This window comes from Hylaeus anthracinus, unplaced genomic scaffold (assembly GCF_026225885.1).
Source record: "Hylaeus anthracinus isolate JK02 unplaced genomic scaffold, UHH_iyHylAnth1.0_haploid 0, whole genome shotgun sequence".
Lineage (NCBI taxonomy): Eukaryota > Metazoa > Arthropoda > Insecta > Hymenoptera > Colletidae > Hylaeus > Hylaeus anthracinus.
This window is the reverse complement of record NW_026533254.1, coordinates 17,699,103-17,825,439: the sequence shown is the minus strand read 5'-3', so window position 1 is coordinate 17,825,439 and position 126,337 is coordinate 17,699,103. Positions and strand designations below refer to the sequence as shown.

Sequence of the window (126,337 nt, the reverse complement as noted above, 5' to 3'; positions counted from 1 at the left end):
CGGGTGTACCGACACCGTGTACAGTGCTTCCCGCCGCACCCGTGTCGCCCTATCTCTGTAGAAAGCGTCTGTGCGATCGTTTACGCCCGTCTCGTGTTTTACGAAAAACGACGTCGCTACGACTCGTGCCCCCCTGTGACGTGCGGTGTAGACCGTGTGTCGCTCTGTCGGTAACGGCGTCTCTTTCTTCCTCCCGTCTTTTCGTTTTGCTTTCATCGCGTTCCTTTTTTTTTTCCCCACTATCTTCGCGAAACTCGTGCGCGTCTAGCCGCGCTCGCCCGCCGTATGATCGGGCACGGTACCCTACGACGTGGGCAGCAACGGATTAAGATTGTGTGGGCCCTTGTATCACAGGTACTCGTGGTATGCATAGGGTGTCACGGTAAAAGGTTGATTCTTTGTGCGAGAATGGAAAGCGTGGAATCAAATTCGTTTTGTAGTATCTTAGAGAGAAAAGTTACTCGAAGAATCCGTCAGGTACATATGCGCTTTATTTTCCCATTTTTTTTGCCATAAAGGCATCCTAACCTCTTCGAAGATAGTGGCACGAACGTGTGCGTAATTTCAAATATCGTAACTCGATGCTTGGTCAACGCAGTTGCGAATAAGTATTCGTAATTAATGTTTCGATTGGTAGTAGGTCTATACTCGTTTGGATTTTAATGTACTCGATACAACTTGTTTCGTTGACAAAGTGGCTAAACGCAATCTATACCGAAAACCGTTAGGTGCGTTTTAGCATTAGTCATATGCGCCCATACCTGACACGTTTCCGGAAGTGGGTTTCAATTTTTCTTTTTACGAAGAATCCCCTTCTGGAAATAAAAGAATCAAACTCGATTTCTTTAATATCGTTTAACGCTAATATTACCATAATAAGAAATATCGTTGAACTTTGTCACATTCCCGATCGGTAAACTGTTAATACATAATTATACCACTTTCAAGTACATAATTCAAGTGGCCGTACTTTGGTTCAACGCTCGATAATGAAATAACTTTGTACCCAATCTCTGGGGGCCCCTGGGGCTGTAGTTCCTAAAGGTCCATTTCCACGTGACACGAAGTCACGACATTCGTCAACGTAAAGCTTTCGTGTCACGTTCTCGTCGTAACGCACAGTAATCACGGGAAAACAAAGTCGTAACTTGGCGACATCAGAAGTCGTGATATTCAGTTGGCGTGAAATCGAAGCTTGCGGCGCATGCCTTAAGCCGGCACTGGCCGGGGGATGCATCCGTCGGAAGCTACTCGCTCGCGTGCTGTCTCTCGTGACAGTTTTCAAGCGGTGCGTCTCGTGGCACCAGTCACGTTTTCATTAGAGATCTAACGAGAGTCGCGAAATTACGTTGCTCCATTCTGGTGCTGGTTCTTTTCAAGAATTACACGAATTGTTTATTTGTCGCAAACTTTTAAAAAATTTCAAATACAGACGGACGCAGTGAAAAATATTTCGAAAGCGAAAACGGACGATATTCATTCGCTAGAAAAATGACGTAGGTTTCAAGAAACAAACATTGCAACCTGTGCTTTTCGAATTGAGTTTCGCGGAGTTAGTTGAAAAATGGCGTACCCTTAACCTTGACGTTATTTCGCAACTCTCGCTAAAGAGTCTCTAGTTTTCATCGTAGAGGAGATATTTCGGCGGGCTTCCGCGTCTACGCGTTTCCAAGTTCATGGTCGAGCAGGTGTTACGACCTCGTCGTTGCGCTTTCAGTCTCCCGTGTATTTACATTGTCGGTGTCGCCGCGTTAGCGCTCGTTTGCCTTCGCGATTGGCTCGCGACCGTTGCAGGAGAAACAGAAACGCGTGGGTGACCGGTATCGAAGTTGTCGGGACGAAAATTCAGAGACGTAAGTGTTACCAGTCTGCGACGGACAATGGGGACGCCCCCTCTCGTCTCGCGTTTGATTTTTCAGTTTGATGCACACGCACAAGAGACGGTTTGTGCGCGAGACACGCACCATCCTCGATGGCAGCCGCAGTGTCTCCCGATACGCGGGCGAAACTTGGCTCGTTTGCTTCGTACCCTTTCAATGAACTCGCCCGTACTACCCATCGGCGTTCATTGTCTCTCATTCAATCGCCCCTTTCGTTCGCGAGCTTTCCGCATCCTCTTTACATTTCAGGCTGGGACGGAGATGGGCAAAATTCTCATTTACATACAAGTAACGAGTCAAATATTATCTTTATTTCAAACGAAAAAGTAGTTTAAAATTCGATTAACATATCTTTTCTTAGCTACCTTTCCTCGAATACGGTTAACTAAAGAAATTCGTGTTTGTTCCGAAAGAAAAAGGGCCCGACAAGATTCCACGATAGTCAGGTAATAAATACCACAACCGTTTCGACCATTTATGATCGATTTCAGCTGCGATAGAATTTGAATAAAACCAATATAGGATATCGTGCATTAATTAAATTTAATTGCAGTAAATAAAGGTTCCCGTAAGTTTATAATAAATAACGCTTCCCGTCGCGACCGATAACGGCCGCTCTCTATCGATATTAATATTCACAATGTTTTGAAAGCGGTGAATATAAAGAAAAACATCGTTTACGAGCTGACAACTCTGTAATCGACGTGTTCGTTGACTCTAAGCTACCAATTTGCTTATCTCGGTTTGTGTACACTTGTAAGCAGCGTGTTAGTTCCATATTCAACGTAACATAAATTTCCCTATCGATGTAAAGTAGAGTAGAGAATTGTTTCTCGACGGGTAACCGTGCGATCGATCGATCGTTTTCGATGTTCAGCTATCGAACGTATAACGTTGCTCGATCGAGGATGCATCCGATTCACGATTGAAATAATTTACGTTTCCGTGTCGCTGGAAACCATGCGACGTATTGTAATTGCGCGTGTGGCGTCGAAACTATTCTATTATCATTGCGTCGATCGTTTCTTCCTGTCTGACCGACGACTAAACACGCTGATACGGAACAATTACTTTTTCTGCGATGTTGGTTACCGCCTGCGTTAGACAGAATTGTAGATACTTCGGTCGATTTAAACATTTCATTTTGTCCCTAGTCGATCAACAAAATTACATACAGGGTGTCTCTTCGTTATCGTCGACGACACGAAGAAAAGTCAAGGGACAAAAATGTTTTACATCGATGTATCATCTATTTTCTAATATTATTACCGACCTCTATTTTCTTTCTTCACGTTTGTTTCCATTTTTCTGATTTTCATCATACTTTTCGATTTATCTGTAGTTCTATCTGCTTCATTTTTCTGTCTCGCTTCGCCTAATGTTGGCATTACCAATCGTTACGTACAAAACGCATTACCAACTGACACGTCGCGGATGCTTTTAACGGATATCAATGTTCGTGCATACGAGCAACGGGACACCGCGATTGATCGATTATTGGCAGGTTCTATTTCCGCGCATAATCTGCCCGCGAGCCAGCCGACGGAAAACAAATATCCCATGACTATCCGTTCCATGCATATCTAACCATTTCGTACCGTGAACATTTTTTTTTTTTTTTTTTAAATTAGTTTTTTGCCTGTACGGTTAAAGTTACGATAGCTATCAGTTTGTTGGAGTTCTTTTTCATACGCTTGTGGTTTTGGGGAGTGTTTTATTTGTAATTATTATTTTCTATATTTATAAATATTAATCGAAAAGCGATTCTAATGAATACAATACAGATTGAATTATGTCAATATTGGCAAGATATAAAATTTCATTGAATTTACTTATACGTTTCTTCGCTACATTTTTTACCTCCGTCTATTATAAAGTTATTTTGTATGCAAATATGGAAATTATCTATGATTTTTCCGTGGAATTGGTAGTGATTTTCTGTTTCGTGGGTGTGACCATTTTCATTTTCCTCGACTCGACGATCGTTTCAACCGTTGTGCCAAGGCGAAAGGAGGGGGCAGGAGGGGGTGTTGTTAAACGTGACGTTGCGTAAAAGCGTCGTTCCAAGAGGACGCGAAGTTTAAGATCGGGCTTATTATTTATATAACGTGCAACTCGTTCCTCGCGGAAATACCAGCAATTTATTCATCCACGTTCAAACAAACAAGCAAGCCGGCATCTAGTTTGTCCAGGTGATTGATGCGACCGAGGCGTCTTTTTTTCTTTTGTAAATTTTCTATTTTTTCCTTTTTGAAAATCCAATCTCGTCGCGTCGTTTACGCGGAAAACTAGCATTACTTTGCACCGAATCCATTTTTCTTGGTAGGTCGGGAAAAATCGTACAAAACTAAGAAAACTTTCTTGTCAGACCCCTAAAAGTTTCATGTTTTATAAAAGATAAACGAAATTGATTTCACTCTTAATTAGTCTTATTTAATTAGTATTAAATTATAACAATTGTTACATTGCGTTTATAGACGCGTACGGAACTTATGGAACCTAGGCAAGCCGAAGGCACATGTGTCCGAACGTGCACCATGGTCGAGCACATGTGCCTTGGCACGGCTCGAAGCAATGGCTGCCGATTTAGTCTTCCTATCGAGTCCGCCAATTTCCTTAGGACAAATCATTGATTTGTTTTTATCATCTCATTCTCTTCCTCGTAGCGTATAAAAATAATATTTCCGCTTTATCTCTAGATACCGCCTGACAGATTCATTTCATTGTATTATTGCAATCAATGGTTCGTTCGTGTTTGTTCGAATAGATAAACACCAGTGCCCTCGAAGATTGCCCACCTCCGTTCTAGCCATCGAAAGCTGCAACGATTTTTATCGGTAGAAAGATAGGCAAACAGGAAACAGCGACCATCGTTATTTCCTTCGCGGTGGCGATCTTTTTTTCCCACTGTTATCGCTTCCTAATCCGGTTTCGCAAAACAGGAATCGCGTCATTGAGAGAAAAAAAAAAAAAGCCTTTAACGATCCTCGTTCTCTACTCGACACCCCGCGCTTCCTCTAACATCCCCCTCCTCTTTTTTCCATCCATTACTTAATTCAGAGCTCGTATCGAGTTACCTATTCGATAGCCGTCGCAGTTTAATAGGATTTGCCGACGTCATGCAGCAACCCGTAAGATCCACTTTGATGAGGATCCATCTGCTTTGCCATGGGAGTTCGTTTCGAGGCTTAAGTTTAGTGAGTGGCACGGATTGGAAGATCGGGGTAGGATGTACAGGGTGTGGAGAAGAATTGTTGAGGTGGGAAGAGATTAGTTGGTTTATTTATTTGGGTGCGACGTTATTTCATTGGTAAGCTGTTATAACTACGTTGCAAAATAAAATAGAGACGTATTTTTCTCTACAAATATTATAATACTGTATGTATTTCGAACATTTCCACAGTTTCAATTTCCTATAAATTACTCATAAAAATCCGCAGTGTGATTATAATGTTTTAGTAGGAGGAGGCCAGAATGCCCCTCCCCCCCCAATACTAGAGTTTCTTAACACTTTATCTACCGGGCTATTTAGAAGCAGTCTTTAATTGAAAAAAGAATTTTCTACAGTAGCGTATGCCAATCTAGACTGACTGAATAATTCCTTCATACTATTACTAGGTACATTGAGAGCCAAGTCTGTTCCCAAAAACTGAACATTGTAATTAGACAACCATCAACACAGTAAATAAATTCGAAAAGTTAAATACTAGAATTAGAATTAGAAAATCCTGAAAATAAGCTCCCGGTACATAAAGTGTTAAGCTTCGGCCCACTGACCAAATCGTATCTCGTACGTGATCGCGATGTTTCCAGCACACCTTGTATAAAGAATAGAGAACGCAGAGAATAGAGGGAAACGGTTGAACGATGGGAACGGAACCCTGGAAAAAGTTATTAGATTACCGTCGCCGAGTATTACGCCGACGGTGCGGTTAGTCGCGTCGTTATCTTTATCCTCGTGGTGCACCTGCTGCGAGGATTGTTCACGCACATGTGCATCTGCAATTTCGCGTGCAGAATACGCGACGATAAGTGCGTGTCCCTCGCGCGACAGATAAGCAGGAAAGGCGCGAGAAGCATAGTGATTTTTTAACTACGCTCGCGCAACGATAGAGAAACGAAACGACGAGACTGGCTTAAAACGATCGCGATATCCTCATCCCTGTCCCCTGAGAACAGTGGCGTACCGCGGCGGTTATTATCGCAACTATTGTTACGCGCGGAGACCGACAATATTCTCGTACGATTTTGCAAATTACGAATTAAAATTTGATTAAAATCATTTTCAGATTAACATTTACGCGATGTTTCATAATTCATACAACGATGGGAGCGTATAATCTCAATAACAGAGTATTAATTGCCATGGAATGAAAGCCGATTATGAAATTATTGGTCGGTAAAGTGTTAATAAACGTCGGTAAACGTCAATCGCAACAAACGTTTTTTTCATTCGAGCATCGACACCGAGAATAAATTGCCTCGCGTTGATTTATCGGCCATTCGCTGTTCCGGTAAAATTTCGTCCATGTCTGACGTCATCAACGTAATCGTCGACCGCGGTACTGCCGTTCTTTCCACGTTAATAACACGACTACTCTGAAATCTCGTTCCAGAACGCACGTCTCAGGAATCGGTGCAAAGAGGAACGCGTTAAACGTCTGGGAAACTTGCAACCGGTGTTCCACGTTCCACCGAGACCATCGATACACGGAAAGCTCAAAAATCCTCGAACCGTCGTTCCGTAAACCGTACTCAACTTGGATCGAGGCCTAATACACGCGCGTCGAGACGAAACGGTGGATTTCGTAAAGTCGATCGTATTTCCATAGGCGAGTGACATTCAGCGAAGAAAAAAGGCGAAAGAAAACGAGCGTGTTCGGTCTCACGAATCGTGACGATCCGAGACACAATCCACGAAGAAGGATCTACCGGATGCGCAGGCATCTCTCGCGTCGTTGCGAAGTGTCGAGAAGTGAAAGGCGCACGTGCAAGTGTGTCGTCGAGTCTCTTCTGTACGCGAATCCGCGGCTCACGCGTGACATTTTTACGATGCCGTATCTGGGGATCAGCCTTAACGATTGTTAGCCTTCGTGCACGATTCCCGCTTGGCATTTAAGGGCTCAGCTACGAAGCTGGCATCGTGGTAAAAAACGAAATATTCCAAACGACCGTTACGAAGCGGTAATTGCTCGATGTGAAACGGCGTCGAGCTGTGATTGACCGTAGCCCAATCAGAGAATCAGAAGAAGGGCACATCGTGGAAGAAAACACGAGTCGTTCGTTCCGAATGCCTGGTACCGTGCGACTTACCGACTGCCGCACCCCCGTGAAGCCACGTTCGCGCTGCTCTTTCTTCGCGGGATAAACACGCCACGATACACAGAACCAGAGGTTGAACGGAAGTCTCGTCCAGACGAAAGGTGGAAAGTAACGTATACGAGATAGTTGCGTTATACATTTCACTCAAATTACAATCGAACGATGTGTCGCATCGAACGAAGTTAGTAAGCTTTTTCTATCCAAAATTTCGGTCGTCCATAAGTGCGAGGATCGACGATCGATACAGAAGACTAATTCCAAAGGAAGAGTTCCTCGAGAAAGCGTCGTTGTAAAGCGAAACTCCCCCGCAACGGTTCCGTGTAAACGTTTAACGTAAACGAGTGCACGCCGCGGGGAAGCGTCGAGTTTTAACCGACAGAGGGGGCCAACGAACTCGAGACGACTCGATAGGTGATTCCCGCGGTCCTCGAGGCGAAACACGTTGGGATCCACGAGCTGGACGTCCTTCGAAACGCGAACGCGAGTGGACACGAGCTAACCGTCCTGTTGACGTCCTTCCTGTTGTCCTTGGTCCTCGGTGAAGGGGGACTGATCGGTCCTCGTGGTGGTGTCCTGGGGCCGCAGATGGGAGCTGGTCTGCCGGAGCCCGACAGGGTGCTCAACCCCGGAAAACGACATCAGACGTACGGACTTCCGTTCCAGACGCTCCCTGCTCCTCCCCATCCCGACCGTCGGCCGGCCAGTTTCTCCCTCCCGATTCGGCCGCGTAAACCCGATCAAGCTGGAATTGATGGAGTTGGAGAATATCGTGGCGAACACTGTGTACCTGAAAGCGAGAGAAGGTGAGTGAATCCTTTTTTTCAAACGCTTTGAAACCGCTGGAGAGGCTCAAGTAAATTGGAACGTTTCCGATACAACGCTCTGACTTCATTTTGGTCCTATGTATGTTTGGGTAATGGACTTCGATTCTAGCCGGATTATCTGCTTCTAAGAGACCATTTATCGATTTCACTTCGTGAATACTGTTAAAATAGTTTCAAGTTTTTTAAAAGAATCTCGACTCTAGTCTCCTCTACTGTTGAAATGATAATAATTCGAACTAGAGAAAATAAAAGCTAAATCCGATACTGACCGTGGGCGTTACGTTTGAAAAGTGGACAGACCAGGCACGTCCTCGTTGTAAACACGATCCTATTCGAGAAGGGTCTATCCAACATCCATCGACTGACTGGTTCTTTGAATATAAATAGTACAATATTCTCGTTTCCTTTCTTCTCTGTTTCCTTTCTATCGGGCACTAACCTACCTTCACCACGAGTGGATGGCACCTGCGTCGTTCGTTCGTTCGTTCTGTCGCTACCGGAACTGTTTGCTCTCTGTGCCCCTTCGTTTCCTGCGCGATAAGGAACTTTTGCAACGATAGGCATACGAATCAGTATGTAGATACGTTTTATGTCACCTGGAAATCAATCCTGGTCGCGTACGTCTTTTTATCGTCGGGACAGTGGTTCTCGAGTAATTATTTCTCCAAGTCTCAACGAAAAATATGACGCGGAGATAGAGGATGTATTACATCTTCTTATATCCACCTTTTTATAAATTCAATTTTTTATATATATATATATATATATATTTTTAATAGAAATTCCGCATTTAAACGCGAACGAATGTATCGTTAATAGAATACCGAAACGATTTCATTAAAGTGGCGAAGATTGCGAGGCTTCTTTTGTTCAACAAGTTCTCCGACGTGATACAGAATTACGCTCGCGCGTAAATTGCAGAAATTTCGTGGAGATTGTACGCAGTAATTACGTAAATGATATTTCATTCCGGGGGCGCGCATTCGGTCGAAGTAAACTCCATGAAACGTTTCCTATTTCCAGATCCGAAACACCGTGTCCCGTTCGTCTCTGAATTTCACGCGCAGGCGGCTCATAATTTACCCATTAAGCTTGCTCCGAATTGTCTTCGTAAAAGAAGCAATTCTCGAATAATTTCATACTCGGTCGAACTCGCTACGGTCTTATAAATCGCTCTCAGTCGAAGCTCCACTTTTCGATTCGCGAATCAAATGGAGTACCTTCGGTAAATCCTCCGACTCGGAAGGACGACTCAGCGTTTCTCAAACTTCGTTTTCCCCCAGACTCTTTCGATAGAAAATTAATAACATTTTTATATCAAAATGAAACGAGCTCGAACACGAGCATTTTCATTTCCATCGTTGAACAATATAATAAATAGAATCGTACTCCGACTAATGTCGTATTATCGAGGGATTATTACATCGTTATCCTCGATAATTGGAATCCCATTCGGCGCGCGAAAGCTCGTTAAAAAGCCAGTGTAACCTCGCCAAGACTTTCCTATAATCCTAACGCCTTGGCGATAAGCCGAGCAAGCCAGTATTTTCACGAATTTACCCGCTACACTCGAAATTACGTTGCCATTAGAGACGGTCCCGGCTCGAACCGGGCTCCATCGGTTTATATGCAAATGGCTTAATGAGAACGCGTACCAGCACAAAACCCTAATGAAACTGCATACTTTACGTTATTACGTTCTTGGTCTTTGTGTCGCGCGCCATAAAGTGCACCGAGCGTAGGATTGACGCGCGCGCCAACTGGTAATTGCGGACTGGACGCGTGGCCTGAGGCGATGTCGTTAAGGTAGCTAAACTTTCCTTTACCCTAAAGCGTCCCTCAGCCGTGATATATCCTCATCCAGAATACTAATTAACTTAACTTCTAACGACAATCCGATCAGGGAAGTTGCACACGCTTCTGTCCACGGGAGTTGTGTCGCGCGAAAGGGCCAACCCTAAGCTCTTCAAGCCCTGCTGCATCTCCAAGTGTACTTCAGAATTTTCTCTCGAAAATAATGAATTTCTTGAAATAATATTCGGTTTTGAAGACCGTTACAAACAGTTCGATGCGTAGTATCGCGCCCTTCGTATCTAGCATAATAAGTAGTCAAATATGAGCACGGATTGATATAAGTACGGCGATGGTTTAGCGGGAAAGCGTTCGGCTGTCGGTCCAGAGGTCCCGAATGCAACAGTTTTCGGCATATACATATTCGGCGTGTGCAGCAGCGTGAAAATACATCGCGTCTACTGTTTGTTTACATCCTAGGCGTTGAGGCGTCGGGACGCACACGCGGCATGGCGATGCGAACATTACGGTTCCAATACTTTGCTGGCCGCCATGGAGGGGAGCGTCGATGTGCCCGTAGACCTAAGTTTATCGCCAAATTAGCTGAGGCGATAATACCATTACGAAAGTAACTAGATTTATCAGCAAGCGCGTGAAATGTCTCCTGATATTGGGTGGGCGAAAAGAGTTCGATAACTCGTTACGATAACTCGCGAATTCATAAAGCGACGACGAACACGATCGGGTCACCCGAAGGCAGCCGTTAGGACGTTGTACGTTCGGAACAGTCCTCTTTCCACGAACGGGTGCGGTTCGTTTCAGAAACGTAATAAAATCGGACTCGTTCAGACCAAGGACACGTGTTCCCAGCGGTGCTCGTAAAACCTGGTCCATATATTCGCAATACGAGCGGGAGCTAATTGCGAAGAAACGGTCGAGCGATAAATGTCAGAGGGAGGAAAAGCGAGCGTGTCCCAGGGACGATTGCACGGTGGAGCTTTGAGGCGCCGCTAAGAATGATGGCATTTCAATCTGGTCGTCCAATATATCAATTAGGCCGCGGGGAAAAGGGCTAGAGGAGTCTTTTATACACAGGGATTCTCAATGTATAGAGACGTTAGAGTTAAAGAACAAAGTTAACGTTGACAAGGAGATATTCAGAAGGCGTGTGTTTAGCTATCGTACGAAACGTCTAGCTCTCCTATTCGATCTACGATATCTCTATGGATAGAATTCGACGCGAAAACGGTTGGGAATCGCGTGGATCCATCGATATCGTTCCGGAACATGGGCGTGTTGGGACCATTAGCGAATCGACAGGGGCTGAGGCGAGAAAAGAAACAGCGAATTTTAATTAGCATAGTGCCGCCAGCAGGCGTTCCGTGCCGTTCGACGAACAGCTGCAAGCGATGCCTGTTGCGTGGTGGCACGACTGAAAAGTAGGTAAATGGGTGTTCGCGTGATGCGCCGACGACGTCAATGGGCTTGTAATCGCATCGCCTCGGTGAACTTTAATAAACGTGTATACGTATGGGAGAGGGACGAGCGTTAACGCGACCGGCTGCGAATTACGTAAGAAACCGCGAACCCGTGCCGGGTTAATTGCGAGGGCGTCGTTTCCATCGTAATCGTAAACACGCCGGTCATAAATTGCCGTCAGAAGAAACGAAAGACTCGACGATAAAGAACGCGGGAAAGAAAAATTAAGCTGCAGGTTGTAGCGCTTATAGCATTCAAAAAATAGACTTAGTATATTCGCGGGGATCGTTCAATTTATTTATTTGTATCAACGCATGCTATACGAAGCCACGAGAATCTGTATAAAATATCTATATTATATTTATAGTTATGTTGTTATATAATAAAAATTACATTCGTTTCGGAAGCGATCTCCAGTTTAAATTCAAATAGCTCGCACCAGGGAAACCGTCCAGTGGTAGTTCGTCGGATAGCCAGTCGTGCTAAAAATTTCATTCCACGTCTTCGACTTATTTTGTCGCAATCACCCTCTTTTCCGCGCTACGAGTCACGCGTCGCACCCTTTGGAAGACGCGAGGTGCAAGTGGGTTAACGTTGCCTTTACCTTACGGTCGGTATCTCGACCGAATAATACAAATATTTTTTACTAGCTTCGTCCTTTCTCCTCTCCACCCTCCGCGCGCGCGCGCGAGATATTTGACGAAACAGTCCGTGTATTCAGATGTTGAACATTTGCCGAAAAATTTGCCGATCCTTACGTAAACAGTAGAATCGTACCGCACAGCTCGTGACGTAGACGCGACGGTGATTGGTGGGACGACCACGCGACTTTCAGCTTTCTCGATGACAAACGTCGCGGCGATAAAGATCGCGCGATGCTGCCTCGCGTGAAAACGACTCTCACGCGTCGGTGAATTCCTCCGTCGCCGTTTGCCGACATCTGACCCTCCTTTTCTAGCCTCTCGATAGAATCGGAGTCGATATACCGGGGGAATCGACCCCTCGGATGCTTCGGGATCGCGAACGAACGACTGCACACGTCGCGGAAATGTAATCAGTTGCTCACGGAACCGCGAAAACCGTGGCGACACCCTATTCGCTCCGTCGACTTTTTCTGGGCCGAGGGGGAGGGATGGCCGTCGGTGACGATCGATGACGAGACGCTTTTCAAGGAAATTTCCCGCCAGCCTTGGCGCTTTTCCGCAGGGAATACCGTAGCTCGCTGGGAGACGAAAGGGAAGGGGGCTCGGTTACGTTACTTGAAACCGGGATAACAGTCGTAACCGCCGCTACGTAAACCCCTCTGCGCGATGCATCGGATACCAAGGAAATCGTACCTGTGGATAGATACGACGAAAAGAACAGTTTTAATTTACTTGAGAATTCTTTTTGGACAAACTGAAAATTTGTTGGTAATATGTTTAATGTCATTCGAAAGACCATTTCTTAACGCGCGTGTCGCAATTTTTGTATTAAAAAATGTCTCGAATTAACAAAGGTGTTTCGAACGAGGGTCCTCGTAATAATAAACATAACGACGCTTGAATAATGCAAGGTATACATATATCTTTTTCAATTTAATATTTCTTGTACAGCGCGGCGTGCGTCAAGAGAAACGTGACCCTTTCGAACGATTGTCGCTCCTTTTTAACCGTGTAAATGCAACCAGGTCACGTTTACACCTAACGGTACGATAAAGTATATCATTGATCTCTTCGTATTTATCACGCGAACCTTGCTTTTTAACAAAATTGCACGATGATTGGATCGTTGCGCTGGAAATGTCATTCGATCGTTCGTAGAGCCTAGAAAACGAAAACTCTTTAAACATCTTCTATAAACGTACGTATTAATAAATAATATGAATTTAACGTACCGTTTACCAAATAGTAAATTTCTATTATTTATTAATGCACATATCTATATTATATAATATTTTCTTATTATATACTACAAGACCGTACATGAATAAACAATATAAATTTACATCGAACGCAATAATATTTGTTTTAGCCAACTAGGATAGGAAAGTTGCGCAGAATAAAAGGGTTAACGAAGCTTTTAACCGACAAATGGTCTCGAGGTCATTATCTTTGACGCTCCACCCTTGTATCTCGAAGACTGGCGTCGTTTCGTTTTAGAGCTTTTCAAATTCAATTGTTCCCCAGCAATCTTAGCGTCTTCAACCCTGTGAGAGCTGCGTAATTTACGGTCTTTAAGCCTCGACCTCGTCGAAACTCCGGAAACTGATAATTACGGCCTCGGAAAACGGAACCGTGCCACTTCACCTGTGGTTAGTCCAACTCGGAAACTATTTTAAACTACCCTCCCTACCACAGTCGCGTATCGATTATCCACCCGAATCCATTTTCCTTTCGTTTCCATTCGCATCAAAAATTGTTTTGTTTCGCGTACATTCGATCAGACCGAAAAGAATCAACGCTAAACAAAATCAATAGGTAAATAGTTGTACAAAGATTACGAACATTAATTTCCTGATATCTTTTATTCCGAACGGTTTCGCTCCAACGAATTTATTTACTACAGATCGCACTGTTTGTTAACGATTTTTAATTTTGCTTTCAGGCGGTGGTGACAGCAACAAGGGTAAAAGCAAGAAATGGCGGAAGATACTTCAGTTCCCACACATCTCCCAGTGCATCGGCCTAAAAGATAAACTTGGTAAGCTTATAGCCTCCTCCTCCTCCTCCTCCTCCTCCTCCTCCTCCTCCCCCCCCCCCCCCCGCCGCTGAATGTTGGCTTTATCCACAGAAAACAGAAAAATTGTAAACCACCGAAAAAGACGTCTATTCTGAATGCGTGTAACGATTTTTCCGCTATGGCTCGTTTTTCAAACTTGGACACGATATCTCCCTCGTCGGATAAAACTCCTAGCCGACGGTTCTCCAGTGGATCTCGCGGCTAATCGACGCACGACCCCTCCGTTGACCTCGCTTTGGATTATTGAATCAAATTGAACGAATCTCGCCTGCTCCGCAGACGCGAGAAAAAAAAGGAAGGAAAGAAAAAAAAAAGAGGAGAAGGAGATAACGAAACGTCTGTCCTGGTCACCCACTCGGATAAGCGGGGTCATTGGGCTCTGTGGACTCGATTGATTAAACTGTGATCCATTGCAGTATCGACAGGTAACGGAACCAATTGAAACCATCGGGAAGAAAACAGGACGCATGATCGAGGGAAACCTCAACAGTTGCGAATCAAGTTTCGAACGCTCCTTTCATTCGTCGAGGTCCACTGGATACATGGTGGTGTACCATTTAGCAGCTGAAGACCGTGTCTAAATATTTAGTAGTATATTCTTTAGTAGCCAAGTGTTCCGGAATAAGGATTAGGTTTGAATTACTTAATAGTAGCCTAGAAAGGGTTAGTTACCCCGTCAGATTCATTTCATCCTCGAGGGGACAATCGAAGAAACCTCAGCGTTGAAGATTGAAAACGATAAAAAACGAAGGGAAGAAAATAGAAGAGAAGACGGGCGAAACGGTCGGAGGACACCATCTTTCTTGCTCGCCCACTCGGATAAGAAACCGTTGGGCTTTGTTGTCTCAGTTAATTAAACCGTAATGCTCGATCGTTGTTTCGTCGCCGAGGGCGACAAGAGTATCTCCTCTCGAGTGGCTCCTCGAATCGAATTCGCTTCGTGGCGCTATACGTTGCGGTCGATGAGCGAACGAGAATCGATTAAATCCTGAGGGCGGTGGGAGAGAACCGATGATGCGAGTTTTAGTAGATTTTCTAGCCTGTTGTGTTAGCCCTATTGTCGCCGATCAACCGCGACGTTATACATGCCTGGCAATTCAGTTCTGATGGGACCTTGATAGTTATAGGAACATGACGTGCTGGAATTCATACATATAAATACTCGAACATTCGAATACCATTTCGTAGACTCGAGTACTCAAACATTGGACTACCACGGCAGCCTAATACTCAAGAATCACATTCCGCGTTCGTGTTACCGGCGAGTTTCCTTCATTGAAACTTCATTCGCATAATTACGCGTCGCGTTGTCGTGACCGCGAGCGAAACTCCCATAGCTTCTCAATTACGAAACATTATGTCGAGAACCGTGGGATTCGTAGATGGAGGATTAATTGAACCGCGAGGGAATTATTCTCGTCAAGCTCGCGTGCCTCCGCCACCGTCTAATGGAAGCCAAAGGGACTTTGATATGATTTCCCGATTATCGGGTTTCCCCGTCTGCTTTGAAGTCTCGTTGCTCGCGTCGTTTACTCGAATTCGCGCGGGGAATTAATTTCCGGAATGCCTGCGAAACGAATTTCGCTGCGTTGCTGCGATTCTTTCCTCTTTTCTGGCACGAGCGATTGAAATAAAATTAATTGCCCGAGCGATACAAATGTTCGCATTGCTAAATTGGTTTAAAATGAATTTATACTTAAAAATTACTCATCGAAGTCGTCCATTTTAATCTCGTTAATCCATTTGCATTATTAATGCGCATATGCGTTGGCGGTAGTTTACGCTGTGTAGTTTGCTTATCGAAAGAAGAGAGGAGATGCATTTTATCAGTACCATAATTGCCATGTAGCTTCATTCATTGCTCCTTTCAAGTCTTATCATACGCAAAATAATTGAATCGTTATCATCGTCTCTGTACATGGAATTAAATTCTTCGCGTATGCCATATTGTTTTCATCTGAACGCAATCAAGACAAATTTAGACGATAACCTAAACGAAATAGGATTCTTCAATTTTCCATATGACGCACAAATGGGTTAAAAGAGCTTTCGTTGTCGATGTTACGCTATTTTTAAACGAATCCAACGATCTCTAACGTTTGGCGATGTTTGTTTTTGTTTAGACATCAGGTACGGGTATGTGGTGGACCAGCAGCCGATCGGGCGACTGTTGTTCAGGCAGTACTGCCAGGACAAGAAGCCATCCTACCATCGGTACAACCTCTTTCTGGACTCGATCGAGAAGTACGAGATCGAGATGGACGAGAATCGCACCGAGCTGGCCAAGGACCTGTTCGAGCAGTACCTGAAGAGAGAGGGCTCGGAGGTCGTCGACATCTTGAACGACTCCTTGATAGCTCAGTGCGAGGAACGACTCGGTACCGGTGGGAAGGAGCTCTTTGTCGAGATCGCGCAGACCGTGAAGAACTTCCTGGCGGGAGAGCCTTTTTCAGCTTTCCAAACTAGCTTCTATTTCTATAGGTATAACTCCTGAACCCCGTGCAGCCTTTCCTCTTACTCGTCGGGTTACCACGGCTCCCATATCCGCGATTGTAAACCCTCTTCGATTCTGTAAATTCCCCTGCCCTTAGAGACACTTCATTTTATAAATGCATAAAATAAGCAGGCTAGTTAATAATCGCTTCGTCTACTCGACATGTTTATAGTTTTGCATTTACAACCGGTCGATCGCTCTAACCTTATCTTTACGACCAAAAAATCATGCTCAATGACTTTCCCGGTATCTCTAACAATAACAAAGCCTTGTCGCGGACGTTTCTTCAGGTGAACGACTTCTCTGTCGCAGGTACCTTCAGTGGAAGTGGCTAGAGGCGCAGCCTGTGACGTGCAAGACTTTTCGCATGTACAGGGTGCTCGGGAAGGGCGGTTTCGGCGAGGTCTGCGCTTGTCAAGTGCGCGCAACGGGGAAGATGTACGCGTGCAAGAAGCTGGAAAAGAAACGTATCAAGAAACGTAAAGGAGAGATGATGGTTCTGATCGAGAAGAACATACTGCAGAAGATCAACTCCAAGTTCGTGGTGTCGCTGGCATACGCCTACGAAACCAAGGACGCTCTGTGCCTGGTGCTGACGATCATGAACGGTGGCGACCTCAAGTTCCATATCTACAATATGGGCGGCGAACCAGGCTTCGATATAAACAGGGCGAGGTTTTACGCAGCGGAAGTTGTCTGCGGTTTGGAGCACCTGCATCTGCAAGGGATCGTCTACAGAGACTGCAAGCCGGAGAATATACTGCTGGACGATCACGGACACGTGAGGATATCGGACCTCGGGTTGGCCGTTGAAATTACTGAGGGAGACATGGTGAGGGGAAGAGTGGGCACGGTAGGCTACATGGCTCCAGAGGTGATCGACAATGAGAAGTACACATTTTCGCCAGATTGGTTCAGCTTCGGTTGTCTTTTGTACGAGATGATAGAAGGCCAGTCGCCGTTTCGCGCCAGGAAGGAGAAAGTGAAACGAGAAGAGGTGGATAGGAGAGTGAAGGAGGATATGGAGAGGTATTCGACCAAGTTCACCGAGGAAGCGAAGAGCCTCTGCCAACAGTTGTTGAAGAAGAGCCCGAAGAACAGGCTGGGATGCAAGTGCGGCAGACACGGCGCGAAGGAAGTGAAACTGCACGGCTTTTTTCAGTGCTTGAACTGGAAGAGGGTCGAGGCCGGTATGTGGGAACCGCCGTTTGTGCCGGATGTGAGTAGGTGTCGCTCGAATCGATTCTCTTGTACAAAATAGTATCTCGAGCACTTCTTCTCTTGTTCTCATATAGTATACATAATGTTAACACTCGACTGATACACGATCCTTTGACCTAGTCGCTAAAAGAGTAGAGTCTTACGTTTATTTTATAGACGCTTCCTACCGAGTTCCTTATCGTAGATCAATTTTGCTTCCAGCCACACGCCGTTTACGCTAAAGATGTATTGGACATTGAGCAGTTCTCGACGGTGAAAGGGGTCAATTTGGACGCCACGGACGACACCTTCTACAGTAAATTCAATACCGGCAGCGTGTCCATTCCTTGGCAGTACGAGGTGAGAAAAGACTCGCCTTTAATCTATCAAGATAAACCAAAAGTTTTGTCTTATTTCAATGTTACGTACACCATTTTGTTACTCTTGAATTGCTCTGCCATATTGAACGTCAAGTAGCATCGTACAATTGCGTATTTCTGACCCGATCAACTTTTGGTTCACCCTAACATTTCCGTCTATATCGGGCTACAGATGGAGCGCGTCATTCGTTGGCATCATCGTGCACCGAAACGGCCGCGCGTCGGCCCCGTCCACTTACATTGAAAAATATGACTCGCCTAAAGTGTTCTCGTACGTCATAGAGACCGAGTGGTTCGCTATCGTTGCTTTCGTTTAAACGAACCCATTTTAGCTTTCAAAGCGAACCATCGAATCGGTGGCAGTTCCCGTTTATCGCGAAAAGATGTAACGTCTCCGATCAAAGAGCTGCTATTTTCCTTACCACCGAATATATCGCTTGTTCCAGATGATAGAGACTGAGTGTTTTAAGGAACTGAACGTACTAGGTCCTAACAACACACCGACGCCTGATTTACTGGTAAATCATCCTCCGCCTAACAATGAGAACAGAGGCTGTTTCCCGTTTCGAAGACAGGTGAATCCCCCTTCTTTTTTAATCGAACTTTTCTTTCGACCTTTTGTGTATTACCGCCCAATAACGTTTGTTTTAGAAGAAGCAAAGCGCCCGGACAAGACAGATACCGTTATCAGAGTGCCATCTGCTGGAACTGTCCCAGAGTCAGAATTCAGAGATGCCAGCCAGCTGATCCAAAATGAACGCGAGCAGTCTGAATCAATCGACGTCGTCGTCCATACGACGTCGACGCTGCGGGCGACGCCGACGAGCATTAAGATGCTGCCCAAAGCTGTTATAAACAGAACGAGAAATCGGCCCCGCGACATTGGTGGCGATCCCCGACGCAATCGATGCGCGTGTCACGCGTTCATCGGTGCAAGCATGGTGGCTCGACGCCAGGGGGCGGTGCGAACAGACCGCCATCCGTCGACAAGTACGTAAAACACGTTCTTCTCAGGTTTCCCGAAGCAGAGAGCAATTTGTGGTTTCACGAGGGATGCACGCCTAAACGCGTTTGTCGGTCACGCATATCGTTCGCCGTCGGCAAGGACGATACGATCGAACAATTTCAAATGTTTTGGTTTTTTACATTTTGTAAGAATTTGTGTACGATGCTTTCTCGCGAGCTTGTCTAACAGACTTACAGGTTCGGCCGGTATTCAATTTAATTATCGATGTATGTATTAATAATCGAGGAGCAATTTTGTAACGGCGAGGTAAAATTCATGCAACGAAGGGTTGATGAAACATTAAAGATTTTTCAGTCATATCGTTCTTGTTGCGACCGAGCAATTAAATGCAATCACATATATAGCGACACATCGAAGTATAGTTCGCGTACGAAGCTCGGTACTCTGGTGTAGAGTAGTTGTTGTACGTATGGTCTCTTTCGTCACTTTCGAACGGTGTGTCTCGTTTCTATACGCTTAAAGCCACGCCTCTAAATAGTCTTGCCATCGGTACACGCGGACAACGAGAGAATCGCTAAACTCCACATGTTGCTGTACCAGGTCCAATTGATCGCAACACCTCCACGAATTAGCGAGTAAATCTATTGAAAACGAAAAAGTTGACCTCCGTGTATCTTTTACACACCTACCTACGAAAAAAACTACCTTCAACAGATCGTGTCCTCGAAAGCAAGCTTATTCGTTCGAAGCATTTTCGTCTATCACCAAAAGCAAATGAGTTATTCAGGTGGCCTGTCATAAGTGCCTCAGCCTGTACAGAAGACAGGACCCTAACAAAGTTCCTAGCTAAGTCATAAGTAGTTTGGTCACGTGAGATTTTGTTAACGGACCTGCAAGTACGAGGTTTTTTTGTTTCTCGAGTACAGCGATTGACTCTCGTTACCAGGAGTGTATCAGGCATGCGTACTTAGAGCAATCGGTGCACACGACAAGAACGTACACATGCATGACGATAAAGGTAGCGAAATATAATATTATAGAAGTCGCAATATCATAAAAAAAAAAATTGCATTTAAGAAAAGGGACGCTCCGTTGGAACCGAACGCTTCTTTGTTTCTTCTTCAATTCGGAAGATTAATCAAAGAGTCTCTCGCTGAACGTATATTCTGGCTCAAACTAATCGAGGAGACGCCTATTCCAACGGAATTAATTCCAAGAGTCCTGAGCAACGTAAACACGGTCTAAGATTGATTCATAGTTCTTTTTTGCGAAACCCCGATCGATGCTTCAAGTTGATCTAAAGAAAATTGATACAGCTGAAAATAATTAGAGGATCGCATACTTGAGCGACATTACCGGCCTAGAAGGTGTTCAATACTATTAGCCGCGAAAAAATCATGGTATTCCATTTCATTCCTAATATTTCATTTATTTAAAAATTGCGATCCCCTAATCGTTTCGAGGTGTACGCAATAACCGGTTGGTTGACATTTCTTTTGGATGCCAATAACACGGGACTAGCGAAATAGATACAATTAGCTTAGGAGGTCTGCGTTTTGACAACGCTTCCGCTTTTCGACGATTATTTGCTGTCTGCTCGGCAGACGCTCGTGTACATAATTCTTCCTATTTAGTACGGATTAATTTTAAACGACGAGAAACCCGTCCTGAGATACGCACAAAACGAGTAACGATTCTTTGTTCTCTCTCTACCTGTTCCCAAAGTGATTCAGTTCAATTCTTCTCTAGAATCGGCGAATCGCACAGATAACGGAGCGTACACGAATAGACGCGCACACGAAATCATATATTTATACAGAGTCGAGAGTCCTTATAGACGCGCGATGGGAATTCGTTTCTTTTTTATATATGTGAAGAATCGATAAAGGAAAACGAGAAGTAGCAGTCTTCTTTAACCTTTTCAGTGGTATGGTTGGTACGCACGGACCGCGTATCAATCGAACGCCATACCACCGAAATGGTTTTATACAAACGTATCAGAATTCTAATTAACGAGGCTCGTACTATTAGCCTTTGATTATCGCACTTTTTTGTACGTTTCTTTCTTTTTTTTTTTGAAGAAAAGAAAAATTGTATTATAGGTCATTGCAAATTTGATCGTGCATTACCAATGGACTGTCAAGCGAAACAACGATTAGAACGAACGAAATGTGAGTTTAATCATTTCTGAATAACCGTTGACTGATGTTTAAAGAATCTCGATTCGAATTTAAGGCGACGATTTTAACCGATGACATGTTCTTTTTTATTATCCCTGGAAAGATCGCTTGGCAGTCTGTTTGTTAGGAATATTTATGCACTATTGCGTATTTAAAGTGAAACGGCGTATATGGCTGAGTAAGCGGTAACGATCTAGTAATTTAAACGTATTATTAATTAATCCATGAATAACGGTGCGACCTCCTTATCGATAGAACGCGATGTCATATCTGTCATTCGTCACGATTCGATCGGTAAACGTTTCTCGATCGAGTCGCGAATTGTTCAATCGCTCACGATACACCGTGTCACTCGTACAAATTGCGGTAGAATTCTCGTTATTCAGTCACCGAAACGATTTCGAGAACGGCTGAAGTTCCAAAGTTTCCAAGGTATCTACTTACCTTGCGTCGGTTCTCGAGTCGTCGAGGTGGTGTCGAACTTAGAAACGTAATTTTGCATTACTCCGTACACCGTAAGCTAGCGTAAACGACTAATTATTAACGGGGGGGGGGGGGGGGGAAGAATATCGTATAACGGAGGCTACGATCATCTTTCTTCGTGTCACACCGTCGAAAACGTGGGTCTAAACACTTCCGATTTTTATAAAGAATCTCTCTCGAAGAAACCTCGACGACATCTTATCCACCGAGTATGGTGTTTGATATGTCTCGACGGTCTCCTTGTCAGTGCTTTCGACTGTGATTTTTGTTTTCCGACGTTCTGCAAACCGTTTATTAATTTATTAACCTTTCCGCGAGCTACCGGGTTGTGATCGTATTCGACGAAGAAAGACAACGATACTCGCGCGTATCGTTTGCTCAAAAGAAACAAAGAAACTCTTTCGTACAAATTTCTTGTATGGAACAGGGCTGAGACTACTTGTCTGATTTCTCTTAATCGCATTTACGGTATTGACGACGTTTTATGCGACGTTTGTACTGTCACGAAAATTGACGGATTTACATATTTTTACTACAAGCACGATCATTCTTGGCGCCACTTATAGAAAAGACTCTGCTAAAGTGGCGAGAACATTTGAAAAGCATTTAGCTAACGTAGTCGCGAGGTGTATCGACATTTAACTCGAGTATCTACGAAATATTCGAATAGTCTCAGCCCTGATATTTAAGTACATTAAATTCTGGCGGACAGATGTCCATGGAATTTCGTTTAGCTCGATTGTCGGTTAGTTTCGTAGCATTCGTTTCTTCGTTTCTCGGGATAAGAAATTTGTTTTTGTCGTAAAGATTACATGGATAGGGAAGGGAAGCCTCGGTACTCTATCTCTGTCTACTAAAGCATCAAGTCAGACTCGTTGAGTTAGCTTTGTATATTACGAATTTCTAAAACGTTTACAGCTGTTGTATCACGTATTTATACAATTTACATATTATATAACGCTAGTATAACGATAAAATATTACAAGAAAATAATTGAAAGCTAAGTGACTTGAACCGAATAATGTTGGCAATCCATGCAACTCGTGCGCTGATAGACAAAGACGAATAGAGTACAGTTGGAGCCATCCCTGGGTCTGGTTTCCCTTTCTCTATTTACAATATTTCTATGGTCTTCATCCATTCGCCAGTCTCCTTTCTGTCTACATTGTAAATTACATACTCACAGATCTAATGTTCTTTCTTCACTTTTTTTTTTTTTTTTTTTTTTTTAATCGATTCGCGTGTTTTGTACATTACGTCGTGTCGCATGATGTGGGAAACGAATGTTTTTTATCGGTGAATCAGAGAGGCAGAGGTGAAGCGACAACGCGAGTAACAGTAAATGAAATCATTCCAGTTTTTTCGTGCAAGTGTCCGTGTGTAAGTAACTGTTTTTTACCTTTTCTCAACGACTTTTAAGTGCAATGTCGAAAGCTTACACAGACACACCTTACGAGGCATTTCTTGGCAAAGAAATTGCACCGGAATAACCAATGAATTGTTATTTGCGAACTTTTCGAATTTCTCAGATACGATCCACGATGAGTTCACCATTAAATCGCACATGATGAACGTAAAGGCAAACTTATTATCGAAGAAAATACACTGAAACGTTATTCCTGCGAGAATGTTCAGAAATGCCTCGATGGTTGAAGCCTGTGCGAGAATGTTCTGCGAGCACGTTTGGAGGTTCTCCTTTGTACATACATACGTACGTTAGTAACGATGTTAACGGTAACTAGTAATGCGAACAGGAAAAGTTAGTTGTAGTTGCGTGTTTGTATAGGTGCAAAAGAAGGAAAAACAGTGGTAGGAAGCCCTCGTCATTCATAATAATTAATCGCGAAGACGACGGGGAATACCAGCGTGAGATTATCAATGTATTTATATCGTATATCTTCCACGTCCCTTTTTAACCCGCTGCCAACGCGCTACTTCATGTGAAAGACTATCGTAAAAGTCATGTTAATGTATAGATACATTTCACATAGGGATGGGCAGAATTTTATTCGGGTAACAAGTTTCACAAATCAAATCAAATCGTCGGATAGAACAAATATGCTTATACGAATAATCTATGATCAATCGAACAAACGTTGCAAGTAAATCGCTGTATTATTTTTTTTTTTATTCGAATAATATTTTGTCCATCTCTGTTGTCAACGAAGTGCAACGCTCAAGATGTATTTTTTTTTTTCCATCTTCGTTGTATCGAGTCGAACGAGCGTGAAAGAGAGATGATTTTATTTTATTAAATATGGCGAACATTGAGTTACATGAAGTTTGAACAAACAACAATATCAAACTTTACGATTACTTCCTTTTCGTCGGAATTTTGTATCGAGTTTACAAAAACCTCTCCAATCGGATGTTTGCGTGCAATTTAGCGGGTAAAGTGGAATGGCGCACAAAATAACTTCAAAATTAAATAGTAAAAACATTACTATCTTTTTTGTAAGACCTTTATGTACATGTATTGCGTTTCTCCTCGTTTCGACTCGAACGACAAAGAGTATGCAGATATTTTTGTTCCTGATGCGCCGACGAAACCAAATGAAACTTCTTTTCTTTTGTAATCTCTGTATGTTGTACAACTGCTGTGGACAAAGTTATAAATATTATAAATATATTATATATATTGTGTATAAGTTATAAATATATGAATGTTATATATTTATAACTTATATATTTATACATACCAATATAGACACGTATATAATCAAGTGTTTATCATTTATTGCTCCTTCCCATGGTTCTACTTTGGAACATTTTCAGTAATTCTTCATACTGAATTGATACTGAGGAAAGGTTAGGATGTGTCAGGAGTTGTTGGAAGATGTTAGGTCGCGTCGGGTGGTGCCAGGAATTGTTAGTTAGTATTAGGAGATGTTAGAAAGTGTTAGGAAATATCAGGAGGTGTCGAAGAGTGAACGAAAAATGAACGTAAAAGGTGTCACCAAGTAGGCGCGGAGTATGCCCCTGTAGAATGCAGCCTACGCGGTAGCCAGCTTGTCGGTTTGGTTGCCACCATCCTCTAGGCGCAGAGTGTGCCCCTGTTAGAATGCAGCCTACGGTAGCCTGTTTGTCGGGTGGTTGCTATCCCTTAGGCGCAAGGATGACCCCTGTATACGGCAACCAGTACAACTATGATGAATAAAATAATACTTAACAAATTAATTGCAACTGTAATTGTATCAATTACTTACCTTCTGCATTCGAGTTTTGTTTGGACTAGTTCATTTGGGAAAGAACCACCTGGAACCACCTTAAAACAATGAATACAATAAGCTGATTCACTTGACAAACGTATCTTACAAAATGAAAAGGGATTCCCGAAAATAACACACAATATTTATGCAATATAATATATTGTCACAGATCGCTTGTTCCTTAGACCTCCAGTTTACGTTCTTTTGCTTTATTTAGATCCTAAGCTACTGCTGTGTTCGTGTCGTGCCATCTTTTCATAGACACGCGTGTATAGTGACTACACTATACTCGCAATCGTTCGATGGTTATCTTTCACAAGGAATTTCAAGTACAAACTGGTATTTCGTAGTTCCATAAACATAAAAAAAAAAATAACGATACAAAAACATCGTCGAATTCTAGTAACATTTTCTCTCGGTCTTTTTCTCAACTATCCACCTTACTTACTTTTGATTAATTAATTAATTAGTAGATACTTATTGTCACACGTGCCAGAGTATCTATCGAAGCCATTCGTTTTATAGTAATGCAAAAATATACGACCTTCTACCTCGTGCGCTTTACAACTACGTTTTCGCTTTGTTCTAAACTGTAATCTAGACAAAATACTACAGCTACCAAGGATCGACCAGTCCATACCTCGATAGACACCCTGGTGAATGTTCCACGGGAGTTTTTTCATCGTCGAAATGTATCCCTTAAAAATGATAACGAACAACAGAAACTACGTGGACGATTAGCATCGGGGATACATCCTTCCACTGGTACGATTGTGCAAAAATGAAAAGAAAATATTAGACGATCGCTGATTGTAAAGCAATTTTGAGGAGTCAGCGATCCATCGTGATCTGACAGACTTTAGACTTTCAATTCCATTTTGATATTCGATAGCGATTGATACATTCGGAGTGCTTTAGCTCGGACGAATCACCGAGGCTAATTTTCAGAATAAGGAGAATAACAAAGTATTTAGGATCCTATGCGGAGGCGCAACAGGACGTTTCTTAAGCTATAGCCAAGGCAGAAGGAGGTGGAGTGTTAAAGTCACTCTCCCAATCACGATTACAACTTTTATATTAAGTAGATTCACAACTTCTAAAGTGTCTCTCGGAAAAATTTGTCTATATTTAACGATAACTTTGACACGCCAATCGATTCTGCTCCGACTACAGGCGAGATCTGTTTTCAAGAACACCCTGTACAAAATACTTGGTCCTAGAACAGTTCATCTACCGATATGCTGCAATTTTGTCTCTCTTTAGTCTTAGTGTTCCATTGTCATTTAAATAGAAAGTTTACATTCAATTGCAACTTTTTTTTTTACACAGAAGAACACACGGATAAAGTTTGGATATAGACAAGAAACCAGGGTTTCCTGAATTCGACGATTCGCGAAAATCAACGTGCGCTTATGAGTAAATAAAAATCACAGTGCGTACAAGCATGAAGGTGTCGACAATGGGGCGAGATAAACACATTAAGTCTTAATTCGTACAGGACACAGTACTTACTGCCACGGTGTCAGACGGTTAAGTGATTCGACTAATAAACGACTCGTATAAATTGAACAGGACAAACTTACGAGCTGTGTCGAATGTATCGCCTAAGGATTATTCCTCTTTTAATAGCGCAATCAAAGTATTGTACGTAAAACATGGATTCCGGTGGTGTCGTTGCTGCTACACAATTCTTAAACATAGTCACCTTCGTGGAGATTAAAACGCTACTACCTTTTCATAGGGTCTGTGCAGCTTTTTTGAAGAATTTACTTCAAATTCTGTTTTCAATTTTAATTAAAACGATAGAACGTTATATTTGTAAGAAACATAGTTTTAAGTTTACAAGTTCGAATTAGTAAATTAAATCACTTAAGTCGTACATTTATAATACATATAAATCTATTCTTTTCATAAGAATTATTCCCATAAAAAATATTGTATAACTTCATAAACTATTCGAGTACTTCGGTTGCCTATACAGGTGGCCGGCGCGATTCATTCTCAAAGATGGCGGCCTCGGCATCGTTACGGAGGCTTTCTATGGTTGTTGCAAACCTCCGTAACAAATTCATTAAATAGAGATCAGTGTACACCATGCATACACGTTTTGTACAGTAAACGGAATGATAAATAAGGAACAAACTAGAATGAAGATTTAGAATCGACTAAAATTGTCCTATAGATTTACGATTAGAAAAGTATAAAAAATCTAAAACTCGAACGATTCACGCTCATAAGCTTGCCTGCAATCGTCAATTTACCGAAAATTCTCGCGATCGCAATTAACACACACGTTAAACCTAAACGTTTGAATAGCCAGAGTCATTCGAGTGGTTGCGCCTTCGGACTATCTTTTTCTCTAATAGACAAAAAAGATCTAGCCAGTGGTTTAGCAATGAACAGTCCCCGTTAAAAGTTGCTCATAGAGCGCAGTCCAATGAACCCATGGAAGCACGAGACACACGCGGTGTGTACAGACTATGGGATTGTAGTACAAGTTTCAAAAATATTAATTATTGCAATTGAGCGAATTGATCTGTTTCATTTGTAAGTTTTTCTTTTCGAGAAATTCCAGATGTCGATGGACACCCTATAGACATGTACGTATGCGTGCCTCTTAAGGCTGGTACTACTTTTCGAATACTTAAATACTATTAAATACAAGTCTAATTCAACTGTTCAACCAAACATTATTAAAATAATAGGTTAGGTTCAAAATGTTGTGTGTTTAGGTTAGGTTTTAAATCATGTACGCGGTGTTTGAAGTTTCCATCAAATATCCGAACAGTTCCAGTCCCCGTGCCAATACCAGTGGCAGTAAAATGCGAATACAATATTATTATCGGTATTATTATTATTATTATTATTATTAGTATTATTATTATTATTACTATTATTATGCGATGTTGACAATCGAATGCCATCGCGTAACAATTGTTACGAACCTTCGTTTCTCGATCCCTGTGTGAACGAAAATGTTTTGAACCGTAATCGGGACCTGTGCTCGATGTTGTTCAATCATCGCGAAATGAAGAGGAATTAAATAAACATAGATAATAAATTATCGACGATATCCTGGGCTAACGAAATCTACTCGAAGATGAATAAGGCTCGAAACGAAGGATCGCATCGCGAAACATGGAAATGGTACAGCATGGAATGAAACGAAGCAATAACATCGGAAACGCGCGTCCAGCGGAGGAGAATACTGTGTGTCTTCTCGTTGAACATTCAGTGATGCCTCTTTAATTTTTTTATTTGCGTCTTTCGTGTTAGTACCTTCGTAGTCACTGCGTATCGCCGTTATCATTATTATTATACCTCCGCTGGAATCGTTTTGGTAATACATCACCGCCATGTCTTGGTGCCAGTGTAACGAGGTTGACATCCAGACGAGAAAAGCAGACGTGGATTTGTTGAGCAACTTTCAAGGTTTTGTTGCTGAGCATTCTGATTAAATATGGCTGTCTCTGGCCAGAACGCTCCTCCCTCACTCGGAGAACGATTAAACGAGTAGCTCGAATATTGAAATAATCTTTGGAATAAAGTCTTATCGTTGAACTGAAAATTACAAATCGTTCTAACGTGTGTATGTATAAAAGGAGTTTGATTTAAATTTTATAGTGCAATGCAGGTCCAACCTAGAATCGAATTTGAGTTAGGAATATCTTTCGTATGAAATAAATATTTTACATGAATCTAGGCGGATAAACGTTCTCCGAGTGTCCTGGAAAGCCTGTCCCATTTCTCGTTGTCTGCAAGCTGGAAGTCACCTCTATGAAGGCTGACGACGCATTCTGTCTGCGGTTAAACCTGAGCGGCTTTCGGCTTGCCGACCACCAGCATTATCTTCTGCAGAAACTTCGTCACGCTTACTGCAAACGAACAACATCAGAAGTTCAATATCTTGTCTTAAAGAAACAGATGGTTAGTAGATTTTTATATTCGAATAGTTCAACACAATAAAAGTAACAATAGAAATTTTATTTCGCGATTAGTTCCACAGTCATCCATAGTACATTAGTAACAATTTTTTACTGGTGCACCGTGTGAGAGAATTGTGTAAGTTGGTGTGCGTGGTGCTTGTTCTGTGAGTGCAGCGTGCAAAAATAAACGTTAACGATGTTTCAGTAAACTCAAATTAAACGCGATCGTTAAGGGACGTTTGAGACAAAAATAATTGAATGGCTGCTTCAGAGATACGCGAAAGTAAAAAATTGATTTAAAGACAGCGTCACGAAACTAAATTAAAGACAGATTAACAGAGTGTTGTTACGTGTATCTTTCTTGAAAATATAATAAGACTCACGAATACTCACAATGATTATGTATCGTGCAGATCGATTGAAATTTGAAGTGATCCCCTTAATAATAAAATAATTTGACGAATGCATGCAAGGTGATCGAGAAGCGACAAGCTGTTTAATGACGATTTTTTTTTTTTTTATAGAAATTAACGAATGTTAAAAGCATGCACGACATGACAAGAGTAAAATTATGTTAGAGTGTATTCTGAACCTTATTCTTTGGTCCGACGACTACCATCAGCTTCTGCAATGTTTTGGTAACGGCGCCTGCAGGAACACAACGGTTAAACAGAAACAAAACAAAATGGTCCATGTTTCAATTTTCGTTCGCGTAAAAAATTGAACTAATTCTTTAAACGAGATAAGAAAATCGTGTCCAATGTATAACTTATTAAAGCAAATAGCTAGAATGACATAAAAACTCAATGTCGATATCCTGATAAGCTAACAATGGAAACATCAATTGTTTTACAGAAATTTTATTTTATGTTAGAAAAAACTTTAACTTACAGACTCCTTTCTGGAAGAACTTTGGCTTATTTTTCCACGCGATAAAGATAAAGTACACGGGCACGGACGACAAGATCATTAGGCAGCCGTATCCTGAAAACAAAAATATTAATAGATTTGAAATTAGAATAAAATAATAACGGTTAATTTCAAGTTAATTCAAGTGTAATTAATTACCTGTCTCCACTGGGCTAGCGTACATAGGCACAACAGTCACGAAAATGGTAGCAATAATGTATATTACTGGGAAGAAGAGGTTCACTTTGATTGGCCTAGGCAGATTCGGTTGAGCCCATCTGAGCCAGGGTAGACAGAGCACAGAGACGCCTATGCTCAACTGTAAACAAACATGAAACATCGTAGATGTGAATAAGATCTCATTACCATTGGAACGTATAGACAACTGGATGACGGCTAGTGAATTTTACAAAACCCTTTGCAGTCCAGATTTTCTGATTTCAGTACAGTTTTGTCGAGTCTCACTCGACATAGAACAGCAAAGGGTTAAGATATAATTAAAAAAAAAGCTGTACAACTCGAAATGTCTATCGGAGTCTATGCGTCAAAGTTGGCCGCGTTTCTGCTCGTATTTGAACTGGGACAATACTGTCAATTACACCAAGCAGCATGAACTAATTAGAAAATTATCACTCGTTCGGTCTGGGTTAACAATTCGTGATGGACAGATACTCGTGCTACTCGACGTGGCATGCGTACACCAATGCTCGGTAGATTTCTTAGAACGTAACGAGGGGCAATCATGCTAACTTTGTTTTGGTTCAATTGGACCATGCAAACGAGTCTGCATAGTTGCTCTGATGCGAGATACGAGATACCGTGTTCACGAATTACATTATATCAAAAGTAACTCGGTAAATTGTATTACGTTTTGCACGAATTAAAAGTGAGATACCTTCAGCTCTACACCATTATTTTACAATTCTGACAATTTCTGATACATAACTGTATCGAGAAGCGATTATAAGTCACGTGTTGGGAATGTCATAAAAACGTGGTGGAAAGGAAGAGTAATTACATTTATTGTATAACACAACGTGTCCTTGCGGTAACTCAGGGACACTATTTGTGGCGTTAATGGAAAAACGATCTCCAGGGTGATTGGAGATTGTGTACTTACCCAAGCAGCAAAGCCGACATAATTGATCAGAGCATAGATGTCGGAAGAACAGAGGTACACCATGGACAAGAGGGCCTGAAACAAACCAACGAACCAGATTTCAATTACCGTACGCCATTGTTCCTTCCCTCGAGAAAATCCTCGACGGTTCTGAATAGTTGGACGCAATCGAAGCGGAAAATTGCGCGAATAGTCACAATAGATTGCAAGTGTCAATCTTTAGGTGGCGATTTCCAATGGAAGTGACCATAAGTACGCGTTTCTTTCAACGCTAGGTTTACGAAGCACGGTTCTTGTGCTGAATTTTTATCCACATACATACAGAGTATGTATGCCGCTTAAAAAATCTACATGTCAGAACTGTTAGTGCACGTCCGTGATTTATTATCAGTATATTTTCACTAAAATTGTCCGTGTAACGCAAATACCAACACACCATGCAGATAACGGCCGGCGTTGGGGTAACCCTCGAGGTTTGAATCATGGTCAATATTTCAGGCATCTGACCCTCGCAGGCGCCGGCGTAGAAGAGTCGCGAGGACGTCAGAAGAATTCCATTTACCGCTCCGAACGTCGACAGTGCCACAAACACAGGTATCGTCCAGGCGAACATGCCGAACAGACGATTGGCGAAGGTCTGCAAAGTAAAGAAAAATAATTTTTGAAATCTAATTGCGGTAATAGCGTTTCGTTACTGAAAACGATTGCGGATATTAGTTTCTTCGTCGGTGACGTTAGTGGCAATCAAAATAATTCTCTTTTCATTGTATCGTCTAATAAATTCGAATACCGTAACAAGTACAAATATTTAGTTTTATATGAATTACCACTGCCACTGCCTCGCTTCCCAGAACCTCCACGGGGCTCAAGGTCGTGTAGAAGGCTACGTTTGCGCAAACGTAAACAAGCGTGACGAGCACGCACGAAATTGCGATAGCTCTTGGTAAGTTTCTGAAAAAATAAAGACAAGAATTATTAAAGGTACTCGATTTCATTTAAATAAAAGAAAAATACTAATTTAATCAAGTATTTCAGTATCGTTTAGCGGTGCGATTCTCTTTTGTATTTCTGTGCTACCCCGTGGATAGTTGCATCGATCCGGCTATATCTCGTTAAGTTGAAGAGCAGGTTCGATGATCGTTAAATCGATTTCAATGGATTTCAACCGAGTGGCGTTTTGTGACGAAAACGTTTGACCTTGAAAAGCATAGGACGCCGTAGCACGGGCCCTTTCATTTGACCTCGTGTTAAAGTCAATAGAACTGGGCTTTGCGACCCCTCTTTTAATTAATAGATACACAAGACCGGCTGTTGCAATCGCTGTTAATGGTTGCGCGAGATTTCAGCGGAGATCGGGTTTAATTGTTTCGATTTGTCTGAGATGATCATATTTTTTAAATGGAGAAACGCAAGTAAACCAACGTCAATGCGCATAAACGAATGTTGCGTAAACTGCATTTTTCAGACAAGCAATACACACGAAACCGAAAGTGGACTACAAAGCTTCCATGTGGCGCAATATTTATTATCGAGGTTATATCACGTGACGGCACGTAGTCGTTCTTCCAGAATTGTTAGCATTTTATTTAACATGTTTATCTTTTATTCTTCTTTGCATATCTGTGCTGAAAAAATGTTGGCTTAAAAATAAAATACGTATCGCGTCACGTTACATGTGAAGCTGTGAAAGTGGAAGTGAACTAGCTAATGTATTCTTCCGGGTAATTAACAGTATTTAAATTGAACCTTATCTGCTTTGCACGGTGGTTGACGTAGTGTTCTGTATATTTAATAAAATTGCTAAGCGCAAGATAGAATAAATAAAATGATAAAACGTAAAGGAAAAGTAAGTATCAACGAACTGTAACCATTGTTTCGAATCACGTTAAAATTCATTCCGTAGTTTCAAAACAAAACGTGATACCGTGAAGAATCGTTGAACGCTTATAAGTACTTAGCAAAGTGAACGATAGGTTGCATACTTGACGGGGTCCTTCAGCTCTTCGATGATGAAATTCAAGTAATTCCAACCATTGTAAGCGAACAGACCCGAATAAAAGCTCAGCGCTATCGACGTCACTTCCGTGTTGGTGTTCTCGAACGTGAAATATTGCGTGTGCCCTGCAAGCACACGAAAGAAATCGATCAAACACAACAAATTCCATAGTACACACGGCTTATCGTTTTCTATTCGCACGACGCTTCTAGCAAGTAACAGAAGATCATTCTAGATCAATTTTTATTAATGAAAATAAACAACATTTTTTTTTTTTTTTTTTTTACTTTACATTTTAAAATTAAACTATTCGTGAAAATCATCTGTGAAAATTATCCCAATGATTATCGTTAGCACAAGGTACCCTAAGCATCGACTGAACGTTTACCTATTTCTATTTTCTTCTACTTAAATCCAGGGTAAATGTGTTTCTGATATAAATTTTGATTTCCATGTACGACTCGTTCGGGTGAGAAGCGATGATGACGCTTACTACAGAAGCGAGACAACATCGGGAGACGCAATTTATCGTAATCAAAGGAGTTCTTAGGAAGACGTTCGCTGAAAAGGGACCCATTTGGAGGACTGAATAGCTCAATTTAAAGCGATTCCTCGGGACGCAACACCGTGCGCCTCGAATCGTCCGCGTGTTTAATCCACCTTTTTGATTGGGCAATTTGTCTCGTCCGGCAAGCGTGGAGACGCCTAACTGTCTTATGTTACCTCGAAGAGTAACGTGGGTGGTGAAACATTAACGCGAGGCTTCCTCGTTCCGTGACTAAAAATCATCCATAGAAGAGTTTCCTTATCTCGTCTATTTAAATTGATAAAGTGAAATCATATCGTACGGAACAATCGTCCGTTTACACACGCGAGGGAAAGTCGATCTGTCGTAAGATCGGTTCAGTCTTTGTCGCGTGTATCGGAGCACAAGAAAAGGATCGAGCAACGCCGCAAGAAACGAACGGTTACGTGGAACACGAAACGCACGGTAGTCTCCATCCCCTTTTTCGCGTGGATAGCGATCTATATCTAAATCGAGAGTGTCGATGTCGTTGAACTCACCGGTGAACAGCTGACAACCTCCGGCGAAGATTATGACGAACAACGCCAGGAGCTTGGCGTACGTGAAAATGTCCTGCACCCTTGTCGCCCATTTCACGTCCCAGCAGTTGATGAACGCGAGGATACCTGAAATAAACGAGGAAACGTTACGGGACTCCAAATGTGTCGTTCTACGTAAAACAATTTACGTACTCGAATAAAATAAAAAAAAAAACATTGAAACAATATTTGGAACGAATGATACGAAACCTGTTCGTAGCATTAGAATACCTATAAAACGTTCCAATATTGAATTATTGGAACATATGTCTGGCCTAGTTGAGAGATCCACGGTCTCACGTGGAAACGAACCTCCTAATCGGTCCGTGCACTCGTTAATCGGATTCATTAGCCGTCGAAATTAACCGAGGAAACCTATCAACGTGATTGCGTTCGATGTTCGCCGGCGGTCGCGATACTGGATGACGTATCACCGCTGTCTCGATGACACGCATCACTCGGAACGCTGCCACGCGACTATCAAACTATAAACAAAACTGTTCGATCGCGCTCGTGCCGATAGGAGAGGGTGACTGGTCGATAACGAGAAAGGTACGATAATTCGATGAAATCGGGAAACGTTACACGCAGCTTTTTTCGGAACTAGTTGACTCGATTACACGGGTGAATAACCGCAAGTTACACCTGAGGTAGTTTACATTTTCTTGATCATTTGCATCTCGCTATTTTTATTGATTAATTTTTACGATTAATTTTTACGATTAATTTTAGTAAAACGATGGAGTTTTCTTGATAATTCTCCCAATTGATTTCCAGTGATGGATTATACGAACAGTGGAAGTTATTACCTCTAGATCGCTATTCAGGTGCAACAATGGTGTCGCCGTAGCATTGTCTGGTTGTAAGTATAAGGACGAAGGAAGAGATAACGAATAAGTCGGAAGGTGGTGAACGGTGTCGAGTTGGTTGGGACTGTTTGAAATATAAATATGTTTATAAAAGATGAAGCACGGAAACTCCGACAACGAGCAAACCTCCACTCCTCTGCTTTCAACCGGGCAACGGATGGATGAATGACATTAGCGTAAACATTTTATTCTGCAAAACCGGTTGCATGAGCTGGCCTGGCGTTTCAGACTGACTGGCACCAGTCCAGTCGAGCATGACGTCGGTAGGGGTAGAAACGAGCGTGGATGGTTATCGACCTGTTCGACAACGACCGAGGCAAAGGCAACGGGTGGTTTGGACGATCCAGGTCACAATGTTCGTAAATGTATCGCCGAAGATCCCACGGACTCGATACGGTTACGATCATCCCGTAGAATACGCGTTATGATTTCTTCTACGACGGATGAAGATGTACGACAGGGTACCGGCCATCGTTGCGTAACAGTGTTACGTATTTACTCGCGTGTCGAAATTTCTGATGCAATCGGTAGCGAGTTTTACATTTTTCGTGCTACACGTTGCATCGAGGTACTTGGAGCAATTGCTTCCTGGTATACGTACACGACTTCAATTACATGCAATGCGTTCGAGTGTTGTAGTTTGTGTTGCATGACTGACCAATGCGATACAGGACGGAGAGATTATCGAAGATATTTAATTTTCACGTATGAGAAAGGTTGCATCGTACTACAACTACGCTTCCTACTTCTGCATTTTCATTAAAAATGAAAAGAGTCTCACGGACTCTAAATCAAATTCTCGTTACTGTACACCTGCCAGCGATGGGTTAACGAACTATAGACTGACAGAGGAGCCTCTGGCCGAGGAGTTTGAATCACTCGGAAGTTAACAGCAACGACGGTGGTGGCCCGGTGTCAGAAACGCCTCAAGTTTATTGGCCGGCGACGAAGCACGTGCAAGATTCCACCTTACGAATGCGTATCGCGGTGATCGGGACCAGACACGTCCTTGGTTGTATTCGTTGGCAACGTCAAATAAAAGTAAGAAATGTCGACTGACGCAACATCTCGAGGAATATCGCGAGACTCTTTCCGCCCTTCCCCTCCGCGTCCCTTCTTTCTGTTACCCTCCGTTCCTCCTACGCCTTGGAACGTCTTGCATCGTCTGCACGTCTGCCGTCTGGCCTTGTCCTCCTCCTTCGTCCGCGTCATGTTCTTTTCGCCTCGTCTTTCATGTCCTCCTCGGCGAATTATACTGTTGTGCCCGCCAGTTGACACGTTATTAGAAAATTACATTTAATCGTAATTGGACGTGATTGGTACCGCGAGTCTTTTCACACGAGCACTGCCGGATTCTCGAGACGCCAGGACAATAGCCCTTATCGGGGTTTGGTATCCACCATCTTGATCCTGTGCGGTGGTAGCCGTCCTAAATACCTGCCTATGCACTGCCACAGGTGCTACAGTCGATTTTCTAATACTTGTTCACCTCCAATTCGAAACCAACAATCCCAAAAAACCCCTAGGTACCGATCTGTTAATTTTCAATCGGCCACTTTGAATTTCAGAACCATATGTCTCGTTAATAACTCGTTCGATTTACCGTAGAGACTCGCAATTCCGCGAACGATTGATTTCCCCTTAGATTTAATCATTGATCCTCGCCACTAGAAACTTGTTCTATTCGAGAAACTTAATTACCTTCTCAAGAATTCACGGAACCAATTCGCGTCAGCAATCGAAAGATCGGAGACTATGGACTTCCATTTCGTTTTCTTTCGCGGGAAACCATCGTCCACTGTTCGTCGAACGATTTCATCGGAAATTAAACGGAACCCTCGATCTTCGCGAAGAGTCTCGTTTCCGTCTTCCTCTCCGAGTGTTCTGTCCGCAGCTTTCGACATCTCGTTACGTCGACGGACGTGATTCTCCGCGAAAGTCACTTCCTGCCACGGAGAGAAGTTTACGGTCTGCTTCTGCGGCTCTAATTAACATCTGCGTGTTCGACGATTGGTTCCGCGAGAAAAAATGTAAGAAGATAATGTGCAATTTTGCATAATCGCCGCTGGTGATCGATGGAGTCATTTGGACGAGAACGAAACCACTTCGAACGAAATATCCTCGTGTATACTGCAACTATACCGTCGTTAAATTTTCCATTTCAACTGTCCAGTCACTCGAACCCGTTATCTAGGAAATATGCACCAACTATGTTGCAACTGAACTATGAAAATAAATTAAAAAATCCTCCATAAAATCAGCACGCATGCTAATGGCATTTACGCGCGCGATACTACTAATAGTTTCGCTAAAAGATGTTGCAAACATCATGAAAAACGACCTCGTCGTAAACGCGTAACAACTATTTTCTCTCGCCGTAACAAAATGTACGTATCGCGAGTAAAAAGTACTCGCTTTCAACTACAGCGCAGATAATTGTCCCGTAAAGATAATTAGTCGCATGGTTAACGATTAACTTGTGACGCGGTTGCGTTATTCGCCGACGACAAGAAAAAGAACTATACGAGCTGCGAGATACCAAAAGACATTTCTGCGGGCACGTGTCGGATGGCGTTCGCAATTCTGTAAAACGATACGCGCAACGTGGTCTCGATATCGAGGCGGAAGACAGCGCCAACCGCAAGGGGAATGTACGTGATATCTCCTTCCCTCGTCAGCGTCAGATTCTCTAAAAAAAAAATACGCGTCTTCTGCACGATTCGAGATGACCTTTACGTCTGTGGATCAATTAGCGCTGCGTACATTTTGTTTACACGTTTATTGGCAGAATGATGGAACTCGGCAGCTTTGATTCCATTCGGCCATTTTCATTTGTCTCGATGGTTAGATCGCGATTATTAACCAGCGCAAAAAAAAAATTGTTAATTGGAGCTCTGAAAGGAAACAAGCGATTCCCTCGAGAAATCGTCGGAAACTAAGACAAGCTGGAACGTCGCAATTGCCAAGAGCACGGGAAAAACAAAGGATACAAGACCAGGATTACTATTGAGGGAATTATAAATTGTTCTCGTAACGTGAGCCGTGGTATTAAGTCTGGAAGCTCCCAGAAGGACGCTGAAGAAGAGGCTTTTGTTTAGGAAGGATTGGAGACAAACAGGCTAGGACGAATTGCGGCCACGACTGCGTGGACTCGTTACAAATATTGTCCGCGTTCTATTTTTTTTTTTTTTTTGTTCTAACAGAAATAATACTCTTCAGCTACAGAAATACTCGACAGCGAAATTTAACTTATTTTCACTCATGGTGGAAAAAAATCTTGGAGCGCAGAGGGTTGACAGAAACAGTTGACGATATCGTGTGATCAGCACTAATATCTCAAGAGTTCTCAAACCCGTGACGTATGAAGTATAGTAAAATTGCATTATATCTGAATGAATTTAATAATTTTACTATTCTACTATACTATATTGGATAATGAAATCGTACTAAATTTAAACAAACTGTAAAATTCTCGGACGGCGATTAGAAAGAAGTTTGTACGATACGTTGCCTAAATCTGAGTCTTCCAATAAATTAGGGAGCAAGAATGCGTTGAATAAACTTGAAGGAAGCGATCAAAGGGGGCTCGAGGTCTGAATGAACCCGGGCCAAGATAATAGGAGAAGCTGAATAACGTTAAAGCAGAGAGAAAGTGATTCGATTAGCTGACAATCCGACCATGAATTATTCCGGAACGACCTTTCAATCATAAAGGACGCGACGCCGGAGTTCTCGGAAGAGAATGAAAATCCAAGGGTGCCAATCGGAACAATACGAGGAGGTTCGACTTGATGAAACGACACAGGCATTGATTAAAGCCTCGAAATAACGTATTTATCTAGCCACGAGCTTGATTTCCGTGAGAATGAACAAACTAAGGACACGAATGACCCAATGAAGTCAGTATTACTGTTTACTTTCGAAGATAGAGAGGTATGTTTAAGGCAGAAGTTGTTTGATTTCGTTGGGGGAGCCTAGAGATATTTTTAAAAAAATGATAACGAGAAATCTGGGCACTTTTGGAACTGTACTATTTAAAGTAACTGTTTAAAGTTAGGATATTCTATGATTCGTTGGAAAATGATGAAAGTAATTTCTGTTATTTTCGAATAGAAGACCAAAATGTTACTCTGAGTAGCTTGTTAAATTTTCGTTTAATATTAAGTTTGCTCGGGCAAGTAGTAAGATAGTGTTTCACTTACATATGCAGCAAGCAGCGAGTATCCTCGTCGCCTCGTCCGGTGGCGAGCAGTCTGGAAACACTGGTTTCAGTACATAAATGCTGAAGGTCAAGGCCACGATAGCTTGACTGCAAGGCCGCACTATCATACACTCGACCCAGAGTCTGATGAATGCCATGAAAGGTCCGAAGGTCTCCATGATATACGCGTAATCGGCGCCCGACTTTCTGATCATGCATCCCAACTCCGCGTAACAGTATGCGCCCACCTGTTGTGCGATCAGAAACCAGTATACGTTTTATGGCTGTTCCGTGGTCTATTCCGCCGCTTAACCATATCGAGACCCAAGTACGAATAAATAAACGCAATAGAAACGATAGTAAAATTGCATTACATTTGAATGAATCTTAAAATTCCTTGCATTTTATATTATTATATAAATACACTCTGTGTTTCTTGGCTGAGAACGTCTTGGCCACGAAACAACCGAATGAAATTTCTTATTTCCTCGGCCAACGAACTCTCGAGAACGTGGAAGCCATCGATTGTATAATACGAGAGGATTGGCGTGTACTTACCGTGGAGAAGATGCCGGAAGCTATCCACACCAGGAGGCTCGCGTTCACGCTACCCGTGTAGGTGAGGACACCAGTGGGACTAACGAATATCCCAGAACCGATAATGGAACCGACGATCACGGTCACGCCGTTCATCAGGGACATCTTCGCTTCGAGTTTGATCTCATCGCTGGGTTTCTCGGCGATCGGGACCGCGTCGTACGGACCCTTCTCGCCATCCTTGATGCTGCCCGACTTCGACATCCTCCCTGAAACAGATCAAACGCGCAATCCTGTCAATTCATCGTTTGTAAATCGCCTCCATTTTCGCTCAATTTTCTATGCAATGAATTGCTACCGCATTACGAGAAACGTGTCGAACGATTTGTCGCCGCCTCTCTACTACTACTTCATCGGGAAAAGGTAACCGATTCAGTGGAAATACTTTCGTGAAAATATAATGAAGAACATATAGCCACTGTATCTTTTTAAAATTATGTACGATCCCACAGAACCTTTTACAATTATCCTATTCTCCACGAATTCGAATTATTCATTTCAACGAAAGCTACTATTCTTTCGTCGCCTAACAGAACCCAGTTCATTCGGACACACCACCTGTTGATCAACCCCGAACAGCATAAGAAAACCATCCTAAGAAGATAGTAAATTCGAAACTTCGCGAGCCCTGTAGCCCTTTTACTCTGCGCTCTTCCGATTCATTAGATGAAAGCATCGTCCAATCTGCAACCGGGAAATGTGTTCTCTTATCGATGTCCCAGTTCTGGGCGATCCGAGAAATTCCCTTCCCAGGAATTTCCCTCGTTTCTCTGAATAATGCATCCTGCCGTCCTCGTCCCGACCTGCAGTAGTTCTTGCTTTCGATAGCCAATTTTTACACCGCATTCAAGCTACGCAATCGTTGCTCCAGATGAGAATAAAATACGCAGACAATCCTAAAAGTGGTCCGAATGGGGTCGTGTTCGGACTTATTTTCACCGGAAGTACAATATAACGAACTTCACAATTTATCTTTTAATAGACACACTATTTTATTAAAACAGCAAAATCTTTCTCTCCAAAAAGCGGAAGAAACGTAAACACGCTAAATTCGCGCCAAGCAATTTCACCGTGGGACGATATCGAACCTACGCTAATCTAACTTAATTTTCTCGAAATACCTCTATATCGACGATCCACTTTCCACCACCACAGTTTCTTTGCTGTCACTCGCTTTCTCTGATGTATAAACGTAACCGTTTTGACAAACAAAGATTACAAACGTTACAATCGTTAATTGAACAGTTTAACACGTTTATCGACTTCGAAATAATTCTATAAAGATCGAACGTTGAGTTACTTGTACGTTTGCAAACTGCTGTCCATCCCATCGAAACATTGTGCAATAAAGATACGTATACCAAGTTGTTTGTCGCTTACTCGAACTTTATCTATCTTTCTTATTTCTTTTCTTCTTTATTTTCATTTTCTGCAACCTAGCATCTTTTACTTAGTCGGACTTTATCCATCTTCCGTAATTATCTATCTTTTCTTCTTTATTTATTCGTTCCGAGTACGTTAACTCGAATCAAATGTGACTTTCGCGGACAGCTCGCATTTATCACGCCACTCGACGGGCCCCCCGTTCTTCGCGATCGTCCAGACCGACCAATAACGTTCGCGAACGTCGAAACACACCTTTCTATCGCCTGAGCGAACTTTGCGCGCAGGTGCAAACCAGTTTCTTAATCCCGTAATCGCCTCTATGATCGTTTCAACCGGCATTTAATCGATGGATTCCGTAAATTCCCTAATTGCTTGGTAGCACCGTTGACACGTCGAACAGTTGTTGCTGGTGAGAAAGGCGAGTCACGGTCACGCGCGGAACGAGCGCAACACGTTGTCGATTCGATTATCGAATCTTTCCTTTCCTTTATAAGTTCCGTGACCGCGGCCAACGAACACAAACGAAAGTGGATGGACCAACCCATGACAAATCGAATACTTTTTATAAATAGGACAGTCTTTCTGATATTCAAACGTACCATAAACTTTAGCGAATGTATCTCCTAAATGTATCTCGAAGAATTTTCAACATTTCCGACGTGCTTTATTCTATACACGTTTAAAAAGAAGAGTTGCACTTTATGGAATAAATTGTAATAAATTTTAATTTTACTTTTTACGTAACCTTTTGTTCTTAATTCTTTTTTTTTTTTTTTTTGATCGATCCTCAAGACGCCGAATTATCGCAAAATTCTACGATTCGCGGCAGATACTTTTAGAACAGACAATGTTTCATGGTATAAACTATTCTTGGATGGCACGGAAGCTTTACTGGGCTATGGTCGTAAACGTGAAAATTAAGTGTCTCGCGAAGAAATTTTATTGCATACTTTCGACGGTTTATCCGTTCACCTAAGAATTACGAAATGCTTCGTGTATGCCAATGTCGAATAAAGGTATCAATAAAGGAATTAACGACAAATTTTGATTCGTCTGAATTTGCACCAGCTCCGTGCGGCTTGTTCCAATCTAATATGTTGAGTACGAATTAGCGCGATTCTATGCGATCACTCGAGTGGAACAATGTATAATTTAACTATCAATGTATCCTATGATTTTTTGAGCTAACGTGGTATTTAGTATAACTTTCCGCGATCTCTCATTTCTTTCTTTTTCTTTTTTTTTTAAATAAAAAACTAAAAGCTACTTCGTACGAGATAAAAGCATAGGAAGCCAGTCGAACTTTTTCCCACGTGAATAAGTAATCGCGTTATTCGCGCACGTTGTAACGCCATTTCCATCCGTGCGCCGTAAATATTTCACTTTAATTCCCTGGCTGACAGCGCACTATTGACCCGTAATTTAGTGGTAGCTAGTTCAAACAAAACAATTTAATTCTCCTCTGCTCGAGATCGCTAAAAGTATTTCAGGCTCTGTTTGAAAACCACTGCTGTACACATACTGAAAGTTCCATACGTGTGCAGCATTCTCCTGGATCTACGACGGAAATCCCTGTTTATTGGATACGCGGAAGCAACGAGACCGTTCCACGCCGATATTCAAACGCGCAAATTACGTTTCGACTTTGCACGCCCAACCGAACGAAACGACGAGCAGTAAAATCGTCACCGAGAAACACATGGGAAATAAAAGCCGGCGAAAGATTGAGTTTTACGCGGGACAGATCGAGTTAAACGTAATACGACGACCGAACGAACGCCAGTTGTTCTTTTACTGAGCGATTTGTGCGAAAGATTGCGCGAAAAAGAGTCTACGGATCGAAGTACATAATAACTGCATCCACGTGACCGCAGAGGTGGTCGTAATCCGAGAATAGGAAACAAGAGGCTTGGAAGAGGAACAGGCACTATCGAATTTTCTGATTAATCTCGGTTCATCGATGAGCAATTTTTTTAGATTATGTGTCGACGTTGGCGTTTTTGCTATCGTTCAAATAAGATGCAGTTAATGTTCCGAGATCCATAATCGATCATCCGGTTTCAAAAGGTAAATCGCGTAAAACGTGAGTTTAAAGTGTTGACGATCACACGGTACCGTATATTTTGTCCATGTCGCGTTCGCGATACGATATCAAATTTCCTCGTGTCTCGTATTCACTGATAACTAGGTCCGTCTTTACAATCAAATAATTACCCATCCACGGTCTTCCTTGGTGAGTAATAATACGCGACACAATAATCAGGAAACGTTTAAATTCAAATACCTAAAATATCTCAAACGAAATAGAGGAACTAAACATTATGTCTGATAAATATTGAAGAGGGAATATTCTTCATGCTTGGATTTCAATGAACAGATTTAACGCCTGAACGCCGCCATTACTTTTGCGAGAGAGTAATTTGCAAAATATATGATACAAGCGAGGTCTCGACGTGGCGACACGTACGCACAACCCTCTTTAATTCGAACTCCTAATGCGACAGTCCGGCAGGCATTCGTACAGCTTCAAGTCTGTTCTCCGAACGCTGCATGCATACTCTTAAGAGGGTCACTCGCGTGAATATCAACTATCAGTAATTTTCTAGATTAAATTTCGAACATTCCTATTTGTATGTATCGGAATTGTCCGGAAAGTTCGTGCCATTTTTTGGTAGGTGACGTTAAGACAGGTCTGAATATATCAGAACGATATCGGAACGGACGGAATATTCAAATTGCCTGAAAGATGGAAAAGGGTTGTAGATCAAAATGGCACCTGTATAACTTGATAAATTTATACTAAAATTTAAATATTCTGCGTTCCAATTTTCCTTCGAAAACGGCACGAACTTTCCGGACAATCCAATAGTTTTCGACGGCGAATTAAATGGCGTAAAATTGAATGCGCAACTCCTTAAATCGTTTAGACGTTAGAAAAGACTCCCATTTCTTTCATCGTTCTGTATAGGTAAAAAGTACTTTCGGTACTGTGCCGGCCTCCAGTGAAACTGCGAACCCCTTTTCAAATACCAGTTCACTCCCCACCGTTCCCCGAACAACCTTCCACGGATTTTTTACGAAACCCTTCGTTGTCACACAATGGCCGCTCGTACCTTCGTTTCTAATAAGCGTTCAAGTTCTCATCTCGCCTCGTTCAATACCTCGAGAGACTCTCGATAAAATTTAGCGCACGGCCTCAGAATTTCCAGTTACGACACTGTAAGATATACTTGTTTTCGAGTCGTAATCATCCTTGGACCGAGTATGAAACGCGCAAAAATCGAACAGCTGTTGGAGGAAAAAGCTTGGCTGTAAGCTGGCGATTGGTAGACGAAAATTCGATAAAAATAGATCTTTCTCGATTCTGTGACAGGCTCGTTTTACGCACGTGCACAGAAAAGGACTCCCTAAATCGAGCACGGGGGCTCGCGAAACTTTCGCGAGGATTGCGTCAGTTTCTATTGATCTTTCACCGACCACGGCAGTCACCTTTCGACGGTAACGCGACCTGTACTTAAACATAAGATAAACATAAGGTAGCGGCCTCTTGGTGGAGCGACGTAGACAGAAGTTATCGCAAAAATTCTGTCGCTGTCCCTCACCTTTATTTCAGCGGTGTCCGCCATCGCTCACCCTCTGAACGCGCGACGCGACTTTCGATCGTGTGCTTTCAATAATAATTGATTACTCGAACAAGTTATGTCACGCGAGAAGATGTTGAAAACGATACGTTTGTATACTATAGCGTCCTCGGACGATCAAGTTTTAATCCTAAACACTACCGTTACGAAGCTTATACCGTAGGAGTGTCGTACTAGAAAAGTCAACTCGGAACTTGTAAATATTCCGTTATTTACGCGTTAATCCTGTCCTCGGAAAACCGAAATATAATTCTTCTACCAATATCTACGAGTTTATTTACAAATCCAGAATTAACGTATGGTCATAGATCGTTTACTACGTAAACGATACCAGTGACCCTACCTAGCTGTCAGAAATTGTAACTAAAGCGAATCGTGATGGGGAACACAGCATCGATCAGTTTGCGTGTAAACGACCATTGTTGTGCTAAGAGACGCGATATGCTTTGTAACGCTAGAAAGACGAATCGTTCATCCAAACGGTACTTCGTTAAAAAAAATATATATATATACATCTTCGTAAAGAATCCGATTCGCGATATTCCTACGGTGCGTTTAACCGATGGAAAAAAGGTTAGTTTTCACCTCCGACAGGATAGCGTTATGGCGGACAAGAAAATCAATAGGCCACGTGGGTCGCCGACCGGGTTTTCCAATCCCAATTCTCTCATTCTACGTTCAAGAAACCAGCGACATCTCAAGGGGTGGTTTCCACTCGACCCGGGAACGCGAAATCTAATCATCGTTTCTCGTTGTATCCAATAACCAAGCGTTGTCTAAATATCTGACAAACAGATCGAAGAATCGTCTCACTTCTCGCTGTTGTTTGCATCACCCTCGACTTTCGATGTTAATCATATTTGCACTACCCGTCAACACACGTCCTAATGCAATTTGCAATAATTTCGACTCGATCCTCGATAATCTCAACCGTATCGGCTTGCAACTTTCAACATTTACCGTGAAATTATATTTGAATTTAAAAGTGTCTAGATACTACAGTGGAAATAACCAAAGGGTACGATGCAACCCCTGTGCAGTTGTTTTTAAACTAGAAAGCTCTCCCCTTGCAACGCGTCTCAAAACCTGATGATACTTGTTAAAATAAATCAACAACTTGAACAACCCTTAATTCGAAACGATCGATCACCGATTCCCCTGTAGCGGATGTAAACGAAAAATTGAATGGCACCGCTCACCTAAGCTTGACGTATTTTGCGGTAGTGGTGATTTGCTCGCAAAGTCCGTAAGTGTCACTGGTCACCTACACGTGGTCGATCACAGAGGAGAGCAGTCCGGCATTGACACGGAGGGCCACCCTCAGAGCATCGTTCCGCGTTGTCTCGTGGTCGATCTGGTCTTCACCAGGGGTCAGGTGAACGTGGACACCACGCACAGGGGCTGATGTAATCAAACACTGAGACACGAGGACGCGAAGTCACGAAACGTACCACGCGCGCACTCGCCGAGCTCTGAATGACCGTCCGACGCTCGTTCCGTTTGAGGGCTTTGCGCATTATAACGTGCGGTCAACGAGGGCCGGCGCATGTCGTCTGCTCTTTCTTACTCCCCTCCACTCCCTACTCCCTTATGGGTGTACATGGCGTGGAATCGTCGCGTTTATGTAGACACCATACTGCATAAACCATGGTAGGCCACCCTAAGCTCTATCGACCGGTCTATCGGTTGCTCCCATAGATATCTATGCTATACCTACATTGTTAATGAAACTTCGATACATCGGGCCTACAAAATTATTTCGTTAACGTACCAATTACCTACAGTATGGAATTCCTAAATATTAGGTGTAGTAAATATTAAATATGTAGATTGAAACATACTTATGCTGTTGTGCATAAAACATTTCTCCCGCATCGTTATAGCGTGGAAAACAGACAAGACGTAATCTAAATTTGTACATTCTTGAAAGCATTAACGAACAATTAAAAATCACTTGGATATAGTTACGGGCACCTGTGCTTATCGACGTCGCCAGACTAACATATGTATGTATATCGATTAAGTTTATCGATTGTCTACCGCAGTTATGTGTGGTTACGTACGGATCTCCCGTAATAGCAATAAACTATCATCTAACCGATTTTAGCTAATAATTAACGGTTACCACTGATGTACTCGATGCTAAAACGACTAAAATTACCGATTTGATGATTATTTCGATTCGAGGAAAACTGCGCAGTTTACTACCATTTGTTTACAACTTCGACAAAAGTTCCAATTGGTGGACAGCTGAATATTGTAGTTTTTGTATTCAATCGAGTTTAATAAACCTCAAATAAAACGATGCACGCGCATATTTTTCGCTCTCGACGAAAAATTTCAGGATCGAAGAGGTTAAATCGTTGCAGCAGCATATAATCGAACGCAGAGTGATCATATTACGCTTATGTCGTATAACTTTGTGCTGTCCAGCCTTGTTTTCACTTGTTGTGCTATCGAATGATGTTACCAGACACGCGAACAGTCTTCGCAATCGTAAAAATTTGATTATTTCAACTCCAGAGTTTGTTAACCTATTTCTACTGTTTTCGCTGTCTCATTTTTATCGTCTAGGGATGTGCATTTCGACACGTTGCTGATTCTGAAGATTCGATGAACTACCCATCAAACCTAAAGTTCTAGTTTCAAGATTTTCACGAATCATATCGCGACTATCACAAAGTAAATGCTACGATTTTTGAATGGAGAAATTCGCAAACGAACTTGGCATGTCAGTAGAAACGGTATCTACGATAACAACGTCGTGTGCACTTCCTCGAAGCAACGCTCAACGTCGTTAACGATCAGTACGTGCTTTTCCATGATTTTTCTACTGAATTACAATCTTCCCACTTCACACTTTTCTTCGATGGTTGAATTTTTCGAAACATTTGACCAAAGATATCACCCGAGTCCGATTCCAATTTTTTCGATCGATGAAAGAGTTCACTTATTAAACGAGCAAGTGAGATCCGTACATAACCTCTTCAAGGATACGTATACAAATTGTTTAGTTAGTTTCGAAATTTCAAAAATGCCTCGACTGTTAGGACAACACAAATTACAATCTAATTTACAGTCGAAGAATTAAGATTTTAGCTTATTTCTTGTCTTATACATATATTACATATTCGCGACATGCGGATTGCATAATCTTGTCCTTCCAATTACTCTCAGCAACCCTGTTGCTCTTGTAGTCAATGAAATCGCGTGTTTACTAAACGAACGATTGTTCTGTCACGAAAAGCGTATCTAACCTTTATAATAATTGTATTACTATAATTTTGCTCCTATATAAACACCTCGCGCAGACCCGTACCACTGAATTTTTTATTAAAAATTGTTGATAAAAGATCGTCGATTTTGTCGATTTAAAGTAATTATCGATTTATCCACTGGAAAATATGTGATGCGACAGAAGGAAGTCTGTACAATTCTCTAAAAAATAAACAGAAATCCAAGGTCACACACGCGGCGTATGGGGACGACAGAGGTTGTCTATGGTTGGCCAAGCACAAAGGAACCCGCAGCTGAACCTGGTTTAAGGACTTTGCCAAAGTAGACAAAAGAGAGGAGCGTAGCATAAAGGGGTGCAAGATTGCGCGACAAAAAGAAACCGTCGAATTGGTTTTCATCCCTCGAAAGTCCCTATCGAGTCCCTTGGTCCAGGTGTACAAGCCCTTTGTGCTCGTGCCATGGTGTCCCATAGGCGAAAGAGAACTAACTGCGTCGCACGATGCAACGTCGGTTATGAAAACCTAAAATAATTAGTAATTTTATCGAGATTTTATGGAGTAATATTTGGCAGTTCCGAAACAACTACCATTGTGGTAGTGACTTTTCATTTACGTAGACACCGTTACATAAAAAATAAATTGCGTAATGACACTGTACAGGACCTACTTTCAAACCTAACCTCAAACTCGTTACGCAAGCACAAACAATTAAAAAGATAGCATTAAGGAATAAATCAAAGATAAAAATCGAAGAAGAAAGATGAATGAACTATTGTCGAGTAAAAGATTCGAAATGAGTTTACGGTTGATTGATCAAAACCTGCAACAATCGTAGAACCGTGAAATAATCGTTCTTTGTAGTTGCACGTAAAACTAAAAGGGGCCAAAAGGAGGGAATTATGATAACGGTTAAGTTCACTCTTGCGTTACACAGTTTGTTTCTTTTTTTTTTCTTTTCGCGATCGTGGAGCGAACTGACTGTATTTTCACGACATTTCTGCTCAACAATAAATGGTTCATTAAACATGTAAATTTGTCGCTGAACCGAGCGATACGAGAAATCACTGGTTTTTTTCTTTTTTATGGTAGGCATTAGTACCGCGAATTTACACGTTTATGTGTGTTAAATTACAGTGTGCGACTATGAATGAACATAGATAAGAAATATTTGATAAAAAAAAGCATTTACGAAGAATGTATATCAGACCTAGACACAAGGTCTGATATACATTTTTTTGAGCGTACAGCGAGTAAGCGAACTAGTAGCGCCACTGATCAACTACTAAGTCTTCTAGTCTTCTGGAGTAACTTCTTCGTGTCGTCTGAAAGTAATAACATTGGTAGAAAAAATTGTAAACTTTTGCCAGAACAGTATATCTCGAAGGCTTGGAGAAATCTGGCAAGTGAAAAAGAATTTCGTCATTTCGGTGTTATGCTTGTTGCGTGGGACGTCTCTCAATGACGTCACGGAATCAATACTAAAGTCTACGCCGATCTACGTCATCAATGACGCATTCGTTACTGGTTGATCCAAAGTGCGGGAAATCAGGGTACCGTGTCATTGTACACCACTCAGGGATTGACTAAACGTTTCGCTAATGCAATTTACCAATTTCGCCAAGTCGAGAGTCAGTTTGGAATGAGAAGAAGGTGTCGAATTCTTAGGAAAACGTAATTGCTCTCTTCTCTCGCCAGAGAAAAATTCTTATCCCTTGTTATTTTTGACTATTTATACTCGTGTGTGTTTTACAATTGTGAATTTTTGTTTTGGATAATTAAGTTTCATGAGTTTATCGATTATGAACAGAAAACATTATACTCAACGTGTTGTTGTAAGAGGGAAAAACGTTCAAGTAAAGGAATGGGTTATGAAAAGATATAAAAATATATTAAAACGACGTAAAACTGAATGGAATTGCCATCTAGCGACCATCTAGTAAAACTAAAATTTTGACTTACGATCATAGCGCCTCAACGGCAAAACGCGCAAGTATTTAGTGAAATCGTTCGTATTTTCCACGCTAAATGACACCATTTGCTCTTTTACCGACTGAAGTTACTAATTTGAAAAAAGAACGGGAGGAAGAATCCTGAAGAAATGGGGTTTCTATAGGTGACTCATTCCTTATAATCGTTTATTTTAATTCTTGTTCGAAAATATTCCGAAATATATATCTCCTCTGTCTTTTTTAAATAAAAATACTAATTAACCTAATCTCGAGTCGTCCTTTAACCCTCTATCGCATAATACGTTGTCACACCAATGATATTCCAATGAAAGCAATTTCTGTGAATTCCCCTAAGGAAATTAGTAGCCCTGCAAGCCCTCTTAATTAACTCATAGACGTATAAATATCCAAAAAATAATTCCTCTCCGAAGAATTCGGTAAAACTCATGCGATAGAAGATTAAAACCCTCGGCTGAGTCGCTGTTACGACAGCATCTTCAACAACCGTTCGTTCTTACCGATTCTGCTGATACTAAAGCATACTTAATATCGCAGAAGCGTATTATAATGTAACCATATTCGCGTACAAACATTATCAATAATAACTTAACAGATATTCGCGTGACGCTATTCCGTTTGTCCAACGACCAACGCGTGAACGTGGAATTTAAAAATCAGACTAAGCGTAACGCGAATGGAAACAACGACAAAAATACTCATCGATTCGATTGTACGCGAATAAGATGTGAAATTAAATAGACCAAAATGAGACGAATGATTCTGCGTGATGAATTTACAGCAGTCTAGGATTGAAACGGCCCGTATGAAGGATGAGACCCGTTGGATTGTGCCGCACGAAATAAAGGAACGGTTGATCCAGTTTCAATCTGGGTTTGTTTTCCGATCTTTCGGTGTTTCTTATCGACCCCCTGGTCGAAATACTGCGGTAGTTCTTTGACAAAACATCGATCACCGAATCGCTATCTAGTTTCTTCTCAGCGTCTAGCGTATGATGCTCTTCGTATTGAGAATTTCGCAGGGAGGGACTGGCTGGGTAAATTTCCACGTGGTGACGTCCGTTGCCGATATTTTCGTCGCCGCACGTACTGAACAGATTCATCTAAAAGGAAAATTATAATCCTAGATGTTGTAAGAAAGATGTTAGGTGAAAATTGAAAGAAAGCTAAGTTATCCTTACCTGTAAAACATCAGACAAAAACAGACGATTCCCTATTCCACCATTGATGCCCTTAAAGTCAGCGTCGTTGGTAAATAACCGATCGAGACCCATCCTCTTCAAGGCGGCGGTGGCGTTGACCACCGATCGGTGACTAAACTTAGGTATCTGCAATTCGAGACCTGGCCTTGGTATAAGAACCTTGAGGAGTTTGTTCCAGGTTCCGTCTTGGAATGCACCTTTAAGAAGCCGTTGCTCGAGACGATCCAACGTGTCCCCAGGCGCTGCGTGACCTTGTTGACCGGGCAGGAGGAATATCGTCGAGACGAGTTTATCGACACCACCGAGGGCAACAGCGGTAGCGTCCAAACTCGGTTCGTAACCTACAACAGAGTCGAATAATAAACATTGTTTATCATTTATTCCTAACAAAATTATATTGATCTAATTTTGCCCATTTCTGACCTGCAAGTACGTTCGACCGCCAGACAGTAGCTGGAACTGGGATCAGCTTCCTCAATCTGGATGCTGAGGACACTGCAAAGTACAATTCCCCGTCCCGACCTGTAGTGCTGACAAAACTGGTGTTGCAATCCGTTTGGAACACGTTCGCTGAGATTGCAGCAAGCGGCGACCTTAAAGGAACAGCGTTACTCTTCACGAAATCCTTTATCCTGCCTCCAGTTTGCTTCCTGATGAGGAGATTGGTCCGACGACGCGCCAGGTCGCTGATGGTAGCGAAATTTACCTCGGCTACCAATCCTTCGTAGAACTGTTGGGCCTGTTCCTTATAGAATGGCAACAACTTCCTGACCTTGATCTTGTCTGCGAACAGCTCGCGAACGAAGGCAGCGTTGGCAATGCCCTGGTGTCTGGCCAAGCTCACAGTGTCCGTCACGTTTTGAAAGATTAAATGAGGATTGAAGGTGGCCACGTTGTCCAGTCCTAGGACTTCGTTCATCTGTTCAGACGTTGATCCCCGTGCGCCGAGGAAGATCATGGCTAACATGCTGATCATCCCGAACGGTGAGAGAGCCAGGGACCTCCCAGTGCTTAATCCCTTGTTCGCTGATATCCAAAATTTGAATGCTAATTCGTTGCAAAGCCTGGAGAAATTGATGATATCGATGCTAGCGTTTCTGGTGCTGGTGTCCAGGCCGTTCATACTCTTCGAGGCGTTTAAGGACACTATCGTGTCGGCCTCGCTCAATGGGGCGGACGTCGTTGTTTGGAAACGCGTTCCTGCTTCCGTAGATGTCGTCTCTATTATAGTTGGTACTCCTGGTGGCTTCTTGGTCGCAGCAAATTTCGTCGACGACGGGGAAGTTGTCTGATGCAAAGATATCCGCTGCCATTTGTGCTCCCCATCGACGTCTGTACCGTTTACCTTGCTCGAGGTGGAATCGCCTACGTTTCCCAACATCTGATTAGCTTGGGGACTCTGAGGAGCTTGGATTCCAGGTCTCATAGACGCATCGCTTATGTTTGTGATACTTTCGTAAGACTCGTTGGATATATCTGAGGTTGAAGCGTTTATGGGCGCTTTTGTGCCGATAGATGGCAAGTTGGTTGTCGTCGAGGTTGACTCCTCTTCACTGGTGATAGGTTTCTTGCTCGAGCTTGAATCTCCAAAGTTTTCAAGTGTCTGATTTGCCTGAGTTGTATGAGGGTTTGAGAGTCCCAATTCCGTGGTTGAATTACTGGGTTTTATAGTGTTTTCCTGAGATTCTTCTGATTTGTTCAAGTTTAAAGTTCCGTTGGATACTGTTGTATCGACGATTGATAGGTCTGTCGATTCTGTTTTAAACGTTTGATTCGCTTGTAAGCTATCAAGAATCGAAAGTCCTGGTTCCAGAGTTGAATTTGTTTTTATGGTGCTCGCGTCAGTTTCATTTGCCTCGCTAAAATTGGAATTTTGGTACGACTCTTCTGCGCTAATAGTCGGTAAGCTAGTAGTGGAGGACCATTCCTTCGCGCTGGTGACGGGTACTTTGTCAATGGATGCAAAGGTTGTTGTATCAATCTTGCTTTCATTACTTTGAAGTTCCACTTTTTCTTTTAAAGAAGCTTCTGTTGTACTGGCGTCCATTGAGGACGTCATTGATGTTCCAACCGATTGCTTCTCAGTGTCCAACAAATTTGTAATGACAGTCGATTCGTTCCCTTTCGTTGACAATTTATCCTGAGCTGTAATCGTGTCGTTCACAGTTTCGTCCACGGGTTCTGACAATGGTTTCCCCAGGACATCTTCCTCAGAGTGGGTCATCAAGGTGGCATCGTCTTTTTTCAGCGCTTCTGGTGGGATTCTTTCTGGCCGTGGTGCCACCTCCACGAACTCTGTGCTGGAAACATTTTCTTGTCCCTGGTTTTGAGAGTCAGGTCTGATACTGGACACTTCAGTGTTCGCGAAGCTTTCGTTGCTAGCCATCGTCGTGGATTCGGCATCTGACTGCACGATATCTGTCGAAGAGGAGTTGATTCGATCGGTAACGACCTTCGAGGTGACATCAACAGGAGAAGACTCGGTCGTAGACATCGAGTATGTGGTTTTAGACACGGTCGATGGCTCGTCGTTCTCCATTTGAGAATATTCCACGCTGGCAGGCGTAACGGACACTGTTCGTACCGTTGTTTCCAGTATTACTGGTTCCTTCTGTAGATTTGGTGATTGTGACACTTTCAACACGTCCTCGTTCGCCTCTTGAGTTTGATTCTCGCTCGAACTCTTCTCTTCCGTTTCGACAGTCGGTAAAATAGACGTCGAGGTTTGCGTCTCCAGTTTCAGAGATGTGGTCGACTTCGAGCACGGCGTCACGTCTATGGATCCAAGTTTATCTGGCAAGGAAGTTGTTGCATCTTGCGATGCATTCGACTCGGTTGTTCCGAAGCCAGCCACGAGCCCACTCGCCAACGTTTTGGTGGGAAGATTCTCTGGCAAAATGTTGGGCATCGTGACTGCCTCCGTAACAGGGCTGTTCGTTTCGGCTGAAATAGTTTTAAGTATACCTTCGATGATCGCCATCGACTCGCTGTTCAATGTCTGAGTGGCATTTGTCTGTGGAGAATCAAAGGGACTGAAAGTCGTTATTTTACTCATAGTTTCCGAGGAAGAGGTCGAGGGAATCAAATTGGTCGTTTCCGTCGCGTTGCGAGTGTCGTCGGACTTTGTCAATGCATCAGAGTAGCTCATCGTTTCTTCTACAGGTGTTGTACTCGTCGAAACTTTATCCTTTTCAACTTTGAGATTCATAGTTGTCTTGGTGATTGATTCTTGAATGGGCTCTTTGAATATCGTACTTTCCACGTTGGGTGGTTCTTCCTCTTGCATCGTTGACTTCGTTGTGTCAATCATCGATACTGTAGTGCTCGTTTGGGTCTCAGAACTGTTCCTGTGTTTATCCACGATTCCCTCCTGGGGCAATTCCAGTTCCGAAGACATAGGCAACACGGAAGAGCCAAGCCCTTCGGAGATCTGATTGATCATACTGGATAGGGAATTTTCTAACTCTGCGGATAGCGGTTTTATGGGTTGTGTTTCCTCCATCTCAGTTGTGTTCAGTTTTGTTATCGTGTCATGTGTCATCGTCGATGATTCCATAGCTGATTTATCTGTGCTTGGAGCAAAGGTTGAAGAAAACTGCGAAGGGGTTGTGAACGATTCGTTAGCCACGGCTTCTGCTTTGTCAGATTCCGTTACAGACTTGGTCGTTGAATCACTGTCTAAGCTCTCGTTTACCAAAGTGTCTACAGGTTTAGTTTTCGTTTCCGTCGTGGGTAAACGCATGGTTTCCTCTGTGACAGAGGATTCTGAAGTTACCATTGTACTTGCCAGCAGAGTGCTATCATCCTCATCTTTCGTGGGCACAGAAGAGGATAGAAGAGGACTCTTATCGTGGTCAGGACTTTCTCCAAACCCAGTTTCCAGAGGCACCATCTCGGTTATCTTCTGGAACAACGCGCTACTCTGAGTAGTGTGGTACATGGTTGGAGGCTTGTGCTCTGCCGTGATGACTGGTACAGGAATCATTAACTTCTCTGTGTACGTAATCGTTGATTCTGTGACGGTTGAAGACGGTTTTTGCGTTTTGTTCTGGTGCCTAATGGGTTCTTCCTTTTGCTCTACGGACTCCGTAGCCTCGCCAGGCTCCGACAAAACCGTCCCGGTGACGTTGAGTTTCATCGAATCGGAGAACGGATCTTTCCAGGCCGTTGAGGAGGAGGTGGCTTCTTCGACGGGTCGAGGTTCGTCGATTTTCTCAGGGTACTTTTCGCCAGCCAGAATAGCGGGCAATATGTTGCTCCACTCGACGTTCACCTTCTCTGGGACAGAATTGGGAATCGCGCCTGTTAACGTCGATGGTTTGTCCATGGCGCTCTTCAAAACGCTCTGCACCTTTTCAACGACGTCCATTACCTGGAAATGTCCCAGAAGAATATTAGAAACGAATAGGTATGTTCTGAAAACAGATGGAAAATCGTTTACCAACCTTCTTCCCTCCGGTAAGGATATCTTCCGCTTTCTGGGGCTCCTGGATTCCCATGTTGGAATGATCCGGTCCCCCCGCTGCGATTAGAGATTGAATCTCCTGCATGGTCATCTGTTTCGTGATCATGTCGCCTTTCTCGTTGTACGTGTAGAATTGAAAGCCATCAGGTTTCAACAAGTTGGCTGGCGAAGGAGGCAATCTGTAGAAGTTGACGCCGATCGAGGGCGGCAAATTGTCGACCTCCGACGCGCGTACTCCATTCTTAGCATCGTGCTGCTTGGGGACAATCGACACCGCCTGGACAACGCTGGAAATCGTACGATACGGATAACTGAACGTGAATAATTAAAAGTGTAGTACAGAGTAGGTACAAAACTCGTGGATTCATGGAGAAGTAGTAATAATACACTTTACATATTAAACAAAATTAAGATTGGAAGCACGCAATGAACTATATAAATAACACCCCCGTAAAAGATACCAGATAGGATAAGGAAATAGTGTCGGCAAGCAAGTCAGGCTCGACAGCGGTGCGACTTTTTGATAACCGGAGAAGCGGTATATCTTTCCATCAATCTGGTTCCTGGTCTTTAACAGAGGCGAACGGACTATGTGCGTTCGGCGCAGGTAACGAAATACTGACCTAGATTTGAAAAATTTCCTAGGCGATGAAACGGTAGTGTGCTCCAGAAACGGCCAACCCACGCTGGTGCCTAAACACGTCAACAGCACGAGTGTCGTCGCCGTAACGTAAAACCGTTCCAAGGACATGGCTTCTGGAATTCCGTCCGCGAGGTGAACTGGAAAACAACAGTTACAAACTTTTCAGCGTTTCCTAAAGAAGGAAACGAGACGTAAGATACCGAGAAGGTAATAAACGTAATCGTGAAACTTGAGATTCGTTCGATGCCTAGGGTTTTGCCTATCGCTGATCGAAAGCGACGACGAGCATCGAAGCAGGGACAACGCAAAAAAAGGGCCACCACGAGGCCCGATGGCCATGTAAGCGCGCGGGAAAATAGATCGAAAGAAAAGACAGAAGCGACGGAAGACGAGTTCGTCTTCTTTTTCGGTTAACGACCCTTCGATTCCATGCTACCCCCTTACGGGCCATCGCCTTAACGTGACGACCGGTTTTCCGTCGCGTGGTAAATCGCTTAGTAAACGCGATACGCGCGTTCCAACTGCAAATTGTGAACAAACACTGGAATTAAAAAGCTGATAAATAGGCTACCCGTAGATAAAGTGTTAACATTGCCATTCACCTCTCGGGGGACATGATACAACGTCATCGTCACATTTATATCTATTGGTATGATTAGACAAGTGGCTAGTCTCGAAGACACTTTTTCGAATTGAATTGTTATATCGTTTATTCGTAACGAAGTAACTCGTCCCTCGAGAGGTTTAATCTGGGAAAGGGAATTTCCCTTTTTTTATACACAAGAAGTGTTTTTATCGCGAGATGTTTAAAGCTTCATATTCGTTGCGCGGTATAATTAGGGTTCATTCTCGGGAGTCCAGCTTGGACTCTTCGTGCACATCGAGTTAACACTTCACGTGTCGGGAGCCCATTCACATGGGCTTATTAATTCCAGCGCCTACCTTCCGGGAGTCCATTAAGGGGGGTATTCTCATTCGTAGGCAGTAAAAGAAGACGTTCATCGTGAAATTGTTTGCGAGGAAGCTATAAACGCGATTAATTTGAAATTTTAATGGAAAATCGTAGAGTATATATCCTATGCTTTAGCATTTTTTTTTTTTTTTTATGTTCGAATGGAATCTGCTTGTAAAACGCATGATGTATACTATTAGGGGGAAAACTTGGTTCAGAAAATGGGGCATTTCTTTACGAATTTTTTAAAAATAATGTACTCAGCGGATCTTTATGAATCTATATATGAATCTTTAGGTATATCTTTATACATATACATGAATTTTTAGAATCCAAGTTTCATAAACATCCGTTTAATACATTATTCGTAAATAAATGCTTGATCTTCAACATCCTGGAACGAGCTGCCCCTTTCCAATAAAGATACCCGGGGTCAGGCTGGTATTAAGTTCCATTAAAAAGTATAAACTACTACGTAAAAAAGCAATTTACAATCCTTTCCTCAAAATTCCTCTAAATATCAATCATCGAAAAGGTTGCAAGAAGACTGCGGATATTTATAACAAATGTAAACGTACAACAATATATAAGGATGTTTACAGATGCATAAATAAGTTAAATATAAAAAAGTACAATACACATTACAACATTTAAAAGACAAGACATACTCCAATTTACAATATCTGTTCTTCATCTATGTATATAAAAACATGAATTCGCATAAACATCCGCAGTTACGAGTTTCTATACATCATAAGAAAGAATCCTCCGAGTCTCTATACGGAGCAGTCTTATTCTACGGTACCCAGATAGTCTTAGCCGTCTCGAAAGGGGGGGCACACGTCCCCTGGTAGCCCGTGGCGAGAATAATCAAAGGGGATTCCCAAGTTCAACAAAAATCCCCGTCCTCGAAACTGGCCTGCGGCCTGTAGGGCGCGCGATGGACTGGGTGCTCTACTCCGATGATAGAAAATACCTCAATGATCTCTGACGCGGGGCATGTGCTCCTCGAGGAAACCGCGTCCGCGTTGCCAATTTTTTCTTCCGGTCCCTTTTGTCACTTTTATTTACCAGGCTTCCGTGAACCTGCACTATCTGGTCTGGCGTGGCCGGAGAGATAATCCAATCTTTCGATGGCTACACCGAGAATCGACCCGGCTACCCCGCCGCGCGATATCCACAGGATATTCTTCCGTGTGCGTCTTTCGTTGGTTTCCTTCTTCTTTTCTTTTTCTTTCTCCCTCGTTTATCGGTGCACTTGGCGGCCTTTGATTTCCCGTTTTCTCTTCTTATCCTTTGGGTGTCCTGCGAGAGCGTGCGCCGCCCTTCTTCCCGTACCACCTGTCGTCGTTTCCACTGTCTCCTACCTTGGATGAGCGCGTACTGCGTGGCGCTCGGATCCTTCGTTGAGACGAGTGCATCGGACTGAGAAAGAGAAGCGATCGCGAGGGGAGGGGGCAACCACCGTCTTCGTTCTTTTCCAACGAAAAGATGGGGAAAGGGTGAACCTGGAGAAGCCGAGAGATGTTGGCCGGAACGGTTCACGCAGAGGGGGCAGACGTACGCCGGAGTAAGTACACGGGAACGTATACAGGGTGATTCGAAAAACTGGGACGAGGTTGACCATCGACGATAAGGAATTCAGTGTCGTGGTAGAAATAAGGCCTCGCGCTATATTAAACTACACGAAGTTAAAGATAAAGAATCCAGGAACTATCCGACCAGGTGCTATGTAAATTGATATCGTGTAAGGATGGTTGGAGTGTGCAAAAGTTTCAATGCTTTGGCAGATACCTCATTTTTTGTATAGTATTAGAATTGATACAGCGAATCCTGTTTAAGAGACGCGTGGCTATCCCCAACATTTCTTAGAGCTCCTTGCTCCGTACTAGATAAGAGGATAATCGAACTTTGATTTTAAGTTATATCTATCGGTTGCGCCTCTTAGACAGGATTCGCCGTATCTCCTAAAGTATTTATTTTTCGACCTAATTCAGACCTTGACTTCATTTTTTGTTTTTACGCAAAATGTCTCACGAAATCAATACATCTAAACGAAATCAGTCATTTTCACTATATGCACTTAACATATAAAACAATCGGACCAAACGATAGTCCTTCAATTTTCCTGTATTAATTGTATGCTCAAATTGAGTCTGTCCCAGTTTCTAGGATCACCCTGTATACGGTGGCGGACATACAATGCGGGACAAAATGATACGTCACTTTATGCATCTAATTATTCGACAAAAAAGACATTCCAGGCATTTCGCGGAAGAAGCGACAGGAAATCTATATGGTAATTACCAGAAACGGGCACAAGTTCATTTGAGTAATAGTCGAACGAGTAATAGTTGAGTAGAATGATATGTAACGATGCTGCTGCATAATTCACGTTGTTGTCCAACACGAAACGAATTTTTTTCATTTTTCATTCGTCATTCCAAATTTCAAGGGTTGCTCACGACTGGCGAAATAATATGCAGCTTATAATTATTATAATTTAGTATACTTGATTATGCTAAATTCTTCGATATAATCATCTTACATATTTAAGGGAACGTAGACAATTTTGTGACCGTTGCCCTGAAGTAAACAAGATATCATTCGGAGGGTCTTGGGCTGGAAGTACCTTTTCGGGGTTCCCCCTACTTCCTGTTCGAACGTTACCGATCATTCCCCGTTCCCCGATTCCAATAGACTCGCATACAAATACCTTTTCATTTTTCAAGAAATGATAACATAATCTCTAAGAAACTAATTATCGAATAAAAAACTTTCAGTAACGTGGATTAATATCAAAAAACTTAGCACTGTCACGCATACTAATAATTGTAACACAGAAACTACAGATTGAAAATTAACAGTGAAAACTATTTTACTTTCGGTCAAAGTAGACTATCTACCGTTTCATTCGTCGTCCATTATTCGAATAAAAGTTAGTCCATCGCCGCTCGACGTATCGATGTGTATAAAGTGTGTATACATCCGCCACTGTGTATCGGGAGCTCGGGGGAGGGGGGAAGGGAGGAGAGAAGAAAGAAGGGATAGTATGAGGTCGAAGGACCAGCGTGGAACCGAGTTGAACGAATAAAAGGAGATGAAAACAGAACGGAAGGAGGGATTACTCGGTCGGTGTAATAATATTTCGGAACCGCGGAATGCAACGGTGAGAGAGTTTCTATCGAGCGTGCGCTAAAGTCGCTACTCTTCGACAAAGTGATTAACCGGTCTCGATCGATTTTTACTTGTTCGATCGTCGACGTTGAGTACTGCCTTAGATTAATACGTGGTAATTATTACCCTCGATGAAATGAAATTGAAAACCAACGTCTTCTCGTGGTTGCGATTGCGACGAAAAAAGAACAGCAGACTTTCGAGAAAGAATGATCATTAACGCTAAACTCACCGAGGTTGGCCAAATGACCGTTTCAAATCTTTACAGTTTTTATGTAAAATACATAAATTGAATATAACTGTTTTATGAATTATGCAATGTAGCGAAGTATGATTATTTCGAGAAAATGTTGATCCTTATTGTTAGAAATGTAATGGACCCCGTTTCAATGTGTTTGATTCTCGGGTCTCCTCGGCATTATAGCTTCGGAGCTCGACCAAGCAGCACCGAGAAAAATGTCAAACGGTACGATTAGTACTTGTGTCGCGACGAACTAGCAACTTTCGAAGCGAAACACGGTCGCAAGCGATGCCGAACTTTTTGGAGTACGATTTTACTTGGTCAACAGACACACGACGATTAACGGTACATCGACCGAATAAATTGCTTTCTTGATGGTATATTCGTAACGTTGCCATGGAATTTCGGGTGGAACGTTGCCTCCGAGAACGTATGCGGTTTTCGTGCGCGAACCCTGAAATAAATTGATACCTAAGTACACTCGAATACAATAGCAATCGGTTCGAATTCGTAACGAAACAAAAATACGAACAAAATTAACATTAAAAAAAAAAAAAACTGACTTTTATTTCAACGAATAAAATGCACGCTTACTTCCCGCAGGGGCACGGATTAGTTTCCTCGAATGGACTCGCGTTTGGTGATATTGGTCGAGCGAGTACCTGTCTTAGGATCGATAGACGATCGAGACGTCGACGGATAACGTTACTTAGAACGACTTCGCCTAAGCGATTGGTCTCGTGGAACATCCTAACGGAGCCTCTGTGTGTTTTCCTCCCGTGATGGTTCCGCGATCCTTGAACGGGGTCCGCCGGCCGGGCCGAATATTTCTTAAAACAGACGAAAGATGGGAGTGGAAAGGGAAAGAGAATAAACGAATACCGTTAATCGTTCGCAGACGTTCCCATAGGATAGATAATATATACGCGCGCAGGTGAATCGTGTCATCTTTTCATTTTTTCTTTTTTTCCATTGACCATATGTTTCGAACGTGAATGAGCATTTGACCGTGTCGAATAGGTGTGTGTCCGCGACGGAACTGGGTCAACGCGAATCATTTGGTATTCGAGTATTTCATAGGTATTCGAATACCGGTGAATTACTATCAGAGAGATTATAATAATAATTATAGGAGATCGTATTATAATCTCTTTGATTACTATTCCGGTATTCGAATATCACAGAATGTCACCATTCAAAAAAATTGAATACTAAATACCTGTACTCAAGGAATTGGAACACAAAACAAATTCGATTGCGACTATCAGATTGCTATCGTCAGCGGCGTTCAGTGAGTAGCGATTCAGCGTTGTTCCGAACAATTAAGGTCAACGAGGCGTGACACTTTTTCTCAGGATATTTCGCCTTTGAATCAAGGCGCTGATATATATATATATATTATTAGAAAAAATTAGAAGTAATTAGACGAAGATGATCTCGCAACTGATAGATCTCGAAGAGGAGACACGGTTCATCGATGGCAGCGAGTATAAGGGCTCTTGGTGCACACTCGGCATGGAAGGAATCGGCAAATTCCGTTTACCACACAGTTAGTATAATTTGCAAAACGTAATATTAAAACGTCTACGTTAGTTTCGATGAAACAGCAAATCAGACGAATTGCGATACGTCAGAGAAATGTCTGAGTCAGTCTACACTTGACCTAATTTTTAATTTTTATTTCGCTTGAGCTCTGTATACTTCTTCAATTGAGAAACTATGTACCAATATATGCTTCGTATATTATCGATATAAATTATCAGCAATTTTAAGCTCCCAACTGCTCCCGGAAAGGACAAGAATAACCTCATGAACATTTAATTTCTATGCAACGGAATAACCGATTCCATCCAAAAAAATGTCTGTTCTACCGATTATCTCGGCGTTAATCACCAGAGATATTATTTTGGAGCAACTGTCTCGTCTCCCCTCGATGGGGCAAGGAAGAGGCGGGAAAGGACAGCATCCGTACGAATACGTGGACGTCGCGACTGATCTCTCTCATACGCGGGATTAAATTTCGTTAAGTACCGGTGGGTCAAAAACGGGGACGACAAGGTGTGCATACACGCTAACACCAATAATTCTGTCTACGAGGTACGTTATGCACAGGCACACGTACTGGTTTTGAGCACGACATCGAGCATTTCTCGCGCGTAAGTCGACGGCGTACCGTTACGTGCGACCATTTCGGTTGCTACGTGTACTCTACAGTTCGTACGCGTTTTTCATTTACCGATAGTTCGAGAATCCCGCTCTCAAAATACGTACGTTCGACCTGCGAATCTCATTAAGGTTATAAAAGCTCGTGCCACGAATAAATGGAACGAGAGCACATTCTCTCCTCCCCTCTCTCTCGACGATTTTTCGCACCTGCGACCGCTTGCACTACTGCCCTGGCACAGGCTTACCTACATAACACAACCATAGAATGTTTGTTCTTATCGGTTGTTCAACGATTTAAAAGAAATAAAAAGCGAAGTACGAACTCGACCCGTTTCCTCGCTAATTCTTGATTCTATCGTCGCTCGGTTCGCATCTGTCGGAGCTAGAAAATAAAAACAAGGTATTAGAAGGTGATTAAAGAGGTATAAATTCTTACTTTGCGTTTGGTTTGTCCACGATAGGCGCAGTCTTCGAAGGGGAGTTACGCGATGGCACGTTTCATGGTCACGGTAGTTTGTATTGGCCCCGAGGGCAAAGAGTCGACGGTATTTGGCGCCAAGGTGAATGTAAAGAGAAACGATATACCTTTAACGATGGTTTGGTCTTCAGCACAAACGGCTGGAAGTACTGCAAGTTTCCTGATAGACGGTACGGTGCAGACTTTTGAAGAGATCGACTATTATTTTGTAAGAGTATCGCACTCTCGATAAAAGAAATATGATCATTCACCGAGTCGAAAGTCGATGCTTCTTAAAACAATTTCTTATGCAAATCGATGCTCGATGCAAGCCCGTAATCGTCTAACGAGCGATTGTGACACAGGTTGAAGCGTCTCTGCATTGTAACATGTATCATTACAAGCAATTTTATAACTGTAACGCGTGTCACTCTCGTTCGATAACTGATTTGCATGTCATTGAATGCAGCGTACGTTTCGAGCATCGATCGCATTAGAAAGTAGTCGAGTAATCGACAATGACTTACAGATACTACATATGCCTCAACCATGGATTAAGACCAGCAGGAGCAACACTGCGGACTAACAACGAAGAAGATTATCTAATTCCACCTGAGTGTTACGATGCGGGTATAGGAATATTTGATCCACGTACACACTGTATCGTGGCTTATCGAGATTTGAAGAAGGTATGCTATATAGGATGATTCTAGATACTGGATGACTGTAGCTGGCACTTGCTTGTCCCAGTCTCTAAGAACATCCTGTATAGAAGACAATCGTGTTACAAGCTTTAAAACAGCTGAAACTCCAAGATAGTTGAGATACCAACTGCGACAATGGCTAGATGGATAAAAACCAACTGCCAAAAGGCATGGAACGAGCCGACAGGACATCGTGAAGATATTCACGAAAATTGGTTCTCCAAAAATGTCGATGCACGAGATTTATTTCCTGGCTTGCTACCGTTCTCAAACGACTCGCCTGATAGTTGGTGGCAAAGGTACGAGCACACGAGTCGTTCATTACAAAGGTCCTGTAAATCATTTTTTTTTCTTCTAAAAGTAAAGTTTCCTGATTTTGGTGTCTATATCTAAAAGGATGCAGGCACTTATTACCTACAGGATACGCAACTTACAAACGTCGTTTTTTCTGCAATAGTAAAGCTTTTTATATAATTTTATTAATATCTGCGCATTGCCTGAATACTTTTTTTTATTAGATTTGTTAACATAATTAATGTAACATTCTGTCCTCTAGACACTCTTCAGTTAACTCAATGTTAATACAATAAGTCACTTAAGTATATCGTGTAAAATCATTCATCTTGTACTATATATTCAACATTTGTTCAGTTTTTGCATACGTAGTACAAAAATCATTCTTTTCAATAAAAAATATAAAATTTCAAAAACATTCACACTTTCGCATAACCCCTAGTTACCAAAGAGAATTTTCCTTGCTTAGAGGAAACGCATAAGTTAGTAGAATAATTTTGAAAAATTTATTCTGACCCTTCTTTCCCCTTTGAGATTGACCACTTTTCAACGGGACGATCGCATCGAGAAGAGAGAAAATCTAGAAAGGGTTTGTCGGTGTCCTGAAACAACTCTAATTCTGGATGAAAATTAACAATCAACTCCTGATCAAAACTACTCCGGTATTTAAACAAGAAGTTAAAATCGTTAAAGATAAACTAATGATATGAAAAAACGTTTATCATTATTATTTAATAACGAGTTTCGTCTGTTCCGTTATAACGTCAGATGCGTTCGTCTTCTGACGTACACGATACACTACGGATACTTTCTTTGGTATACATTCGGTGGTTTTGCAAGCTATGATATCTAAATTCACATGTACCTCATGCATTCCGCTTCCTTCGGTAACATTCATCGATACTGGACTCGAAAGCTTGCCAGACTTCGCTTTAACTGTCCATTCGCTCGCTGATGGTAACTTTACGGTCCACGTTTGAGGCGCGTCCGGGTTCAATTTCAAATCGCTGTCTTGAAAAGTAACGACGAAGGTAATATTCAATTCGCCACCCTTCTCGCTGATCGTCGTATCAAAATGGTAAACGTTTTCAGAACTGTCGTCTAATTCGATTATGGGAATTTTTATGGACAACTGAAACACAAAGGCAAATATATATGTATATCGAAACCATAATGTTTTTATTAAAAGCGTTTGTTAAAAATAATTTACCGTAGTAATGTCTTCGTTCTTCACGTCGATGACCTTAACAGCGTGATTATTAGTGTCAGCTACATACAAGAGATCCCCGTTGGAACTGACGGCGATGCCACTGGGTTCGTCGAACTGTAAAATACACGAGATTTACGACCATAAATATGCATGAGGCAACAGTGTAGAAGACTATCCTAACAAAACGTACTGAAAATTTCTCGTTAGGTTTTCCACCACCGTAGATGGTTTTGCAGTGGCCCCCGATCGGGTCGATTCTTTTAATTTTGTGATTATAGGTATCGACTACGTAGACGACACCTTCGTTAGCATGCCATGTTACTCCCAAAGGATGTTGAAGTTTAGCGTCGTATTGGGCACCATCGGTGTCTCCATAATCATGTAGATCCTGTTAAATGTTTCCAAACTCGGTATCAACTTGAATCGTTACTAAAATTAGTTTCGCACTCAAACTAACCGATGGATTCTTATTCGCACCGCAAACCGCAGTAACTCGCCCGTTGTTTAAATCTATGCGTCTAACAGTACTGCTTTCGCTATCCGCAAAAAAGGCGACCTTTTTCTCTTGAACGACGACCAATCCAGACGGTTGCGCTAAACCAGCCGTATGAGGATAAGAGTTATTGCGATTCTCCTCCCTGCCGCTTCCAACAATCGCAGCGCACGTGCCAGCTTTATATTTTCTGCAAGTATTTGAAAATGGAAAATGTTACTTTCCTATCAATTAAAGACGAAGCGTCATGAATTTTAAAAGATTGCTCGCGTTACCTGTCCTTCCACCAAGTAGTGTCTTCCAAGAAAAGAGCCCAAATCTGATGGGTACCCGCGATCGCAATCAACAACACTGGTACGATATGTTTATCATGTTCGTAGTTGTAAATAGCTACATCCCATGGAGAAGACAGAGCTTGATCTTTACCAGGTTTGCCACCCACGTAATCATGACCTTGAGAACCCGTGCCAGCGACCGTAGTTACGGTCCTCTTTGTTAAATCTATCTGAAAACGATTTTACGTTAATATTGCGAGATATATTTCAGATCATGTACCATTACATAGATTGATGCGTTGACTTTTTACCTTTCTAATCGCGTGGTTCTCATTATCGGCGACATAAATAGAAGAACCTAACGCGCATACACCCTGAGGAGCGTTAAACGTAGCGTTTTCAAAGTCCCCATCTCTAAAACCCGACTGGGAACCACCAATGATGTGTTCCACGTTTCCTGTTACATCTGTTACCAATATTCTATTGTTCCCCGTGTCGGCTATGATAAGACTTTCTCTTTGTCCACTTTGAAAAACTTCTAACTTGCTAGGGAACAACAGATTCTCTTTTCCTCCTGTAGGCAATAAGTGCCTTGCCAATTGCAAAGGAAGATTTTTCTTCGAAATTTGATTCAATGATTTAAAATAAGCCAATGCTACGTTTGTGTATAGGAGCATTTCTTTTTTGTGTCCTTCTCCTACAAAGACTGCCAATGGTTCGCCCATAGGACCTATAATATATAAGAGTTTTTTTATTCAAGGTTTTAAATAATTCCATTCAACTTACCTATCATTACTACAGATGGCCAGCAGGAGATTCCTAAATTGCGCCATGTTGATAGCGTCGAATCGTTTACAACTGGATGCGTTATATTGTACCTTTGCACTGCTGATAACAATCTCTTCGAATCGCGTTCGTTTGAAAATTTTGCGCTATGTACACCAATCTATAAACAGACATTATTAATGTACTTGATGATCGAGGGGCAACAGTCCATTTTATAAAGAATGTTATATGTACTAACAACGACTAGGCCATCCGCGATTGAGAATTGTTTTTCAAGAGCATCTAAATCTGGTAAAATGTGCATACAATTGATGCAACAGTAGGTAAAGAAATCCAAAAAGATTATCTTTCCAGCAAGATGTTGATATACAGATAATCCCTCTGTGACGTTGAACCATTCCAATCCTGACATATTCAAAAGAAGGAATTCCTTTGAAAATCTAGTTATCTTGCGACATATGATCAATTCTATGTCGAAGATTAGAACATTGAAAAGAACCGTGCAATTTTAGCGACATTAAATGAAATAGATACTATGGATAAAAAAAAAATGGGATGAACAAGGGATGGTAGCAAGGAAAAGAACAACATGGACTTAATCTTCTTCTGTGGATAAACCGTAACGTGGGTACAAGCTTCTAACTGTAGTTCTATTTGCTACAGCTATTTCCCCCAAGACTGCCTGAGTCGCATCTCTTATATCATTGTACTTATGCAATAAATCCATAGTTTCTTCGGTGGAACGAAATTCTCTGTCCTGAATTCTCAAATCAGATAGCTCTTGATCGAGAACTTTCTCGAGTTCTTGGAGCTTAACATATTCGCGTATTTCCTCTTCCATAAGACAAACATTCTCTTTACTGATCAAACGCATAGGTTGATTTGATTTTACTACATTCACCCCCCTAATATCATTTGTGTTTTGTTCCTTGGATTTCTGAGACTCTTCGTTGCGCAACATGAATACTATCGCACGCGGTATTTTTCACCTAACGAAAACCAGAGAGAACCGTTAAAATCTTCTTCAGGTAACCACAATACACAAGTTTTGCTATGGTTACATGCACAGAAAATTTGGCAAATATAACTTGTAGATCATTGTAATAATCAAATTATGTATTTTTTGTCGCCCTCCCTGAATTTTCATCCTTCGTAAATTAATATTGACTTGTATTTGGATTTTAGGTTAGGTTAAAAATTCTTCGATGAACGAGTTCGATGATCAAAACTTATCGTTGATAAGAAATTTGTTAGCTTTTAATGCTTTGAATTATATATAAAGAAAGTCGACAAAAAATTTGGTATTTCGAAAAACTGAAGACAACGTATTACTCACTTGCTCGTCAAGAACATTCACAACAATGTCAATGGCAACAAACGATCGATATCGATCAATTTCTAAACGCTGGAAAGACACGCACGCGTTTCGACGCAACCTACCGTTCAATTGTTGACAATTTTTTTATACGTACACAAGAAACACTGATCAAGAAAAATATATCGAAAGCAATAACCTGTTTTGAAATCGGCGATTCGCAACCCTTTGCCCGCAAACGTTTTGATATGCCTTAATATTAATTTCTCCTGTTCCTTTCTGTCAAGCGACTCCAAGCTACTACGAATCTCCATGCATACTTGCGTTAATTCTCTAATAGTATCTCGCACGGTCATTGTTTACTTTGTACGGTTACAATATGTAGAAAAATAATCAATGGAAGCAACAAATTTACGAAAATAGTTTATAACTTAGGAAGAGTGAAACGTTCGAACACTTTATTCTAGAATGAAAGGAACGTGGTGGAACAGAATCTTGTATGATTGAATTGTCAGACGGACTTGGATTGTTCACGCATGCGTGATTGTAACATTAGACAAATTTCGAAAGATATATACACTTTAAAAAAATTGAAAATATAATTCCACTTGATTACTTTCAGTCCATTCTATTTTGCGTATCTTATGCTTACGTTACGCTTATAAATAATACTTATGATCATGGCCATCTTAAAATCTAAGAACTAACGATAACCTAGCAGGTTCTCAAATCTGATCCTCACTCAATGCACTGACTTCTCTTGAGGGGATTCCGCGATCGATATTTCGATCCACAGATAAATGATCTGGAATAAAATCACTACTATCGTCACAAGACAGAATAACGTGGTTTTGTTTCCAGGTTTACGTCGTCTAATCATTGACATCATCGTGAAATGACATAAACACCTCAAGCCGGTTGAAAGGACTGTTTTTATGTAACGTTTTAAGTCACAACATAACCTATCTCTTGATACGGGCGAGTTTACATTACGCTTACGCTGTGTCCATGAGCGCCAATGTTTAGTTAGGTGGTTTAGGTTAGGTTAGCGTCCTTTCAGTAGATCGAAAACACGTGGACGAAATAAAATAAAATTTTTTTAAAAAATTGTCATTCTTTCTGTGTAAAATGGAGCAATCGCCAGTCAAAATGGAAATTGATGACAGCATAAAAGAAGTTGAAGGAGCAGACTCTACAGAAATTAGTTATGAGGACAAATTGAAATACATAAATACCATAGCCAGACCTATGGCTCCAAAAAAATTAACGAAGAAAATTTATAAGTGTATTAAAAAAGGTAATCTTATTGTAATTTTCAGATCTTTAGAAAATTTTTTTTTTTACGGTGAGGATGTTGTATAAAATATTTGTAGTATTTGTACATTTGTAATATAACCATTTCAGCTTCGAAGCAGAAGACATACCTTCGAAATGGATTGAAAGATGTTCAGAAGCACCTTCGCAAAGGAGAGCACGGGTACATTAAATATTTACTCACGTTTTGACTAAATTATTAAGATGAAAGTAAATTTTTTCATATTTCTATAATCAAAATTTTATCTTCTTAGATTGGTTGTGTTTGCTGGAGATGTTTTTCCAATAGAAATCATGTGTCATTTACCAATTGTATGTGAAGATAAGAATATTCCATATTGCTATACTCCATCAAGACAAGATATTGGTAATGCGATGGGTATGAAAAGGGGGAGCCTTATGGTACTCATTAAGGAACACGCGGATTACAAAGATCTCTACGACGAAGTGAAAGCTGCTATGATGACGCTATCGGCGCCATTATAGTTTTATATTAAATTTCTTGGCATTTTTTGACCATTTTGTAAATAGAATATACGAATGTATTGAATAAACGCACCAGATATTTTGTACAGCGAACGAGTATTGTTGAATATCGATATCCTTATTTTTTTAGAATAAAGCACACGTAACACGATTGTATTCAAAAATTAACTGCATGTATTCAACGCTGCTTTTTTTTAGCTTTGAAAATAAAGCTACAGAAACGCAATTAATTTTTGATCACAACTCCTATGCGAGGTTAATTAAAAATTACTTTTATTTATCGTCTGTGCATTTGAAAATAGAATATTAAAATGTAGCTTAAGATAAAAATCATATTTCTCGAAGCGGCATGCATACATACGTATATACAGCTTTGCTTTTATATTAGGCGGGTAAAATGAAATTTGACATAGATGTCGCCATAATTTCGATTAACGTTCACGAAGATATCCGAAAATCAGTTTGAATCGTCAGTCGAGACTTCCGAATGATCACTTTGATTTGGTTTTCAATTTCATTCCGTGTATTTCTCAGAATATCTTTGAATCTTCAAAGGGTAATTATAAAACTTCGCGTTATTAAAATCTGATAGTAATAATCGTTTGTCGTGCTTAGCAATCAGCGTTTAAGTGTTCAAATTCGAAGGTGTGTTCACAGACACAGAGAATGAAAACAATTTATTATTAATTCAAATCAGAATATTCGAGGCTTTCACGATGATTTTTGATCGATTGACCTGACCCCTGGAGAAGCTAATCAAATTTTACCCTCACGACGAATATTTCTTTTCTTTTTTCATAATTCTGGTCGTATACAAATTCGAAATTTCGTTACCGACATAGAACATCGTAATATGAAATACTCCAACAATTTCTTAACCGCTGTCTATGTTTAAATCTTTAATACGATCAATATTACTTACATATTATCGATCGTGACGGTAGCACATGGTAAATACTTTCTACAAATCGGTCAGTTTGTACGATTCGATACAGAGGTCGCAATCGCAAGCGTTCGCGGTTTAGGATTAGAGGCTTTGCGAGCGTGGGAGTGCTAATGTGTCGAATTCAAAACACGAAAACACAAGATGGCACCCTAAGTACTTGTAGAAGAGATTTTTCTTTAAAATAATAAGATGGCACGAGACACCACTATTCTTCGACGTACGACGTATTTTACACATATAATTCCGCATGGAAACATCGCGAAGAAGGAAACTCTGTCGCCCGCAAATGCCTCTTATGCGTGGACAATAGCATGTCTCATTTTAGAGCAATATTTTCTTTTCAAGTGCTGAAAAACTGATAGTAAATGATAGACCAACAATTTTCGCGCAGAAAAACAATTTTAATCTCATTTTTGTTTTTCCTTTAAAATTTTTCTTTTATCTTCTCCTATCAGTTTTTCAATCTGCATTTGAAAAGAAAAAGTATGTTTCCCTAAAATGACACATCCTAGTGGACAAGTATTCAACTTAACCTCTTTTACAATGGCAACTGGCGATTAAAATATCGCGGAAAGGTAAATATTTTTGATTCCTTATCGCTCTCCCTCTCTTTATATGTACATATATGCCTTCGTGCATGCGGCTGTGTACCCTTAAATCCTACGATTACCAATGTCAGTACAAAATATACATTTACGAGCGATGAAGGAAACATTGACATCGAAATTGACGTAGCGTACAAGTGGGACGTTATTCTCACCACAGAGTAATTTTACAGAGGCGAACCTTTCATTGGGACACGAAATGCGTTGAATTTAATTCCTAATTAAAAAAAAAAAAAATTAATCAAAAGATAATTAATTAAAAGAAAAAAATTACACAAAAATTAGCAATTGTTCAGTCCTTCGCAGTGGTATTCTTAACAATCAAAGAGTGTTTAAAAACAATTTTTACCAGGAACGTTGAAGTTTCGCCTCTAAGAGTACTCTATGTTCTCAGGTTCACACGCCGGAACAGACATTCTGCGTACGTCGTTTCCGTTACAAAATTTACTACAGATCATCGGGCAGTAGCGTATCTTAATATATGTTTATATTTCTTTCGATATTCGGCTTGTCCGACGCTCGAATGTAGCGATGGCCTCGAAACGATTCGAATCGTTTCGAACGTGTACGTGCAATGAAAGAATTTCGAAGAGAGATTCCAATGTTTCAAGTCATTTTAAGATACTCGATCCGATTGTGTGCTCTACGTACGATCATTTCACCCTGTATAGTATTACTTTTGTAAGTCTGTCTTACTCTTGGAATAAATCGAATTTTCGTAATGAGAAAATTCCATCGCTACACGCGCGAACGTGATGTGTCGTATACGAGAATATAAGGTTAAAATTACGTATGTATGCTAGCACACTCGTGCGTGTGTTATTTTACGTGTTGTTCTCCGCGTGTTTATATCCATTTTTTTTTTCTTTTCTCAGGCACACTTCGCATAAATGAATGTACCGACCGATCGATGCGGCGATGGGATGAACTAACGAGTATGAAATTATTAAACACCTTTAATACCGACACGTTACGAGTTACGAGTCGTTTCATTTTCGCCCGAAGACTTCGTAAATGCGATCACGAAGCGAGGTTACGCTTCTTCGAACGCACACGAGAATCAACTTGTGCACTTACAAAGTACAAGTCGCCAGAAAAATGTGTAACAAGGTACGCGAGAATTCACTTTGATATAAAGCGTCGCTCTATACCCTACGAACGTTAGATACACGTGATAATACTCGTTACAAACATAATCGATTCGCTCACGCTCGCTCACGCTCTTCCTCGCTTTCGTTAAACTAGATAATAATTATTCTTACGACGCAGTTGTGATTAGTAATTCTAGCAGTAACCCATTACCGTGATCGATATGTTGCAGTTGTTCTTTGGACAATCCACCAGCCCCGTGGATCGGTGTGAACTGCACGTGTCCCCTCTCCGCTTAAAAGTAATCGACGATTGACGATAGTAATAACGCGTAGATCGTTACAAAATTGTAGAAATACGAGAAAGTCTCGTTGCAACTTCGAAGGAACTGTAACCTCGCTCGTGGAAGAGAAAACTCAGTAGATAAAGCAGGGCCCGTCGTCGGATGCTGTGCAAACGATGTAAAAATCCGCGTCGAGTTTTTATCGTAATAGTACGGCTCGCGTAGTATTTACACGTACGACGTATATTTATTCCTTACACGACTACATGAACCGTTTATTTATAGTATTCTTTATGCACTACCGTGGGCTATGGCTATTGCTCGTTTTCTTCAGTCTAACACGCATCGATAAAAGTACGATTTTTATAGTCCGATGGGAATTCTTTTTGTTTCAGTGACACGTCCCGAATCCAATTTCGCTTTCATCGTTCCCCCTTTCCTCGTTTCTATTTAAATGATCGTACAAACAAGCTTTTCGGGTAAACCAATTTTCACCTGGCCAGGGGGAAGTGATAGTAACGATAGGTACCAAAGCGTGGGGGATGCCCGAAGGATCTCTCGATCTCTCCAAGTAACATATAAAAATCACTGCTCGCGTGATCGTAGTAGCTCACGCCCTTTATCGAGGAACGTGCCGTGCTCGTTGACGGACAGTTGTATGCAAGATGTTCGTCCATTTGCATCGTAGCTCGTTTTTTTTTCATTAAAATTCAATTTGCATCGCGCGTGACCACAAAGACAAAAATTTTTTTTTCAGCTGACCAGCGTTGCAGCTCGAGGTCGCTTTAATGGTAAAGACGTATCGTCAACAAAAGGCACCAACTTGTTTTGGTTAGAAACGATGGACGTCTGCGAGAAGTCCCTTCAAAAAGATACAGCGAGCGTTTTTCTAACCGGATCGTCTGACGACGGCGCAAAGTCGGATCGACGCGTATTCCTGGCGAAGATTTTCACGTAGAAAAAATATACCAATTTCACGGAACAGTTCGTGTCGCTTGCTCTTAGAAAACCTACACCTGAAATGATTGGACTTCTTCCGAGAAGAAAGGAAACGCGTACGCTGGATAGAGATACGTCTCGTCGCTTGCGAGAAGAATTCGTGAAGAACACGCGGCCTGTACAGGAGTTCTCGTACACTTATCGGTTATTCGTGTGCATGGATCATCTTGTCGGCGTTTAACGTTCCTTAAGTATAAATCTGTAGCAGTATCAAAATAGTAAAAATGGTGCATATGAAGACCATGAGCACGGGGAGGATCAGAATGAATCTGACGGAGCGGCTTAAGCCGCTTGGCTCTTGTCATACGACCTGTTCACCCGATTCTATCGACGCGTCGAACAGGGGTCGTTCGACTTGTGCGTCGTTTGACGCCGATGACGCTGTACCGCCATTGGCTGAACTCTCCCTTCTCGTTTTGCTGGAGCTGGAGAAGCACAAACATCCGGACTGATTGCGATTCCTCTTCAGTGTGGGCTTGTTCTCGCGGTCACGTTCCGCGAGACACTTCTGGTAGTAATCGTAGTCCTTTAGGTACCTGTTGAACAGGAAGCGTTTCAGCACTTAATCCTGGGACTCATGCTTAATTGGTCGCTCGGGACCACATCTCCAACTGCATCGAACTTAAGCTAGAGTAACAATCATTTCTCGAGTATTAAGAACGTGTGCGTAGATCATTTTTATGCGTACCACACTGGAGGCCACCGATGCTCGTTCAAGTACTCCTGGTTCTCTGGATGAAGGAGTCGTACACTTCGAGGAGACATCTTGCACAGCTTGTTGTAGTTGACGCACAAGTGGTTCATGCACCAGTCTGCGAGTTGGTCGGCATTGTGCAACTGCCACACACACACAAGACGTTGAATGAATTTAGAGGAATTGAAAGTCGTCGATCGGTTGGTATCGATTATTTATTTATGGATCAAAGGAAGAACTGACCTTGCACGGTTCCAGCAGCCTCAGGCAGTTCTCTACAGCCTCGTTTCCCTCGTTTTGGGACAGTCTCTCGAGGTCCTCGATCACCCTGCTCTCTACCAGGTTCACCAGTCGCTGCAGACAGAGACGGTTCGCCAGTTCCAAGAGGTTCAAGCACCTGGCAGAGGAGATTGCTGGGACCTCGTCGGTGTAGAGGTAGCAGAGCAATTTGTGGAACGTGTACTCGCGTACACCAGGAAACACTATCTGTTAACGAAATATCATTTCAATATGTGGGCCACAAATCAGATGTGTCCTATGGGAACAAGAAAGAACGAATGCTTGCAACTTACCACTTTAGCGCTACTTTCACGGAAATCGCCAGAGAACATGGCTTTCATCACGTCACATCGGGCAGTGAGAATCGCTTTGTGGGCTGGAACGCTTCCATCGTCCAGATCGAACACCACGTCGGCAAACAGACCTAAATATGACGTTTATGATTAAAATTAAGCATAAAACTACATTACTCGTAGGATGATCGACAGTCTACCTTGCTCCAGGCAAATGTCTTCCAGTCGTTGCCTCACCACTTGCTTGTAACGATTGTTGAGATCGTTGCTGAACTGGTCTCTCGTCTGTAGACTGCCAAGCACCATCAGCAGCTGCAAGAGCTCCAAGAACTCGGCTGCTTGCCTGATCTCCTGCGAGGAAGGGGTACAGTCATTTTGTGTACTGTTGTAACGCGTTATGAAAATGCGATGATCGATATGGGATATGTCTTTTCTGAAGTCGGGTCACCTACTCCGCGTCGACGACGATTTTAAACCATCGAATGATAAGGTAGCGATTCCATGCACCCATGAAAACTGCAAACGTTTCGTACAATTTTACTAAATGAAATTTCACGTCTCTCGTGAACGCTTTTCGCGACTATATGCCACTAATATGTGCGTGCATGTGTGTGTGCTGGTGTCAGCAAACGTATTTCACATTGTACTAACCAGTAGAAGCCCAATAGGAGCTGTCTGAAAGAATACAGCCGCGTTAATTGCCGTGTAACGCACTGATAGCACCGTGCTTATACTCATTACTCAAGCAATGAATTGAGACTTGTCTTAGAAAGGGAATGGACACTTTGTACATTCTCGCGACAGAAAGAAAAAGAAACAAACGTTTACTGTACAGATTCGGCTGATTAAATCTCCTTTCACGTTCTTCGGTGACTGTACCGAGACAAGACCTCTATGAAACAAGAATGAGTGTAGGGTGTGCTTGGCCCTGTAGATAATTCTATCGACCCAACGTACTTGCAGATCGTGGTACCGTTTATCCAAGCTGCCCGTGTAAATGAATTGTAAGCACTGCTGCATCGCCTGCGGTGTGATCAGCTTCGACAACGTCACCACCGTCGTTGGCTGCTGGACACCGTTTGTGCTCTCAGTCTGTAAAAGATAAAAGATAGACGGATAGAATGTCAAAATCAAAATTCTTTGTATCTTATGTATCTTTTTTTTTTTTTTTTTACAGCAAAAACATCCTCACCAGACATACGCGAATGTTCTGGAAGGCAGGATGATTGAGCTCCCTCGTCGCACCGGCTGATTTTCTTTGATTATCCATCGTGGGGAGGACTTGGAAGCTCGAACGCCGCTTAAGTTGTTCCCAAACTCTACGACAACGTTTCGCAACGTTAACGCGAATGCTAAGAGCTGGAGCGCGTTAGCGTTGGGGTTTCAAGGCTTTGCGTTAATACAGATTTGCGGGATAAACTCACTTTGCGGGTTTTGATTGATCGATACGAATCAGGCACTCGGTGTCGTCGTTGAAGTCGCCCACCGTCGCTTCTCCAAACGTGCTCACCTTGAAAAAAGGCACAAATAACAGGGGAACAACAACGGAGAAATTGTTAAGAGTATTAGCCTGGAGTCGATACCATGCTAGACTCGCTGGAACTTCTGGGCGTCTGTTCCTGAATGAGTTCCATCGTGAAGAGTCGATGGAACGCCGGCGATGCGGCAGCCAACAGACACCGATGAGTCGAGAACGTACAGTTCCCAGCTATCAGAGTCACGTCGGTGTGAACGGGCTTCATCCACAACGTCTTCATGTTCTCTTCGTAAGTGCTCGTCGCGAGACATACCTCTGGCGGGACTGGCTTCGGTGGACAGAAAGGTGCCTGCAAGGATAGTCATCTATCGTAGAACCCGCGAAACGAGGACTTAGATCAAGCAGGATGTTTTAAGGTTCTCGTCTCGAAGAGAACTTCCAAGTGGATAGATAATCGAGTCTGAGCTGACTGTCGCTTATACCTGCAGCAGAGGCCTCTGCACTCTCTTGAGGTTCGTCATCCAGAATCTTTGCTGCCTCCGTGCAATGAGGGCGGCGCGTATCGAGTTCTCGAAGACCTCGTTCACGCCGTAATAGGTGAAGACGCTGGTCTCGTAGTAGCATACACCGAGCTCCCTCGCAACGGCCCGTGCCTGATCGGGCATCACCAGGTCGCTCTTCCTTGTCGCCCTGCAATCGCGGCAAGGCTAGTGGCATTCGTTCGTATCGACGAAACGCGCCATGCATCAAGGGTAACTAGAACGCTCGCGAAAGAGTCTCTGAAAGTCACGATGAACTTTGAGGATCCCGCGGGAGCCTTCCTTCATATGCCAAGGTTCGCTTGATCCTATTGCTAAATGGAATACTCCGTTACGTAAGCTCGAAACACTAGGGGACGAGTATTTCTTCATCGTAGGATGTGCATCGATGAGGAGCGCGGTATCTCGGAGAAAAAAGAATAGGGATTCTTGGCTCTTCCATCTGATAAGAGTCGGAAAAGTGTCGACCGATCGGGAAGGCCTGCGGAGACCGCGAAATCAATACTTTGACGCACTTCGCCAAGGGGGCCATCGCTAAAATGGCATCGATGCATTCAAACGAATTCCACATAGGACAAAAATCAACTAAAATTCTAAATGTATGTAATTTGTTTAAATAACGATAACGTACCTTACAAAGGGACTACGGTCGCGGAAGTAGCTGAGATAGGTCTCATCCCGATACATGTAGCGCAAGTCGTTTTTACATCCCACCAACAGGACCGGAGTTTGAGGACAGAATCTTCGTATCTCCGGGTACCACATCGCCTTGCAGTTCCGCAACGAGACGGGATTGGTTATCGAGAAACATAGCAGCACCACGTCCGACCTGTAACAACGTTCAACGTTACAAGATTCATCGTAGAAGCTCCTGATCGAGCAGTTACCTGCCGTAGGCGAAACGACGGTCCTTCTCGTGGTCGCCAAACGTGTCCCAGAGACGCAGGGAAACGTTCACGTTGTCCACTACCTCCCAAGATCGCTCTAGAACCTGACGTGTAGTTTTTACTGACATACACTCTGTTCAGGAATCTGTTGTTGATCAGGGATGCCGGGGGTAGCGGGAAAGAGGGTCGAAGACACAAAGAGTTAAGGAAAGGAGGGTGAATCTCACTAGGAGTTAATGAAAAGAGGATGAAGCATAGAAAAAGTATCAGGTAAGACTGAAGGATAACTCACGTCTTTGTAGATCCTGTACTGGTCGATGGCCCAGACCGTGGGCACGTGGGTGGTGAGAAGTTGCGAGAGCGATACGTGTTTGTTGCAAGCCCTTGCGCAAATCAGTCTGGTCTTTCCGACTGCTGTGTCGCCCACGACCACGCACTTGACCAGTTCCTGATGCGGCTGCTCATTGTCCATCACCGACAATCTCCCCTGTTCATCCAATGCGCCCTGCCGCGTGCCAGGTCGTTCGAACACGCAGCTACCTCCGCCGTCGGTGCAACCGCTGTCGTACTTCCAGCTGAACACGTCCACCACATCCGATCCCGACCGAGGATTAGACCTGGATCTCGCTATCGGCACGGTCTACGATTGGCTGGAACTGACCGAAATCGCAGGACACGTCGGTTCAGTCGGTGCATGCACGCGATGCCCTTGACGGAATTCGAGAAACGACTTAATCATTGCGGATTATCGTGACCAGTTGGGAAAACTCACGGGACAAGGCACGCCTCGCGTGAGCGACTGCCGGGAAACTATCTAATCTATAGACTGCGGATTTTTATGCGTTTACAGGATATTTGAACGTGCGAGAAACTACGAAATGCACACAGTATACAATAATATAAACAAAAATATATTGAAAGAAAATTCATATTATAACATTGGCAGAGTAAAATGAGTTTCTGTTTGGGTTCAATTTTTGTAGGTACGTTTGCAAAGATTTTATTTTGCATAAAGATCCGCAGTCTGGTACTATATTTCATACTGCGAACGAATCTTGGATTTCTACTCGACTACGGTGCAGGGAGTACTGTTAACCCTCTGCGGCGCTCCGTTGAGGCTGGACAATGGTTTTATCGCTTTTGACACTTTCAGTGCAAAGCATACCGACGAAGATATTTATGAATTTTCATTGTAGGTGAGGAGGATGTAGAAGTTCAACGCTACTTGTACGCAATAGTGGTGTTGTAGAGTGCCAACCCTCGGAATGCACTCTGGACGAATGGAAACGTGGTCGACTTTGATCAAGAAATGGATGTTTAGTAAGAAGAACTAGTAGATATGTGTCACACTGACAATGAAGCTTATCTGTTACGAGCGAAAGAGAAGCGTGGATATTCCGTGTCAAGGAATTATAACGGATTTCGACGACCTGGCGCGAAAGGAATACTCATTGGAGGGTTAATCAGGGGCAGTATTGCGCGCGAAGAACGAACAGCTTAAACTGGCCTCGTGGTATCGCGATCGGCGCACCCAATCGACAAACGCCGATAGCGAAGCGTTGATAATCGTCGTAGTACATGTAAACGCGGAGATCTTCCACGGTGGTCACGTAGGCGTAGGTATTTTAAGCTTCCGTGCAACGTTCAGACGTTCAGGCACCGTGCATATACATATACGCAGAATGCCTATTGATTTGACCCCGTAAGCGCCTTCTCTATATTTAGTATCGAACCTTCGCAACTCCAACCTCAACCCCGATATCACCTTAACCCTGAAAGAACGTGTGGACAGAGCTTTGGTCTATCTTCGATTGGTACAAACCGCGTGAATTCACCTTCCGTTCAGTTACACGCTTTCAAGATTCCGCTTTTAAGATCTCGGTAACGTCGCGGTCAATTAATGTTACGTTTTTTTTTTATTCGTTTATAATATGGGCTTTTATAACATATCAAACCTTCGGCAAGTTCCTAAATTACGTTTTGATTTAAATTATTTAATTTTTTTAAAATCCTTAAATAAATCCACAGAATCACGAATCTTCGTTTTGGACCGGTTTGCACCGACTCTCGCTGAATTCTTGGCGGCGCTTATTTATATCCGGTACGAATGTCGGGTATTTCCGCAGCGATTTGCGACATTTGTTAAATATACATGGCTTGATCTGAATGTCGAACACGAGAACAGTGACGTTCGACTGCGGTGGACGAGCGGTATATCGGGTTATAAATACTTTAGAATTGTTTCGATCCTTCCACCAAACGACTTCTATTCATGTAAGAATTGTTTCTCTCCAGGCAATTATAAGGAGCATTTCCAGTTTCCTTAATGCAGAGGGGTCTTATCAAGGATGAAATTGCAATATTAAAATGTGTTCTCTATGTTGTACTTGATCCTGAGAGTTGGACTGTAAACGTGAGAGAAGATAGGCGTAACGTGGGTACCTTTGAGCAGATGCTTTCATGTCCTGAATCTCCTGCCAGATCAGGATCTTTGTCGAACCTCCACCATCTGCACGATGATTGCATCCAGTGTTTTAATAATCATCGGTAGAGGTAAATAAGAGGCCGAAAGGTCGAGCAGTCGCGTGACACCGTGGACGTTATCACATTTCTGTGAATACTGTAAAGCTGTATTTCAAACGGACGCGTCGATAGCTGGTGCTAGGTGACAACGTCTATACGTCTATGCAGAACAGTGACTGGTAGACGTGAAAATCGAAGCCCCGGTTGCTCGATGCAGGGCTAGCTTCTAGGAAATGGTCTGTGAATGAATCCATTCCAACGGCAAGCATCCGCCTATCAATCAGCGGTGCTCTACGTCCACAAAATCGATCGAACAAGCGGTCAACGAGATGGTGGAAACTTAAATAAGAATCTTTCAGTCGATGCTCTATGTTTGAGCGTTACTCGAGATCATGTTCGATTAAAAGTTATACTGTTTATGTCAAGACGATAGATTTCACTATACCTCACCTTCAAAAATGCTTCGGGTCTTTTAATGAAATTGTCAGCGTCTTTGCTCTATAATTCTACCTGTTTACTTGTGTATACCTGTGTTCATTTATACCCTTACACTTCTGTAATTCCACGTTTCTATGTATCCACCTCCTTACACACACTTGTCTACCTCTGCTCTATCATTACAGCCTGTCTCTAGGCTACCATTAGACGCATTACTCTATCTTCGACGTATCATTATGTCATTATAGACAGGGTAAACCATTTATAACGGAAACGCCTAAATGTCTCCTAAGCTCATGAACGTACGAAGAACCTGTTCAAGGCAAAGTTCAACTGTTCCTTTACCCTATCGTTGACCTCGTTATTTTACCTACCACGAAACTCGAGTGGCGGTTTCTTTTTCTACTCGAAGAACTATTAAGCGAATTAGACGCAGTTAGATAAAAAAAAAAAGGCCAACGTGGAAATTGTGCCAAACGAGAAAAAAAGCACTCGACGCGACAATTTCCAGGTGGAAGGAAGCAATTTGACGCAGCCATTGCATGCCGATTCAGCCTTGCGTTTCAAGAACTGTTTAAGAAACGTTTTTTTCTGCGCTGGTGAAAAAATCGTGTTTGGGAAGTTTCTAAAATCAATACGTAATGTGGTCACGGAGCCGTGCCCGCGATTACTCTTTGTATACAGGGTGGTCCATTAGAAACAGAACGCTTAGATAACTTTGCAATCAAGATTAATTCCTTGTTTTAAAAATCAATTATAACGCACGATTCGAAATACAGAAGGTTTCATTGGCAATGCTTCGTTGATTCGTTTAGATCAGCAAAGACGCCAAGATGTTCCCACTTCCAGCTGGCCACTCTGTACATCGATAATTAGACGAGTTTCTACCGCAATTGTCCGGAAGTTGTCAACTCCTAGCAAGGTCCTATCGATCGTCTAATGCTCTGTTGTTACGTGGTGCAAGTCTGACGGTGTCACGTTGCGTTACTGCCAGCAAACGATCAACGATTCAGGGAAAAAAAAAGAGGGCCGCGTTCGATGCCGGTGCACTTGAACTTATAGCGCGATCGTTAAACGTGCAGTACCGATGGCGAGCATGACCTAGAAATAGGCGATTCAGCATGCTTTGGTAAACGCTGGATCCGCTAGCCATTTATCGTGACTATACATAACACGCTGGGGTGAACCCTAGACCTCTGCGTCCTTTGGTCGACTCGACGTTAAAGTTCTCAGGTCAGTGTTCTTCAAACTTGAAACACTTGGACGTAGCACGTGACTCGATATACTTGGATAAATATGCATTTAATTTGCATTTAGTTTGACTAAACCAACGCTTTCTCTGATTTTCTATTTTTTTTTAAGGCTCAAAAGCGTGGACTAAGCAATCAAGAAGACGACTGAGAACAATTTGTGCAAATAATTGATCAAGCGTCAAGTGAAGTTGTTTTGAAATTCGTGGTTTCGATGAGTCAGCCGTGAAGAAAAAAAAAAGAAGACGAGCCTTGGAGCGAGCGTACGTGCAGAAGCGTGCTGCGTGTGCTGACGCATTGCAGAACAAAGTAATTGAGAGGTCAGCGAAAAAACAGAACTATACAGACCAAACAAAGAAAAGGAATGGCGTCGCGGCGCGCTTGGGAGAGACTGGCCCCTGCCAGACTACTAAATCAATTCCGTCGAAGGGCGATCCAAGTCCAGGAATCGCGGGGTCAACGAGCCGCTCGCGTCGGCGGCATTAATTAAGTAAACAGTGTTCCTATTGCGCGGCCTCTTTCAACGGCTTAATCGCGAAATCTCACGACTACGCCTCGTAAAACGAGAACCTCGCGCGTTAAGCCACCGCTAGGATCTACTGCTGTAACTAGGATCACTGATTCCTTCTTGGACAGAGATTGTATACGGGGCAGAGAGACGAGGAAACTTTTCAAGTTGGAAGGCCACGTATCGCTTTGACCAGTCCTCGTGAGATCACACTCCACGATCAATGGATTTTAGTGTAATTATTACGAGTGTATTCTTATGATATGTCGCTGATTTGTTCAATTAATTGATAGCTTCTGTTATGAAAGTAATATCCGTGTACCACGATGTAGCGCACGTACGTGTACAGGGTTAATCGGTCGATCAATCGAGTGAACCGTCGGGGATCAGCTGTTGACGCAGCACGTGCGGATCTAATAGAGATTCGCTCCGTTGACTCCTGCATTGAAAGACGAAACCAATGATTTCACGACCGATGAGACTGCACACGAGTTACAGAGCTATGTTTTATCGTGCAATGAATACTTCGTCTTGTTTCTCTTTCAATTATGTCTGTACGTCTGTATTATGTCAAGTACGTCTGTATTCCTATACTCTTCCAATATCCTCGTCCAATAATAATCATCTACTGTCGTATTTCTTCATCCAGCTGTGGCAGTTGTATAACTGATTCGACGATAAATCGTTACGCTTGTTGTCCCTATCAGATGGAGAGACAAAAGTGGAGAAACGAGCTCGAGGAAGAATTCACGTCCAACGAGACTTCGCGTTGTATCAGGGACGCTGGCTTACATAAGTTGCCACGGGGACTAGACGAGGAGATATGGCCGAGGGAACGAGACAACGATCGACGACCACGAGCAGTTGACGCTGCGTGACGTTTTCGCGAGGACGGTGCTCTTCGTCGCGAAACGGACCGACCACGGAGCAATTGCGTTCGAATAGAAATCGCCTAAACGATCGGTGATCCAGCTATCCTCGACCAATGACGTCGTCTCGACGAACGGTGCAGGTTGATCCAATGAATAATTAAAAATACAAAAGTATGGGTTAACGAAATAAGTATCCATCCACGAGTTCGAGGGTAGTTTTTCGTGCTAGGGGATCGTGAAAGGTATTTTAATAATTTCGTAAGGTTTATGGCACGTGGATGCGTGACCATGGGTACCAGGCAATTTCGGTAATAGCGTTGTAGTCCGTTGTATAGCAAGCTGAACAAAAAATTGAACCTCTAGGCCGTGAGCCAACATTTCTCGTCCTGAATGGCGATCTTGTGTGACTTTTCCTCTGAATTTCTCGATGCTCCATTCATAAGACTCCAGTCGGTTCAGCTTAAAACACTCGTCCATTGCCGATTTGAATATATCTGTGCTTGCATATGTTTACAGAGGCAAAAGTTTGCGTAGTTAATTACGCAGAGGATCGCGAAATGACCTAATACTTTGATTCCTTCTTGATGCATGCCTGCTATACTGGTATTTATCTGGGTTCTGTTTACATTGTCGTCACTCTATTCGCCTCGAAGAGTCGAGTCTACAGAAATTAATTCGGGTAGACGTATGTGTGTACATATCTTTGTAGATGATCTACGGATTGTGTTTCATCGATGATTGCAATGGACGGAAATTGATGTATGTCATTGTTTAGTACTCTAGTAGGCTGATTGGGGGTATCGATATTTTATTGGTTCGATGGCTATCACTGTATATCCCATGTTCAGGACACGTGGGGATAAAATTACGTGTTGTTCAATATCGGTTTCTTTTTTGTTGTTGAAGGGAATTTTAATTTACCTAATATCTAATCGACTTCGATTCGTAGCAGCACAGAATTAGATTTCCCTTCATAGGGCTTCTAGATTTTCGAATCAACGATGATTTTATAAACAACTCTGGACACGTTGCCAAACTCGAATACTTTCCAAAAGAAACGCGCACAAAGTTCAGAAAGTTGTCCACGGCCCGATATAATTATTAATAAACTGAAACATAAGTAAAGGCACTCGGTCGACACTCGAGTCGCCGGGTGAAATCAAGTAGCGCCGAAGAGTCGCCACTCGAGTGCAAAAGGTTAACCGTCTCAGATTATTCGTTAATCATAATTACATATTACCATGTATTTATCTCGAGAACCAAGACCCTGCTAGAAATAAACGTCCGTCGATATTTCGTCACTCACCAATGGATATCGAAGCGTATCCCTCGATCCGCTGCGCTGGTTTCTAAACTGCGCTCAGGATCGCTCGGGTGAAACTCTGCACAGGACACGAACGTTCCACGAAACGACACCCTCGGGAGATCAGGAGAGGATCACCCTCGAGAACACACGCGACAGCTCCGAATCCAGCTGACAAGCCACGCGACGATCGAGCGCATCCGCGAGGAATACTGCGAGCTGGAGACCTAGCGACGAGTCCACTCGACGCACGAAACGTATCACGTTTATCGGCACGCACCGATCGGACGTTCACGCGCCAGAAGGGACGAGCAGAATTCAGATCGCGAATAGAACGGAAACTGGCAGCGTTCGGTATCGCTAGTCCGATTCGTCGATTGCTATCACCGTAAGCTCTTCACCTCTCGTCCCTCGGATCGCGACAATGGACTAGAAGCTGCAGCGGCACGCTGCACACCCAAGACGCACCACGCAAGTTCCAGCTGACGTCCTGGCGAATCGAAGAAGTGGGGAGGGACATGCCACCACGGGGTACCGGGGCTTGCCCTCGTGGATTTAGATCGGCCCACGTCGCTCGACGGTCGACAGTCCGCGGTCTTATCTTTTCGAGGCGAGCCTCTTTCTTCGTGCAACTCACCTTTTCTGGAGCCTATCCTTTTCGAGGCTGCGGAGACTGCACTGGAGAACTTTGGACGCAAGGTTCGAGTCGGCAGCTAGTACACTTCTCGAGGGTCCTCCTGTTCGAGGAGCCTAGCGCTGCAGAAGCTTTCTGGATCGTTAGACCACGTCCGAAGACTCTGTACGCGCGCGACGTTTCGAGTCGAATCTTCTCATCCAAGTCCCCCTTTTTCCGCTTCCTTCTGTTCGTTCACCCGCGTCTACGAGGCATTCCTCGAGTATCGGACCACCGATACACCGACCAAGGACGTCTCGTGTCGTCTCAGAGGACTTTGAACGCGCGTGATCAGTACGTCTCCAGGTGTTCAGCAGCCAAGATCGACTGAGACGTTTAAACGAACGCGAGAACTGCGCGGCAGGCCATCAAGCGACCCAGTCTTTCGTGTACCGTCGATCGAAAGCGTTGCCTCGCGAAACCAGACCACGCTAAGCTGCCTAGGAACGCGTCCCGTCGCCGTCGCGGCGCACGTGTGCAAGGTAGACGACCAAGGGGACGTTGGGACGCTGCCTGGCCGATCGTCGACGAGCAACTCGCGATCGCTGAGAACCCAGCCGCAGGAAGAGAGAATCAATTGGGCGAAATCGTCGAACGAGAACGACGATGAGGAGGGGAACCGTTCGAGCGAGAAAGAACTATGCGCTGGCGACCAACCGCGCGACACTGAATGAACTCGTCTCTGACCCCAACGTCCTGCTTCGCTCCAGAGCCACAACCACCCGTCTGCCCGCCCACTCGCCACCCCCTACCATCCGCAGTACCTACTTTTTACTCGCGAGATTCGACGATCGTCAACTGTGACACGAGTCCGTTCTTTCTCAGTTCTTTTCCTTCTCATCTCTCCACTTCAAAGGCAAGCTAAGTTGAAACTTTGAAACTTGAGTCGCTCAAATTCGTTGGATTATTTATTCGCAAATTTAGAACTCGCCGTAGGTTGACTTTGAAGTTCGGGTCTGCAGAATCTGGGAAATGTAGAGACCTACAAATTTGTCCAGAATGGTATATTCTGCTTGGTTCCCATTCGTAACGAGTCTTCTTTAAAAGCAGGAAACGTATTAATCTTCGTCTCTGTAGCGATGAGAGTGACTGCAGAGTTCGTCGAGTTCTTTTATTGCTTCCTTGACGATCGTGATTGCTATTGACCACTGGTATGGTAGACTTGAGAGTTGATCGAGGACCATTTGTTCAACTACGTAGATATACATGCAAAAATGTGTATATAAATTCGCATCTGACTCGTTTTTGTTACTTGCTCCACTGCAATCGTCAACCTAGCGATGATTAATCACCCACTCTTTCCTTTCCTTTCAGAGCAGCCTAATCTACCCTTAAGGCAGGCTACCCCTAACTCGGTCAAGCACCAAGGACGTACGCGGACCGGAAGTTGCTCTTTTTTTCTTAAGAGTGGACGTACTCGAATCTTCTACAGTGATCCCTGTCCATGCAATGTCTACGGACGAAATGCGTCACGAGTTTCAGTCAGGGATGAGTGTCTTACAAAGGGAGTCCAATTCCTTCGCTACAGTAATTATAGGACTTCGACAAAGGAACATTGTATGCTGCTACGCAAAATAAAAGTCGAGACCGGGAAATAAAATGCGTCGAAACGCGCCGCGACGCTCCGTGCGCATGTTAGCCTCGCTGTGACGTCAGGAGGCGAAAAATCAATCCACCCCGTCGTCGCACTGTACAGTGCGGCAGGACAGAGACGCTGCACCGTGGCTCCAAATCCCTAAAACGTGGTCAAAATACCCAAGCCCCTCTTAATTCATCCAACGTTTCGTATTTATGGGGTTCAGAAGACGCCAGTTACGAAATTGAATAGTAACAAGGTGATTTTTTTGGGCATTCGATGTAACAATTCGTTACTCTCAATTGAAAACTTTATTTTTATTAATTTAGATACATTTAAATATACGGGTAAATAAGGGATATATAATTTTATCATTTATATATATATATATATATATAACATTTATTATTTTATATGTATATTCATATAATAATTTTATTAACGTTATCTTAATTTCGACCAGGTTTTTTGAATTCGGTCTGGCAGCTCTGAAACTCGAAATCCATTGACGCGTATGTAAACATATGATCGACGTCGCGTGTTTCCTACCAAGTGAATTAAACGACCGCGAGACAGGGGCCTCGTATTGCATAAGCATTATGCCAATTACACGGGCGTGTGCGTTCTTAACGAGCCAGAGCAGGCAATTAATTAATTGATTAAACACTACTGTTCGAAGGGATTGCGTAACGATCGCGTTGCGAGCCTCTGCCAGGGCGTTTCTATTTTTTCAATTATCGATCACGACGTTTGTTTAACTCTCGTTATTTTTGCTTTTCCATTTCAAAGTTTAAATGCGGAAGGATTCATGGATGCTTGAAAGGATTTCATGGATACGTAAATATGCCTCGAATTGAATCTATTCGAAGAACTCCAGTCAGTTCGCCTGCGTTCCATCCCATTTACCTGTTCCTCGCAACTTCCAATTAGTTTCCACGAGGCGCACCATCGGGTTTCGTTAGAAGCAACAACTTAATCCTAGGAACAAATTTCATTCAATACATCATACACCGAAACGATTCGAGTTTCCAACTGGTGCACGGCGATGCACGTTCGTTGTCGAAATTGAATCGAATTACCGTCTACTCGGAAAACGGGAAAGTGTTGTCACCGATCTATGGATGGCATAGCAGTCAATGTGTAATCTGTCGGCAGGGGCGAGCGACACGCCACGTTAGAGGACAAAGCATGTTGTGATCTTAAGATTGTGTTCGTCGCGTCGAAAGGAATTCCTGCCACGCTGTTGTTCCTTGTCTGGACCTCCATTAGCTTATCAAGTCCGTTAAACGAACACGAAAGAAGACAAACGAGGCGTTCTTAAGTGTCTGGAGGTTGTCGGTGCAATTGTCGGGCAACAGATTAGCTCCTGTATAGGCTGATTAGCGGAAGTCAACGCGACAACTTGATGCACGACTTGGTGAGCTGATGTCGGTCTTGATTTGATTCTCTGATTACGTTTTGTCTTCTGATACGTGACATCGATACCAAATAAATTTCATCTTCGATGGAAATCGTATCGAACCGTCTTGGCGCTCTAGAAAATTGCATCGCGAACTTTTGTTTGACAAAAGTATAACAAGGTAGATAGCTTGATAGACTAAATCGGGATGTTGAATTATTATTTTTATTTATTTTTTTATTACTTTTCTTTATATTCTTAGAAGTACGTTTATCTTTCGACGTATAAAGAGGGAAAGTAACGAAGCGTAGCCGGTTCCCGCGAAAAATCGGAAGTTTAAACATACTTAGTTTCAATTCTCACCGCTGGTAGCGTTGATAGTCTACTCTAGCCTGAATCGATAACATCGGAAACGATACGGAAACGGTAAAGGCGCGCGCTTATTCGATACGCTATTAGATAAAAGAAAAACAAAAAAGGAAATTCGTTACGTAGACGAATCTACTAATCGATGTTGAGTTTTCTAAAGGAGCCCTGCATTCCTTCTAATTCCACCAGCAGTCTGGATTTAGATTCCGGTAGTCTAGCGCTTTCGTCCGTTCGACTGAGTTTCTCTTCTCGTAGGTACCAGTCTCTGTTCTTTTCGATCTTCTTCTTCCACGCGTCTGAAAATAATATTCATCGACAAAATAATAATATAGAATCGTATATAACGATACAATAATAGAAATTGTCTACGTTACTATTACCGACGGTTTCGAATCGATCGAAAGTTACGGTAAGCACTGCACGACCGCAGAGGTCACTGTCAGTCAGATTACAGATTTCTCTCAGACAATTACGTATTTAAATTTTAGATCTAACGAACCATTCAACTCGTCGAAGCTGCCCGCTTTGCCTCCCCATTCCTTCGGAAGCATATCCTTGTCCATATAGGAATATAACTCCTCTCCGCCACCAGTGTGCACACGAAACTACAAAAAAAATATTAAATACGGTATAAAACACAATTAACGCTCATCTATTCGATTTCATTCGTTGTATTTCCTCACCTTTTCGACGAGTTTGTCTTTAAGAAGGGGATAGAATATATTCAGGATGCTCTCGATGAACGCCGGCGCGTGAAGAAAATGGACTCTGTGCAGTCGCAGGGGCATGCTGTCCTGCACCGTCATCATCGATTTTCTCACGACGCTCTGCGTTGGGCTGCACTTCGTAAAATGGACTACGCTGAAACCCTGAACGCGAAATCATTTTTAATGCTTAATTTCCAATACTTCATTTACAATGCTTAATCTTGCGGCTCGAAGAAAAAGGAATCGGGACTTTTGGGAGAGAGATACCTCGAGATCGATGACCATGATGTTGGAGAGGCAACGTTCCTCCATCAACCGGGCGTCCAGGACCATAAGGATGCGTTTGGAAATCGATTGAATGGAGAAATTCTCTATGGAGGTGTTTCGCAGGCGTAGGACTGTTACGCGGTGTCCGTCCTCCGTCAAGGATGGCAGAACGAAATAGTGTCTAGAAAGGAATTGTAAAGAATCGAGCCTTCATCATAGAACACTTGATACTGTAGTTGAGATTATACTCTATTTCTATGGAAATAAATCGTACAAAGTAGTACTAAATTAACGCCTGTTCGAGAGACAGAGTTTAATAAAATGGCGAACTATTAATTACATGGCTTCGCAGCATTCTTGAATGTCCCGTGAGAATGGGTCACGCAGAGAGAAGAATTCTGGTATGGCTGTACGCACGCTGAAGTATCGTTCCAAAATTAATTTGCATCTCTCGATGCTGTTCTTGCATCCAAACAGGAACCTCTCGAGTCTCGCGTCATCTGTAAACATCGGTTACCGAACGTTTATTCTAATTTTACTCGATCGATTCTTTGTGTACAAAAGATTAGAGATGTGACCCATGTGATTAGGTAGATGAGGCTGTTTCGAGAGCCACTCGCGTATCGCCGCGACGTCGCGTCTCCTCATCTCAGGATTAGGCGGAACTTCCTCGTCGATGCGTTTCTGTTGCTCAGCCGTCGGTGGTAACAGCGTCATCGTGCGCTGCAAAGATAAACCGCGTTCTTTCGTACAACGAAAAAGCCTCGAAACCTTGAAAGTGTCGTTACACGATGTAAAAGTTGCATCGACAAGAGTCTCGAACTTCTTGGAATATTATCAGTTTCAGAGGAATCTCGAGTGGACGCAATCTTTGACAGGAAATGCTGTCGACTATCGAGGGAACCACTCCTTCGGTATTGACACTCGTCACGTAACACCTTTGCCCAAACAGAGTCTCGTCAATGTTCAAGTTTCGCGACATGAACCGTAAATTACTTTACGCAAAGATCTGGCTAAGTTAGTAAGCTTTCTAATCCCACCTGACGTTTACAGCTACTTGTCTCTATGTCCGTGGCATAGTCATGCTAATTGAAGACCAGAGTTCGGGTCCGTACTACGAAACAGGAAACAAACGAGACAGATTCTTCCTATCATTTTTCTGTTTACGTTTCTCTTTAACGATCATTTCTGCGATTGAAGGCTCGGCAATCAGCCATTGTAGGCAAATCACGGTAGTTTCATCGAGACTGCTAAGGTCAGAGTATTTCAAGCTGAGGCTACTTCAGAGAACATCACCAAGCACAGCTGTTGTATCTTTGGGAAGAATAGGAAAGGAGAGGCGTAGAAATCAAAATTGGCTCCATAAATATTAACACTATTCGATGTAAAACGAACACTTGAAACTATAAAAATAGGACTCGTATCGTTCGTTCTAGCGACCTCACAGCAACGACTTTAATTTAAATGTACCGAAATCGGAAGATTCGTGGCGCGAAAGGTTAACAAATTTTGTTGTAAAGTCGTCGAAGATCTGCTTCCACTAATTTTTGCAAACGCATTCTCGGTAATTGGTAGCCTCCTCCGACCTTAGATCCGTCGCCTCGCGTGATCTTTACGTAAACTATCGAATCTCGAAGGTGAAACGATTACGCGTGACCGGAATTCGATGTCGATCGCGCGTCGTATCGTTTCCGAATGCTAACCGCGAACATTTTCGTAAGTCGATCGACTTTCGTCGTTTACACTTTGGTAGAAAGCGCTCGATCGAGCGACATACGTGACCGAAATTGATTCGAGAGGGCACGAACCGTCGAAGGGGATCGCGATGCGCGGAAGAATCCATGATGCACGTAAACAATAAGGAAGGAGAAGGAACCACGGGTGCCTTTTGAATTAGCATATTCGATTGTTTCGTAAACCTTGTAGAAAGTTTCTCCTCTATGTTAAAAATTCCCGAAAAAAAAGTCCTGCACTTTCAGCACTTTGAAATCTTTTTGAAATTACAAGACTTGCAGAGCCTACAGAGTTTGCAAAAATCAGAGGACTATAAATATGGATCTTGGGTTTCCGACGCAAGTAGAACTTTGAGATCTTTTAATTTTATGTTTCAATTTCAACGTCAGTTTCAAGGGGTACAATGTATTATCGCTATTTAATAGAAGAAAAATACAAGCAGACTTCTTTTTACCACATAGACTGCCAGATTATTACCCTTGAAAATCCTAACGCGGCTAAAACGATGTTTCTGTATGATTGGCAATTATACAATCTGATATTTAGGATAGTTTTCATTTTTGAAACCTGTCCGCAATTCATGAAATGTTAAATTTCTCACTCACCCAGTACCAGTGCGAGACAGCAGAGCCTGAAGAATGGTAGAGAAGCGCAGAATTTTAGAGAAGAGTCACAGGTGTGTCAAAACAATGCGCAGAGCGTGACGCGCGACGTCCAACTGCGCGCTTCTTCGAAACACATCGACTCCTCTCTTCTTAGCGGGTACACAAAGTGGTCCCCTCCATGACACACGAAAACCATGGGTGTTCGTAGAAAAGTACCTGAATCCTGCTACACCCACGGTTCTGGCCGCTGTAGCATTTAGTACCTATCGCTACGTGACTGGATTTGACACCAAAGTATCTCGTGGGAACTCAACATGGCACAAGAACTTCATTTAAAATCTTGCATGCGTTCGAACCTTCAAACCTTCGGACACATCGAAGAAACTGATTCAGATTTCTTGTAAATCGACGTTAACGCTACGGCTGCCAGGTTGAAACTCGTGAAAATTTCTACAAAGTTAAAATTTTGTCTCGAAAATATCGAAAATTAGATAATTTAACGTCTGTCGTAAAATTTCACCTTTGGAATTAATTTTTTTTCGTTTCTTAATGAAAAATCCTGTTACGCAATAACAGATAGTTCGACCGAGATCTTCGAAGACTAAAGCTTAAATTAAATCGAACGTTTAATATTGGATTCGAAGATTATATTTTGTTCAAATGAATTTAATCATTTCTTCCTCCAAAATCGCCTCGAAGCATCGCTCGCTCTATCGTACGCGAAATGATGCATCCATCAACGGAAGTTGGCAACGTTTCGCGGACAGCACTCGACGTAGGAAATTCACGTTAAATCCTTAGAATTAGCAGAAACGTCGCGACGACAAGGAACGGAATGAAAAGACTCGAACAACTTACGAAATGCTGGATTGTCTCACCGTGTGCAACAGCGCTTGCATAACCTGCATCTGGTGCATTCTGTTCTCCACGTGGTAGAAACCTGATCAATTAAATCGCGTCGTAAACAATTGTACTTCAATTCGATTACTGCGTTTATGTCTAATTGTAGTTTTCCAAGATTCGCTGGTCCGAGGGGGGTCGATTCCAGCGACTGTTGCGGTCTAAAACTAACTGCAAAGAACAAGAAGATCTCGCGCATTCTTCAATGCAGTTTGAGCTCCGCCGACGGTGAACCAGCTGCCGGAGACGACCAGCCATCGAGTGAAATGCTTCGCGATAATCGCAAGCGAAGACCATCGGCACAGAAACCAGAAGAGCAGCCCGAATCATAAAAAAATGAAGCGATCCTTTCACTGTCGATTCAGTTTTATTTTTTACCCTACAACCATCAAGATCGCGGCAGTTTCAAAATTTTCTCTTTAAATTAACTATGATTCTAGACACCCAACTATTACTTTATTCGGTTTGGCTTCTTGTATCGTCGTCTTCGGAGTCGACGAAAATGAGATGGATTATTCAAATATAAATATATAAACCTACAGGTGAGGCAGTGTATCGAAATTAATGACCGATAGCGTATTTCGAAGCCCGTTTAAACGTTCGAAACTCCCCGAGTCTCCCTATTCCAAGCAACGATCTCCAACCTGAACCGCAGTGAAATTCGCGCGTCCGCAGTTTCCTCCGTTCCGTGGATCCCGACGCTCGTTAATAACGTTGATCGTCGACGTTGGCGTCGAATAGGAATAAATAAATCGGTGGTCGGTCACGCGGCAGGTGGTGAGAACGCGCGAGATCGCCGAGGGTGGTCCCGGGCGTTGTTTTCATTGTGAGTCGCAACCGTAACTCGCCGACACGTACGTCGTACGTAATATCATCATTATAACGCGTCACACAGATGCGCCGGGGACATCGAGATTTCGTTTTTATATGTATATATTGCGGTTACGTTGGCTTTGTGCCGTCTCCTCTCTAAAGAGCAGCCAAAAGGACCCCTGGAGAGGGAAGGTTCCGCGTCTCTGCGGGGTCGAACGATTCGCCTGCTACCCCTGTCGACAGCTACGGGTAATCTGTACGCTCTTCCTGCTTACGCTTCCCCACGTCTATATATTTCACGTGTCTTTCCTCTCACGGGTCCATTACCTGCGAGTTAACCCTGCGGCCGCGTCGACGCGCCAATCTGGGACAAATTACCTACGCTCTTCAAACTACGGTAGCCGTTATCGACGTTATCCTTCGTGAGGTGGCAGTACCATTGAACATAGAAATAGAATAGAACACTACATTTATAAAAAAAAAAGTTGTATAGTTGAAATTTATTTACTGTGCAAACATTATTATACGAACTTTACCTTTTTGGATTCTTGCATGCTCGCACAGTCGAATTTCCTATAGATGCATGAAAATATGAAGTCTACTGATTATACATACTTTTCCGCTACATACACGGTATATACTAAAACAACAGGCGTCAGCGATCGAGGTATAGTATAGTATAGATATCGAAATCGCTTCTAGCATCGTTCGTCAAATATCATCCAAGTGAACTCGGCGCCACTATGCACACCGGTGTCTTCCGTTTGGTCGACACGTCAAAATTTCGCTGATCCAGTCGAGATCGTCGTCGCTAGAAAGATCCTGCCGCGTGGGATCTTTATCATGTTGGAGCCGCTGATAGTGCTGACAGTGTTGAACTGTTTCTTCATGTTCAGCTCGACGGTGACGACCTGCGCGTTATGGTAATTAGAATTTTAACGCTCCTTCTCTGTTCCCGCACCGGAAGGTGTGAAATTTGTTTGAACCTAACACCAATTGACCGGTTATGCAAAGTGAAATTTAGTTAAATACTACATTACCTCATGGTCTCTCTGCATTTTTATCCTGTCATCGTGATGCATGTTAAATATCATTTCTTCGTGTACTTTCACGTTCGAGCCTATCGAAGAGCAAATTGCCACTCGTGATGAGTTTACTTTAGCTGTCATATCTGTTTCTTAGGTGGCAATACAGAAGTCATCGGTGCTGTTTCAAGAAAGACCCCGCGTCACAGGCGGCGAGAGAGGCTTTCTCCAAGTTGAAGAGCACCTACGTGTCCAAGACCTCGAAGAAGCCTGGAGTTTCGAGGAACGAGCCTGGACGTGGCTCTCCGAAGCAAACAGAGAAATCCATCAGTCGCAGCAAGTCGAACTCGGCGGTGAATCACGAAGCCAAGAGCAAGAGGACGTCGAAGCAAAAGGCCAAGTCCAATCCGAAGCACCTGGCTCAAAATAAATCGCCAAGCGAGGAACGAATACCGTCCGCGTAAATACGAGAAATAAGACTATTTTTTAATGTACATCATGGACTTTTTTTTCGCGCGACGCGTTTACAAAAGAGCTTTCGTTCCAGGGAAACGATCGGAAACTGGGACCTCGAGGACAAGACGAGGATGTCGGAGGCGTCGCAGACAGTGAACGACGGAAAGTCAGCTGTAGTGATGGAGTACTCGACGGTGCAGAAAATCGTGCAGATTCTCGACGACGATACCGATTTAAACGCCACCAAATTGGCCATCAAGGAGTTGAACGCCAAACAGAACGGCGAAGAGAAGAAGTCTGACTTCGATAGCGGAAAGTCTGAGGCTATCCCCGCGTATACACCTCAGACTTAATTTCATTGAATTTTACAGAATTACACCTTCCCTCGTCGAACTGCGAATTAAATCGATTTTAATAGAATAAGTCACGGCTTCATTTTTACAGAATAAATAAGAAAAACTTTTAATACACCTTCCCTCGTGAAATTAAATCGATTTTAATAGAATAAGTGACGCCTTTGAATGGCAAGCCTTGAATTTTACAAAATAATTGTATCGAAACTAATGGTAGCGTAGGTTGCAATGCTCGTAAAGCATTCACGGTCCTTCGCAGGGTCTCTGAATGAATCTTCGCCGATAGGGTTTTTCAATGAAGTTCGCAAAGCGCGAACAGGTCTCGCGTGAAAGTGCACGAGTCAGCTCCTCGTTCATTCATCCCGCAGACCAGCCGTGGAAAATTGCTTCGTTACGGCCAGACGAATCGTCCTCGGGCTTCTTCGTGCCTTTCCATCGGCTGGAGTCAGGCCTGTCGTTGCTCAATGAGCCACCGTTGAAACGACGCGACGATTGATGGCGCGACACCTCTCCTGAGACCGTATTGTCGCGCCTCAAAGCGACCTCGTAATTACCCCAAACTACTTCTTTCGACGTTGGTAACGTCATTGAGAAATTTCGACTCATTCAATTCAGGGAGAGGGGACTCAATTTGTTTCCACGAGAAGCTTCGGGTTGAAACCCACAAAGTTTGTAGATGCTTGAGACTTTGGTGTGTAACTTCTTATACGACGTCCGATCGATTTAACTTCTGCGTTAAATTTCCACGAGGTTGGAAAGAAAACGCGAGAGGGTGCTATATTTTACGAATGTAAAGAAAAATATTCTCCTTTTTTTGTATCGTCGAGAGCCACAATCATTTTTCCCCTCGATCGAAACAACTACCTCGAGGACACTCGAACGGAGAAGGATCCACTTCGATGCGTCGGGGATTATTAAGGTGAAGAAAAAAATGGACGAGCGGAAAGATGAGCGTGGAAGAAAAGCGAAGCGTGGAGGTGTTCGTAATCGCGATTGTCGTGGGAGTTCATAAAGGTGTCGTTCGAGCTGTGTGGTCGACTCTGACAATGGTCCTGTGGCCAATAAATTAGGAGGCCACCAGAAAGGACATGCTCCCGATGTACGAAAAATAGCGTGACACGTATGATCACGGCGGTTGGCGGAGGACCAGGGAGGAGACGCTTTTTCCGCTGGGAGCTTGTAAAGAAAAGTCTGCGGTCACAGTTTTCAATGGGACGACAAGTGGCCGCGATATTATACGTGGGACGAATCTCTTCGGACAGAGAAAGGATCTTCACGCGCGGGAAAGACGTCCACGAGATGAAAGGGCAGACGATATTTCACGAGGATGCTGGAAAACGATAGACGTTTTTGGATTTTCGCACGGTTCCGTAGGAAGAATCGACATTTAAACGATCGCCTCGATAAAAGATCGTCCGCAGAAACATAATTTCAGGTGTGAAAGTTAATTCTGTGGCTTCATATTTAACGCTAAAACCACTAGTTCGCGTGTAGTTATTTCATCCATGATGTATCGTGAACAAATGTTTAATCGTAATCGTTGTACTGGTAACGATAGTTGAGACAGAAATGAGATGGAAACTACAGTATTTGGTGTGCAGTTTCTCAAGAATGTTATCATCATTGTATCGATAAAAAGAATGATTACATTTTACAGTGGCGATAAATGGTCGCTGGTTTGTCGATATGACGGACCTTTGGAAGTGGGATCGCCCAGCATCGTTTCTTTCTCTTCTTTCTTCTCGGCTCTTTCTCGGTGGAAAATTGAAAATCGCAGGGAGAGATCGCCTCGTCCTTCTTCGACGTTTCTTCAGGTACGAGCTTCTTCTGGTCCTTCCTTTTCGATCCGAGGACACTCTCCTTGGCTTGCTGTACTTCCAGTTGCGTCGGCGGTTTCGGAGTCCTGAGCTCCAGCTCGACGTTCCTCTTCGGTTGATCGCTGGAAGATGGCATCTTCTTCACCCTCAACATGAACACGTTTTGGTCACCCTCGGTCACGCGATCCGTGTGCACTTCCTGGGACCCCGGACGATTCATCACGGGGTATATGGTGAACGTTCTGCACTGGTCGTTCGTGTTCGGACCTCCCGTGCACCGACCAACCTGGACAGGAGAAATTACCACGTTACTCATGACCGATGAACACCTAAAAAAATTAATTCCGAAAATCAAGCATCAATGAACCCGTACGAAATTCATGAATCTTTGTGAAGTCACAAAAATAAATATCACGAAAATATCGTTTTTCTCTAATAGATTGCAATTAGTGGCATCGTACCTCGTAAGAGATCGCGTGAGGCATGGAGTCTCTATCGTCCTTCCTGGACAAGTAGGACTTGGACTCGACTCGAAACAGGATCCTATTGTTATCAGGCCCCTTCAGTATTTTAGGACCCTCCTTGCTCGAGGGCCTCTGTATCTCCACCACGTCGCAGTCGCACGGAGGATCCCAGTCGCGGGATTTCTTCGATTTACCTTTCTTCTTCTCCATGCGAATTATCAGCTGATTGCCGATCATGGCCGTCCCTATCTCCCTGTAGTACTTGGAGGAGGAATCCTTCGTCGGTTTCGGTGGACATGCTGGCGGACATGGCGCGGCTGGCATCGGTGGACAACAATACATCTTCCAGCGGTTGTTTCGTCGAAGACACTTGGCCAAATTACTAATTGGCTTAAATAAATTATTTTATAGGTTACACGATTACATTCATCCTGAGATCTGGACAAAAGTAACTCGCCTGAGTGATAGTCGGAGGTTACGTGGCACGGATTTCCAAGACAATTGTAGTCTGAGTAGCGGAACTTGGGATTTAAGGAATCGTCGAATACATGTTTCAAGGAGCGGTGGGACAATGCTCCGATCGGCTCCAATCGATAAACTACAAAATCGATTGTTGACATTCGCGAGTTCAGACCAAAGAGAATTTTTGAAAATTCTGACTTTTTATTTGGTGACTCTGATTATAGTCTCTACTCTATAGATATAATATCTCCATGGTTCAGACACGTTCAGGTCGCACAGCCGACATGTCCGCCATGGCACCATCTCTGTTAGCCTAAAAATCCCTTAAACCCTTCCCCCTTCCATCATGTTGGACCCACACTTCCTCGGATAAGATGAACGAGAATCTTGAGAGATGATCGTGGCGACTCACAAGTGCGGATGTCCGCCGAAGGAGAAGCCACCCTGTTCCCCGTGTTGCGCTTCTCGAGAAAGGGCGAAAGGCAAACGTCCAGCTCGTTCGGGATGGCCCGAGAAGCCGGAAATCGTGGTACCAACGTGCTGTCCGATAAAACCCGAAGACACGTCGCCTTACTCATCGCGAAAAATTCGTTCCGAGATCGTTGACGCCGGGTTGCCTTACAAGGAACTGGAGGCTGTTATTAACGACAATCGATTGGTGATCAGGACGCAAAAGGAACCCGTCAAGGAGGAGTACGAGCCTCCTTGCGACTGCGTCGAGGATCCACGACCCGGGAGAACGAGCGTGGACAGAACGGAGCAGATGCAGAGTTCCGGGAATCGTACTGTGACTTTGTATCCTCGAGTGCACTCGTTGGACGAAAGTTTGAACTCTGACGAGGAGACTGACGAGGAAAGCGAAACAGCCAAGGTCAGATCGACGCTTGTCGAGGAGAATCCGAACATATTTCTGCTGAGGGTGAAGAAAAGAAGTAGACGCGGTCAAAATATCGACCTCGAGTTCAGGATACCGCGACCCTGGTCGACGAAGAAACGAATGGAGTACTGCAAGGATGTGTACAGGCCACCAGTGGACGAAGAAACAAGGATGGCGGTCAGTGAGGTTTCCGTGGACGCGAGGAATATACAGGGAAAGGCAAGGGAGACAGAGAAGGGAAAATCTATTTCTTTCGAGACGAAGAGGAAGAGGAAGTGAACGCTTTTATACCACTGAATGTTAATCAGTACCATCGAACCATGTTTTCTTATACCACTGAACAGCAATAAATACTGTCACCGATTATACCGAAGTTTTGCGAAAAGTAAACAATGCTTGAGAGAGATAGATACTTGTTGCTGTTAAAGCAAGTCGTATTAGTCGCTTATCTGCTAACATGTTAAAATACTTTTGCTCGATTCTAAGTCGGACATCGATTTACACCTGTCTCGAACGAGATCCTTCGCGTTATTGTTCAGACCGGTACTTCAACACCGAGTGCTTGTAAAAAATTAAAGAATAGAATTAATTATCTAGCCACGTCGAATTGCGTTTCAGAAGCTTTCAGGATTTAAAAAAAAAAACACGAGCAGAAGATCGTCCAGGCTCCATTCAAGCAATTTGCCTCGAACCAGGTATATCCCGTAGGATCAATGTGATTTAACTTCCTTACCGAACGATGCGACAGGTGCTCAACGCGCCCCTTTCTGGGCGTGGGCACCTTAACACTCGACCATTGATCTATCTCGAGGTGAATGGATTTTGAGAAGCTAAGCTAACGGTCCTGGACCGCTATTCGTTTCGCTCTGGCTCCTTTCTATCGATTATCATACATGATTTGTCTCGAGATTACGTCAATTAATACACGTAATTTACAATAGGAAATAGGAAAACGAAGATGGGCTGCAGTGTACGCTCTGTGTTTATCAATGAAGTTTGTCTAAATTAAATTGTCAGGTTTGACGTTACCAAATAAATTTTCTCATTATAGATACATACGCATGTAAAATTTATTTATGTACATATTTATTATAGAAAATTTGTACATGCGTATGTATCTATAACGAGAAAATTTGGAAACATCAAACCTGTCGTTTAATTTAGACAAACATCTTTGATAAACGCAGAGGGTACGAATATTTCTGTGAATGTATGGGATCCTCGCGACTCTTTTTTTCCCCGTGCGCGTCGAACGAACGAGACCAGCGACGAAGAAAGAGATCTCGAAAAACCTCCGAAGCGATTCTCACGACCGAAAGTCAGGAGTCAGGTGCGCGGATGAATGGCACTATGCATCGATCCCCCATTCACCGGTTTCCTCGGGAACGGGGCCACCCGCCCACCGGGGCCCCATTTTTTCATGTCAGGGAATTAAGAAAAAAAAAGAAGCAAGGAAAAACGAAATACCAAGAGCATCGAAAGGACGAGAGGAGACGATATTTCAGCGACGTGTGTGTAACCTGGGAGTTGTCTCGGTTCCAGGACACTCGGAGACTCCGCTGTCGTGGGAGGGCTCGAGTCCTTCGTCCGTATAACGATGATCCGTGAACGGAGAAAAATGTAATTCCAGGTTTACAAAGGGCGATCATGGGCGTCGCTGGACGACGTCCATTGTCGAGTCGTGTAATAGACGAGCAACGTCGATCGCAGGTAGAATCGATGTTTGTTCTCTCTCGTCAGAATTAATGATTGTGATTTTACCGGTGGGTTCCTTTGAGAATCGTTCGTTGTTTGGTAACGAATAGACGTAGGCGAGTGTTCGTGCAACGGCATGCTTCGGATGCCTGTACGTAACGTTGTTAAATAAAGCGTCGAATGCGAGGCAGACTCAGATAGCGCATAGCGAGTAAATATAAGACTTTATATTATATTATATACACAGAGATATTCATGAAACAGGAAATAATTTAGATACTGACCGTTTTAGATAATCTAGACCGACTAAATTCGTCTTCTGCGCGTCAATAACGACCGAAACAGTCCCGACAAAGTCCCAGGCGAGCTGGGACGTAACACGTACGAAAATATCTGGCCCTGATGCGTCTCCATGGACGACTCTCGTGGAAACGGCTTCGTCCCCTGGTCTTCTCCATTGAAAGTTGCGAAGCTACGAAATGTCCTGATATTCGAGGAGGTCGCATAGAACGGGAGGACAATTCCAGTGCGCGGTATCGTGAGCGATCCATATATCAGAAAGTCAACGCGCCCCGGGTGTGCGTTGCGTCCCGTTGAGCGCGAGAACGCTCGTCGTCGCGCACCTGAAGAGTCCCTAGAGGAGCCCCTTCTCGACGAGAAACGAGGGACAGCTATTAGGGACTAAACGCTTTTTAAACGGGGCCAGGTCCATAGGCTTGCGTATCGAGTGTTGGAGATGCAACAATGACGTGGGCAAACATTCCGATATACAGGACCACCCGTGGCGCGCGCGTCTCTTGGTCCCGAGGACGCCTTGCAACGTAGTCCTTCGCAGGTAAGACTGCGACGGGGACCGTCTCTAGGTGGTGGTGGAATCGTTGTTGAAATTGTTGGTTATTATTCTATTAAACAGGTAATTGTTGCTAGTTGGGGATATCGATGCTTTACTTTCTGAAGGGCGAGTTCAGCCTTGATCCTTCGTTTATGGTTGGCGTTGTTCGTAAGCTACCGAATTTTTGTCGAATTTACAAGGGAACGAAGCAGCGGCCCCCATCGATCGTAAACGCTATTACTCGACAACATTTCTCGAAAAGATCGTATTCTCGCGTTCGGCGTCCCGTGGACCGTTCGATTATTAAAAGGAACGCGTGAATTCGAGGGAACAGGAAGAACACCCGGCGCGAAGACACCATTACTGCCATCGTGACACAAACATCCGCGCCAACGATTCATTTTTACGTCAGCGAGGCAGCGACGAGTCCTCCGTCACGAAGAACTCTTTCTTTGTGACTACCGTGACGAGACGACGGCTGTGCAACCTGTTTGTTTTAGGATCGACTGCAAAGAACAGCAGGGGCTGCTACACGCCTTCCGGAATCCCGGGCACCTAGACGTTAAAGCGACCAGCGCCAGTGTAATCCGAGATTAAGGAGCCCGTGGATCGCTGTAATCCCAGGCACGTTTAAGGGATCCTTTAAACCTGGCCGTAGAATGGAAGCCACCCCTTGTATTCGGATAAGGAGAAAGGCAACATGTACTTGCTGGAAGGGTGGTCAGAAGGGGTGGAAAGTCTCGAAGGGAATCTAAACGGTCCACCTAAATTCTGTATGTTAAATACTATGTAAAATACTATACTTAGTGTTTTTATGTAAGGCGTAATTTTTTTACATTATTTTTAGTTATTCAAGTCTATGAATATAAGAATATAGAGAATTGTCTCGCGAATAATGTCTTAATATTTAAGAGAAGTATTGTTTCCTCCGAATTGAAAATTCCTTCGATCTTCCCTGTGCAACCTTAATACTAATTGTAAGTAAAGAAAGTTGAACGGGAGAACATATTGTCGTACATGTTAATATGGTATGTAGTGACATTTTATCCTATATGATGATAAACGGAGAGTATTGTTTTGTAAAAGATTATACTTTTTCATAAGGAAGCGAAATGCGTTAAGAGAGAGAGAGAGAGAGAGAGACGTTCAGGAGGCCACTGTGTCATATATCAGCGGATCCGTAGGGGGGTGTCAACGAGCTCGAACGAATATCCCAGCGGGTTGCCTCTGCCCAGGGATGCTACCGAAAATCTCCGTGTCCAAGTGTGAAAATCTAACGCACTTAATCCTAAGCTGTCTTGCTTTCCCCAGTTTTTCCTGCACCAGTTATCGTGCTCTTGTACTAATTATTGAAACGCTATATCTCGATCAAACGTCCTGGTCACGAATAAACAACAAAAAGTACGAGCGAGATAGCGAAAAAGTCAGTAAAAATAAAGTTAAGTGTTCTCGTCGGGAATTAAGTAACTCGTGGAGGCTACAATAAATATTCTATTATAGCCAATTTCTCTTACAATAGGATGAGATTAAAAAATCGGCGCGATATCTGTCAGGGGAATTAATTGAAGTCGAGTTTTTTTTTCTCGGGGCCACCCCTCGTGACTTCCAACCCTGAAATCGACCGAAACATTTATGTACGCGGCCACGAGCTGTCCCGCAAGAACGTATTGTAATCTAAAGCGAGAAAAAAAATCGGATGAAGGGCAGAGATAGTCTCGCACGCGGTAAACGTCCCTTCCGGAGTGCAAAAGGGCGCAACCCTCGTCCCCTCCCCGTCCTGACAACCAGCCCTTCCCTGACAGTCGCTTTATAACAAGGGAAGGGGGTTCCCTATTTCTCTCATGGGGGGTTGCAGAGGCTTCTGGTTGACGCCATCTTGGATTTAATTGAGAGGAAAATGGTGGTGGCTCTCGACGGTACAAAACTAAAAATATTTTTAAACAAACTACGAAGATTCCGTAGTTTAACATGTAACCCATAAAGTAATTAAAATTGTCCATATATCGTAAGGGATGCGTGTGCGTTTTTCGACTGTTTTCTAATTGGTTTATTTATCAAGGGAGAAGGAACTCTTCGTCGAATACAACGCGATGTATCAGTGTGAAAAATAGATAACAATTTATTCGTCAGTTATGTTATAATCTCCGCGCCAGCTGCGCGTGTAAATAAATATATAAATATATAAACATCTGATATTCGATACAATATTTACATTTTAAAAAATATTCAACGTGACTAGTATAAAGACACCGGTCGTGGCTCGCAAATACGGAATAGAAATATCACATAGTATCAAAAATACAATTCTCTTCGACGATGACCTCTCGTCAAATGAACAGCCACTACAACAAGGCAATCGCGCGATGATTATCAATTTGTACGATAATCTCTGATGGGATATCCAAAAACCTGGTATACAATATACAAAAATACTATAACATCGAGTCGTTCGTTCTTCGCGTATTGTCGTCCCGAGCACGCGTACGTAAAGGGCATTATTTAATCGATATTTGTGTCAATAGTCGAATCATAGAATAAAACATTGTTTCATGTTCATCACTCGTCATTTTTCACTCGTGTTCTATTAATCGAATAAAAATTCTGCCCTGTTACGCGCCCCCCAACCATGTAAAGTGAACTGGAGGGATTCTCGTTGTGGAATAAGCTAATCTTACAAAAATAACTGCGATCTAGTCGTCGATGTCTTGTCACATCGGGTGATAGACGTACGGAGGGAAAGCGTGCCCTCGCGGTAGCGCGTGTCCCAGTGCGAAAGCTCCCAGAGCCATGCGATAAGGGTCTCGACTCTCGTGCGTCCTCATGTGCTTCTTCAGGTGGTCCTTCCTACCGAAGCATTTCCCGCAGACGACGCAGGCGTGAGGTCTTAGCCCAGTGTGGATCCTCTTGTGTCTCGTCAGCTCCTCGTTCCTGGTGAACGACTTACCGCAACCCTCCGCGTCGCATTTGAAGGGTCTCTCGCCTGCAACCAAAACAATTTCGTTTCTGGATGCGCGTATTTGGAGTCAGTCTGATAGATATTCGTACCAATTGCAATTGAATGAAGTGCAATTAATAAGTGAAAAAAAATAATTCCGAAAGTTGAACAACAAAGAAAACGAATTTAAATGAAACTCGTGAATTTCGATGGAGTTACAAAAATCGATACCAATAGTCTAAGATAATATTCGATCCTAGTAGAAATTTTCGAGAATATTTGTCTGGCAGTCAGCTTGTTAAACGATATCCCCTGAATGTAATCAGATACCTCTGCAAAGAAACATTTCCTCGATAAACAAATCTATTTAGACTCGTCCAAAATTGTCAGTTAAGCTAGTCGTACGGGACGCGAATAAAATTGTACATAATTCGAGCGTGTCTTACCAGTATGTATGCGAACGTGTCCTTTCAGCTGGCCGTTATTGCTGAACGCGACGTCGCAATGCTCGCACCTGAACTTCTTCGGTCGCAGTTTCTTCATTTGTTTGGCGACCGCGTCCTGCCTGTGGATCAGTTCGACTGCTTGCTCCATCGAGGGAGAGTACAACTCCTGAGGGAGATGTGGAACACCGGGAAACCCGTAGAAGAACGGCTGGCCAGTCGTCGCGATCGTTGAGGCTTGGATGTTCGCCTCGACGTTCATTGGCACCATCCCACCGCACAGAGGGACGAGCATGTTCGTGTGCTGAAGTGCCATTTTCTGGAGGCATTCCATCGTGTACTCGGTCGATGGAATCGAACGACCGCCGACTCCCGGACCTGGAACCCCTGGCATCTCCAGATCCTTCCGAATCATGGAGGTCACCGAGAAGCTGGTGGTCGAGCCGATGGCGAAGTTGTCCAGCGCATCCAAACTGTTCCTGGTGAGCACATCCCCGCTGCTGGCCGAACACGATCCTCTGGACGTTTCTCCAGGCGATTCACTGCGTCGTCGCGAACATTCGACACCGCACGATGTAACTTCGTTTCCTGACAAACTATTCGCGCTGCTTTCTTCGTATATCGATAAAGCATCGTTCCCTTCTTCCTTTACCGCTCGCTCGCTGGTCCTCTCGTCGTTCGCGCGAGTCGCGCTCGTGGTAGGATCGATGTCTGCTATATCGTCGACGTTGACGTTCCAGGGCCTGAAGAATTTCGCGCTGCGCGGCTCGCACATGGTGTGGTTCCCTCGAGGAACTCACGCGAGGACTCTTATGGAAACGTAAGTTTTTCGAAGACGATCGAACTCGAGGTTCCGTGGCTCGTTCTCTCGTCTTTAACGCACGTGGTTTTTCGCAAGGGGCTCGAGGAGTAGCATCGGCACGAATATTCAAAGACGACTGTTACACTGTCGGGTCACAACCCCCGGTTATATACCAGTCAAGGTTCCCACCCCCTATTTGGGATTGGTCCGTTCGGAGGCGAAGGTAGCCCTGAAGAAGGAGTGTGTCGAACTACCCTACTGTAGTAAGGCAAAGATGGGCTTTGGGTAGGCCTATCGAGGGCTTGCTGAGCGATACGCGTCCCCTTTTGTCGAGAATTAATCGCTCCCCGCTGCTATGGGGTGCGCTCGCTATTGTCGCCAGGGTTGTTGGGTCGAGGAGCTGAGAGAAAGGGAGGACAGCGAGGACGACGACGGAGGACGATCTAGATGGGAGTAACGAAGCTCGAAACACACGGAATCGAGTAATTGCGACCTCCATCGGACCCACCTAGCCATCGCCATTTTTACAAATTCTATTCGCGACGACACTGTACATCTTGTTACAATCATTGACTCGATTCGATTCGTTTGACGTTACGACAATCGGTAACAAACGCTCGGAAGTTACGAACGCTCTCAAGGTTGGACAAGGAGGATTCTTAACCCTTTGAACTCGAGGAATTTTTTTCTGATATCTACCAGCAACTCGAGATGCTTTCTCAGCATTCTATTGCCACGAATGCTAAGATTATATTGACTTCTCGAATGAGATCTCTAATTTGAGATTTGAGAATCAGGGGTCGCCTTTGCCTCAACGACAGTCATTTTATTGGCACTTTGAGTTCCAAAGAAATTAAATCTAAAGAAAACCTTGTGGTGACTGAGAGTCACCCTCTCGAGCGCAAAGGGTTAATCGTTTTCATCACCTTCTCCCTTGCCCGGTTAGAATGCCTGGAATTAATTGCCATCAGGATACATGGAACGTTCCGTTTTGGTAACGTATCTAACCTGGAAACGAACGTTAATTTTATACAGCCTGAAATCGCACGTGGAGCGATCGAGATATTACGCGTACGCGTGACAGGAAGCAACAATAAATTGTTTATACGGCTCGTACGCGAACGGGAAGCACTTTAAACACAATGAAACGGTCGTCGTGTCCTCTGTGGGATAAATTTCGACGAAGTTACGAGGGTGGAGCTCCGCAGAAGCGAGTTGATTTATTGTAACACTCAAAGTTGGTAGGCAACCCTCCAGAAGCGAAACGTCGCGTCGCGTCGCGTCGGGCCTCCAGTTCGCCCTATCTTCCTCCGATGCAACCCCCGTGGCCTTCTGTCCATACGATCGCACAAAACCAGCTCCCGGGACCATTGATACCGTTTGGTCCCCTTTTGTACGCTCTCGGCCCGACACGAACGACTTTTCTAGCCGTTCTGGCCGCGGATCCGCCTCGTCTCGCTCACGTGACCGATAGCCAGGGGACGATACCTCGAACTAAACGCGAGGTAAACAACAGGACTCTTCGAGAACGCGAGGAAAAAAGGAGGAACATTGGCGATTTTACGGCGATACAGGTACTAGTCCTTTGAGTGCCACAGGAAACATTCATAGTTCGAGAAATGCCAATTTTAAGCAAAGATGCATGATTGTAAACAAAAATGTATATTTCGGTCGGTTCTACTTTAAGGTTCGTGAAATTTTTGTACGATACATAGGTTTAATAAAAAAATAAATTTGTACATAGAAAATATTTTCACAAAAACTTGAACTTGAATTTTTGAAACGTTGCGCGAAATAGCGTAGTTCAAGGGTAAGCGGATTAGCGCTGACCGAACGGAAGCAAATTTTTTGACAAAACGACTCCAAGTCTTTTGAAAAATGGCAACTGGTTGTTATGACGTATAGGATGGAAAGTAAGACGGATCGAGGGATCCTTGACGGTGGATTTCACGAGCGATCCATCAAATTTCAGCGACAGCGACGCTTGCGTTTCCTGCTCGCGACGCAAAGAAACAGAGTCCAGGATGAACCTTCTCGAGCCAATCCTTTCAAAATTCGACTTACGCGAATTTCGTTTGAATTCTTTTGAAGGTCAACGCAGAAGTAGGCTTTGTTAACTGTTCCTGCGACTGTTTTCTTAGGTGACTCTACGTACTACTGATATTAATACAGAAACTAAATGGACACCCTCTGGAAACAGGTATGCTTCGAGTTCGTCCTTGACGATATCGATGGGTAATAATTTCAAATTGAAAGCTATTGGTATCGTCCTGTACGCTAACGAACAGATTATCGAATTGACGTTTAATACACAAAACGCATCCAAAGACACGCGTGATTATAATTAAAAATACACAAATTGAAGATACTTTAGACAGATCTCTAAATTCTAAACAAAATTTGAAACATATCACACACACACGCAATACTGAAAAAAAAATGAATTTAATTCAACATTGAAACGATACATTTATTATTATCGTAATATCTATCGTTTCCACATTCGTGATTCGAAAATATTGAATTGCAACTTGCAATGTACACGTAGGAAATATTTTTTTCCAGGCTTCTGGACACGCTGGACCGGTAAACTCCATCGAAGTGCAAAAAATTGAAGTACGGCGCGCGCGCCTCGTCAAATCTTCTTGTACTTCTGTCAATAAGAAGTGATGGATAGGTCGATACATATCGACAGAACTTTTTTTTCCCAATTTCGCGGAACCACGAATTTTTTTCCCGACGAATCCGTGCTCTCGAGGACGAACAGTGGACGCGAGAGCACGTGGGCGATTAGAATTGAACGATCGACAGCTCCGAGTGTCGTTGAACAATAGGGAAGTAAATTTCTGAACGATCGCGGTGACCGTCATCGATCATGCGGCTTTCTATTCCGCGGTTCGGTGTATCTCAAATGAAAAAAAAAAAAAGATCTAAGAAACTTGCTAGAAAAAATAAAATGTATAAAATAAAAGTAATAAAAATTTGTATTAAAAAAAGTGCATGTATATATACGCTTTCAGAATTCATCCAGTAGAGGGTCAAGTTTCGTGTTCGAACACGCGAATGTTTGTCCCGACTACTATAATAGGAATAAACGATGATTGTTAGCAGACTGCAGATATTTACGACAAGCGAAAATGTGGGGAATGTGCGAAGACGTGCCTAAATGCAAGAATATATAAACTATCGATAATAATGTCTTAATTAGTCAAATAATTGAGATACAGAAATTCCAAGTAGATACAAAACAAATTCGTCTAATAAATAATCGATCCCGTCTCCAGTTCACACGAGACGTCGGCGTCGGTCGCGTCACGTCGGATGCAATCCACGGGCTACACGGTTGGGTGAGCGTAAAAACCCCCAGCCTGTCCGATGGTAGCCGAGGGGGTAAGCAAAGGCAAGCCCCATAATAGCCCTCGAGCGAGTCCCACCCTCCTGGTAAGCAGAAAAGCTTCGAAAGTGTGCACAACCGCAGAGTCGCCGCCCCTTGCATGGCGGGCTGAAATTTGATTATGCCCCTTCCACGCGAATGAACCCAACGGGATTCATCGCCTGGTACCCGCCAATGATTTATTCTACTTTTTTTTCCCTACCCTCGCCGCAGCGACAAGTTGTCTTTGTCATCTCGAGCCAGCCGAGAACGCATGCGCGTACGATCCCTCCGTCGCCGCCACTTCGCGGTTTACCGATCCTCGATGGTGACGTTTCAGGGTGGGAAAGGGTGGATCCATCGAGGATCGAACGAAAGCGTCGAAAAGTTTTCAAGGTAAGTTAAATAAGACGCAAGCTATCAGGTTGGTAAGAAAATCATTTTTTTTTTTGGACTTTTATGTGTCGCCAAAAACCAAGCAATCGCGAAATAAGTGTCGCCGTTAAAATATTGGATGAAAATAGTCCGACTCGAAAGTTTTTGGTGGTCCCGCCGCGATCGAGGAAACGAGGCGGTTTATCTCGTCAGCCATTAATCAAAAGGGCCAGGGACTTCCGCGCGAGTGGGTCCTTCATTGAAGAGAGGACGCGGGAATAGATAGATCCTATAAAAGATCGGTCTGCCAGATGGCCCGTGCCCGCAACGAAAAGAGAGGCGCCTTTCCCGGTCTCACTTTTCATTCTTCGTCTTTTCTCTTCGCCGTTCCACAGAATCGCCTCCAAGTACCATCTTCGACGGTTGTCTGTTTTACAAGAGCACGTGCACGCGTGGTCCTGTGGTTTCACGATGCTTTCCCTCGCCGTGAAAGCATGACTTAAAGAGAACGATCATTTTATACGTACTTTTGTATCATTCGAAGCAACGTTATCGTACGGAGTCGTTTGTCACCAAAAAGAGAGGAGACATACGTTTCTTTATGCAGTGATCAGATTCTATCACTTACAGTATCGCCAATGTATCGTAAACTGAATATGGAAATAATACACTCGATACACGTACAAATACCCCGTTGAAAAATTATATAATCGTAATTGTAATAATTTGTAATCGTAAACATTCTACGATTACGACGTTGCGTTGCTCGAGTTATGCGGAATATAAAACGAAATATAAAAAGCAAAAGCGTATTGTGACCTCGAATTTTCGAAAACGATGCAAGGAGAAAGCCCGACGCAGCTGCGTCGCGTCGGATGCTTTGACGCCGAATAGATCGTGGACAATCGGGAAACAGCTTCCAACAGCGAATGCCGATCATTGCCACTGTGAATTAGCATAACCGAACAACCCTTTGACGGAACATTCGAGCAAGTGCCGCGTGCAAATTTCGCCACAGGACGTCCCTTTTCGGCGTGCTACGTATTGATGCTTCTATCGTCGTGCTCGGACGCCTCTGCGAAAAGAAGAAACTGCACGAAAATTCGACGAAGCAAATCGATCGACATGCTCGGAATTCGTGTTGGAAGGTGGCTAAGAGGGTTGAAAATTCGCTAATAGCGTGAAACGAGTTGCTCGGAGATGTTTTGATGGAATGATCAACTTTTAAAAGATTAGAATTCTTTTTCTCTTTCAAGGTTTATCAAAGTGTACAATTGTCTGGAAATTATCAAGATGTTTGATCAGACTTGTACTGTTATTGGCTTGTATTTGGCATGTATTAAAAGCGAAATTAATGTAACAATTTTTCTTATGTAAAATAGATCTGAAGAAATTAGATTCGCCTACTTGGAGATCCTCCTTGTGAAATCCACTTCAGCTCCTAAACAGTTTCAGTCTAACGAGTAATAAATTTGGCAGTTCTAAAACGATCCATGTCGACACCCATGCGTGTTTCGAGTGGGACCAGATTAAAATGTACTCGGTGGTGTTGGTTCTACGCGCAGTATTCTCCGGTCGTTCACGGAGAATCACGCGATTTGTCACGCGACAGCCCTCCGTTGCCCTTAATTTTCACGGAGGACGTGTATGAACAGCGTGCGCACGAAGTTGTTCGCTTAGCTACTGTGGAAAACCATGGCGAATTTATAGAGCGCTTTTCTTGTTCGTTTCCGTGATACCTGGCCAACCGCGGTCCCTATTTCTAGGCTGACAAACCGTTACTAAATACGTGCAGGCGCGTACTTAAGACTTTAATGCGAGTTAAAGGACACCCGATATAGAAGGGGATGGAAATCCTGCCTGGTACTCTTGTAAATTTGTATAATTCCTACCTAAACTATAGATACAGATACTATAGCGACAACAACCTCCTGTAAGATTTTACAATAAAATTGTACGATATTCTTTATCAGCCTTTCCTCCTTCGACTAATTTTAGAATAGTACATTATCGTATGATATTAGTATACCAGTATGTACGTACGTATGGTTTATTTGTGTCCCCGAGGTGTTTACAAAGACCTCAGTTTCTCTGGCATAAGTTTGCAACATCGCTACGGTACATTATAAAGCGTAGAGGCGAACAACGGAAAGTACTCGAACCGAGAAAAGTCAGAGGCGCCGACAATAGGTGAACACGAGCCACGCCCAAGTGCCGATGATCGAGCGCGACAAAACGATCCGATTTTACTCGAAACGCGAGAAAAGCAGCTAGAGAAGAAGGACACAGGGCAGCAAGGTGTTGCCGACGACAGCTACGGTAAGAGAGCTCTGCTTCTCCACGAGTAAATTTGACGTTGGCCAAATAAACACATTGAGGACGGCTACGTTTGAAGTGGTCCCCGTTGACAGGATGAACCGTGAACATCGGGTGCCGATTGTTCCCGTCATTGGGCGTCGGCTCCCTTTTGGTTCGGGTCGTATGCCCTCGTTTCCATCCTCCCCTTACTCCAGACCGCCGCCCCCTTTCGCATTACCAATGACTCCTGAGCGTCTCTTTCGGTAACATCAAGATCATTCGGCCTAGCAAAGATCCGGACTACACCTGAAAGGAGCCCGTTTCTCTTTTATTTTCATTCTTCGATGAATCTGCGGTGGCTTCATTGATCTTCGACGATGTTTCACGTTCCGACGTTCATCTTCCTCCTCCGATCCTTCAGGATAGATCCGACGCGCACTGCAACAGATATACAAACATAAGATTTGTTATCAGTGAAGATATTTAACATACGCTAACCCTTTTACTTAAAATTTTTTAACTATGATAGTTTCTCTGGTGGATTCCCGGTATTTGAATACAAATGAATTCAAATTTGCCGCGGTAAATTAGTGTCGCTATCTAGCGGCGAACGTCCGAACTATTTTCGGAGTATGATCAGCGCCTCTATCGGGAAAATGCTCAAGTTTGTCGTGAAATAGTTCCCACTGTCAACGCTAGATGGAGCCATTTGTTTCGTCCAAGTTTTTTTTATTATATCCAATAACAAATAGGTGAACAAGATTCGTAATGTTAAAATTTGAATGGAAACCCATTTTTAAACCTTTGTTCTTTATTTTTTAATTAAAACGAACAAATGGCCCCATCTAGCGTTGACAGTGGGAACTATTCCACGACAAACTTGAGCATTTTCCCGATAGAGGCGCTGATCATACTCCGAAAATAGTTCGGACGTTCGCCGCTAGATAGCGACACCAATTTCCCGCGGGAAATTTAAATTTCTTTTTAATTAATTAAATTAAAGTTCATTAGAAGCATTTGTAGATACTATAGAGTAGTTTAAGGGTTTACTTACTAGTCTGCTCACTGACCAGTTTCGGCTTCAACTGGAATTTGAATTTTCTATCGAAAGTTTTTGTTAACCAAGTTATATAAGATCACCTTTTTTTTAAAGATAACAACGCGGAAACTTATTTTTTATGCTTCTGATTTATTCATTTTAATTTGGTTCCTAAGTCTTTTGTTTATCTCTTCCATTTCTCATCGTTTGGTACAAACATTCAAAAATACGTAACGGAAATATTAAATAACAACGAAAGCAAATCTCGCACAACACGACAATTCGCAAATATATACATTTATATATAACAATACGAGCAAACCGAACATTAAATGTGTTATTGACCCATCGTACAATGTAAACTCGTTATACAGAAGATTTCCACTCATAGATACCTTAGGCGGACGCACCGACTAAACACTCGATTTCTGAAACATTCACGAATCGAAATTTGACACAACCGCGCTAAAATTGTTCGATAAATTTATTACTAGGATCCTATGCTTCACCATGCGTCTTTAAATGTATTTTCAGTGTAGTTCTGTTGATAAAAGCTTTGGAACATACAGGACAAGAATGCGTACGTGACAAATGAAACTTTAAATGTTCGTTAAACTGTGCACTCGTTTTAAACAGTTTTTTACAAATATTACACTTGCGTTCCTCTTCGTTTTCTTCTTCTAGGTGTGTTCTCGTGTGTCTGTCGACCTCGCCAACGTTGTCGAATTCCATGGAGCATACTCTGCAGGTAAACTTTACGGCTCGAAGAATACCTATTTGACTACCAGTTAGGGGGTTGGGTACTGGAAATATATTATTGGTCTCGCTGATGCTACACCTTAAACCTTCTTTCTTTTTATGACAACTTATATGGTTTCTGTAAAAATATCAATAAATTACAATCGATCGATGGAACGGTGGTTCGAAACATATTCTTACGACAATGAAACCTACCTATAAGCGTGTTCGTTCCTAAATGTTATGTTACAACTGATGCAACGATAATCTTGTTGTTGAGGTATTTGTTGAGTTAAAGGCGAGGCTGTTACTTGCAAAATTGTATTTTGTAATTTTATGGTTGGATGTACGATTAAATAATGTTGCCTCGCGTCCTCTTTGAGTTCAAATATTTCTGTACATTGATGACACTTATACGGATACAACGGATCCGTACTAACGTGTAATCTTACATGTTTATCGTAAGTCACTTGCGAGCTACACTCTGTTTGGCACATGTCGCATGTAAAATGAGTTTTAGTGTGAAGGTACAGGGACTGTGAAGATGGAAAAGTCTTGTAACATATAGCACAGATATTATTCTTCTCTGCTGGATTGTCACACTTCTTCATTATGTAATATTTATCGCAGTGTTCACACTGAAAAGCTGGCTTCGATTCGTACACAGATTTTTTTAATTTACAACCGCCTTTCACGCAAACAGCCTTTCTATTACCTTTCTGTAAAGATTGATCTCTCTGACCCATATCTATTATACTTTTAGTAAGTTGTAACTTTTCCTTCTTCAACTGTGCCAATATCATGAGCTTCTTTGACCTTGGACATGGTCTACCATATATTTTGTCTATTTGTATTGTTAAACGATATTGTTTTTTACCTATTTCCACATCGTGATATAATTCAGATCTTAAAAGGGCAGATCCATTTATGGATATATCATGATCAATAGATATATCCATTTTATCTACATCATTTGTTTCTTCAACCTGTAACATCGCATTTGCTGAGTAATCTTTCATACCGAGCACTTGAAACTTAAAAATACAGTAACATTCTTTACATTAGCTATTAGCTGGGTGCAAGGACTTTTAACTGGAGTTATTAAACTAGAAGAATCCTCGTTTAATTTTTTCTGTTTTAAAGGTGGACTTTTAGACAATTCAGTTTCGGGTACACTATCAGCTTTCCGTTTTCTCTGTCCTTCTGCAACAAATTTAACATTGTTCTTTCTAAAAAGTTTAATAAACAAACAGGCGTTTGTCACTGTTGTGGATACCTTCTAATTTATCGAAAACAGTTGGGACAGAATTAGGTTTCAGTTCCTTTAAACTTGTAAAATCCATCTGCTCGAAATGCAGTTCGCAAAGGTAGAGTGGCTTATCATTTGTAGAGGTGTCATCTAACTGACAATTCCTTATCCACTGATTCCTTTGACTGAAAACGTCGAATAATGTATACAAACATTATACGCTGTAGGTTGTTAAGAGACAAGAATAACAAATACTCACGCAATATCGTCGGGAAAAGGGAAAAATAAAATGTTTCTTCGGTCGACTTTCGTATCCTGATTCGAAAGACAGTCACGCGCTACGCAGGTTAACATTATATCAGCAGGAAAATCTCCTTCAAACAAATGCGCTCTCTTACAAAAATCAACAATAGACTTATAAAAATGGTATTATGTACACAGAGGTTCATTAATTCGTTTCGTTTGAGGGGAATACGACACGCCAAACGCATCCCCTCCCCTTCCCCTGAGCGGCAAACTTCCAATTGGGTGCATTCAGAAAGGCCATCGCTCACTGAGCGGTTCAGTGAGCGGGTTTAACACCAGTGGCGCTATCGGTGAGAAAACACCCAAGTATGTAGTAAAATTAGTTTCCATTATTGACGCTAGATGACGACTGTGTAAGTTGACGACTCCATCTAGCGCGAACGAAAAGAACTATTTTTTCGACAAACTTGGGCATTTTCCCACCGATGGCGCCACTACGTGTGGCTTTTTTAGACGCACTCAAACACTTGTTTTTAACTTTACTTCTTATTTTTGATTTCATCAACGATTGAAATATTCAAACTACTTCTAAACAAGTCCCAAGAGCAATACACGTTCTATTTAATAATGTTTACTGATCGTACTCTCGATTCTGTGAGTTTCGATTCGCAATTATCACCCACAAAGTACGTTGTTTTATTATCATATATTTCATCGTAGAATCTGTCATTTTTTGCTTTAATTGTTATTGTTTTCTAGGTCGCAATTATCGACGACTGTTCAAACAACTGAGATTATTTGTGATCAAAATCCCGTGCAAACAATTGAAACGAGAAGCATCGAGGTACTTGTAAATACATTTGTAAATGTACGAACGACGAATGAATAAATATTTCTCGTTTTAGACTCAAACTGTAATCGAGGAAAAAAAGGAGCCTACCGTGGACTATCAAAAATTGGTTCAATTTTTGAATAGAGTTACACCAAGTATAATGGAAGCTCTAGATGAGGCATATGAAACAAATGCATTCGAAGATTCTGACCCAAAAACTAGTGAGGATTCGCTTGCAAGCACCCAGCTATTGCAAAAAATTAACAGTACTGAAGCAGATACACCGGTACCGACTATTCATTTATAATTATTAATATTTTATATAATTTTGTTGAATTTATATGTACTTCCAGATGAAAGTAAGCGATATGTGTTGGAGCATCGGAGGAGGAACATTAGCTGTTTCCCATGGCATTCCTTACCATGAAACGTGGTGTGATCATCTGTCTAAGATACACTTATACAGCCAAACAAAGGACAATGATTTCCTTAATACTCCAAGTAAAACGTTAGAAACTAATTCGTGTATCACATCCTTGGCTTACCATCCAAATGAACCATCCATTATAGCAGCTGGCTTGTTCAATGGTAACTTACTAAATTTTCAAATAAACTTATGTTTATAGATTAAAATCTCTATATAATTGTTATAAAGGTGATGTCCTCGTTTGGAACTTGAGAGATGATGTATCAGTGACACCAACAACTGTGTGCACTCATGGAGATTCAGTGTCTCAAGTGTACTGGAAAGCAAGAACTGTAAATGATGTGTCCTTGCTAGTAAGCTCTGGCAAAGATGGATACATTTTTTTTCATAGAATGGGGGCTAACTTTACCATTGCTCGTTCATACAAACGGTAATTGTTTTCTCAAAGACTATTCAGAGATAGTATATATATATATATATATATATATACATATGTAAATATTTTTGTATACATTGTACCTTATTTAGATTCAAAGTAGCCAAAGAACACAATCCAATAGAGAGTTCAAGACCGCGCAGTGCGGGTGGAACTCGTGAACGCGCCGTTGAATCTGGATTGTGTATCACCAGCTTTGACTTTTTATCTAGGGATACTGTATTTTTCATTGTAGGCACTTTATGTGGTGGAATATACAAGTGCAGCGTAGAGCGCGTCGCTCCTATCGAAGGTATGTATTCTACTGATATTCTTGTACTATGTCATTATTTCTCTTTATTAATTACAGGAGATGAAACTCTTATAGATCCTGTAGTAGACGAATACGACAGACACGAAGGTAGCATTACTTGCGTTAAATGCTCTCCTACTCGTGACCTGTTCGTCACTGCTGGCACAGATAGGGAGATGCGTATATACGATTTCGAAGAGGTACGGATTTTATTTATAAAAATCACTCGAATACTTTGAATTTCTCAAGAATAAATATTTGTTCGTACTGTTCAGCATTCGTGCCTGCGCTCGATTTCCTTTGAAAATACTATCGTAGGATTTACGTGGATGATCGGGAATCAGGATGTATTGGCAACTTATGGGGCTGGCTCGAACATAAAATTGTACAATATCACCGATGGTAGACCTGTAACAAATGTGAAATTTGAAACACCTGGTAGGGAAAACGCCAGCTGCTTACGCGTCAATTCTAAAAAGTAAGTTCTTGTAAGTTATTCGATTAGATCGGAAAATAGAATTACGTTATTTATACATTTTTTTTGCAGAGACTTGTTGGCCATAGGCGACACCCACGGAAATATAGAAATCTGGAAGATTCCGCGACAATTATTCTAACAGTATTTTGCTTAAAAAATTATCTAATAAAGTTCGTTTATTTAACTTAAAAGTTATATTATATATAAACGCTGTTTTTTTTTTTACAATACACATTATAAAACAAATGTATATTTATTGGAATAAAATATATTACTTTTGTATAAAAGTACTCTGTGGTTTTAAAAAAATTCATTTTCAGTTTTCCCTCAATGAATATAACAATACACGTTAAAATTAACCCGCGATATTAATAACACATGATATTTCATCAGACATTTCGTGCCCACGATTTGTATACATATATGAGGACAACTTCGAAGTCCATATTTCATTGCCCAAAAATAACGTAACGTGTTTATTGCGGAAATGCACGACTAAAGAATGTGGGCCCAAAAATACAATGAAACAAGATCATCAGTAGTTTAAGAAAATAATGGAATATGAAACACTAAAAAAACAAGGAGTTAGAGGATATATGTAGTTAGTGTACATACTTATCGATCTTTTTGTAAGTCTCGATTACTTTAGACGCTATAGCTAAGTGAAAGCTTAAGACGGTTCGACGTGACCTACTACTATGGTCAATTCTAGAAAGTTGAAGAACTTACGGTACTTCTAAGCCTAAGAAACAGTAACGAGTTAGAAATGGAAGAATCTTGTCCGTGTTATTACTTAAAAATATATTTATTAACACTTGGTCTTCGATATAAAAATATATTCATGAAAATTCCACGATCGATACGATCAAGTTTTTAATAGCGAAACATGACTCACAGCGACCAATCGATTTCTCTTCTATAAAATACAGTTATGCTCGTCACGCTCTTCCTTTCAGTTTTTGAGGCATGACTTTGTCTTTTCGATTAGTCATACTAAACGACACGGTTGCGCGCGTCATAAAGTTTTAAAATACAAGGCAAATATTTGCAGGCTACAAGTACGTGCATAAAACAATATTGAGAAAAGAGAATCGATAAGCAGACTTTTTTCTTCTTGCTTTCGTTCAACGTCTGACTACTGATTCGTATAAGCAACAAAACAAGGCCATCAATCTTCGCACCGTTTCCATTAAGTTTCGAGTTCACTGTCCGTCACGAATTTCAGTGCATATACTGTATTTCATTACATTTAATCGGTGCGAAAGAAGATCGTGTGAAGACAGATTAACTTCTTACAATCTTATCAGAATAAATGAATAAAAAAGTTAGAAAGACAGATATCTTAATACATGCTAGATTTGTCTGCTATAATAAAGCGTTCTTGTGCGAATCCACACGTATACATGCTAATCTTGGTAGGGCATTGCCCGGAGCATTCGTATACCACACTGTAGCTGTACTGGTGGGACAACTACAAGATTATACTGCGAAATGAAACATGCATCGGCTGAACGATCGAAAATAGTTTATTAAAGTCACTTAATTTTTCATGCTTGTAGCGTATTTATCGCTAGGAGTATCTTTTGTGGTCGTTCCAAATCCATCGAGGCTCATTCATCCTATTTAGTACGCGAATAGGTTATGTAACTCAATTGTAATATTAAATTGAACATTATTGAATGAATTACTCACTGTTAAAAAACAAATTATAAACTTAGCACAACTTTTTAAAACGTGACTTCGATATTTTTCGACACATGACGATCTATAAAAGTAGTAAAGATTCTAGTTTCAAAAAATTACATTTACTAACGTTGATCAGTTTATATCGTAACACTTGACGACGATACAAAAATGGAATCTTGTCAGAAAAGTACGTCGTGTCGATACGGTAAAACTAGCTTGTTTTTCTAGCGAAACGTGACGCGAGTGACGCGACATACTTCCTGAACGATACCGGTTATCTTCCATGGCCTTCTGAGGTTTCGACGCAAATGTGCTTAAGTCACGCTGAGCAATACTTACCCGTTCGTACCGCAAACTGTTGCGTCAGCAATAGTTATCAATTTTCAAAGGAAATCAAACATGTGTCGTATAAAACTTACAGGACTGCAACAAAGATGGGGTTAGGTTATGTACATTAAATCGTTAAAATTTGGAAAGATTAACATTATACGCACCAAAGTACTGGCTGGCCAGGCTGAAAATTTAAAGTTTGCGACGCACCCCTAGAAGGGACACAAGCAATTCGGGTACAATGGGATTTTATCCAGACACAAATTTTATTTTGTTTTATTTTGAGGCAGGATTAATTTTGTCCTTACGAAGGATAAGTTACTGAAAAGCTTAGCCAAAAATGGCAGCTGTGATATATTGTCCTGAAAAGGACAGTTTTTAATAGATTGTCCTGAAAAGGACAGTTTTTAATAGATTGTCCTGAAAAGGACAGATTTTCTATTCATGTTGATCCAAGAGATTGATGCTCCGTAGATGATGCATTTGCGGGCCCTGAGAAGGGCCCTAAAGAAAAAGGGTGTAGTAAAAGGAAATTGTGGACGGGATATGCATAAGACTTGTTGAGGTATAAGGTGGAAACGGAAACTAAAGATGATTCTCGTTGGGTAGTCGTGAAGAGGTGAAGCTAGGTAGCTTCGTAGCGTGGCTTGCCATGTTCTTGTTTCACTAGTATCAAAGAAAAGCGTGTAGGGAAAAAGTTTGGGAAAAACGAGACGGGGACAAGGAACAGAAAGGATCGTTTGCGATACTATGGAAACGTTACAAATTTTCTCCTGTTGTTCTCCTTCATCTTTCATTTTGTTCATAAAGTGGCTCCATCTGCGTTTAAGTAAACACCAAAGAAACTTGGAACGCGGCGTTGTACCGTGTTTCTTTCCTGTGTAACGGGGCCTTAATCGAAAATTGTCAGGCGTTCCCGTTACAGAAACAGCTTTCTCTCCATTTTGTATCTCCGCTTGGAATCTTTTGCGCTTCCCCATCTATCGTTTATTTGCAATTGTACAGTGTTAGGTTATGTGCGCCCGGTGTTTGTATCAATCTTTTTTTTTTTTTTTCTGCACACGTGACTCACATAAACGCGCGTTTCGTTTTACGAATCGGCTCTATTTGTTTCTCCTGCACTTCTGTCGCGTTATGTACATACGTGTCATACGGATGTGTATCTTTATGCTTGTGTGTATGTAATTGTGCTGTACCGAAATATTTTCTTCAATGAAGTCAATTTTGAGAAACGTTTCGCGAATAGCATCGGAAACTTCTCCTTCCATCTTTCTAAAAAAGATCCTCGCATATACTTTGTCCGCAGACGGAAGAGGAACCAAAAATTTGTTCTTCCATCGACTTGTCTTTGAACTTTCGCGCCAGGAAGTTGATAAAAACCATTCCTGACGATTATTGCACACCAACGCTTCTGTTTTCTTTCTTCTTCTTATCAATATTCGTCTTCTTTGTCACTTGCTCCATGCTTATCGCATCTTTCCTTTCCTCGATCCATCTCATTCATTCATCCCCTCTGTCACACATGCATACACATTCTCGACTGACTTTATACACAGATTTTTTTTGGCGCTTTTTGTTCTCAAAAAGACATTTTTTTCTGATCATTTTTTAGAAATCCTCACATTCGTTCCAGCTTCGCTCTTAGATCCGATTTCAATCCCAAAATGATCAACGCAGACAGCGTTTTATATTTTTTCTTCATTGTTTTCCACACACAATCGTCACTCTTCGTTCCTTCTTCGATTCGTTTCTCACTTTCTTCGAATCGACGATCTTGAAAGACACGTTTCTTCCCTCTCGTTCCAATCTTTCACTTCGGTGCTGCTACCAATCGTCTTCTTCTTCTTCTTCTTCTTCTTCTTCTTCTTCTTCTTCTTCTTCTTCTTCTTCATCTTCATCTTCATCTTCATCTTCTTCTTCTTCGTCTTCGTACTACAGCGATACACGAACGTATCCTTGCAAATGCGTGTAGATACCGAATAACAGTACCAAAATTACGATATAAACGTTTACGGTTTAGATACCAACTTGTTTATCCGCCTACTTCTATCGTTCGCGAAATATTACTGGCTCTCCAATGTGTTTCCCTTCATTTCCGGAGGATCTCTCGATCGTTTTCACGCAACGTAGCCGTTCGCATTCAACACGTTTGCGCTGTTACTTCTATAATGGAAACTTCTAGATCGTTTCCTCTTAGATAGGAGAAAAAAACGGCAAAAAATAATTGTTCCTCTGTCGGGGCCTCGTAATGGACGATGCTTGAAAAAATGTCGAGTCTTCCTCTTTCCCCCAACGACTAGACCTACTGGCACGTCACTTCCGATACAGTTTCTTCGAGCAATCCTATTCACGTCGGACGCGCAAACACGAGACAATTGTTTCGCCAAGAGAAACAACGGGATGCGCGTCGAAAGGTGGCCAATCGATGATCTCATTCTTCGTCGATCGCGCCATCGTTAAGCCCTCCCGTTATCCTCTTGTCTCGTTCGCTTCAGTCTTGGTCTTCCATCTTCAATGGAAGAAAATTCGACAGGAGTACCGGCGGCTGCAAATCTATCTCTCCCGTGTAAGATCGGTCCCTCCGGTCGAGATTCCCTCTTCCTGAATGAATTGTGATCGTGGGCGATATCTCGAGATCGGCGATTCAACCGGAATGTATTATCGATGCTTCTCCCATTCACGTTTAAACATGGAAGCGACCAAGAATGGCAGACGAGCTTTGGGAATGATAAAAGGAAATCTCGTTGTTGCGCGTAACGACGGTGTTTCTCTTCTCTTCTTCTCTCTTGCCACCCTTCGTCCATGCCGTTACTCGAATACTCGTTATACAACTACCGAGGCCACGAATATTCCAACACGACTCGGAAACGTCGGGGAAACTCCGGTTGGACGACTTTGAAAATCACACAGCCATCCTTTCGTCCCCAAAAAACATCGAACTTCTTCACCGTTTGCATAACAAAATATTTTATATCGTGCGCTTGTCACGGCTCGCGCGAACGAATTCGATTTTGTTCTCTCTCATTCTCTCTTCCTCGTTATGTACAATTGTTATTGTTGCATCGTTATTATCAATCGATCCTCCCCATCTCGCGCGAAACGGGCGTTCGTCGAGGCGTTTAAGCGCGTCGCGCTCGACGCGTCCACCTAGCCGAACCTTAAACGTACTTCTTTGCGGTTGTTTTTGTTTACGTACAATAATAGATATACTTTTACAACTCTATCCTTACGTACCCTAAATTTGACAGCAAATTGCATCGTATCCGCGACGGAGTTTATCAAAGAGACACGGAAAGGGGAAAATCGTTATCGGTGTTTCTCGGTTCTCGTTACATCGACACCACTATACGTCGTCGGTGATGTCGTCGTCTCATCGCTCAGCGTTTTATCGTCATCATTACAGAGATCGCGACTCGATTATCCTTAATATTATCTACGATTTACAGCTTACGATAAACTCGTCGACCTCTATTCGTTGGAACGACAGAACAAAAGTTCTGACCTTCTGCTTCATCTTCTTTTTTTTTTTGTTTTTTTTTTGTGTAACCTCATCGGACTCGCGACACTTGTTCCCTCGAAATCAACGGGACAAACGACGCTCTTCGTCGATCGCTGTTTTTGAACGATTTTTTTTTTTTTCTTTTTGTTTCCTCTACAGCTTGTTTCCTAATTGAACGAGAAAATCGCAGCATTCATGGAAGAAGTGAAAAAATTGTGCCCGTCGTTTCGCGAGTACAAGCTTCGCCGAGTAGTGCCCATTGGTGCACCGAGTCTCCTCGTTCGTTAACTTTTCTCGTCGTTCAGTTAAAGCAGACCAGAGTTTCGCGGAACAATGCTCTGTACAGCGATGATCGGTGTAAAATGTAAGCTTACAAAAGATTGGGGGAGGGGGAGGGGAAGTAAACCATTACGAAGAAGAAATGCCACGTAGTTTGTAGGACATACTCGAACGGAGAGGGAACATCTGCGCGGCAAGAGAAAGGCGGCCGTTCTCTTTGGACCGTGTTCGTTCCGTAAGCGTTTCCTTCGCACCGAATCGCGATCAATTTCATCGCACGGAACAATCTAGATCTCTTGTATCCTAAAATCCTAGTCTCTGACGTGGAAGTCGCTCAAGCTCGATCCCTTCTTCCTTCGGGAGCGTCGAACACTTGTTGGAGAATTTCAAACGTTTTCATTTGCAACTGAGAATCTTAAACAGAGGGTGAGAAGGGATTCGCGCTTGATCCCCACTAATCTAGGCCTACTACGGAAGCAGTGTGAAGCCTCGTGGTGTATATTCTCCTTCGAGCACGATACTTTCAATCTTAATCTGTGTAAAACAGCTTATCAATTTTCCTGACTTTCGATGGAGTGTCGTAAAAAAGTTGTTCGGAAAAATAGGTAACTATGCATCGTCTTCGGACGATAAAGTTTGATTCGCAAACACGGAAACACAAAGGTACGTGGGAGCGCGAAAGTTGGGGCAAGGAGTGAAGGTCTCCGATGGGTGCAAGTACTCGGTGTCTCTTCGCCAATCGAAAACCTGCGCTATGTACACTTGCGCGGTGGTCTTGCCACAGCTTTCGTGCTCTTCGTTATACACTGTACGGGAGTCGAGCTCGAAGGGTTAACTATGACACACAAATGTCGTCACGAACTCGAATTCATTACGAATTCATCATAAAATTGTCGAATGACCCTTGTCATTGACGTTTGTTTCGAACTGCTCCTATACCACGAAGCTTCTCCAGGGATGACGATCCTCTGGAACGCTTGGAGACTAGAATTTTCCGATTTCTCAATACTGGCCAATTAAGAGTCGCAACTGAGATCCAACAACGCACGTAATTTAATAATTGACGATTCCGTGATGATTCGTAGGCGGTGTAATCATTTTCGCCGTTAAGGTGTCTGTCTAGCTTTGGAGGTGAGAAGAATCGATGTTACTTTTTTTGTACATTTTCTGACCGATTGTAGCATCGAAAGCAGTTACAGTCTCGTAAGTCTGACAATGAAATGCATCTAAATTGGAGGACAGAACGTAACGTTTCGAAATAAATTTTTCATTATAAATACATTACACTTGTGTATTATTCGTGATGAAAAATTTATTTGGAGACCTCGAACCGATCGTTTAATTAAATACTTGAGATAATTTCGATAGCTCCGCAACACATCGATAAACATGAGTAAAAAATGAACAATTCCAAATATCGTCCAACTTTTAAAACTCCAAACTAAACAGGCTCCTTAACGAAAACTAATTCCAGTCCAACAGCGACGGAGAGCCGTGATTAGTCGAATATTTTCGCGCAAACGTTACTCTCCGCGTATGCGTCGCGTAAACGAAAGGGAGAGACACGAAAAGAACTGAAGTTACTTCGCCGATTACACGTAGGGAAAAACGTGATTGTTACGCACGCGCAGACGATGTTACACGATCGTTGTGTATTTTTGTTGTTTTTTTTTTTTTGTATCGGTTGCAACGATAACAGCGCGCTGCGCGTGCGAGAAACTGACGACCAAACGGACGCGTTCTTCCAGGAATACCTCTCTCTCCCTGTTTGTTTTCATTCGTCTTTTTCGCACAATCAACGATAAACGATCTTTAAGGCTCGTTTTCGCGTGACAGAAATTTACGACATTTAATGCCGTGACATTTGTCATTGTGAAAACTTAAATGTCGGATATTGGCATGAAATTCCAATCACCGATGCTGTGTTATCACGACACGAGGTCATGACTTGTATAGTCCGAAAAAAAAAGACAAATAATAATAATAATAGTAATTTGTCTTGCCGATAAATGTCACGACACGAAATTATTTGTACATCGACCGTTATCATCGCAAAGTCAAGACTTCACGTCGTTTGAAAACGAACCTTTACGATTAGAGGACAAAACGCATCAGTTTGTTATTTTCTTTCTTTGCGTCCAGAGCGAAAAACTCTCCCTTCGTATATAATATATATAATATGTATATATATATATATATTTTTTTTTCTCTCTCACTCGCTCAACCTCACTGTTTTGGCACGCTCGCACACACATTCTCTCGTTTCATTTCTCTCGGACGCGTACATACTTTCTTGAAACACGCGCAAGGTATATTATATATCAAGGTACATGGTCGAATCTCGATTCGCTAAAATAGTCAGTGCGTTTTCTTGCCGCCACGGCGACCGATCCGTTTTCCCTACTTTCAGTTGGCCGTCCATCGAAACGACGCTCCATTCACCGTATGTATGTGTACTGCACGCGCGCGTGCGTGTGTGTAATTTTGTGCAACTCCATTCTCTGTGTTTC

General features: G+C 42.7%; 14 protein-coding genes and 1 long non-coding RNA gene across 33 annotated transcripts; 6 read left to right on the top strand and 9 right to left on the bottom strand.

Moving 5' to 3' along the window:
• The first annotated feature begins 7,869 nt into the window (after window positions 1-7,869).
• On the top strand, window positions 7,870-21,789 carry LOC128888395 (G protein-coupled receptor kinase 2). 3 transcript variants are annotated; one of them, XM_054145210.1, is made up of 7 exons: window positions 7,870-8,005; window positions 13,883-13,978; window positions 16,141-16,498; window positions 16,824-17,730; window positions 17,934-18,071; window positions 18,538-18,666; window positions 18,743-21,789. In XM_054145210.1, the coding sequence occupies exons 1-7, from the start codon at window positions 7,954-7,956 to the stop codon at window positions 18,836-18,838; spliced, it is 1,776 nt and encodes a 591-aa protein (XP_054001185.1). In that variant the 5' UTR covers window positions 7,870-7,953; the 3' UTR covers window positions 18,839-21,789. The 3 variants fall into 3 exon arrangements, 2 of the variants coding, with proteins under 2 accessions (XP_054001185.1, XP_054001193.1); XR_008460246.1 differs by lacking the exon at window positions 18,743-21,789 and having other exon boundaries at window positions 16,824-17,734; XM_054145218.1 differs by lacking the exons at window positions 7,870-8,005; window positions 13,883-13,978 and adding an exon at window positions 14,049-14,442.
• Window positions 21,790-26,188: 4,399 nt separating this feature from the next.
• Window positions 26,189-46,207, bottom strand: LOC128888428 (Y+L amino acid transporter 2). 6 transcript variants are annotated; one of them, XR_008460257.1, is made up of 12 exons: window positions 42,561-42,933; window positions 39,614-39,861; window positions 39,057-39,303; window positions 33,947-34,072; window positions 32,868-33,006; window positions 31,713-31,836; window positions 31,322-31,522; window positions 30,886-30,960; window positions 29,925-30,084; window positions 29,748-29,840; window positions 28,572-28,805; window positions 26,189-28,491 (listed from the first exon to the last, which is right to left on the bottom strand). XR_008460257.1 is itself a non-coding variant. In XM_054145303.1 (12 exons), exons 1-12 carry the CDS (start codon window positions 42,583-42,585, stop codon window positions 28,803-28,805), a joined length of 1,497 nt encoding a protein of 498 aa, XP_054001278.1. In that variant the 5' UTR covers window positions 42,586-42,917; the 3' UTR covers window positions 26,189-28,802. The 6 variants fall into 6 exon arrangements, 5 of the variants coding, with proteins under 5 accessions (XP_054001278.1, XP_054001287.1, XP_054001267.1 ...); XM_054145303.1 differs by adding an exon at window positions 29,449-29,504 and having other exon boundaries at window positions 26,189-28,805; window positions 42,561-42,917; XM_054145312.1 differs by lacking the exon at window positions 42,561-42,933 and adding an exon at window positions 45,879-46,207 and having other exon boundaries at window positions 26,189-28,805.
• A 3,829-nt stretch (window positions 46,208-50,036) lies between these two features.
• On the bottom strand, window positions 50,037-58,509 carry LOC128888316 (mucin-2). The gene is made up of 6 exons (XM_054145051.1): window positions 58,120-58,509; window positions 56,172-56,328; window positions 55,529-55,835; window positions 51,507-55,455; window positions 51,063-51,424; window positions 50,037-50,984 (listed from the first exon to the last, which is right to left on the bottom strand). The coding sequence occupies exons 2-6, from the start codon at window positions 56,297-56,299 to the stop codon at window positions 50,658-50,660; spliced, it is 5,073 nt and encodes a 1,690-aa protein (XP_054001026.1). The 5' UTR covers window positions 56,300-56,328; window positions 58,120-58,509; the 3' UTR covers window positions 50,037-50,657.
• Window positions 58,510-58,577: 68 nt separating this feature from the next.
• Window positions 58,578-64,116, top strand: LOC128888514 (MORN repeat-containing protein 5-like). Its single transcript, XM_054145429.1, has 4 exons — window positions 58,578-58,713; window positions 63,189-63,375; window positions 63,714-63,873; window positions 64,004-64,116. Exons 1-4 carry the CDS (start codon window positions 58,668-58,670, stop codon window positions 64,037-64,039), a joined length of 429 nt encoding a protein of 142 aa, XP_054001404.1. The 5' UTR covers window positions 58,578-58,667; the 3' UTR covers window positions 64,040-64,116.
• Window positions 64,117-64,378: 262 nt separating this feature from the next.
• On the bottom strand, window positions 64,379-69,159 carry LOC128888373 (NHL repeat-containing protein 2). 2 transcript variants are annotated; one of them, XM_054145179.1, is made up of 9 exons: window positions 69,004-69,159; window positions 67,185-67,351; window positions 66,947-67,106; window positions 66,472-66,890; window positions 66,161-66,390; window positions 65,850-66,075; window positions 65,583-65,780; window positions 65,393-65,506; window positions 64,379-65,314 (listed from the first exon to the last, which is right to left on the bottom strand). In XM_054145179.1, the coding sequence occupies exons 2-9, from the start codon at window positions 67,248-67,250 to the stop codon at window positions 64,910-64,912; spliced, it is 1,818 nt and encodes a 605-aa protein (XP_054001154.1). In that variant the 5' UTR covers window positions 67,251-67,351; window positions 69,004-69,159; the 3' UTR covers window positions 64,379-64,909. The 2 variants fall into 2 exon arrangements, with proteins under 2 accessions (XP_054001154.1, XP_054001143.1); XM_054145168.1 differs by lacking the exon at window positions 69,004-69,159 and adding an exon at window positions 68,461-68,771.
• Window positions 69,160-69,249: 90 nt separating this feature from the next.
• On the top strand, window positions 69,250-70,149 carry LOC128888502 (H/ACA ribonucleoprotein complex subunit 2-like protein). The gene is made up of 3 exons (XM_054145402.1): window positions 69,250-69,558; window positions 69,666-69,738; window positions 69,830-70,149. Exons 1-3 carry the CDS (start codon window positions 69,390-69,392, stop codon window positions 70,059-70,061), a joined length of 474 nt encoding a protein of 157 aa, XP_054001377.1. The 5' UTR covers window positions 69,250-69,389; the 3' UTR covers window positions 70,062-70,149.
• Window positions 70,150-70,317: 168 nt separating this feature from the next.
• Window positions 70,318-86,381, bottom strand: LOC128888353 (rho-related BTB domain-containing protein 1). 6 transcript variants are annotated; one of them, XR_008460235.1, is made up of 16 exons: window positions 85,050-85,664; window positions 78,445-78,808; window positions 78,153-78,256; window positions 77,897-78,094; window positions 77,209-77,416; window positions 76,833-77,075; window positions 76,674-76,759; window positions 76,442-76,568; window positions 76,207-76,341; window positions 75,901-75,924; window positions 75,450-75,600; window positions 75,250-75,380; window positions 74,921-75,163; window positions 74,672-74,820; window positions 71,962-74,519; window positions 70,318-71,829 (listed from the first exon to the last, which is right to left on the bottom strand). XR_008460235.1 is itself a non-coding variant. In XM_054145125.1 (15 exons), the coding sequence occupies exons 2-15, from the start codon at window positions 78,622-78,624 to the stop codon at window positions 74,285-74,287; spliced, it is 2,214 nt and encodes a 737-aa protein (XP_054001100.1). In that variant the 5' UTR covers window positions 78,625-78,808; window positions 85,684-86,381; the 3' UTR covers window positions 70,318-74,284. The 6 variants fall into 6 exon arrangements, 5 of the variants coding, with proteins under 5 accessions (XP_054001100.1, XP_054001090.1, XP_054001119.1 ...); XM_054145125.1 differs by lacking the exon at window positions 85,050-85,664 and adding an exon at window positions 85,684-86,381 and having other exon boundaries at window positions 70,318-74,519; XM_054145115.1 differs by having other exon boundaries at window positions 70,318-74,519.
• LOC128888483 (uncharacterized) lies at window positions 83,515-96,031 on the top strand. 4 transcript variants are annotated; one of them, XM_054145370.1, is made up of 4 exons: window positions 83,515-83,883; window positions 94,792-95,012; window positions 95,272-95,574; window positions 95,662-96,031. In XM_054145370.1, exons 1-4 carry the CDS (start codon window positions 83,857-83,859, stop codon window positions 95,921-95,923), a joined length of 813 nt encoding a protein of 270 aa, XP_054001345.1. In that variant the 5' UTR covers window positions 83,515-83,856; the 3' UTR covers window positions 95,924-96,031. The 4 variants fall into 4 exon arrangements, with proteins under 4 accessions (XP_054001345.1, XP_054001354.1, XP_054001358.1 ...); XM_054145379.1 differs by lacking the exon at window positions 83,515-83,883 and adding an exon at window positions 92,618-93,308 and having other exon boundaries at window positions 93,386-95,012; XM_054145383.1 differs by lacking the exon at window positions 83,515-83,883 and adding an exon at window positions 92,618-94,486.
• On the bottom strand, window positions 88,938-92,516 carry LOC128888477 (alpha-tocopherol transfer protein-like). The gene is made up of 7 exons (XM_054145356.1): window positions 92,377-92,516; window positions 90,616-90,760; window positions 90,378-90,537; window positions 90,038-90,218; window positions 89,747-89,932; window positions 89,563-89,668; window positions 88,938-89,359 (listed from the first exon to the last, which is right to left on the bottom strand). Exons 2-7 carry the CDS (start codon window positions 90,752-90,754, stop codon window positions 89,199-89,201), a joined length of 933 nt encoding a protein of 310 aa, XP_054001331.1. The 5' UTR covers window positions 90,755-90,760; window positions 92,377-92,516; the 3' UTR covers window positions 88,938-89,198.
• Window positions 96,032-97,567: 1,536 nt separating the features above from the next.
• LOC128894130 (uncharacterized) lies at window positions 97,568-98,546 on the bottom strand. The gene is made up of 2 exons (XM_054155616.1): window positions 98,202-98,546; window positions 97,568-98,026 (listed from the first exon to the last, which is right to left on the bottom strand). Exons 1-2 carry the CDS (start codon window positions 98,544-98,546, stop codon window positions 97,568-97,570), a joined length of 804 nt encoding a protein of 267 aa, XP_054011591.1.
• Window positions 98,547-99,036: 490 nt separating this feature from the next.
• LOC128894123 (uncharacterized) lies at window positions 99,037-99,822 on the top strand. The gene has a single exon (XM_054155602.1). It carries the CDS (start codon window positions 99,061-99,063, stop codon window positions 99,820-99,822), a length of 762 nt encoding a protein of 253 aa, XP_054011577.1. The 5' UTR covers window positions 99,037-99,060.
• A 4,956-nt stretch (window positions 99,823-104,778) lies between these two features.
• LOC128894115 (zinc finger protein mnm-2-like) lies at window positions 104,779-106,223 on the bottom strand. The gene is made up of 2 exons (XM_054155590.1): window positions 105,452-106,223; window positions 104,779-105,050 (listed from the first exon to the last, which is right to left on the bottom strand). The coding sequence occupies exons 1-2, from the start codon at window positions 106,221-106,223 to the stop codon at window positions 104,779-104,781; spliced, it is 1,044 nt and encodes a 347-aa protein (XP_054011565.1).
• Window positions 106,224-113,472: 7,249 nt separating this feature from the next.
• Window positions 113,473-115,816, bottom strand: LOC128894249 (zinc finger protein 808-like). 3 transcript variants are annotated; one of them, XM_054155914.1, is made up of 6 exons: window positions 115,582-115,816; window positions 115,350-115,507; window positions 115,134-115,276; window positions 114,290-115,059; window positions 113,989-114,212; window positions 113,473-113,763 (listed from the first exon to the last, which is right to left on the bottom strand). In XM_054155914.1, coding segments are annotated over exons 1-6 (1,392 nt in total). In that variant the 5' UTR covers window positions 115,677-115,816; the 3' UTR covers window positions 113,473-113,761. The 3 variants fall into 3 exon arrangements, with proteins under 3 accessions (XP_054011889.1, XP_054011871.1, XP_054011880.1); XM_054155896.1 differs by having other exon boundaries at window positions 113,473-114,212; XM_054155905.1 differs by having other exon boundaries at window positions 113,473-114,212; window positions 115,134-115,273.
• A 246-nt stretch (window positions 115,817-116,062) lies between these two features.
• On the top strand, window positions 116,063-118,323 carry LOC128894210 (cytoplasmic dynein 2 intermediate chain 2-like). Its single transcript, XM_054155808.1, has 9 exons — window positions 116,063-116,254; window positions 116,328-116,412; window positions 116,474-116,686; window positions 116,754-116,988; window positions 117,056-117,257; window positions 117,356-117,555; window positions 117,613-117,755; window positions 117,831-118,033; window positions 118,103-118,323. The coding sequence occupies exons 1-9, from the start codon at window positions 116,196-116,198 to the stop codon at window positions 118,170-118,172; spliced, it is 1,410 nt and encodes a 469-aa protein (XP_054011783.1). The 5' UTR covers window positions 116,063-116,195; the 3' UTR covers window positions 118,173-118,323.
• LOC128894218 (uncharacterized) lies at window positions 117,823-125,479 on the bottom strand. Its single transcript, XR_008461480.1, has 3 exons — window positions 119,726-125,479; window positions 118,763-119,652; window positions 117,823-117,963 (listed from the first exon to the last, which is right to left on the bottom strand). It is a non-coding gene; the product is annotated as an uncharacterized LOC128894218 (long non-coding RNA).
• Between the last annotated feature and the right edge of the window lie 858 nt (window positions 125,480-126,337).

Excerpts from the sequence above, each read along its gene's own strand:
- LOC128888395 (XM_054145210.1), top strand. The coding sequence starts at position 7,954 with ATGGAGTTGGAGAATATCGTGGCGAACACTGTGTACCTGAAAGCGAGA. Across the intron at positions 13,979-16,140 it reads CGGCCTAAAAGATAAACTTG|ACATCAGGTACGGGTATGTG; the intron begins GTAAGCTTATAG and ends GTTTTTGTTTAG. Across the intron at positions 18,072-18,537 it reads CCATTCCTTGGCAGTACGAG|ATGATAGAGACTGAGTGTTT; the intron begins GTGAGAAAAGAC and ends CGCTTGTTCCAG.
- LOC128888428 (XM_054145285.1), bottom strand. The coding sequence starts at position 42,585 with ATGCTGCACACGTATGGAACTTTCA. Across the intron at positions 39,304-39,613 it reads CTTCCGGCATCTTCTCCACG|GTGGGCGCATACTGTTACGC; the intron begins GTAAGTACACGC and ends ATCGCACAACAG. Across the intron at positions 33,007-33,946 it reads AGGTTGTCAGCTGTTCACCG|GGCACACGCAATATTTCACG; the intron begins GTGAGTTCAACG and ends GTGTGCTTGCAG.
- LOC128888316 (XM_054145051.1), bottom strand. The coding sequence starts at position 56,299 with ATGTCCTTGGAACGGTTTTACGTTACGGCGACGACACTCGTGCTGTTG. Across the intron at positions 55,456-55,528 it reads TCCTTACCGGAGGGAAGAAG|GTAATGGACGTCGTTGAAAA; the intron begins GTTGGTAAACGA and ends GGACATTTCCAG. Across the intron at positions 51,425-51,506 it reads GCGGTCGAACGTACTTGCAG|GTTACGAACCGAGTTTGGAC; the intron begins GTCAGAAATGGG and ends ACTCTGTTGTAG.
- LOC128888514 (XM_054145429.1), top strand. The coding sequence starts at position 58,668 with ATGTTGGCCGGAACGGTTCACGCAGAGGGGGCAGACGTACGCCGGA. Across the intron at positions 63,376-63,713 it reads TGCAAGTTTCCTGATAGACG|ATACTACATATGCCTCAACC; the intron begins GTACGGTGCAGA and ends AATGACTTACAG. Across the intron at positions 63,874-64,003 it reads CTTATCGAGATTTGAAGAAG|TTGAGATACCAACTGCGACA; the intron begins GTATGCTATATA and ends ACTCCAAGATAG.
- LOC128888373 (XM_054145168.1), bottom strand. The coding sequence starts at position 68,617 with ATGACCGTGCGAGATACTATTAGAGAATTAACGCAAGTATGCATGGAG. Across the intron at positions 67,352-68,460 it reads AATCGCCGATTTCAAAACAG|GATTGGAATGGTTCAACGTC; the intron begins GTTATTGCTTTC and ends TGAATATGTCAG. Across the intron at positions 65,781-65,849 it reads GTGCGAATAAGAATCCATCG|GATCTACATGATTATGGAGA; the intron begins GTTAGTTTGAGT and ends AACATTTAACAG.
- LOC128888502 (XM_054145402.1), top strand. The coding sequence starts at position 69,390 with ATGGAGCAATCGCCAGTCAAAATGGAAATTGATGACAGCATAAAAGAA. Across the intron at positions 69,559-69,665 it reads TTATAAGTGTATTAAAAAAG|CTTCGAAGCAGAAGACATAC; the intron begins GTAATCTTATTG and ends TAACCATTTCAG. Across the intron at positions 69,739-69,829 it reads CTTCGCAAAGGAGAGCACGG|ATTGGTTGTGTTTGCTGGAG; the intron begins GTACATTAAATA and ends TTATCTTCTTAG.
- LOC128888353 (XM_054145125.1), bottom strand. The coding sequence starts at position 78,624 with ATGGACAATGAGCAGCCGCATCAGGAACTGGTCAAGTGCGTGGTCGTG. Across the intron at positions 74,821-74,920 it reads GGCTGCTGGAACCGTGCAAG|TTGCACAATGCCGACCAACT; the intron begins GTCAGTTCTTCC and ends TGTGTGTGGCAG. Across the intron at positions 74,520-74,671 it reads CATCGGTGGCCTCCAGTGTG|GTACCTAAAGGACTACGATT; the intron begins GTACGCATAAAA and ends CCTGTTCAACAG.
- LOC128888483 (XM_054145370.1), top strand. The coding sequence starts at position 83,857 with ATGACGTCGTCTCGACGAACGGTGCAG. Across the intron at positions 83,884-94,791 it reads CGTCTCGACGAACGGTGCAG|CATCGTTCGTCAAATATCAT; the intron begins GTTGATCCAATG and ends AATCGCTTCTAG. Across the intron at positions 95,575-95,661 it reads GAGGAACGAATACCGTCCGC|GGAAACGATCGGAAACTGGG; the intron begins GTAAATACGAGA and ends CTTTCGTTCCAG.
- LOC128888477 (XM_054145356.1), bottom strand. The coding sequence starts at position 90,754 with ATGACGCTGTTACCACCGACGGCTGAGCAACAGAAACGCATCGACGAG. Across the intron at positions 89,933-90,037 it reads TCATGGTCATCGATCTCGAG|GGTTTCAGCGTAGTCCATTT; the intron begins GTATCTCTCTCC and ends TTTCGCGTTCAG. Across the intron at positions 89,360-89,562 it reads CAGCTTCGACGAGTTGAATG|ACGCGTGGAAGAAGAAGATC; the intron begins GTTCGTTAGATC and ends TATTATTTTCAG.
- LOC128894130 (XM_054155616.1), bottom strand. The coding sequence starts at position 98,546 with ATGTATTGTTGTCCACCGATGCCAGCCGCGCCATGTCCGCCAGCATGT. Across the intron at positions 98,027-98,201 it reads CTCACGCGATCTCTTACGAG|GTTGGTCGGTGCACGGGAGG; the intron begins GTACGATGCCAC and ends TCTCCTGTCCAG.
- LOC128894123 (XM_054155602.1), top strand. The coding sequence starts at position 99,061 with ATGATCGTGGCGACTCACAAGTGCGGATGTCCGCCGAAGGAGAAGCCA.
- LOC128894115 (XM_054155590.1), bottom strand. The coding sequence starts at position 106,223 with ATGTGCGAGCCGCGCAGCGCGAAATTCTTCAGGCCCTGGAACGTCAAC. Across the intron at positions 105,051-105,451 it reads ACACGTTCGCATACATACTG|GCGAGAGACCCTTCAAATGC; the intron begins GTAAGACACGCT and ends TTTTGGTTGCAG.
- LOC128894249 (XM_054155896.1), bottom strand. The coding sequence starts at position 115,676 with ATGTTAACCTGCGTAGCGCGTGACTGTCTTTCGAATCAGGATACGAAA. Across the intron at positions 115,060-115,133 it reads GCACCCAGCTAATAGCTAAT|GTTGAAGAAACAAATGATGT; the intron begins GTAAAGAATGTT and ends GCGATGTTACAG. Across the intron at positions 114,213-114,289 it reads AGGAACGAACACGCTTATAG|AAACCATATAAGTTGTCATA; the intron begins GTAGGTTTCATT and ends ATATTTTTACAG.
- LOC128894210 (XM_054155808.1), top strand. The coding sequence starts at position 116,196 with ATGTTTACTGATCGTACTCTCGATTCTGTGAGTTTCGATTCGCAATTA. Across the intron at positions 116,413-116,473 it reads TTGAAACGAGAAGCATCGAG|ACTCAAACTGTAATCGAGGA; the intron begins GTACTTGTAAAT and ends TTCTCGTTTTAG. Across the intron at positions 117,556-117,612 it reads GCGCGTCGCTCCTATCGAAG|GAGATGAAACTCTTATAGAT; the intron begins GTATGTATTCTA and ends TATTAATTACAG.